At 41.6% G+C, this 131,815-nt stretch overlaps 3 protein-coding genes across 7 annotated transcripts in view; all 3 read right to left on the bottom strand.

Moving 5' to 3' along the window:
* Positions 1-22,168: 22,168 nt before the first annotated feature.
* LOC149444032 (3-galactosyl-N-acetylglucosaminide 4-alpha-L-fucosyltransferase FUT3-like) lies at positions 22,169-49,531 on the bottom strand. 3 transcript variants are annotated; one of them, XM_089655001.1, is made up of 4 exons: positions 49,491-49,531; positions 39,496-39,588; positions 28,080-28,169; positions 22,169-25,531 (listed from the first exon to the last, which is right to left on the bottom strand). In XM_089655001.1, exon 4 carries the CDS (start codon positions 25,522-25,524, stop codon positions 24,466-24,468), a length of 1,059 nt encoding a protein of 352 aa, XP_089511127.1. In that variant the 5' UTR covers positions 25,525-25,531; positions 28,080-28,169; positions 39,496-39,588; positions 49,491-49,531; the 3' UTR covers positions 22,169-24,465. The 3 variants fall into 3 exon arrangements, with proteins under 3 accessions (XP_089511127.1, XP_089511129.1, XP_089511128.1); XM_089655003.1 differs by lacking the exon at positions 28,080-28,169 and having other exon boundaries at positions 49,491-49,511; XM_089655002.1 differs by lacking the exons at positions 28,080-28,169; positions 49,491-49,531 and adding an exon at positions 46,455-46,476.
* On the bottom strand, positions 33,764-59,538 carry LOC149444031 (3-galactosyl-N-acetylglucosaminide 4-alpha-L-fucosyltransferase FUT3-like). Of its 3 annotated transcripts, none has more exons than XM_089655000.1 (3): positions 59,493-59,538; positions 39,496-39,588; positions 33,764-35,519 (listed from the first exon to the last, which is right to left on the bottom strand). In XM_089655000.1, the coding sequence occupies exon 3, from the start codon at positions 35,510-35,512 to the stop codon at positions 34,454-34,456; it is 1,059 nt and encodes a 352-aa protein (XP_089511126.1). In that variant the 5' UTR covers positions 35,513-35,519; positions 39,496-39,588; positions 59,493-59,538; the 3' UTR covers positions 33,764-34,453. The 3 variants fall into 3 exon arrangements, with proteins under 3 accessions (XP_089511126.1, XP_089511125.1, XP_089511124.1); XM_089654999.1 differs by lacking the exon at positions 59,493-59,538 and adding an exon at positions 49,491-49,534; XM_089654998.1 differs by lacking the exon at positions 59,493-59,538 and adding an exon at positions 46,455-46,501.
* A 61,812-nt stretch (positions 59,539-121,350) lies between these two features.
* The window catches only part of LOC149444030 (4-galactosyl-N-acetylglucosaminide 3-alpha-L-fucosyltransferase FUT6-like), a 19,798-nt gene continuing 9,333 nt past the window's right edge, over positions 121,351-131,815 (bottom strand). Inside the window, exon 2 of the mRNA XM_089654997.1 lies at positions 121,351-128,729. Within this exon, the coding sequence (XP_089511123.1) occupies positions 127,658-128,722 (1,065 nt within the window). The 5' untranslated portion in view covers positions 128,723-128,729 and the 3' untranslated portion in view covers positions 121,351-127,657. The remainder of the gene's footprint in view (positions 128,730-131,815) is intronic.

Raw genomic sequence — 131,815 nt, 5'->3', positions numbered from 1 at the left:
AACATCATTGAACCTCCACCATATTTTACCGTAGGTACTGTGTTTTGTTCTTTGTAGGCCTCATTCCGTTTTCGGTAAACAGTAGAATGATGTGCTTTACCGAAAAGCTCTATCTTGGTCTCATCTGTCCACAAGACGTTTTCCCAGAAGGCTTTTGGCTTACTCAAGTACATTTTGGCAAACTGTAGTCTTGCTTTTTTATGTCTCTGTGTCAGCAGTGGGGTCCTCCTGGGTCTCCTGCCATAGCGTTTCATTTCATTTAAATGTCGACGGATAGTTCGCGCTGACACTGATGCTCCCTGAGCCTGCAGGACAGCTTGAATGTCTTTGGAACATGTTTGGGGCTGCTTATCCACCATCCGGACTATTCTGCGTTGCAATCTTTCATCAATTTTCCTCATCCGTCCACGACCAGGGAGATTAGCTACAGTGCCATGGGTTGCAAACTTCTTGATAATGTTGCGCACTGTGGACAAAGGCAAATCTAGTTCTCTGGAGATGGACTTGTAACCTTGAGATTGTTGATATTTTGCCACAATTTTGGTTCTCAGGTCCTCAGACAGTTCTCGTCTCCTCTTTCTGTTGTCCATGCTTAGTGTGGCACAGACAGACACACAATGCAAAGGTTAAGTGAACGTCTCTCCTTTTTATCTGCTTTCAGGTGTGATTTCTATATTGCCCACACCTGTTACTTGCCCCAGGTGAGTTTACAGGAGCATCACATGCTTGTAACATTCTTATTTATCCGCAGTTGTGAAAGGGTGCCAATACTTTTGTCCAGCCCATTTTTGGAGGTTTGTGTGACATTATGTCGAATTTGCTTTCTTTCCTCCCTTTTTTTGTTTTGTCCCAATACACACAAAGGGAATAAACATGTGTATAGCAAAACATGTGTTAATGCAATACGTTTCGTGAGAAATACATGATTTCCTGGAGAAATATCAAGGGTGCCAACAATTTCGGCCATGACTGTATATATACATATATATACAGTTGCAAGAAAAAGTATGTGAACCCCTTGGGATTACTTGGAGTTTTGCATGAATTGGGCATAAAATGTGCTCTGAACGTCATCTAAGTCACAACAATAGAAGAACACAGTCTGCTGAACATAATACTACACAAACATCAGATGTTGCCATGGTTTAATTGCACATAACATGTAAACATTCACAGTGCAGGGAGGAAAAAGTATGTGAGGCCCTAGCTTAATGACTTCTCCCAGAGCTAATTGGAGCCAGGAGTGAGCCAACCTTGACTCCAATCAGTGTGATGATATTGGATGTGTTGCTGAAAGCTGTCCTGCCCTTAAAAAACACACACCTGTTTTGGGTTTACTGGTTTCAAGAAGCACTGTCTGATGTGAACCATGCCTCGCAGAAAAGAACTCTCAGAAGACCTACAATCAAGAATTGTTGACTTGCATGAAGCTGGAAAGGGTTACAAAAGTATCTCCAAAAGCCTTGATGTTCATGTGTCCACGGTAAGACAGACTGTCTACAAATGGAGAAAGTTTAGCACTGTTGCTACTCTCCCTATGCTTGGTCGTCCTGTAAAAATTACTGCAAGAGGACAGCGCAGAATGCTGCATGAGGTAAAGAAGAGTGTCAGCTAAAGACCTACAGAAATCTCTGGCACATGCTAACATTTTTGTTGACACATCTACAATAAGTAAAACATTAAAACAAGAATGGAGTACACCACGGAGGAAGCCATTGCTGTCCAAAAAGAATATTGCAGCACATTTGAAGTTTGCAAAAGAGCACCTGGATGTTCCACAGCACTACTGGCAAAATATACTGTGGACAGATGAAACCAAGATTGAGTTGTTTGGGAAGAACAGACAACACTATGTGTGGAGAAAAAAAGGCACAGCACACCAAATATCAAAACCTCATCCCCACTGTAAAACATGGCGGAGGGAGCATCATGGTTTGGGGCTGCTTTGCTGCCTCAGGGCCTGGACGGATTGTTGTCATTGATGGGAAAATGAATTCCAGAGTTTATCAAGACATTTTGCAGGAAAACGTACGACCATCTGTCCACCAACTGAAGCTCCGCAGAGGATGGGTGATGCAACAGGACAATGACCCAAAGCATACAAGTAATTCAACAAAACAATGGCTGCAACAGCACAGAATACGCCTTCTGGAGTGGCCCAGTCAGAGTCCTGACCTCAACACGATTGAAATGCTGTGGCATGACCTTAAGAGAGCGATTCAAACCAGACATCCCAAGAATATTGCTACACTGAAACAGTTTTGTGAAGAGGAGTGGTCCAAAATTACTCCAGATCGTTGTGCAGGTCTGATCTGCAACTACAGGAAACGTTTGGTTGAGGTTATTGCTGCCAAAGGAGGGTCAACCAGTTATTAACTCCAAAGGTTCACATACTTTTTCTTCCCTGCACTGTGAATGTTTACATGTTACGTGCAATTAAACCATGGCAACATCTAATGTTTGTGTAGTATTATGTTCAGCAGACTGTGTTCTTCTATTGTTGTGACTTAAATGACGTTCAGAGCACATTTTATGCCCAATTCATGCAAAACTCCACGTAATCCCAAGGGGTTCACATACTTTTTCTTGCAACTGTATATATATATATATATATATACATACATATATATATATATATATATATATATATATATATACATACATATACATACATATACATATATATACATATACATATACATATATATACATATACATATATATATATATATATACATATATATATATATATATATATATATATATATATATACACATACACACAGTGGCTTCCCTATGCAGGTGCGGACCCTCTCCACAAGCTGCACAAAAAGGAAAGTTTTAAAGCAAGCTGACAATCCCCGCAAGATAGATCGGATCTGCGGATTGAGCATAATGGATCGGAGTCCAATCCATTATGCTCCCAATCCATAGAGAGATCAGTTAACCCCGTATAGGTTGCAAGCCGATGATCCCCGCAGGATGGACATTTTGACATTTTCACTTAAGGGTGTGAAAAACTCATATTCTGTACTCCGGAAAGGACTTAGTTTCTCTCCTGCATCAGGCCCTAACAAATTTGACTTATTTTAAGACTTAAATCGTTTTATCCGGTCTTTAACTGTCAAAACACATTATTCTAATATCTCCCCATCTGATATTGATCCTCAAACTACAGTATTAGTATTGATTCTCAAACTATCAATACAGACTCTTCTTTTCAAGATGATAATAGAATCTTAGTCCAGATGCTAGAGGATCTATGGATGGAAAGCCATCCTTCTAACAAGCAAATACCCAATATTTCCTTAGACCCAGATATCATTCACACCAATTTTAAATCCAAATCCAGTTTTTTTCCAGTACAGTCCAAGGGACCATATATCGAGACCTTTTACCAGGCAGCCTATAAAGATCTTATCAGCTTGTGCAATAATCCACCTACTAGTTACAACATGAGCAATTGTGACGCACAAGCTTTAAAAAACGTAGAGAATAATAAAAACATCATCAACGTCATTGAGCAAGCTGATAAAGGAGGAAGTCTTGTTGTACAACACACCAGCAATTACATCAATAAGTCCATTCATCTCCTTTCTGTTATCAACACCTATTAGCTACTACAGGCAGATCCCTTACCAGAGTATCAAAAAGCCCTCAAATTACTCATTAACAAAGCCTATAGTGTAATAAAATAAGAGAGAAAAGTATTTCCTCCTTCCCCCCCATTTGTAGTACTCCCTATTTTTATCATTTGCCTACTACACATCCCCCTGGTCGCCCTATAATTGCAAGCACAAATAGTTTTACTAATGGCCTCTCCAAGTATATTGACTATTTCCTCCAACCACTAGTTGTACAATTGCCGTCCTACATCAGAGACTCCAGTCATGTCATGTCAATTGCCGTCACTTGATGCAACTTCCTTATACACATCAATCCCCCACCACATAGGCCTACAGGCCCATCAATATTTCATTTCCTCTTAAAGTTCTATTAACTCCACCCAAGCCATCCCCATAATTATTTTACATTCCTTGACCAATTTTACTTGCAAACAAAAGGGACTGCGATGGGAGCGAATTTCGCTCCTTGTTACGCCAATCTCACAATGGGCTTTTGGGAGAAACAATATATACAAGTAAACAACCCTTTTGCCAAATATATCTTTTTTTGGGCTTTGTATTGACATTTTGTTAATCTGGGATGGTGATTTGAATTAATGTTTATCTTTTGTCGCATATTGCAATTCAAACTCCCTTGGACATTTTTACTCACGTTTTTAACTCCCAAACTATAATCTTTTTAGACTTGGTTCTATCAGCCACAGGTAATGAAATTTGCAGTACAAACTACACCAAACCCACTAGTGGGAATCCATATCTACACTATTCAAGTTGTCACCATCCAGCCTGAAAAAATAATATCCCCAGTGGCCAATTCCAAAGACTAAGGGAGAACTGTTCAAAATTATGTGACTACCAAGAACAAGGCTCTCTCCTTTCAAAAAAGTTTTCTGAGAAAGGCTATCCCCCTTCCCTTATTAAAAACGCATATATCAAACACAACGAATTGAAAGATCGAATAGATACCCAGGCCCGTGACCAGTCCAACTCAGTGAGGTTTTTTACTAGTTTCAACATTCATCAGTTTATCATGTGTGCAACTGACCACGTCATATACATCCTCACATGCCCCTGTAAGCTCCTATACGTAGGCTGAACCACACGACCTCTAGGCAAACACATAGGGGAGCATAGAAGACATATAAGAGATGGTTGCGATAAGCATAGTGTCCCCAGGCACTTTTTGCACTTTCATCAAAAGAATTACAGTCTTCTTGAGGTCCTAGCAATCGAACATATTCCAAAGGGTATATTTACTGATAATGAAAGACTAGCCCGTTTATAAAAGAAAGTGACATTCTGGATTTACAAGTTAGGTTCTATGACCCCCAATGGTCTCAATGAGGATCTTGAAATCCATAGCATTATCTAACAAGTATGACCAATAGTCCCCGGAACTAGGATCCTCCTGTTTTTTTTTGCTCAACCAATTATTTACTGATATTTTTTTTATATATATTATTGTTTTCTTTTACAAGTTAGGTTCTATGACCCCCAATGGTCTCAATGAGGATCTTGAAATCCATAGCATTATCTAACAAGTATGACCAATAGTCCCCGGAACTAGGATCCTCCTGTTTTTTTTTGCTCAACCATTATTTACTGATATTTTTTTATATATATTATTGTTTTCTTTTACAGTTAGGTTCTATGACCCCCAATGGTCTCAATGAGGATCTTGAAATCCATAGCATTATCTAACAAGTATGACCAATAGTCCCCGGAACTAGGATCCTCCTGTTTTTTTTTTGCTCAACCATTATTTACTGATTTTTTTTTATATATAATATTGTTTTCTTTTAACACTTGTCTTTTAACTTTTACTGTGTATATATATATTATTTTCACTCAATTATGAATATATGTTGCTACGCATATATTGCATTCACTTGATTATGAATATATGAGCTACCTAGTTTGATACCCATATTGATTTTACTATATTTCTTTTAGCAGTACCTTTTATGCAGTCACTTTTACCTTCACATGCCAACCTTCCCCCCCCCCTCCCTTCTTCCTCCATATACTCAAAATTACCTCACTATAAATGCATTTTTTGACATACATTTTTTTTTCTGTTATTTTTAAAGTGTAAATGATGGAAATAAAATCTAACTTTTGTTGACATATTATAAGAATGTCTAATCTGTAATTTAATGCCTTTTGGAGATTTTTCCATCTTTCCTTGGCTTCTTTATGCACATTAATACAAATTTTTAGCTGGGGTGCCCAAACTTTCGATCCCCACTGTAGATATAGCTTCCATGTACCAATGATGTCATTTTTAACTTAGAGTTCTCCCACAAGAAAGTTTTCCTTTTATTATTTAATTATTACATTAATTCGGCTAAAAATAAAAGTATATCATGTCTTCCAATAGTGTTCTTATACATATCACTGCATTAATTCGCACCACTTCCTATAACTTGCAATTTCTACTTTTAAATTTGTATTTAGCATTGCTTCAGGACGAGCCATCTGCTTTGATTGACACCCCATCCCCTGCTAATTACACTCAGCCAGCCTTCTCTCTAATGGTCTTCTATACAATGGCCGCCAGCCAGGCTTACCAGAGACTTGACAAAGCGCAACTGCACAAAACATGTCATTTTGGTAACCCTGCATACGCTCCCAGCTAAAGCCGACGCCAGACACTGCCTTCCGCCCTTTGCTTGCCTTGATGACGCCACCCGGGACGCCGGTACGCTGACACCACATGATTCGAAGCCGACAGGAGCATTCCCTCAAAAAAGTATGTGAACCTCTTGGGATTACGTGGAGTTTTGCACGAATTGGGCATAAAATGTGCTCTGAACGTCATCTAAGTCACAACAATAGAAGAACACAGTCTGCTGAACATAATACTACACAAACATTAGATGTTGCCATGGTTTAATTGCACATACCATGTAAACATTCACAGTGCAGGGAGGAAAAAGTATGTGAACCTTTGGACTTAATAACTGGTTGACCCGCCTTTGGCAGCAATAACCTCAACCAAACCTTACCTGTAGTTGCAGATCAGACCTGCACAACAATCTGGAGTAATTTTGGACCACTCCTCTTCACAAAACTGTTTCAGTATAGCAATATTCTTGGGATGTCTGATATGAATCGCTCTCTTTAAGGTCATGCCACAGCATTTCGATCAGGTTGAGGTCAGGACTCTGACTGGGCCTCTCCAGAAGGCGTATTCTGTGCTGTTGCAGCCATTGTTTTGTTGAATTACTTGTATGCTTTGTGTCATTGACCTGTTGCATCACCCATCCTCTGCGGAGCTTCAGTTGGCGGACAGATGGTCGTACGTTTTCCTGCAAAATGTCTTGATAAACTCTGGAATTCATTTTCCCATCAATGACAACAATCTGTCCAGGTCCTAAGGCAGCAAAGCAGCCCCAAACCATGATGCTCCCTCCGCCATGTTTTACAGGGATGAGGTTTTGATGTTGGTGTGCTGTGCCTTTTTTTCTCCACACATAGTGTTGTGTGTTCTTCCCAAACAACTCAATCTTGGTTTCATCTGTCCACAGTATATTTTGTAGTGCTGTGGAACATCCAGGTGCTCTTTTGCAAACTTCAAACGTGCTGCAATATTCTTTTTGGACAGCAATGGCTTCCTCCTTGGTGTCCTCCCATGTACTCCATTCTTGTTTAATGTTTTCCTTATTGTAGATGTGTCAACAAAAATGTTAGCATGTGCCAGAGATTTCTGTAGGTCTTTAGCTGACACTCTGGGATTCTTCTTTACCTCATGCAGCATTCTGCGCTGTGCTCTTGCAGTCATTTTTACAGGACGACCACACCTAGGGAGAGTAGCAACAGTACGACCATGCCTAGGGAGAGTAGCAACAGTGCTAAACTTTCTCCATTTGTAGACAGTCTGTCTTACCGTGGACACATGAACATCAAGGCTTTTGGAGATACTTTTGTAACCCTTTCCAGCATCATGCAAGTCAACAATTCTTGATCGTAGGTCTTCTGAGAGCTCTTTTCTGCGAGGCATGGTTCACATCAGACAGTGCTTCTTGAAACCAGTAAACCCAAAACAGGTGTGTGTTTTTTAAGGGCAGGACAGCTGTCAGCAACACATCCAATATCATCACACTGATTGGAGTCAAGGTTGGCTCACTCCTGGCTCCAATTAGCTCTGGGAGAAGTCATTAAGCTAAGGCCTCACATACTTTTTCCTCCCTGCACTGTGAATGTTTACATGTTATGTGCAATTATATCAAGTATCTCCAAAAGCCTTGATGTTCATGTGTCCACGGTAAGACAGACTGTCTACAAATGGAGAAAGTTTAGCACTGTTGCTACTCTCCCTTGGCATGGTCGTACTGTTGCTACTCTCCCTAGGTGTGGTCGTCCTGTAAAAATGACTGCAAGAGCACAGCGCAGAATGCTGCATAAAGGTAAAGAAGAATCCCAGAGTGTCAGCTAAAGACCTACAGAAATCTCTGGCACATGCTAACATTTTTGTTGACACATCTACAATAAGGAAAACATTAAACAAGAATGGAGTACATGGGAGGACACCAAGGAGGAAGCCATTGCTGTCCAAAAAGAATATTGCAGCACGTTTGAAGTTTGCAAAAGAGCACCTGGATGTTCCACAGCACTACTGCCAAAATATACTGTGGACAGATGAAACCAAGATTGAGTTGTTTGGGAAGAACACACAACACTATGTGTGGAGAAAAAAAGGCACAGCACACCAACATCAAAACCTCATCCCCACTGTAAAACATGGCGGAGGGAGCATCATGGTTTGGGGCTGCTTTGCTGCCTTAGGACCTGGACAGATTGTTGTCATTGATGGGAAAATGAATTCCAGAGTTTATCAAGACATTTTGCAGGAAAACGTACGACCATCTGTCCGCCAACTGAAGCTCCGCAGAGGATGGGTGATGCAACAGGTCAATGACACAAAGCATACAAGTAATTCAACAAAACAATGGCTGCAACAGCACAGAATACGCCTTCTGGAGAGGCCTAGTCAGAGTCCTGACCTCAACCTGATCGAAATGCTGTGGCATGACCTTAAGAGAGCGATTCATACCAGACATCCCAAGAATATTGCTATACTGAAACAGTTTTGTGAAGAGGAGTGGTCCAAAATTACTCCAGATTGTTGTGCAGGTCTGATCTGCAACTACAGGTAAGGTTTGGTTGAGGTTATTGCTGCCAAAGGCGGGTCAACCAGTTATTAAGTCCAAAGGTTCACATACTTTTTCCTCCCTGCACTGTGAATGTTTACATGGTATGTGCAATTAAACCATGGCAACATCTAATGTTTGTGTAGTATTATGTTCAGCAGACTCTGTTCTTCTATTGTTGTGACTTAGATGACGTTCAGAGCACATTTTATGCCCAATTCATGCAAAACTCCACGTAATCCCAAGGGGTTCACATACTTTTTCTTGCAACTGTATTTGTGCCTTATGTTCCACTTTAGGTAATGACAAAGTTATTGAAGAATAAACAGGTCCATAGCAGAAATGTAAAAACTGCTCGGGTCCATAGTGGGTGTACAGGTGTCAGATGGGAAGTGCTTCAACTGGCCATTTGTATTACTGTCACTGGCAGCTTCTCATTGTGCTGTGATGGGGAGCACACGCCTCATGACAGCGTCATAAATTGCTGCACGCTAAAGACAATAATAATCAATAATCACTATTATCTCAGTTAAATGAATAGAAACCTAACAGTTATTTTGATTTGCTGTGTGTATGTGGATGAGGTATGGTTTTCTAAACCTGTTATGCAGAAACTGACAACCTTTCATCAGAATGTACACCTTTAAACAAAATTATAGGTATAGAAAATCTAGTTCTATGCTGGTGTTATTGTTATGGATGAACACATGAAGTAGTATGAAGTATGAAGCAACATGAAAAAGCAACATGAAATGTCAGTTGAACCGTCATCAGGGAGAAGTACAAAGCATTTGTGTCCTTGCACAGATCAAGTTGAACTGGTTAAAAAAATGGTGACTGGTGTCACAAAGCAACCAGGAGGCTGACAACAAAGCCAACATAAAAAATGAATAACAATTCTTAAAGTCAAAATAAAATAAAGTACTGGGCACTTACGTATACCCCCTTCCTGACCAGGCCAATATTCAGCTTTCAGCGCTGTTGTACTTTGAATGACAATTGCGCCAACACTGTACCCATATGAGATTTTTATCATTTTTTTCACACAAATAGAGCTTCTTTTGGTGGTATTTAATCACCACTGAGTTTTTTATTTTTTTGCTAAATAAAACAAAAAACACCTGAAACTTTTGAAAAAAGTTTCTGTTATAACATTTTGAAAATAAATAACATTTCTTCATAAATTTAGGTCAGAATGTTTTCTGCTACATTTATTTGGTAAAAATAATAATAATAATTGAATTTGTATTTTTTTTCACAGTTCTATTTTTTTAATACTTTTTTTTTTACTATTTTATATTTTAGCACACTGTGACCAAAGCAATACAATGTTACCATAGTAACAATGAACTACTCTGGGCAAGTGATCAGGAATTTTTTTTTTCAACACATTATGATTGCTAATACCAATGTATTTCATTTTGTTGTATGTATAGATATTTTCAATCATTGTTACAGAATGAAACTGATTCAGTCTTTTGTTGCGATTAGCTGTGATTTGGCAAAGCTGATCATATGGTACAGATGGTCTGTGATTGGCCCTGCCTGTATCATTTGACTGCCTTGACCAGTCACAGCTAACATCATAATTGTATACAATGGACGGAATGACAGGCAGCCATCCATTGTATACAATTGACATGTGATTGGTCACTTGACACTGGCAATGGGCCGGTGTAGTGATATGTCATCGGCTGTGTCCCATGGCTGGGTGCCCACTGTGCAAGAGCTGCGCTTTGTGAATGGCCTCGTAGTCTTCTGGGACCTGTCATGTGTCCCAGAAGACTCCGGGCGGGAGGACAACTTCCGATTCCAATCGCCTAGGTGCTCGCAGCAGAAGTGGGAGTGGGTACCTGCCGTATTCAGGTACCTGCTCCCCAATGTTGGCAATCCTTAATGGGGAGCGGGAGGATGAAGTCTTAAACTGGAACTTCCTCTTTTGGGTGGAGCTCCACTACCTGTAAAAAAATAAATCAAGTCATATTGGTTGAGCTATGTGCTAATTAAAGGCCCATGGAAATATCATTTTGATTCAAAAGCTTTCCCTACAGATGAATTTTGTTTCCAAATTGTCACTTTGACTTTTGGCCCTGTTCACATTTGAGCATTTTGTAGCTTGTTGCTCAAAAACGCTCAACAAAAACCTATTGTTTTCAGTAGCCCTTGTTCACATCCGAGCGTTCTGTCCCTTGAAGCCAAGCACCTGTCACTCAAAAAAGTACATGGGCTACTTTTCAGGCAGCACTAAGCATTCCTGTCCCCATAGACTTCAATGGAAACACCTCAAAAGCGTAACGTTTGCACGGTTTTTTTTGTGTTTTTGTTGTGTTTTCAGCACAAACAGCAGTTTCTCCACCATTTCTCTCCCTTTCTGTTGGGCACATAAAAACAGTGCCCCGCATGGCTGCGCTCTTTTCAAAAAGTGACAGCTGGTATGAGGAACTTCTCCCCGTACTGCTGTCACTCACAGAGCTCAGATCGTCAAGCCGCTGCAGGAGGGGGAACATGTTACATGTTCCCAAATGTTATCTTATCCTTTAACCACTTCAAGTTCGGACACTTTTACCCCCTTCCTGTCCAGGCCAATTTTTAGCTTTCAGTGCTATTACACTTTGAATGACAATTGCGCGGTCATGCAACACCGTATCCATATGAATTTTTTAGCATTTTTTTGAGACAGATAAAACTTTATTTTGGTGGTATTTATCCACCACTGAGATTTTTATTTTTTTGCTATATAAATTAAAAAGTCCAAACATTTTTGAAAAAATAGTATGGAGCACATATTAGTATGGCGCACAAACATGGAGCACATATTCGGTTGGCTCACTTTAATACAATCGTTTGATATATTACATCCCCTAGCTGAGATCAACAGGAGAGCAGAAAATAATATCTCCTTAACCATCCCAGCAGGTATGTCATATTTCATGTGTAGCCATTCAGCAGACGATTTTGCGTATTAATCTACCCGTGGGTGGAATGTTACATGTACCTGGGAAAAGTTATTGACCAAAGTATAATTTCAGAGGGCTTTGGTCAGAGCCTGAGCTCCCCACCTACAACACCCGCCCAAATGAGGCGATTGGTTCTCTGCTTCAGGGAGACACCCTGCTGAGTTCCTAGAAAAAGCTAAGTTGAGTTGAAGTTGAAGATTCTTCCTTTTAACATCAGAACTAACTTTGGGAGGTAAGGCATCCTTTTGGCTCTGAAACCTGATCTGCTTAACCCAAGGCTGACGGCAAGTACTTTATCCCTCTAAACTTCTTTCTGTTATCTCTTTGCTGTGCTATTGCTCTTTGTATATTTATATATATATATTGGCTACATCATTTCTGTAAATATTTTTATTGCACCCTTTTGACCTTTTAGTAATAAATCTTACTTTCTGAAAGTGTTGAACTGTTCCTAAAGCTCTGTAATGCAAACTAAGAACCCCTGCCTCTGAAGAGCGCTACTGTGTGTTTTAAACTTTTGTATATCTCTGCCTGCAGTGACAGTGGTATACAGACGATTATGCAAACATCATAGTGTTATTGCTGATATTACCGAGTTTCCTCTTTCTCTGTACAAAAAGGAGGTGGTGGAAGTGTGAAGGGTTAATTCGTAATTAACCTGACCCAGTAACAGTTGCTCTCAGGCTGCAGGTACATAGATTGTGGTCCATTAGCTGGAAAACCTGTGTGCAGGGTGCAGCTGGGCGTGGCATTGTTACGCACGTGACAGCACGATTTTAGATTGGTTAGTCCTTAGGTCACGAGTTTGGTGAGAAGGGCTGGGGTCTGACGCCACAATCGTCACACTGCTCCATACTGGGCTGTCTTAATAGCACCATGGGCTCCTGGGCAAAATAATGCGCTGGGGTCCATACCAGCCTGCCTGAATTTACGCACCTACTCTTAAGTATTAAAGTATATCATAGTTGATAGAATTAAACATATATTTATTAGTACTATTTTCTCATTCTGGACTCTTTGTATGTGTGGTTGGGGGTGGTAAAACTGTTTTTTGCAGATGGTCAGAGACTGCAGAGATGGTACAGGAGATGGTCAGAGACTGCAGACATGGTACAGGAGCCGGTCAGAGACTGCAGACACAGTACAGGAGCCGGTCAGAGACTGCAGACACAGTACAAGAGATGGTCAGAGACTGCAGCCACAGTACAAGAGACGGTCAGAGACTGCAGACACAGTACAAGAGATGGTCAGAGAATGCAGACACAGTACAAGAGATGGTCAGAGAATGCAGACACAGTACAAGAGATGGTCAGAGAATGCAGACATACTACAGGAGACGGTCAGAGACTGCAGGCATAGTGCAAGAGATGGTCAGAGAATGCAGACATACTACAGGAGACGGTCAGAGACTGCAGGCATAGTGCAAGAGATGGTCAGAGAATGCAGACATAGTACAAGAGATGGTCAGAGACTGCAGACATACTACAGGAGATGGTCATAGGCTGCAGACACACTACAGGAGATGATTAGAGACTGCAAACACACTACAGGAGACAGTCAGAGACTGCAGACATTGTACAGGAGATGGTCAGAGACTGCAGACACAGTACAAGAGATGGTCAGAGACTGCAGACATAGTACAGGAGACGGTTAGAGACTTCAGACATACTACAGGATATGGTCAGAGACTGCAGACACACTACAGGAGACGGTCAGAGACTGCAGACATAGTACAAGAGATGGTCAGAGAATGCAGACACAGTACAAGAGATGGTCAGAGACTACAGACACACTACAGGAGACTGTTATAGACTGCAAACACACTACAAGAGAGGGTCAGAGAATGCAAAACACACTAGAGGAGATGGTAAGAGACTGCAGACATACTACAGAAGATAATCAGAGACTGCAGACATACTACAGGAGATAATCAGAGACTGCAGACATACTACAAGAGATGATCAGAGACTGCAGATATTATTATTATTCTACAGGATGTATATAGCACCAACAGTTTGCTCAGCGCTTTACAATATAAAGGGGGACAATACAGATCAGTACAAGAGGGTTAGGAGGGCCTTGCTCAAAGAGTACAGGAGGCTGTCAGGGACTGCAGATATAGTGCAGGAGACTGTCAGAGACTGCAGATATATATGGCAGGAGACTGTCAGAGACTGCATTTGTGCAATGATGCCTGAACCCAGTGTAAAAAGTGTATAATATTGCAAGGCTACTCCACTCCACTTAAACCGACTTTGCAAGATCAAGTCAGAAATCCTCTTTACAAAGTACAACTAAGTGACAGAAGGCAGCAGCACTTCCAATCTTCCAGTCTTATAAAACAGATAACTGGTCATGAGCCGTGCAGGACAGTAAACAGTTAATGAATCTGTGAAGCTGCCAGCCAGAACCAGCAGTAAATCCTCCAAAGTCAACATCAAACAATGTGTCACTGATCACATGTAATGAGGCAGATCATATCCATATGTTCAGGTTAGATTAGGCAGTTATAAAGAGTAAGGAGTGAGGTAATACAGAGGGGAGGATGTATGTATGATGTGTAACCTGCACTCTGCCTGAACACACTGATAAGATTAGTGACAGTCATTTTTGACCATAGCTTCCTCTTGTAGCACCTGGGCTTCAGGTTTTATGCCTCCCCTCCAGGCGCACCCTTTCAGCCCCGCTCCAGCCACCAGCATCTTCCATATACAGTCAAATGTGGTGGGCTGGAGAAGGTGGGAGGGGGCATACAGTGCTTGCTGATTGGCTAAAGATGGGTGGGAGGAAGAGCAACTGTCGCTGCAGCCAGTGCAGTGTATTTGTCTTGTCCCTACCCCATACTTAGATAAGCAGCGCTATTGGCTGCTATACTAAGCATGCAGAAACCTGAATCTGACAGCTTTCCGGGCCCCTCTGTCAAAGTGACAGGGCCCAGGCCCCCTATGGGAGGCCCGGAGGTACCCCCTTATCAGCGGCCCTGCTCATGTGTACAGGTCCTTGCTTGACAGAAGTCAATCTCTCATCTGTCTTCTATCAGACAAGCTTGCTGGAATACCAGCAGCTGATTGGTAGCTGATCAGCGCTCCCAGCCACTGGCTGTGAGCACTGACCGGTGTGTACTGGTCAGGGGCGGACTGACAACTCATGGGGCCCTCGGGCAATAGGGGATCATGGGGCCCTGTGTCCTTGCCCAAACTCAAAAAAGCCTATGAAAAAGGTACCAGGGAATCTCATGGGGCCCCCTACTGACCCCAGGCCCTCGGGCAGTGCCGAGTTTCCAAATGGTCAGTGCGCCCCTGGCACTGGCATTGGGTGGTCCCCCTGTCAGGACACAATAGCTCAGCATGGGAATTGCTATACTAAAATTGCATCATTAGTACAAAGACCTCCTTGCAAGCTCCTCGGTCTCTCTGCCTCACGCAAGTTCATCAGCCACTCAGATCCTCTGGATGGCTGGTGGAGCTCAGCAGCTGCTCAGGTCCTAAGGATGGTGGGGGGGGGGGGGGGGGGAGTCTTGCAGAGCAGTTAGAGCAGTCTTGTGACTTCTATCAGTGTCCAGCAGAGCACATGTTAAAGCTTGTAGGAGGAGTTTTCATTCTACTCTAGGAGGATGTAGAACCCCTGACCTCTGTCTGGACAGTGCAGATTGGCCCTGTGATGATCACATGCACTCTTCCAAGAAAAAAAAACCTCTCCAGCAATACAAACCAAACTGAGTATGTGCAGCTTGCCCCCAAGGCTCTGTTCTATCAGCTGATGGATTGGGGACAGTAAAAGAAGGGGAGGATCAGAGAAGATAGGATCAAACAGCCTTTTTACATGATGCAGATGATTAACCCCTTAGGATCCACAGTGAATATAACAAGCATGCTTACTACATATAAAGACTGATTGTACTGTTGTGGGTTTAACACTTTAATTGCATACAATGAATAAAGATCTAGTTTGGATACCTGCTGAACTTTAGGCTTTGCAATTAATTCATTAAGTAGAACAATTACACTTTTGCCTGATGTTAACATATCTGGACTTGATCTAGATTTTGTTAGAATAAATCCATAAATGTTTTTTTTATAGACACTCATTTCTGTGTGGAGAAAACTTCTCTATTAAAAAGATTATTGTTGAGATCTTTGGTGTAATTCCCTTCAATTCATGGATTACCACAAATTTTACAAGAGGCTCTTGGGGTTTGGTTAATGTTTTTAAATCTATGGTGGTTAGTTTTGTTCTATACAAAAGGGAGTTATTTTTTTCCGCTGGGTACATCTCAAGATCAATTTAACAACACAAATTAAGAAAGACCCTGAATTCAAATATGCTACTAAACTGGAAATACAAGGAGGGGCAGAAGAAGAGTGACTGGATAATAGACACTGCGGTAGAAAAAGTAGCTATTACGGTCATGCTTCATAAACCCATATTGTTTGGAGTACTCCCATCTTCACACCCATCTTGTTTGGACTCCTGAGTTGTGCAAGTCAGGAACTTTCACGATTTTCCTGTTTTATCAGAAATCAAGAACTTTCACGATTTTCCTGTATTATCAGAAATTGTGGTATTGTGTCACATCTATACTGGTGATGTACATTTTGTATTCTAGATCTGCTCCACTGGACTGGGTGATATACCTATTGCACTATACAATAAATGGCTGTATGACATTTCCATTATTAGTTTCTTCTTGATATTATCCCAACATAACTCTGGTGTTCTCCTGTCCAGTGTTCACAGTAGATGTTTTAAGGCAGCTCAATGACTAAATGGTTAGCACTTTCCGCCTGGCAGTACTAGGGTCGTTGGTTCAAATCCCAGCCATGGCACCACCTGCATGGAGTTTGCATGTTCTCCCTGTGCGGGTTTCCTCTGGGTACTCTTGTTTCCTCCCACACTCCATGCTGGTAGGTTAATTGGTTCCTGTCTAGATTGGCCCTAGTATGTGTATGTATGAATGTAAGTTAGGGACCTTAGATTGTACGCCCCTTGAGGGTTAACGACTAATGTGAATGTACAATATATATGTAAAGCGGTGCGCAAATTGACAGTGCTATATAAGTACCTGTAATAAATAAGGTTTTTTTTCTTGTTGTGGTTTGGAATATATAGGCTTTATTCTAATACTGAATGTACTGAGCTATATCCAAGATATATATATGAAAAAGTGCAGCGCTAATGAACAATATGTCTGTAAATCAAAGGCTGGCCACACCCTCAAATAGACAGTATGAAGTCCAAAGGAACAATGTCCAGTAATAATGACAAGTTGATGAAACAGTGACTTCGTTACTCCCAGTGAGACACTCGCTAAAAACCGTGCAGGAAATATAAGAAACGCGCACTCACCAGATGTGCAATATGAACTGGACAGCTTTTCCCACAATACAGGCGCCTTTAGAGATCTCCTCTACTGGTGGAAGCTGCGATGGGGGTCAGCATACAGTTGCAAGAAAAAGTATGTGAACCCCTTGGGATTACGTGGAGTTTTGCATGAATTGGGCATAAAATGTGCTCTGAACGTCATCTAAGTCACAACAATAGAAGAACACAGTCTGCAGAACATAATACTACACAAACATTAGATGTTGCCATTGTTTAATTGCACATAACATGTAAACATTCACAGTGCAGGGAGGAAAAAGTATGTGAGGCCCTAGCTTAATGACTTCTCCGAGAGCTAATTGGAGCCAGGAGTGAGCCAACCTTGACTCCAATCAGTGTGATGAGATTGGATGTGTTGCTGACAGCTGTCCTGCCCTTAAAAAAAACACACCTGTTTTGGGTTTACTGGTTTCAAGAAGCACTGTCTGATGTGAACCATGCCTCGCAGAAAAGAGCTCTCAGAAGACCTACGATCAAGAATTGTTGACTTGCATGAAGCTGGAAAGGGTTACAGAAGTATCTCCAAAAGCCTTGATGTTCATGTGTCCACGGTAAGACAGACTGTCTACAAATGGAGAAAGTTTAGCACTGTTGCTACTCTCCCTAGGCGTGGTCGTCCTGTAAAAATGACTGCAAGAGCACAGCGCAGAATGCTGTATGAGGTAAAGAAGAATCCCAGAGTGTCAGCTAAAGACCTACAGAAATCTCTGGCACATGCTAACATTTTTGTTGACACATCTACAATAAGGAAAACATTAAACAAGAATGGAGTACATGGGAGGACACCACGGAGGAAGCCATTGCTGGCCAAAAAGAAGATTGCAGCACGTTTGAAGTTTGCAAAAGAGCACCTGGATGTTCCACAGCACTACTGGCAAAATATACTGTGGACAGATGACACCAAGATTGGGTTGGTTAGGAAGAACACACAACACTATGTGTGGAGAAAAAAAGGCACAGCACACCAACATCAAAACCTCATCCCCACTGTGAAACATGGCGGAGGGAGCATCATGGTTTGGGGCTGCTTTGCTGCCTCAGGGCCTGGATGGATTGTTGTCATTGATGGGAAAATGAATTCCAGAGTTTATCAAGACATTTTGCAGGAAAACGTACGACCATCTGTCCGCCAACTGAAGCTCCGCAGAGGATGGGTGATGCAACAGGACAATGACCCAAAGCATACAAGTCATTCAACAAAACAATGGCTGCAACAGCACAGAATACGCCTTCTGGAGTGGCCCAGTCAGAGTCCTGACCTCAACCCGATTGAAATACTGTGGCATGACCTTAAGAGAGCGATTCACACCAGACATCCCAAGAATATTGCTACACTGAAACAGTTTTGTGAAGAGGAGTGGTCCAAAATGACTCCAGATCGTTGTGCAGGTCTGATCTGCAACTACAGGAAACGTTTGGTTGAGGTTATTGCTGCCAAAGGAGGGTCAACCAGTTATTAAGTCCAAAGGTTCACATATTTTTTCCTCCGTGCACTGTGAATGTTTACATGTTATGTGCAATTAAACCATGGCAACATCTAATGTTTGTGTAGTATTATGTTCAGCAGACTGTGTCCTTCTATTGTTGTGACTTTGATGACGTTCAGAGCACATTTTAGGCCCAATTCATGCAAAACTCCACGTAATCCCAAGGGGTTCACATACTTTTTCTTGCAACTGTACATGAGTCACTCTCCTCTGGGCCTCAGGGTGGTCACCATAGGGTCCTGGGGGGTTAAATGCTCGATGTGGAGCAGAGAATAGTGGCCATAGTGTAGTAGGTCAAAATATCAATTCTTCTATTAATAATTCAAAGTAACGAGCATACATAAAAAGCAATTGGAGGATTTCGCCAATGAAGAGCAAGCAAAGCATACAGCAAAAACGTTCATTAACCGTTCAGAACACTAACCAGCTGGATGGTTATGGAAGCCACCGGACCTCCTTGATCCGGTGGCGTGACGTCTCAGGCGTGTGTGGCTCCTCCTTAACGCGTTTCGCACACAAAGTGCATCCTCAAAAGGGGTGATGCCAAAGCAGCCTGGACATCTGCACCGTGCTATTTATAGAAGTGTTTGGCACTAGAAAATGAGTGGGCACCATTTTGCCGATGGCCGACATGAACTGAGCATGTGCAGGAAGTTCGGACGCCATTTTCTTGTAAAATGTCTCTCCTAGAACAAACCTGACCCTCATCATCCCTGAGATTTCCCCTCCCAGCACAAATCCACCCTTGCAGATTTCCCTCCAGCACAAATACCCCCTAGTTGTTCCTACTAGCACAAATCCCCCCCAAATCTCCCCCTTTAACACCCTCCAAATCTTCCCAAATGTCTCCTGCTAGCAAAAATTCCCCCCTCCCAAACCACCCCTTCTAACACAACCCCCCAAATACCCCCTCCTTACACAAATCTACCTGCTATACCCCAGCACCCCCCCCCCCCAAATCACCCCTCTTAGCACATCCTCCTAAATTTCCCTCCTAGAACAAATCTTACCTGTCACCCCCCCCCCCCAAAAAAAATTCCCCTCCCAGTATAAATCCCCAAAAATTTCCCTTCTGAGCACAAAGAGGACAAATCCCACCACATAGAGGTAATCCTCTCATCTCCCCCCCCCCCACACACACACACAAACATTCATTACTTTACCACCTGTTCCCAGTGCAACTCTCCTTTCCCTCACAAACACAGACCTCAGATGCACCGCAGAACATGACTATCTGATCCTCTTCAACCTAGATTACTCCCCATCTTAACACGGAGAAGCCAATTTCTAACCCTTTGCACAGGCAGCTGGTGGGAGACATTCTGCTACTGAAAGGGTATGGATAGTGGCTCGGGACACTGCTGGATGTCAGACTGGGCTTTTACAGAGTTTGTCTACCCACCCCCCACCCACATTTTTTTCTGGGAGGAGATGGGAGTGGGTAATCAAATTGTAAAGTACCGATTTGACAGTCCCCGTGCAAGAGCGCTACAGTGACAGGAAAGTGAAGGAGAGAGCTGGGAGGAGACATGGGAGGTGCTCTCCAGCTTCACATTGCTATCACTGTGGGGCTCTTGCATTGCGACTGTCAACTTGGGACTTTACAGTTTGCTTACTCACTCCCATCTCATCCCAGCAAAGAATGTGAATAGGGGGTGGGTAAACAAATGCCTTAAAGTCCTGATCTGACATCCAGCAGTGTTCCTGAGCTGCCCCCCTTCCTTGTCCCGGCCCTTCCTGCCAGGGTATCATGTGATCACTATAACCAATTATAGTGTTCACATTATGTTATGTAAGCAAACTGTCATGAATTGGCTCACAGCTATCGCATGGTACCTGGCACCCTGTACCATGTGATTGTGTCAATCACAGCATGTCAACAGTAGGCAAGCTGTCATGAATGGAAAGCCAATGACAGTTAAATATTGCTTATAACAGTGATCATCACTGTTAGAAGCAGTAATAGTGTAAAATAGAAAAAAACCCTGATCACCCCCACCAGAGTAGCACAGTGTCACTGTGGTGATGAAAGTATGTTAATAAAAAGTTTTAAAAATTAGATAAAAACATTATTGACCAATAACAAAGTTGATTGGAACACTCGATGGTGGAAGCTTCAGTTTAAGTGTGCGGTCCATTTTCTTTGATAAGAGGCTAATTTTCTCTGTATGCATGCTGGAGAATTAACATTGCTGTATGGTGATCTTTCGATACAGGAAGGCTTTTTTCTTTTTTTTTTTTTACAATGTTCACATTATGTTAAACTGATATATTGGGATATTTTTAGGATTTAGTGGCATAATTGCATTTTTTATTATTTAGGAATGTGTTCAATGTTTGCATTCCTTTTCACTTTAAACATTATATGAATGGAATTTACATTTCATGAATCCTTTTGCACCATAGGTTATATGAATTTATATTTATTGTATGTTTTGCACTTTCTGCACACTATGGGGTTGATTCACTAAAACTGGAGTGTGGATTTAAAATCTGGTGCGGCTTTGCATACAAACCAATCAGCCTCCAGGTTTTTTATTTGTCAAAGCTCAACTGAACAAGCTGAAGTTAGAAGCCGATTGGTTACCACGCACAGCCACACCAAATTTTTGCACTCTCCAGTCTTAGTAAATTAACCCCAATGCGTATGGAGTTGATATAGCGCTACATAGGTATGTTGGAAATTTTATGAGCTTTTTAGTTCAAAAAAAAAATGTATATATTATTTGATTTGTTTCAGTGGTATAGACACTTTCTGCAAAGGATTTAGATCTAGTCTAGTATCTCATTTTCTGGTCTGTCCACTCAGTGGTGCTACTTCTGTATTTTTAGGATATAACAGAAAGTCTTAGTGTTGGAAAGTATCAGGATTGTATGAAAAAGTTTTGAACATAAAGGTTGTCAAATTCCTGAAATCTTACAAAGAGATATGTGTTTAAAATTCATAGTCCTTGGTAAATAATTCAGCATTTTAAACTATAATCCACATTTTTTTCATTTGTACCAATGACATCTCTCTGACAGTTTGTCTACAGGACAGCCTGAGTGTTTTAATACTGTCACCAATGTAAAAACTACAGGTAAAAGCACGTGTTATAGCCCCCTCCTGTTTTGGGAGCCTATAGTTACTTATCCTGCTGGCCCAGCTCCTCTGCTTTTTAACCTTTTATGTAGCAACTGAGGGGAGGAGCAAAGGGGATTATTATAGAGTGTCACTTGAAGGACTACTGGGCTGCTGACAACACATCTAAGATGATGGCAACTGGTAGCAGTCTCATGACTTTTGGTCATCTGGACAAGAGAGGCTTCTGTAGGTAAATAATATGCACAAAGCCTTTCTACTGCCCAGATAGCAGAAGTGCAGGGATTGGCCTCAGGGCAGCTGGAGAAGCCCACTCAATGAGTGGAGAAAGACTGCAGGGAGTTGCCTGGAACTATGAGGACTATATGCCCTGGGAGGCAGCCTCTATTAGGTGGAGAACTGTATGGGACCACATGTCCTAGAAGGATGAGACAGCTGCCCTGTGGGAGGGTTTGTAGAGGGACTCTTAGACTTTTAGGCCTTAGTTTCATAATATATACAGGGGTTTTATTGTAAAAAGGAATTGAAACAACAATACAGTTCAGTAACCATAGACTGTTTGACATGGTAAGCGTAGTACAATAGCTACAAGTTGTAGTACATCCAACATAAAGCAGGAAAAAACAATTAATAGTTACAATATACAAAGTAAGCAGTGCTGTATCCTGTACAATTTCAGGGTTATACCCAGGATATAAAGAACCAAAAAAAAAGGAGAGGGGGGGTTGAAGGGGAACAGGGAAGGGGGGAGGGGGAGAGAGGGGGTAAGGAAGGGAAAGCTCAATAGTCTACCCACTAGTAGTGGGCAGTAGTTTCACTTATATTTAGGCCCCCACTAGAGTCAGGTGAGGTTTGGGTCCAGAAATACTCGATTCAAGCATTGTTATTCTTGTACTGTATACATTTTGCTTTGCTTTGTGACTTCTTACTACTGTTGGTTTTTGGTTGTCTTGTTGGACGTGTAGCCCCAAAAAAGTGGGATTTACTAAAGCTGGAGAGTGCACAATCACACTCACTTCTGCACAGAAACCAATCAACTTACAGGTTTTATTGCCAAAGCGCAATTGAACAAGCTGAGGTTAGAAGCGGATTGGTTTCTATGCAGAAGTGAGCCTGATTTTGCACTCTTTCGCTTTAGTATATAAACTCCAGTGTGTTGGATGGTGTTGTATCCTGAATCGGACAACCTGTACAACAGCGTTCCTTGGGTGGTAAGTGGTACATTTAAGACTAGCCTTTTTTGAAGGCCAGAAAAGCAATGACAGACAACAGATTTCTCTTAGTACAGGTTTTCTTTTGTATAGACAACCAGCAATAATGTGTAGTAACTATTGATGAATAGATTTAAAATGTACCTGTACTCATTTTAATAATGATAAACCACCACTTCCATCAAACAGTGGCCTCCTCTAGGTGCCTACAGGCAGCTTCTGCTGTGCTGTACAGCACACAAAACCCCTTAAACCCAGGGAGTTGTATTCTGCAAATGGAGACTGAAACTAGTTGGTGGAGAGCCATCACAACACAGATATGTACCAATAGAGGGACATAAGGTAGGAAAATGCAGAGCTATCTCACAAACTAATTTGGAAATTTAAAACCTGCACATCAACGTGCCCTGGGTTTGGGGGCTTCCTGGTCCCTCCATGACATACCAGAAGCTCCTTATAAACTTCTGGGGGTGCCTGTTTAATGCAAGTATAGGGGTAGAACATGTGCTAGGAGAATAGTTTTTGATGTTCTCTGGGTCACTACACTTTGCACACCCCCTTAAAGACTTTTATTACAAAGGATATCAAAACTATACTTATAATACAATATAATTACAAGTTCTAGGTATAGTCTCAAAGCTGAACTTTAGGGAACTAATAAAACACCAGTTAGTTAAGTTATGCATTAAAATCACAAAATGTATTTCAAATGCCACTATCATAAGCCATTGAATATGACGTGGTGTAAGCCTTGTGTCATTCATTGCATGGCAGTATCTCCACTGAGATGGGATGAGGACAAAAATAGGATGTAGTGCAATGCTCACATACAGACAAGGAACATGCTGAAGAAGAGAGATAACACTTCTTCACTGTCCATCTATAAACTGGCAGCAGGGAGGCAACCAGGCTTTATTGCATATCTGCCATAGAAAAAAATCAGGCCAGTAAAAGTCAGACATCAGGGAGACCACTGAGGTCTCATTAAAAAATCCCTGTCACTAAAACTGCATCACATAGGGGACTTTGTGTCTCCTATGTGATGAAAAAAAGTTAAAGTATAAAATAAAAGTGCAAAAATAAAACTTATACCCCCTTCAAATAATGTTTGACACCACCCCCCCTTCCCCCCTACTCCCTCATATACACACGTACAAATGTAAATAATTTTCTAAACGTGTGCAAAAATTGCAAAAATGGCTCTGGCACTTAAAGGGTTGAAGTATTTCTGACTGCCACAGCGTTGACAATAGGGTGCTGTTGATTCAACTTTCTTAATTTATAGCTTGGCTTAGAAATGTGAAAGGTAGGATCTTTAATGTTTCCCATGGGCAACTGTTATTTATAAATATGTTTTAGAAACATCAATAATAATTAATATTGCCAATAGGGCAATACAAAGTATTATTGTAATGTACATAGTATCCAAGCAGATTTCAATTTTGACACTTCAGGACTGCTGCACACATTTTAAAGTAATAAACACAAAACACAAAATTCCAATATATTGCATCTTGCCAATCTTTAAATGTGGTGACTGCATTCGTTTTCCTAGTTATTTTGCTTGTCATGTGAACCATTTGCCAAGACTTGATATGGTTCTATACGAAGGGACATTTTGTAGTTCTACACATGCTTTGCAGTAATGCACAATCCAGGAAAAAGTTCCCACTGGCCTTAGTTTTGACCTCCATTTGAAGTATCCCTGGTATTTCTGATCATTTTTGTCCAGTTCAAGAAGATAGGAAGCCAGCTGTTTTGCACTGGGGAAGTCATCCACGTGAATGAAGGAATCAGATGGAATAAACCTCTCATAGATTTCTCTGGGTGGGCCAAGAACCACTGGCACAGATCCTGAAACCAAAGCGTTTTTCCAGAGTTTTTCTGTTATATAATCTGTATGTATTGAGTTCTCAAAGGATAAGTAGAACTTGTATTTAGAGACAACTGAAAAAGTTTGATCAGAGTCCAAAGCTAGGTGTTGTCGACCAAAAACATGTATGTTTATATATTTCTTCAATTCCTCATAAAACTGAACCCTTCTGGAACTAGGGTTCCAGTTACTGACAATCCAAGCCACCAGCTCAGACTTTTCTGGGATTGTATAGTTAATAGCAACTTCATTCTGCTCTAAATATCCATAAGGGGTAAAAATATCAGAGTCACTGCGGTAGGACATCGTGAGGTTGATGAGTTTGTCCATGAAGTGCAGGTTTTGGCTGTGACTTGGAGATTCCAAATTATACCACACCCAATACTGTCCTTCTGGTCTTGGCACCTGAGGCATTTGGTTTTTGGATCCACATACATCTCTGTGATGGAATACAACTGCATTTGCTGTGCTATACAAGCTACGGTTGACTGTAAGCAAGCACTGTGGACTATCAAAGGGTTTTGGACACTTGTCTAAAGGGAACTGGTCACCAAATGGCCACGTCCATAACAAGATAACAAGCTTCTTGGGAAGAGCTGAGGAATTTGTGCATTTCTGTTCGATGGAAGCCTTGTTTATGATGTAATTATTACTTATACGATTATAACTGAATAACATAAGGGCAATTATAGTTTGAATGAGGAATATAACAAAATAATGATGCCGCAATGATGGTTGTTGTGTTGGCTTCATTGCATATCTAAAAACCAAGAACAAATAGACAAATCAGTGTTCTATATAACATAGTCTGAGTAGTATCAAACCCTTAGAAAGAAAAAAAAAAAATGCAGAGTATAGCCAAATATCAGCTAACATTGATATTTCAGTTTTTTTTTACTTTTGTCGATTAGCCTTCTGGGACTTCACTGATGTCATATAAATACGGATTTATATTAAAACTAAGCTTGTTTGTGCGTTTCTTAGTGAATGTACAGTAATCAATCAGCATACTATATCCCGCACCCATGGTGTTTTGCAATAGGAGAACATGGAGAAGGAGGAGGAAGGGAGGGGGGAGTCATTTACCACTGTGTATACACCCACATGTGTGACTCTGTACTCATATGGGCTGCACAGATAAGAAAAAGGAGGAAATGAATGAAGAGCTTAGAATGAAACTGAAATTTGATCATGCTCAGTGGAGGACACCAGCTGGCCTACATAATTTCAGGCTGCAATGGGAACATACACACATTCAAAAGTTTTTCTTAGTTTATGTTATAAAATTTTACAAAATAAATGATTTTCTTCATTGGTGTGTGCTGATGAGGCTGCACTGATGATCACTGCCTTGATGATGATCAGTATAAACAATGTACGCACTATGCCCTGTCAGACTTGCCACTTATTGGCTCTTCTTTCTTCACACAGAGACAGAGTGCTAGGAAAGGAATATCGTTAACTGGCAAGTCTGTTTACATGTGCCCCGCTGAGATTGCACATAGCTGATCACATGGTAATGGGCCGCTTTGATAGGTTTGTCCAAAAGATACAGAGTGCAGCTGATGCGCACCCCATGGGCGTCCTTCCAGAACAGGAGAGCCATGCTGTAGCCATCTTTCTGCTATAGCATGACTGGGAAGTGGCTAAAGAGGAAATCTCATTACAATTTTTAAAATGTCATCTATTCCCCCCTGGAGACCAAGTGGATATGACACTTGGTCTTGTTCAAATCCATCCCTCAATCATTGCTAAGCAGTGTGGATGGACTGTTCTTCCCCTATCTAATCATGCTGTTAGAAAGGTGTCAGATTTGTGAATGACAGCTCTGGTCTCTGGCAGCAGGAACCTTTCTGAAGACTAGCACTGCCATTCACATACTGTAGATCACACAGCCATTGGCATTGTGTGTCTACCAGCGGCTGCATTTACACATACACTGCCCAGCTGATGGTGCACAGAGCACCAAAGCACTGAGCGACCTTTCAGTTTTATGAAAGAATGATTATCTCTGCCCGGCAGGCTCATACTTGGCAGCCAGGCATTGCTTGTTGTTCATTCATAAAAATGGAAGATCACATATCACTGCAATGTTGTGTCATCCAATAGCTGGTGCTGAGTATGTATAAAAGCAGCCGGCAGATAGACACACAGAGCCACAGCACGGTGCAATCTGTCACTAATATGAATGAACAATTAGCACCACCTGTTCATTCATGATAGAAAAAGATCCGTCACAGATTTGGCTCGATGTAATCTATCTGCAGCTGTTTGTGCACATGTACAGGGCAATGGCAGATACTGTACACTACACTCTTCTACTATTACGAACAAGCAGTGTTGATTGGAGAGAGGCCTTGGGTTCTGTGCTGAATGTACCTCCCTCCACAGTTGTGCCCATAATTTAGGCTTCAAAAATTTAATATTTTTGGTCAAAAGGTGAACTTATCCTTTAATATCAAGTTATATTTTGTGCATTTAGGAATGCATCCAGCTCTTTTTTTTTTTTTAAACAATCTACAGAGCTGTCCAGAACAAGTTCTTGAGGCAGTCTATTCCACACTTACTGCAAAGAAGTTTTTCCATATAGAGAGGTTAAATCCCTTTTCTTCCAGAAGTAAAGATAGATCCCTTCTCTTCTATAATAACCTGAAAGCAAATAACTCCACACTAAGTTCCTTATTTAGACCACCAACAGTATGTACTATATTTATACATGGTGATCATATCCCCTCTTAATCTCCTCAACAGAGAATAAATTCAGTTCAGCTAATTTTTCTTCATAACAGAGCTCCTCCATGCCTCTTCTCAGTTTGGTTGCCCTTCTTTACACTTTTGCCTATATCCTTTTTTTGAACGGATTTGTACAGGAGCAAAATTATACAAAGAATTGAAAGGTAGTTTGTAATGCTGTAGTGTACAACATTCTATAAGATACAGAAACGTACTTGGAAAGACAGTCATTTTTGCACCTAATGATTAAAATGTGAGACTAGAAAGCCCCATAGTTTCAAGAGGAGTTGACACTGCCCGTACACTAGAGATATTTATTTTTAAAAAATGGCTATACATATACTTTAAGTTTATGAGTAGAAAAGGAATAGACCCATTTTGTTGTCTCCACCTGAAGAGATCCACTCTCTTTTTGTCTTGCTGGCCATTGTCCCCAACAAAGAAAGTGATGTGAAATTCCAAATTTTACAGTGGTCATAGAAACAGTAGGTATACAGAAATCTATCAATGGGAACAACTGTTCCACTGACAACTGTCTAAGGAGAATCATTTTCACTTTTTAGGGATATCCTTACCTTTTCTGTTGCGCATGTAGGACGGGAAGTGAAGGGAAATCTGCTCAAGGCACAGGCAGTAGAAAAACTGAAATGGCTTATCACCCTTTCCTATATCCAAAACAAAAATTTTAAAAAACGTTTTAGCTATACATACACTAATTTTTCATTCAAACTGCATTCATTTTGCTGCCAACACGGTTTCTAAAATATTGCGGTTATGAAGATCGAAGACATAAATATTGGAATATCAGTAGAAAATAAGATAACAATTGAAAACCATATAAAGCTTGATGTGTCAAAGTATTGTACGAAGAGCTTTGGTTAATTCCTCTCAGCCAATCAGATTAAACCCTTCTTTCCAAGTTTCACTCTAAGCACTCTGGTCCTTAAAGGAAAGCTATAATGATTTGTACTCCAATGCTTAATGGAAAGTTACTGTATAACGGTTTGCACTCCAGTCCTTAATGGAAATCAACTGTATAATGGTTTGTACTCCAATCCTTAATGGAAAGCTATAACGGTTTATACTCCAGTCCTTATTGGAAAGCTATAACGGTTTGTACTCCAGTCCTTGATGGAAAACTATAACAGTTTGTACTCCAGTCCTTGATGGAAAGCGAAAACGGTTTGTACTCCAGTCCTTGATGGAAAGCGAAAACGGTTTGTATTCCAATCCTTAATGGAAAGCTATAACAACAGTTGGTACTCCAGTCCTTAATGGAAAGCTAAAACGGTTTGTACTCCAGTCCTTAATGAAAAGCTATAACGGTTTGTACTCCAGTCCATAAAGTGATTGTAAATCTCAGACATGAAATATGAACAATGCATATCCCTCTGTAGTGTGTGCTTGTCTCAATCCAGAGCACTAAGTGTCATTTGTTTCTGCTGCTACCTCCTTCTTCTGCTATCAGCATGAGTCACTTCTGGCAAGTTTTCCTGATACCAAGAGTAGAATGGTGACAGAGGAGGGATCTCCAGCAGATTGACAGCCTCAGCTCTGTTCCTTTGTGCTGTGAGAAGGGGGGGGGGGGGTGTCTTCCCTCCAATCAGCACTCTTCAGCGATGTAACTTCAGCTCTCTGCCCCCTGCTTTTCAGAGCTGAAATATCCTGTGTACATTCTGCACTTTAAATGGATGTAAGGGGAAAGATGGCTGTAGATATGTAGGTACAAGTTATGTAGGAAGATTTTATCTCATCTCATCTGGGTATATGGAAGGATTTACAACTACTTTTAAGGAAAGTTATAATGGTTTTCATTCCAGTCCTTAAAAAGAAAGCTATAATGGTTTTGGGTTCAATTTATTTAACATGTATACTGATGTTTAATTTATAATAAGGAATAATTATAATTGTATTAAAAAATACACATAATTTGGGGATAAGAGAATTGACTCAAGTGAAATTAACGAGTTTATAAGCAGATCACCATAAACAGGGTAAAACTAAAAGTGGTATAATTTTTCATGAGGTCTTATGCTAGGAGTTACCCCTGGTTCACATATCCACGTTCCTGCGGGCCACGTTTTGTGTGGGCACGAGAGCCCTTTCATTTGAATGGACTCCCGTGCCCCGGGACACGCAGAGAAGTCCCTGCACTTCTTTTGAAAACGCAGCCCGCACGGGAACCAAGGTTCTCAGTGCGGTTGCAACTTCCAGTGCGGGCGGCATGCCATTGGAATTAAAGGCACCTGCCCGCGGGTCCACATTCCTCTGTCTGGGTGGTGCGGTTGCACGGATTTTTGTGTGGATCTGCAGCGGCACCACCCGCACATATGTGAACCTAGCCTTATAGTCTTCCATTTATGAGAGCAGTCATATACGCAGCTATTGAATGAACGCAGTGTAGACAGGACTGAGGAAATTCTATTTTTGATCAATAGTGCAAAATGCCCTATACCAAACTGGCAGCCCTCCAGCTGTTGCCAAACTACAAGTCCCATGAGGCATTGCAAGATTGACGGTTACAAGCATGACTCCCAAAGGCAGGGGCATGATGGGACTTGTAGTTTCACAACAGATAGCGGGTCACCAGTTTGACACCCCTGCCCTATACACACAACATTTTTGTATGACAGCATTCCAAGAAGGGCTGAAGCTATTTTGATGACAAGATTTGTATATTATATTATTTGATTTGTTTCAGTGGTGTAGACTCTTTTTGCACAGGATTTAGATCTAGTCTAGTATCTAATTTTTCTGGTCTGTTCACTCAGTGGTGCTACTTCTCTAATTAGGATATAACAGAAAGTCTTAGTGTTGGAAGGTATCAGGATTGTATGAAATAAAGTTTTGAACATAAAGGTTGTTAAATTCCTGAAATCTTACAAAGAGATATGTGTTTAAAATTCATAGTCCTTGGTAAATAATTCAGCATTTTAAACTATAATCCACATTTTTTTTTCATTTGACATCTCTCTGACAGTTTGTCTACAGGACAGCCTGAGTGTTTTAATCCTGTCACCAATGTAAAAACTACAGGGAAAAGCATGTGTTATAGCCCCCTCCTCTTTTGGGAGCATCTAGTTACTTATCCTGCTGTCCCAGCTCCTCTGCCTTTTAACCTTTTATGTAGCAACTGAGGGGAGGAGCAAAGAGGATTATTATAGAGTGTCACTTGAAGGACTACTGGGCTGCTGACAACACATCTAAGATGATGGCAACTGGTAGCAGTCTGATGACTTTTGGTCATCTGGACAAGAGAGACTTCTCTAGGTAAATAATATGCACAAAGCCTTTCTACTGCCCAGAAAGCAGAAGTGCAGGGATTGGCCTCAGGGCAGCTGGAGAAGCCCACTCAATGAGTGGAGAAAGACTGCAGGGAGTTGCCTGGAACTGTCAGGAATATATGCCCTGGGAGGCAGCCTCTATAATGTGGAGAACTGTATGGGACCACATGTCCTAGAAGGATGAGACAGCTGCCCTGTGGGAGGGTTTGTAGAGGGACTCTTAGACTTTTAGGCCTTAGTTTCATAATATATACAGGAGTTTTATTGTAAAAAGGAATTGAAACAACAATACAGTTGAGTAACCATAGACTGTTTGACATGGTAAGCGTAGTACAATAGCTACAAGTTGTAGTACATCCAACATAAAGCAGGAAAAAACAATAGTTACAATATACAAAGTAAGCAGTGCTGTATCCTGTACAATTTCAGGGTTATACCCAGGGTATGAAGAACCAAAAAAAAAAAGGAGAGGATTGGGGGGGCGAGGAAGGGAAAGCTCCATAGTCTACCCACTGAATAGCAGGCAGTAGTTTCACCTATATTTAGGCCTCCATAGAGTCAGGTATTGTAGCAAAAGTGCACACAGAGATGGATGAGAACCTCCATTTTGGCAAAGGATCTTCCATTTTGTATCATTTCTACTCCCAAATCAGCTTTGCTCATCCCCCTCCCTCTTTGTTGAGTGACATGTGGTCTGTTTGATGCAGATCACAAGCAGCAAACTCATTGGGAGGGCGTCATGGTTATAAATCCCACACTAGCGGTGCCCCTATGTCTGCGAGACTCTTGCTGGAGAAGGGATCGTAAAACCATAAACCAAGCCCTCATTGAACTTCAAAGACATTCCAGGTAGTCGTAAAAACAGACTGACATTTAAAAACTCACTTTTCCATATAATTTTATATCTTTAAATAGGACATAAACTACATAAACATGGAGCACATATTCAGACGGCTCACTTTAATACAAGTTGCCTGATATATTACATCCCCTAGCTGGCATATACAGGAGAGCAGAAAATTATATCTCCTTAACCATCCAAGCAGGTATGTCATATTTCATATCTAACCGTTCAGCAGATGCATCTGCATATTAATCTAATAGTGGCAAGGCTGCTAAATGCACCGAGAATAAGTTATGAACCATGACATCAAATGGGAGAGTTTTTGGTCATAGCTTGGGTCTCCGCCTGCAACACCTGCCCAAATGAGGCAATTGGTTCTCTGCTTCAGGGAGACACCCTGCTGAGTTCCTAGAAAAAACTAAGCTAAGGGAAGTTGAAGATTCTCCTTTTTAACATTGGAACTAACTTTGGGAGATAAGGCATCCTTTTGGCTCATGAAACCTGATCTGCTTAAACCAGGACGTTTGGCAAGTACTTTACCTCCCTAAATTCCCTTCTGTTATCGCTTTGCTGTGTTATTGCTCTCTGTATATTATATATATATATATATATATATATATATTGGCTACATCTTTTTCTGTAAATATTTTTATTCAACCCTTTTGACATTTTAGTAATAAATCTTACTTTCTGAAAGTGTTGAACTGTTTCTAAAGCTCTTTAATGCAAACTAAGAATCCCTGCCTCTGAAGAGCGCTACTGTGTGTGTTTAAACCTCTGTATAACCTGCCTGTGGTGACAGTGGTATACAGACGACTATTCAACCATCATAGTGTTATTGCTGATATTGCAGAGTTTCCTCTTTCTTTGTACAAAAAGGAGGTGGTGGCAGTGTGAAGGGTTAATTGCATAATTAACCTGACCCAGTAACAATTGCTCTCAGGCTGCAGGTACACAGGTTGTGGTTCATTAGCTGGAAAATCTTTGTGCTGGGTGCAGCTAGGCGTGGCAATGTTACGCACGTGACAGCGCAGTTTTAGATTGGCTAGTCCTTCGGTCATAAGTTTGGTGACAAGGGCTGGGGTCTGACGCCGCAATCGTCACAGGTATCAGGTGGGGTTTGGGTCCAGAAATACTCGATTCAAGCATTGTTATTCTTGTACTGTATACATTTTGCTTTGCGATTTCTTACTACGGTTGGTTTTTGGTTGTCTTGTTGGACGTGTAGCTCCAAAAAAGTGGGGTTTATTTACAAGCTGGAGAGTGCACAATCACGCTCACTTCTGCACAGAAACCAATCAGCTTACAGGTTTTATTGCCAAAGCGCAATTGAACAAGCTGAGGTTAGAAGCCGATTGGTTTCTATGCAGAAGTGAGCCTGATTTTGCACTCTCTCGCTTTAGTATATAAACTCCAGTGTGTTGGATGGTGTTGCATCCTGAATAGGGCAACCCATACATCAGCGTTCCTTGGGTGGTAAGTGGTACATTTAAGACTAGCCTTTTTTGAAGGCAAGGAAAACAATGACAGACAACAGATTTCTCTTAGTACAGGTTTTCTTTTGTATAAACAACCAGCAATAATGTGTAGTAACTATTAATGAATAGATTTAAAATGTACCTGTACTCATTTTAATAATGATAAACCACCACTTCCATCAAACAGTGGCCTCCTCTAGGTGCCTACAGGCAGCTTCTGCTGTGCTGTACAGCACACAAGACCCTTTAAACCCAGGGAGTTGTATTCTGCAAATGGAGACTGAAACTGGTTGGTGGAGAGCCATCACAACACAGATATGTACCAATAGAGGGACATAAGGTAGGAAAGTGCAGAGCTATCTCACAAACTAATTTGGAAATTTAAAACCTGCACATCAACGTGCCCTGGGTTTGGGGGCTCCCTGGTCCCTCCATGACATACCAGAAGCTCCTTCTAAACCTCTGGGGGTGCCTTTTTAATGCAAGTATAGGGGTAGAACATGTGCTAGGAGAATAGTTTTTGATGACGTTCTCTGGGTCACTACACTTTGCACACAAATGTTATCAAAACTATACATATAATACAATATAATTACAAGTTCTAGGTATAGTCTCAAAGCTGAACTTTAGGGAACTAATAAAACACCAGTTAGTTAAGTTATGCATTAAAATCACAAAATTTATTTCAAATGCCACTATCATAAGCCATTGAATTTGACGTGGTGTAAGCCTTGTGTCATGCATTGCATGGCAGTATCTCCACTGGGAGAGAAATGGGATGAGGACAAAAATAGGATGTAGTGCAATGTTCACATACGGAGAAGGAACATTCTGAAGAAGAGAGAGAGAACACCGCTTCTGCACTATCCATCTATAAACTGGCAGCAGGGAGGCAACCCCCCCCCCCACTCCCTCATATACACAAACACACATATGTACAAATGTAAATCATTTTCTAAACATGTGTGCAAAAATGGCTCTGGCACTTAAAGGGTTGAAGCATTTCTGACTGCCACAGAATTGCCAATAGGGTGCTGTTGATTCAACTTTCTTAATTTATAGCTTGGCTTAGGAATGTGAAAGGTAGGATCTTTAATGTTTCCCATGGGCAACTTTTATAAATATGTCTTAGAAACATCAATAATAATTAATAACATCCAATAGGGCAATACAAAGTATTATTGTAATGTACATAGTATCCAAGCAGATTTCAATTTTGACACTTCAGGACTGCTGCAGAGATTTTAATGTGCTAATAAACACAAACACAAAATTCCAATATATTGCATCTTGCCAATCTTTAAATGTGGTGACTGCATTTGTTTTCCTAGTTATTTTGCTTGTCATGTGAACCATTTGCCAAGACTTGATATGGTTCTATACGAAGGGGCATTATGTAGTTCTACACATGCTTTGCAGTAATGCACAATCCAGGAAAAAGTTCCCATTGGCCTTAGTTTTGACCTCCATTTGAAGTATCCCTGGTATTTCTGATCATTTTTGTCCAGTTCAAGAAGATAGGAAGCCAGCTCTTTTGCACTGGGGAAGTCATCCACGTGAATGAAGGAATCAGATGGAATAAACTTCTCATAGATTTCTCTGGGTGGGCCAAGAACCACTGGCACAGATCCTGAAACCAAAGCGTTTTGCCAGAGTTTTTCTGTTATATAATCTGTATGTATTGAGTTCTCGAAGGAGAAGTAGAACTTGTATTTAGAGACAACTGAAACAGTTTTATCAGTGGGTAAAGGTAGGTGTTGTCGACCAAAAACATGTATGTTTATATATTTCTTCAATTCCTCATAAAACTGAACCCTTCTGGAACTAGGGTTCCAGTTACTGACAATCCAAGCCACCAGCTCAGACTTTTCTGGGATTGTATAGTTAATAGCAACTTCATTCTGCTCTAAATATCCATAAGGGGTAAAAATATCAGAGTCACTGCGGTAGGACATCGTGAGGTTGATGAGTTTGTCCATGAAGTGCAGGTTTTGGCTGTGACTTGGAGATTCCAAATTAAACCACACCCAATACTGTCCTTCTGGTCTTGGCACCTGAGGCATTTGGTTTTTGGATCCACATACATCTCTGTGATGGAATACAACTGCATTTGCTGTGCTATACAAGCTACGGTTGACTGTAAGCAAGCACTGTGGACTATCAAAGGGTTTTGGACACTTGTCTAAAGGGAACTGGTCACCAAATGGCCACGTCCATAACAAGATAACAGGCTTCTTGGAAAGAGCTGAGGAACTTGTGCATTTCTGTTCAATGGAAGCCTTGTTTATGATGTAATTATTACTAATACGATTATAACTGAATAACATAAGGGCAATTATAATTTGAATGAGGAATATAACAAAATAATGATGACGCAATGATGGTTGTTGTGTTGGCTTCATTGCATATCTAAAAACCAAGAACAAATAGAAATAGACAAATCAGTGTTCTATATAACATGGTCTGAGTAGTATCAAACCCTTTAAAAAAAAATTCAGAGTATAGCCAAATATCAGCTAAAATTGATATTTCAGTTTTTATACTTTAGTTGATTAGCCTTCTGGGACTTCACTGATGCCATATAAATACAGATTTATATTAAAACTAAGCGCGTTTGTGAATTTTTTAGTGAATGTACAGTAATCAATCAGCATACTATATCCCGCACCCATGGTGTTTTGCAATAGGAGGACATGGAGGAGGAGGAGGAAGGAAAGGAGGCGGGGGGTGGAGTCATTTACCACTGTGTATACACCCACATGTGTGACTGTACTCATATGGGCTGCACAGATAAGAAAAAGGAGAAAATGAATGAAGAGCTTAGAATGAAACTGAAATTTGATCATGCTCAGTGGAGGACACCAGCTGGCCTAAACAATTTCAGGCTAAGTTTTTCTTAGTTTATGTTATAAAATTTTACAAATAAATAATTTTCTTCTTCACTGGTGTGTGCTGATGAGGCTGCACTGATGATCACTGCCTTGATGGTGATCAGTATAAACAATGTACGCACTATACCCTGTTAGACTTGCCACCTATCGGCTCTCCTTTCTTCACACAGAGACAGAGTGTGTCAGGGATCCCGGGTCCTCGGCGGCGCGCGCATGCGCAGACCGCCGATCCGTCCCAGCCGGCGAGCGCAGAATCCTCGGCGGCCGCGCATGCGCGGTAGCGATCGCGGCCGCACCAATGGGAGAGCAGGGCGCTCTATTTAAAGCTGCCCTGTGCATCTCCAAGTTGCCGCAAGGTCTCGTTCCTGTTCCTGTAAGTACGCTTCCTTGTTGCCAAACTCTGCCTGTTCTGTTTATGCTGACCTTCTCCTGCTCTGACCCCGGCTCGTCCCTGACCATCCTTCTGCCTGACCCTCTGTACCGCGCTGCCCGCTACCTGCTGAACCTGGCTTGTGACCCCGACCATTCTCCGCTTACTCCCCCTGTACCACGCTGCCCGCACAATACCGACCCGGCTAGTCTGACCTCGCCTACTCCTGATAGTTGCCCATCCATCCCGCTCGGATCGGGATCTGTCATCCCATCCATCCCGCTCGGATCGGGATCTGTCATCCCATCCATCCCGCTCGGATCGGGATCTGTCATCCCCTTCACAGCAGGCTCAACCCGGGCACATACCCTCAGCGGGACCCCTCTGCCGCCGCCGGGGGTGCCCAGGGACGCGACCTAGTTTCAGTCTTGCACCAAGTCCATCCCCACCATCAGGGGCCCTGGTGAAAAGGCAGACTGGGACTTAGACTCCGCGTCCTGGGAAACCCCGTGCCGTGGACCACTAGAGATCCCGTTGGGCGGAGCCTGACAGTGTGCGAGGAAAGGAATATATAACTGGCAAGTCTGTTTACATGTGCCCCGCTGTGATTGGACACAGCTAATCACATGGTAAAGGGCCGCTTTGATTGGCCCTTTACCATGATCGGTTTGTCCAAAAGATACAGAGTGCGGCTGATGCGCACCCCATGGGCATCCTTCCAGAACAGGAGAGCCGTGCTGTAGCCACCTTTCTGCTATAGCACGATTGGGAAGTGGCTAAAGAGGAAATCTCATTACAATTTTTGAAATGTCATCTATTCCCCCCTGGAGACCAAATGGATATGACACTTGGTCCCATTCAAATCCATCCCTCAATCATTGCTAAGCAGTGTGGATGGACTATCCTTCCCCTATCTAATCATGCTGTTAGAAAGGTGTCAGATTTGTGAATGACAGCTCTGGTCTCTGGCAGCAGGAATCTCTCTGAAGACTAGCATTGCCATTCACATACTGTAGATCACACAGCCTTTGGCATTGTGTGTCTACCAGCGGCTGCATTTACACATACACTGCCCAGCTGATGGTGCACAGAGCACCACAGCACTAAGTGACCTTTCAATTTTATGAAAGAATGATTAGCTCTGCCCGGCAGGGTCATACTTGGCAGCCAGGCATTGCTTGTTGTTCATTCATAAAAATGGAAGATCACATATCACTGCAATGTTGTGTCATCCAATAGCTGGTGCTGAGTATGTATAAAAGCAGCCGGCAGATAGACACACAGAGCCACAGCACTGTGCGATCTGTCACTAATATGAATGAACAATTAGCACCACCTGTTTATTCATGATAGAAAAAGATTTGTCACAGATGTGGCTCTATGTAATCTATCTGCAGCTGCTTGTACACATGTACAGGGCAATGGCAGATACTGTACACTACACTCTTCTACTATTACGTACAAGCAGTGTTGATTGAAGAGAGGCCTTGGGTTCTGTGCTGAATGTACCTCCCTCCACAGTTGTGCCCATAATTTAGGCTTCAAAAATGTAATATTTTTGGTCAAAAGGTGAACTTATCCTTTAATATCAAGTTATATTTTGTGCATTTAGGAATACATCCAGCCCTTTTTTAAAACAATCTACAGAGCTGTCCAGAACTAGTTCTTGAGACAGTGTATTCCACACTTACTGCAAAGAAGTCTTTCCGTATAGAGAGGTTAAATCCCTTTTCTTCCAGAAGTAAAGATAGCTCCCTTCTCTTCTATAATAAGCTGAAAGTGAATAACTCCACACTAAGTTCCTTATTTAGACCACCAACAGTATGTACTATATTTATACATGGTGATCATATTATTATTATTATACAGGATTTATATAGCGCCAACAGTTTGTTCAGCGCTTTACAATATAACGGGAGACAATACAGTAACAATGCAGTTCAATACAAGAGGGATTTGAAGGCCCGGCTCCTTGGAGCTTACAATCTAGGAGGGAGGGGCTAGTGGTACAAAAAGGTAGTAACTGTGGGGGATGGACTGATTGGAAGAGTAGAAGATTCCAGTATTAGCTGAGGGCAGGATAGGCTTCCCTGAAGAGATAGGTTTTTAGAGATCGCCTAAAAGTGAGCAGAGTAGGCGATAGTCTGATAAATTGGGGTAGAGAGTTCCAGAGGATGGGGGAAGCTCTGGAGAAGTCCTGGAGATGAGCATGGGAGGAGGAGACAAGGGAGCTAGAGAGTAGGAGGTCTTGTGAGGAGTGGAGTTGGTTTTAGCAGTTAGTAGATCATTCGTGAGTTTTAGTAGGGCAGTTTCAGTTGAGTGTAGAAAGCGAAACCCAGACTGTAAAAGGGTCAATAAGGTCATATCCCCTATAAATCTCCTCTTCTCAACAGAGAATAAATTCAGTTCAGCTAATTTTTCTTTATAACAGAGCTCCTCCATGCCTTTCTCCAGTTCTCCTATATCCTTTTTGTGAACTGAGTTGTACAGGAGCAAAATTATACCACGAATTGAAAGGTAGTTTGTAATGCTGTAGTATCAGGGGCAGACTGACAACTCATGGGGCCCCCAGGCAATAGGGGATCATAGGGCCCCTGTGTCCTTGCCCAAACTCAAAAAAGCCTATGAAAAAAAAAAAAAGGTACCAGGGGCATCTCATGGGGCCCCCTACTGACCCTGGGCCCTCAGGCAGTGCCCGAGTTTCCAAATGGTCAGTCCGCCCCTATGTATTGTACAACATTTTATAAGATACAGAAACTTACTTGGAAAGATTTTTGCACCTAATGATTAAAATGTGAGACTCGAAAGCCGCATAGTTTCAAGAGGAGTTGACACTGCCCGTACACTAGAGATATTTATTTTTTTAAAATGGCTATACATATACTTTAAGTTTATGAGTAGAAAAGGATTAGACCCATTTTGTTGTCTATGTCTCCACCTGAAGAGATCCACCCTCTTTTTGTCTTGCTGGCCATTGTCCCCAACAAAGAAAGTGATGTAAAATTCCAAATTTTACAGTGGTCATAGAAACAGTAGGTATACAGAAATCTATCAATGGGAACAACTGTTCCAGTGACAACTGTCTAAGAGGAGAATCGCTTTCACTTTTTAGGGATATCCTTACCTTTTCTGTTGCGTCTGTAGGACAGGAAGTGAAGGGAAATCTGCTCAAGGGGGCACAGGCAGTAGAAAAACTGAAATGGCTTATCACCCTTTCCTATATCCAAAACAAAAATTACAAAAAAAAAAAAGTTTTAGCTATACATACACTAATTTATCATTTAAATTGCGTTCATTTTGCGGCAAACATGGTTTCTAAAATATTGTGGTTAGGAAGATCAAAGACAAATATTGGAATATCAGTAGAAAATAAGTTAACAATTGAAAACCATATAAAGCTTGATGTGTCAAAGTATTGTACGAAGAGCTTTGGTTAATTCCTCTCAGCCAATTAGACTAAAGCCTTCTTCCCAAGTTTCACTCTAAGCATTCTAGTCCTTAAAGGAAAGCTATAATGATTTGTACTCCAATCCTTCATGGAAAGTTACTGTATAACGGTTTGCACTCCAGTCCTTAATGGAAATCAACTGTATAACGGTTTGTACCCAAAACATTAATGGAAAGCTATAACGGTTTGTACTCCAGTCCTTAATGGAAAGCTATAACGGTTTGTACTGCAGTCCTTAAAGTGATTGTAAATCTCAGACATGAAATCTGAACAAAGCATATCCCTCTGTAGTGTGAATTTGTCTCAATCCAGAGCACTAAGTGTCATTTCTTTCTGCTGCTACCTCCTTTTGCTATCAGCATGAGTAACGTCTGGCAAGTTTTCCTGACACCAAGAGAAGAATGGTGACAGGGGAGGGATCTCCAGCAGATTGATAGCCTCATCTCTGTTCCTTTGTGCTGTGAGAAGGGGGGGGGGTGTCTCTTCCCTCCAATCAGCACTCAGAGCTTTCTTCAGTGATGTAACTTCAGCTCTCTGCCCCCTGCTTTTCAGAGCTGAAATATCCTGTGTACAATATGCACTTTGAATGGATGTAGGGGAAAGATGGATGTAGATATGTAGGTACAAGTTATGTAGGAAGATTTTATCTCATCTCATCTGGGTACATGGAAGGATCTACAAATACTTTTAAAAGGAAAGTTATAATGGTTTTCACTCCAGTCCTTAAACGAAAGCTATAATGGTTTTGGGTCCAATTTATTTATTAATTATAATTGTATTAAAAAAATACACATAATTTGGGGATAAGAGAATTGACTCATAAGTTTAATTAACAAGTTTGAGAGCAGTCATATACGTAGCTATTGAAGGGACCCAGTGTAGACAGGACTGAGGAAATTTCCATGAGGCATTGCAAGATTGATAGTTACAAGCATGACTCCCAAAGGCAGGGGCATGATGGGACTTGTAGTTTCACAACAGCTGGAGGGCTGCCAGTTTGACACCTCTGCCCTATACCCACACACACCACATTTTTTTCTATGACAGCATTCCAAGAAGGGCTGAAGCTATTTTGATGACAAGATTTGACTTTACCCATTCTCTTGTCTGAAATTGTTTGTAAAGGCAAAAGGTTGACAATAATTACTAGACTCTTGATAGTAATATAAAGGAAACTTGAATGACTGATTTAGTATGAGTGGATTGGTGCAAGGTCAACGTGCTGCCAATATTTACAGGCACATTTGTCTATTATTTTATGTAAATTTAACAAATAGAACATAGGAAGTATAAAAACCAAGTACAAATACATAAACAAAAGAAAAACATCAGAGAGATGGTCATGATCCAAGTGAATACATAAAATATAATAGTGAGAGGAAAGGATCAACAACCGGTACTACGGAGGTAGAACATAACAGAATGTCAGAGGGGGGTATCCCCTGGCACGGTGTATGGACCAATATGAAAAAACTCTGCACAACCGTGATGATAAATGCTGCCTATATTTAAAAAGGGATTAAAGACTTTACCAAGTAACCACAGACCAGTTCGTTTAAAGTGGTAGTAAAGTCAGTTTTTGTACATATCTCCTAAATGTACACCGTTTAAGAGATATTTACTTGTGTAGAGCATCGACGCATGCACTCTGAAAGAACGGTATGCCTGTGCCATTCCTTCAGAGCCATGTGCCATAAACAGTGACCCCGGCGTGCATGCGCGGGAGTGAAATCATCGCGGCTCGGCCATTCAAGCCGCCGGAGCCCATGAACCTGGATGAAGGACGAGCATACTAGCACATTATGCCATTGTCTTGCAGGTTTTCTTTAAAGGTTGCAGTTTACGACCACTTTAACTTTTTTGTAGGGAAGATGCTTAAGAATTTGATATTAGAAAAAAAAAAAAAAAAAAAAAAAAAAAGACATATAGAAAACTTTTTGCTAGAAAACAATAGTAACCCTTGGTTCACACCGGTGTGACTTCAGGTTCTGACATGCGACTTACAAATTGCACCTGAAGTCACATCTAATGTATTTCTATGGCACGGTCTTAATCAATGTGATTTGAAGTAGTACAATTTAAAAACCTAATTAAAGTGTTGCTAAACCCACAACAGTAAAATCAGTCTGTATATGCAGTAAAGCATGCTTGTTATACTCACTGTGGACCCTAAGGTGTTAATCCTCTGCATTTTGTAAAAAGGCTGTTTGATCCTGACTTTTCTGATCCTCCCCTTCTTCCAGTGTCCCCCTCATCTCCTGATGAGACATATCATGTTGAGACATTCTGCACATGCTCAGTTTGGTGTGTATTGCTAGAGAGGATTTTTTTTCTTGGGAGAGTGCATGTGATCAGCACAGGGCCAATAAGTGCAGTCCAGACAGAGGTCAGGGGTTCTGAATCCTCCTAGAGCAGAAAGAAAACTCCTCCTACAGCAAAAAACTCCTCCTACAAGCTTTAACATGTGCTCGGCTGGACACGGATAGAAGTTACAGGACTGCTGTTACTACTGATGACAAAAGGTATTTAGCTGCTTATATTTACTAAAATAAGTACATTTCCATGTTCTGTGCACTGTGGGAGACCAGATATAGTGAATGCAGGGGCCTGGGTTTAGGAACACTTTTTTTTGATTTCTCAGCAACTTGCATTGACTTTTATTAAAAGAATTTGCAAGTTACAGTGAAATTGAAGGTTAAAGAAAAAATAATTAAATAAATTGCTCTGTTCTGCAGCTTTTTTTATCTCTGATTTCTCAGCAGCTTGCAACTTCGCATGCAGTATGATCCAGGGCTGATGCTACTTGAGTGCCAGAGAGTGTAAAGTCACATCAAAGTGCAAGGTCAATGTGCTGCCTATATTTAAAAAGGGATCAACAGCTTTACCAAGTAACCACAGACCAGTTAGTTTAACTTCTTTAGTAGGGAAGATACTTGATTTTGTTTAAAAAGAAGGACACAGACTTTTTGCTAGAAAACATTAGTTAGTCATCATGGAGTTAAAAATAAAATCAAGTTGCCAAACAAATCTGCTTTCAATTTATGAGGAAGTAAGCACAAACTTAGACAAAGGAATGGTTGTGGACATAGTATATTTGCATTCTAAAAAAACATTTGTCACAGTTACTCTTCATGGTAAAGTCTAAGGCTTAGAAAATTCAGTTTTTAAATGGATAGAAAATTGGCTAAAATGATCATATTCAGAGTATAGTGATTAATGATTCATACCATGGAATGGTTCTTGGTTATTAGTACCCTTTCGGTAAAATACTACTTTCTAAGGATAGTTTTGAACTTTCCTCTTTCCTCTAGTTTGAGGTCATGTCCCTTGTTCTTGATCTTGGCTTTATATTAGAAATGCTGCCCTCCTGAACCTCATTCACTATCAGTAGTTACCCACCATCAAATAAAAGCCCAAAATTTGTCCTGAAAAAAAAAACAAGGTCCAATTCATCTGGGTAAACCAAGTAGCTGCAGTGTTATGTACAGTTTTACTGCAAATGTCAAAGTTGCTAAATTGTTTTCAGGGACTAAAATTAGTTTTACCCTCAGTCATGAACGGGTTTACATTACTGATCAGATTATGCAGTCTAAAGCAAGTATACATTGCTGAAGGAATCATGACATTTTATTTTTGATTTAATTTTAATGCATTGTTTATTTTACTTTACAGGTATTGAGAACAATATGGCTATACAGCATAGGTATACAGTACTGATCAGTAGTGTAATCTGAGACCTGAGTGGAGGGAAAAGACCCCTCCACTACGCAGTCTCATAGATAAACATGTACAGCTGTGGCTGTCAATCATCTTCTGTGTGCTAGAGGGGGGGCAGGGCCATCTCCTGAGATTCTGGTGTGTCAGCATAACCTGTTGGAAGCGAGTTGTGCAGAAAGCAGGGTAATGACAGAGGAGAAAGAAATCACACTCCGTGCTTTGAATTAAGGCAAGTACAGGCAGTGGTGTATTTAGGTTTCGTGCTGCCCTAGGCAACACAAAAATTGGTTCCCCTCCCCCTGACGGAGAGACCCTGACACCGACCAACACCCCCTCTCCCCCACGAAGAGAACCTGACATTGACCAACAACACCGCAGCCCCCCACCTCAGAAAGCCTTTTACTACCACCGCCCCCCATACACTGGCAAACCCCCCCCCCCACTTCGGCAAGAGATAAGACACTCACCTTCACAGCTTTGTACATCCCCTGGAACAAGAGTCAGGCTCTGCATACACCATTAACAGCCCGCAGCCTCTCTCAGATCGTCGTGCTGTGTGTGTCCCTTCTTCCTTAGCTTCTTTCAGGGGACGATACTGCCCCACTAAAAAAGCTGCTGCCCCCCTGAAAAATGCCACCCTAGGCAAATGCCTTGTTTGCCTTGTGGTAAATACACCGCTAAGTACACGCTATAGAGGGATATACTCTGTCCATTTTAATTTCATAGATTTACAACCACTTTAATTTACTGACGCCATATAAAAAGGAGACATCCAGTTATTTACAGGACACTAGCATCTGTTCCTTTCTACAGCTTAAGGAAGACATGCTTCATGTGATCTCTTTGCTGTAAGAGCTACATCCTTATAATTGTGTTTGCATTTAACCGCACCTTGCTGTCTGGGCTGAGTCTGAATATGACTGATTCGTGTTCAGACAGTTTAACATAAATAAAAGACATTTAAAAAAGAAAACCAGTATTGTCTCCTTGCTTGTAATCAGTATACAGTTGCAAGAAAAAGTATGTGAACCCCTTGGGATTACGTGGAGTTTTGCATGAATTGGGCATAAAATGTGCTCTGAACTTCACCTAAGTCACAACAATAGAAGAACACAGTCTGCTGAACATAATACTACACAAACATTAGATGTTGCCATGGTTTAATTGCACATAACATGTAAACATTCACAGTGCAGGGAGGAAAAAGTATGTGAACCTTTGGACTTAATAACTGGTTGACCCTCCTTTGGCATCAATAACCTCAACCAAACGTTTCCTGTAGTTGCAGATCAGACCTGCACAATGATCTGGAGTAACTTTGGACCACTCCTCTTCACAAAACTGTTTCAGTGTAGCAATATTCTTGGGATGTCTGGTGTGAATCGTTCTCTTAAGGACATGCCACAGCATTTCAATCGGGTTGAGGTCAGGACTCTGACTGGGCCACTCCAGAAGGCGTATCCTGTGCTGTTGCAGCCATTGTTTTGTTGAATGACTTGTATGCTTTGGGTCATTGTCCTGTTGCATCACCCATCCTCTGCGGAGCTTCAGTTGGCGGACAGATGGTCGTACGTTTTCCTGCAAAATGTCTTGATAAACTCTGGAATTCATTTTCCCATCAATGACAACAATCCGTCCAGGCCCTGAGGCAGCAAAGCAGCCCCAAACCATGATGCTCCCTCCGCCATGTTTTACAGTGGGGATGAGGTTTTGATGTTGGTGTGCTGGGCCTTTTTTTCTCCACACATAGTGTTGTGTGTTCTTCCCAAACAACTCAATCTTGGTTTCATCTGTCCACAGTATATTTTGCCAGTAGTGCTGTGGAACATCCAGGTGCTCTTTTGCAAACTTCAAACGTGCTGCAATATTCTTTTTGGACAGCAATGGCTTCCTCCGTGGTGTCCTCCCATGTACTCCATTCTTGTTTAATGGTTTCCTTATTGTAGATGTGTCAACAAAAATGTTAGCATGTGCCAGAGATTTCTGTAGGTCTTTAGCTGACACTCTGGGATTCTTCTTTACCTCATGCAGCATTCTGCGCTGTGCTCTTGCAGTCATTTTTACAGGACGACCATGCCTAGGGAGAGTAGCAACAGTGCTAAACTTTCTCCATTTGTAGACAGTCTGTCTTACCGTGGACACATGAACATCAAGGCTTTTGGAGATACTTTTGTAACCCTTTCCAGCTTCATGCAAGTCAACAATTCTTGATCGTAGGTCTTCTGAGACCTTCTTTTCTGCAAGGCACGGTTCACATCAGACAGTGCTTCTTGAAACCAGTAAACCCAAAACAGGTGTGTGTTTTTTAAGGGCAGGACAGCTGTCAGCAACACATCCAATATCATCACACTGATTGGAGTCAAGGTTGGCTCACTCCTGGCTCCAATTAGCTCTGGGAGAAGTCATTAAGCTAGGGCCTCACATACTTTTTCCTCCCTGCACTGTGAATGTTTACATGTTATGTGCAATTAAACCATGGCAACATCTAATGTTTGTGTAGTATTATGTTCAGCAGACTGTGTTCTTCTATTGTTGTGACTTAGATGACGTTCAGAGCACATTTTATGCCCAATTCATGCAAAACTCCACGTAATCCCAAGGGGTTCACATACTTTTTCTTGCAACTGTATGTAAGTAATCATCAGCTACACTTTGTTAACATCTCCCAATAGCCAGGATCACTAGGTCTACAAAAAAATTTTTTTTCCTTGTTTGGGAACTAAAAAAAAAATGAAAATGTTTTACCTTCAGACAGAACTTTTTCTTAATCCGCAGCTCATATTGGAATATTGGGTACTAGGCAAAAATTGCACAACCATGGCACAATTTGATTTTACAGTCTCTTTTAGTAGCAACTCTGTAGTTTAAGGACAGAAATCAGTATCAAACTCTACAGCAAACATTATATTGCAGCTTACCAATTCTTAAATGTGATGGATATATTTGTTTTCTTTTTTAGGTTTTCATTCTTTTATTTTGATCTGCTGATCCAGCCAGTAATTCTGTTTTTCAAAAGAACAAGCTCTCTTCCAAATGTATCTGTTTACAGGGATAAGACAAACTATATAACATGGGCAAAACTAATGCAGCCACCACATCAAATCATTGGTAAGCTCCAATATATTACATTTGTGGTTTGGGGTTTATTACCACTTTAACCTGGTTGATTGTGGATAGTTTTGATAGACTCTTACACATAATTCTACACAATACAGCCCGATTGCAATGCATCGCTGCCAATTATTCCTCATCTGGACCCTAATCCCCCTATCGACCTTAGTTGTCTCTTTTTTGGTCTGATGTATAGACCAGGGGCAGACTGACCATTTGGAAACTCGAGCACTGCCTGAGGGCCCGGGGTCAGTAGGGGGCCCCATGAGATGCCTTGGTACCTTTTTCATAGGCTTTTTTGAGTTTGGGCAAGGACACAGGGGCCCCATGATCCCCCATTGCCCAGGGGCCCCATGAGTTGTCAGTCCGCCCCTGGTACAGACCACAATAAAAATTATATAAAATATCAAATAAACCTTTTTATCAAACCTATAAATCGTTTAATGTATTATTTAGATACGCCATTACCTTCTTATAACAGAAAATATTTACACACCATCACTTCCAGCACATAACCCCAAAATGAAGAACTCAATCTCTGCTTATGGGCAAGTGGATGGAATCACCAGAATCCTTCCCTTTTACCCTGTTTAATCACCTGTGCATCTAGAACTGTTGGTGTAAAGCAAAAATAAATCCATCATTTTGTCTGAAATTTATTTTGAAAAGCCAGTGTAATAGGGCCTATTCACACCTATGCATTTTTCCCCTGATGCATTTTCTGTTGAATTCAAAAGAAAAGCAACAAAATGCACATCAAGATATTGTACTTTGCTACGTGCTAGTTAATATTGCACAGTTCAATGCACTTTGTATTGAATTTAACGTTTTGGTGCACTTCCATTTACTGCAATGAGAAACATGAAAAGGCATAAATCCAGCCTAAAGGAAAAATACTGGTGGAAAAAACACTTCTCTAAACATTTTTTGTATATCGATTTGTAAGGATCTGTTGCCCTTTACTGTGTGTTTGTAAATGTGGTAATTGGTTATAGACTGGTACTTTTAGATCCTGGTAGCTGGGCGAAAAAGGAAGAAAGAAAAGAAATACTAAACCACATGATCTTACACACAGGAGCTGCTGTATTTCACTCAGACCAAGCAGAGACAATTATGCAAGTATACCTATGTTCTAATAAACTGCAGCTGAACATAGCTTTTTGAGTGTATATCGGAGTCCTTGAGATAGACGTATCTCTGTCCTATTGTTATCTCACATGCACAGTGCCAGATCGCTAGCTCTGTGCTATTGTGTATGTAGTGGCCATCTTCCAGTATATTAGTAGGTGAACCTGCTTATTGCACTAGAGTTTATATTCAGCCCCTGTTATTTTAGTTATGCTTGTCCATTATGGTCTGGGGTTCTATAGTTAGTTTTAGCTCAGGGTTCAATAATCAGAATAAGGTAGAGCCAGGTTAAGCAGGCGATAGGTAGAGGTCTGGTTGCATTACAGATTAGAATGCTACTAGGGACTAGGATGAAGACTAGATAGGCTAACTTTGAGTTCCAGTGCCACGCCACAGTTTCTGCTGGTGAGAAGCTGCATTCCAGGCTGGTTGGACAATGATCGAAGAATTATCACCTCTGATCTTGTCTTCAGGTCCCCGATACCAAGATGGACACTGCAGCTTGATCATCCTCAGGAGCTCCTGCAAATGAACTATGCTGCAGCATTCATTTGGAAATATATATATTACACACACACACACCTCGATATATCTGCACAATTCCACCAGAATCCTTGTTGGGCCCTATGCTGATAATACCTGTTTGCACATTGGATGTACAGTATGCAAATCATTTGTTATATAAACCTTGCATTATTTCCATACAGGTGTGCATCTTTATGGTTAATATTATATTTTGGTTGCAGTAGTTCCTCTGCTCTCAGTTATTTTGATTAGATTACTGATTAAGCTCTGGTTCTCACTGTGTTGGCTGGTTGTAGGTATCACACCTGTTCCCGCACCCACAACTAAATTGTGCTGCTCTTCTGAATGGCACCCCCACATATCTTAGCCCGCAGCACGTTTGCGGGTGCGAGAACTGTAGGGAAATCGCATTGTCAAAAATACCATGCGATTTCTTTTCAGCCACATATTTAAAAAGGTGCATGCACCTTTTTTTGTGGAGAACGCAAGCTGCATGGCCCACACAAGTGTGAACCACGGCTACCTTCCCAGGAAGGGAATCTCCTCTGCTCACAGAAGCCCTGTCGTGGATGGAGGCACTGTCAATCCCATTCTAGTTCCCTTCTTTACCTGCAGGTTTAACGCCCTGTACTATGTGGGGAGGGCCATTTCTCATAACTGCCCCCCAAAAAAGGCTACATATTGTTTCAGGGCACGGGATGGATATGTCTTTAGTCTGCATAATTGTGCTAAAAGGTTCCCCGCGTTGTCATCTCTGAAAGTTGAGAGGTATGGGAATGAGTGGGAGATAATAAGCACACAATTAAAGTGGAACTAAACCCTCCTATCTGCTGTGGAAGGCGCCATTGTATCCCTTATTTAGATCTGCAGTTGCTATTGTGCAACATACGTGTCCAGTTATGACACCAGCCATTAGATGACATGAAAAACTGAGTGAGAGCTGACAAACAATGAAAACTGATCATTATCACCAGAGGTAATGCCTTGAATGTAGCATACACTACATGTGCAGAATACAAAGAGAACATTGCTATGTTTGATTATGGGTTTTAGTAACCTTTCTTAAATATGTATTTATTTTTGAGAAGAAAACACACCAATTTAAGTCTAATTTAAGCTACCCCCTAGTGACTAATCAGACTTAAAGAGGTAGTAACCCAAAACCAAAAATGTGTTATATTGCAGCTTACCAATCATTAGATGTGGTGACTGCCTCTGCCTTCTTTTCTTTGCCTGTTTTCGCCTGGTGATCTGACCAGTAACAAACCTTCTGTATTAGTGAGACACCACTCTGGAGAAATAAGTACAGGAGGGACAGCAGCATTGTTAGTCTGGGGAGACGGGAGTGTTACATGTTCTAGCAGATTTGAATACAACTTAAAAAAAATTAAGCCAAACTCCAGCTCACAAATTATAATCAGTTACAGCAAGAGTTTTTTTTCTCCCTTTGGGATAAATGTTTTTCATAGATAAAAGCCGATCATTTTATTCATCCCTGACAGCAGTAAAATAATTGTCTCATCCATGTAAACTGATACATTCTGCTGGAGAGCTTGTGCTTTTAAAAGCACAAAAAGACCAGCTGACTGGATCATCAGATGAAAATAAAAGAAAGAAAGCCAGAAAAGGAAAGCTAATGCAGCCATCACATGTAAGAATTCGTAAGCTGTAATATAGTAAATGTTGGCTTTGGGGTTTATTACTGCTCTAATTGTTCCCATAAAAATTAAACATGATTGGTTGGTTTATGTTCACTTTTAGCTGCCCATAGTGACTAATCAAAACTAAATTGTTCCCAAAAAATAAACATGATTGGTTGGTACACTTGTTCTCACTTTTTTTTTTTTTCAACTGACCATTTCAGAAGTGAGCATGTTACCATTTGCTCTCAAGTGAAATTGGCCTCCTATCCACCCTAACACCTAGGTCATTATTTCTCTTATATATCCATGTGGTCTTGGGCAAACATTAGTGAACTGTCTACATTACAGGGCTTTCTTCAGAATAGCTTCCTTTGGAGGAAGTCAAGGATTAAAAGTAGAATGATGCCCTAAACAAGGTTGCAATTCCCCCATCCCCCAAAACCACCCCTTACTTTGATACTGAGAAAGAATGCAAGAGACACAAAGAAGCTGCTCATCTGCATTCTTTCTGAGTTAACATGCCTCAATCAGACACACAGGGGTTGATGTTCTATCCATATAGAAGAAAAATATATTATTCCCAAATATATTGCCATATATTTGAAATGCTACAATTTTGGCCATATTATTTTATTTACACACACACACACACACACAATGTTGAAATGTGTTTTTATAACAAAAAACATATGAAAAATATTTTAAAAAATACATTTAAAAAATACTGTATGTCTTTAAAAATACAAATCTACATTTTTTGGAGTGCATTTACAAGTATATGTAAAAATATATGTTAAAATTACTTTGTTAAAAAAATTCTGAAGAATATATTTAAAAAAATATATATTTTTAAGAATATATTTTTTAAAATATATTCTTCAGATTTTTTTTAACATATAAAGTAATTTTAACATATATTTTTACATATATTTGTAAATGCATTCCAAAAATGTAGATTTGTATTTTTAAAGACACAGTATATTTGAAATGTATTTTTAAAAATATTTTTCATGTTTTGTAATAAAAACACATTTCAACATGCAGTATATATATATTTATTTATTGAAATATATTGAATATGGCCAAAATTGTAGCATTTCAAATATATGGCAATATATTTGGGAAGAATATTTTTACAATATATTTCAAATATATTTTTCTTCCATGTGGGTAAAACTGGAGACTGCAAAATTGGGTGCATCTGTGCATGGTAGCCAATCAGCTTCTAACTTCAGCTTGTTCAATTAAGCTTTGACAAAAAAACAAATGGAATTTAATTGGTTTCTACGCAGCGCTGCACCAGATTTTCCATGCTCCAGTTTTAGTAAATCCACACCCAGCTGTTTATGGATAGATTTTTCCTTGTGAAGCGACAGGCTGGTGCACAGCTTTCATAAATTGCACTATGCCCCTGGTTTACTGCAGGATGAATATCGTATTTGGACCCATTGGGCAATCCTGGGCCCTAGACTCCTATCTAGGTTTCCTTGTAGATGATCCAGGTTTGCTTTTGAGCTATTCTGTGTAAATGTATGTACAATCATGCAAGAATATGATATCATAAACATAAAGGACACTTTTTCATCATAGCTTTACAACAGGACAAAGAGGTATTTATGACATAATTAATAACCTAGTTAACCTAAATAACTCGAAGTGGATCAATGAGGTCAATGGAGAATCAGACATTTAAGGAGTCGAAGCAAGGGTGACTCAGGACAGGGAAATATTTTCTTTAGAACAGTAACTCAGTACAGTCTAATAAATGTATATTTTTTGTTAGGTACAAGTAATTTGCTTGCTTTTGAAAATTATATATTTACACACAAACACAGTATCGAATATTCTGAGTATCACACGATTTAAAACATTTTTATTAAAGTATTTACAGCCCCCCTTTTTTTTTTTAGGTTATGGGTAAAACATGTAAGGATTATGTACATGTAAGGAACATGTAAGCTTTGTTGGATTTTTCTGTACGCAGTCATTTCTGCAAACTTTTACTGCGAAAAAACTTTCAACAAACAGAAAGGGAGAGGTAGGCTAGAACCTCTGCCCTTTTTCTTGAATGCTATCAGCCTGGGTTCAAACTACAACAGTGCAGTAACCGCAGCGCATTCCTGTACAAATCACATGTAATTCACAAATCACATGTAATTTGTATGCGGTGCTATTAGAGCCATACATTTTGTATGGCTCTATTTGCACCGCACCAAAAACGTGCAGTTTTTGGCCCACACTAAAATCGGATCGCATAGGTATTCACACCTATGCGATCTGATTCTGCACATCGCACCGTTTTGCAGACCAATTTTGGGGTGTTGTTAACATAACACGCACCCGCATCGGTTCATATGAACAAGTGAGAGTCTGATGTGGTCCGGAATTTGCACTGAAAACGCTGCGAATTCCGCACCGCATCAGTGTGAACCATGTCTCAAGGTCCTTGCTGCACATTTTCTGTTGCTTCCCAGTTGGTGAAATCACTGTCTCCATGACAGTTTGGCTAGGTTCATACTTGTCCCCATTGTGCAGGCTGGTTGCAGTGTTCCCGCACCTGCAGCCAAATCGCGCTCCTCATTCTAAATGGCACCCCCACGCATCTCAACCTGCACAGAGATATCATAACTTCTGATCTGCAGATCAGGGACTGAAACCGGTTGTACTCGTTGACTTTTTTTCATTCAACCAACGCTTTGAACAAAAAAAACCCCTCAGATTCCTGCATCCACACAAGTGGTGTGTGATTCAGGGATCTCTTCACTGTGCTATTGTATTCTGACAGCGGGGACTCCCCCTTTTTAGCAGAATATGCAGATCAGCGCCACAGCCATTGAATGCAGCGGCTGATCGAATGCTGCTTTTCCAGCAGAACTGTTCAACTGCCTTCCGTGGAACAGAAAGGGGTATACACAAACCTAAATTTGTCCGGTTCCGGCTGAATGTAGAGGCCTTTGGATTAACACAAGTGACATGATCAAAAAGTGAGTTGACAATATAACCTTCTCAGTGCAAAGGTCTCATAGTCGAGTTCACGGTTGTAGAAGTGAAACTTTGAGTCGAACTATAGACACAACTTTTTTTTTCCCCATTTTGGATAGAGTAAGGAAGGGTTATAACCCCGGTCAATTTTTTTTGCCATCTGTGTCCCATTGGGGAGATTTACCTTTACTCCCTGTCCCATAGCCAAGACAGGAAGTGAAGAGAAATCCCTATAAATGAAAGGAATCCCTTGGGGACCTCCAGGTGTTCCCATTGGAAGATTTCCCCTCTATTACTTTCCAGGGGACAACCTCTTACACACGGGGCAGAGCTGTCAGCGCACCTGCTTGCTCAGCGGGAAGTCTGCCCCTCTGATCCCTGCTGAGCAAGCGGATGAGAGGTCCAAGTTCACACCACTTATGCGGAGTGGACATGGACACTGCCCGCTGTCCTCAATGGGCTGTCGGATGGAAACAGACTGCCTGCCCGTTTCCATCCGAATGTTATCTGATCCGATCTGCCGGACAGATGGGGAACAGATCCCCATCAGTGTGTTTTTAGCGTACAACTAGACCTCCTCTGTAAATATAAAACGGTAGCTTGTAAAAGGCTTTTAAAGCATTGCCTATGGATATTAAAAATGCATGCACTTTGTCACTATTGCACAGGACATGTGCAGTTTTAAAGCATGTCATGTTTGGTATCTATTTACTCGGCATACCATCATCTTTTATATTTTACCAAATAATTGGCCAATATATTGTGTTTTTGTGCATTAAAAGTAAAAAAAGTGTATTTTAAAAAAAGAAATTGCGTTCGAAAATCACTGCGCGAGTGACATAAAAAATTTCAGCACTCACCATTTTATTCACTAGGATGTCCGCTTTAAAAAAAATATATATAATGTTTGGGGGTTCAAAATAATTTCCTAGCAAAAAATGCTGATTTTTACATGTGAACAAAAAGTGTCAGAAAAGGCTTGGTCTTCAGGTGGTTAGAAGAGTGAATGATGTGTGGCATAAACTTCTAATGCTGGGCACAAAATGCCACCACCCCCAAAACTATCCCTTTTTGGAACGTAGACACCCCAAACCATTTGCTGAGAGGCATGTTGAGTCAATAGAAGAATTTATTTTTTTTACCACAAGATTTTGGAAAATGACACAAAATTGTAACTTAAAGGGCTCGTTCACACTTGACTTTATTTCTAACTCTTGCCAAACGCACCTATAGCGTTTGACAGGCCTTTGGGAAGCGTTTTTAACGCTCCTCAAACGATATATATATATATATATATATATATATATATACAGTTGTGTCCAAAATTATTCAACCCCCACTGAAATTGAGTGTTTTGGCCAGTTTGACATTGCTTTTGATCATTCAGTCATCTTGCTTACATTTACATTAAAGAGGCACTTGTAGGTCAGACAAATATAACATAACAGTTATAATGAAATAACCACAAATGTCTTTTCTGTGCTCACAGCATTATCAGTTTTATTCAACCCCCAAGTGACATTCAATCTTAGTACTTAGTACAGCATCCTTTTACAGTTATAACAGCTTTTAAACGTGAAGCATAGCTTGACACAAGTGTCTTGCAGCGATCTACGGGTATCTTCGCCCATTCTTCATGGGCAAAGGCCTCCAGTTCAGTCACATTCTTAGGCTTGCGCACTGCAACTGCTTTCTTTAAGTCCCACCAGAGGTTCTCAATCGGATTTAAGTCTGGTGACTGCGATGGCCACTCCAAAATGTTCCAGCCTTTCCTCTGCAACCATGCTCTAGTGGACTTGGAGGTATGCTTGGGATCATTGTCCTGTTGAAAGGTCCAACGTCTCCCAAGCCTCAGGTGTGTGACGGACTGCATCACGTTTCCATCCAATATCTCCTGGTACTGAAGAGAATTCATGGTACCTTGCACACGCTGAAGCTTCCCTGTACCTGCAGAAGCAAAACAGCCCCAAAGCATGATTGACCCTCCACCATGCTTCACAGTAGGCAAGGTGTTCTTTTCATCATAGGCCTTGTTCTTCCTCCTCCAAACATAGCGTTGATCCATGGGCCCAAACAGTTCTAATTTTGTTTCATCAGTCCACAGAACACTATCCCACAACTTTTGTGGTTTGTCCACATGGCTTTTGGCATACTGCAGTCGACTCTTCTTATTCTTTGGAGACAGCAAGGGGGTACGCCTGGGAGTTCTGGCACGGAGGCCTTCATTACGCAGTGTGCGTCTTATTGTCTGGGCTGAAACTTCTGTACCCACATCTGACAAATCTTTTCTCAGTTCCTCAGCAGTCACACGGGGACTTCTCTCCACTCTACGCTTCAGGTAGCGCACAGCAGTCGAAGTCAGCATCTTCTTTCTGCCACGACCAGGTAGCGTTTCAACAGTGCCCTTTGCCTTGAATTTGCGAATGATGCTTCCTAAGGTGTCTCTTGGTATGTTTAACATCTTTGCAATCTTCTTATAGCCATTGCCCTTCCTGTGAAGAGAAATCACCTCTTCTCTTGTCTTCCTGGACCATTCTCTTGCCTTCACCATGTTTGTAACCACACCAGTAAATGTCTAGAAGGAGCTGAGTATCACAGTCATTTTAAAGCTGCCTAATTGGTGCTTATTATGCTTGATTGCTGCTCGGTGACATCCACAGGTGTTTTCAATACCTGATGGAAAGCACCTGTATGAACCTCTGTTCTTCAGAGTGGTAGTCTTTAAGGGGTTGAATAATTGTGGCAATGAAGAAACCACATAAGAACCATTTACTACTGTATTACATAAACAATTGATGTCATTTTAGTTGCATTTGGGTAGTTACAACGTCCTTGTAGGATTTGATTCTGAATACAATTCCAAATGTACACTATAGTCCCTAAACCCCTTTACAGCATTGGGGGTTGAATAATTTTGGACACAACTGTATATATATATATATATATATATATATATATATATATATATATATATATGGCAAAATCAATAAAATAATAAAAAACAAAATAAAAAAGTGTAGCGCTACAAATCTAAATAACGAAAATTGCTAATTATTAAAGAATAGTGAATATAATGAGTGATGATAATATAAAAGTCCAAACAAAGATGCTTCTATATAGGATTTCCTTCCTCCTGTGATCACTGAGTGCTACAACCAAAGAAATGTGCACAATTCCTCCACCAGATGTCTGCTCACCTCCAGCAATGCGACCTCCCATATGATATGCTCGGTCTGACCGCACTTTTGGTCCCACAATGGACACTGAAGATCAACTTGATGAATGATGGATGTTAATATCTCGCTCCAAACTCGTGTCTCTTACCCCCACCAGGCCTGTCAGTAGTCATTCCTATGCTGTCAGTCTGCGCACACGCTGGCACTCCAGTGACTCATTGGAGTCCCTGCAGCTGTTTCCTGGGTCTTCTGTCCCTTGAAGGGTTAATGATAAGCATGTGCCAGGAGGTGACAGAGAAGGTTATATTCAGGTATAATCTAAGTCAGGATAATCATTAGCCATCAGAAGAGCATTGCAGAGCCCAGGGGTAACATGTCCCTCCTGTCCTGAGAATAACCTGCTCTGTCACCTCCAGTCACACCTGCCATGTGCTATTATTACCCCTTCAAGGGACAGAAGACCCAGGAAGCAGCTGCAGTGACTCCAGTGAGTCACTGGAGTGCCAGCATGTGCGCAGACTGACAGCACAGGAATGATTACTGAAAGGCCTGGTGGGGGTAAGAGACCCCAGTTTGGAGCGAGATATTAGCATTCATCAAGCTGATCTTCAGTGTCCATTGTGGGACCAAAAGTGTGGTTAGACAGAGCATATCATATGTGAGGTCACACTGCTGGAGGTGAGCAGACATCTGGTGGAGGAATTGTGCACATTTCTTTGGTTGTAACACTCGGTGATCACAGGAGGAAGGAAATACTATACAGAAGCAGCTTTGTTTGGACTTTTATATTACCATCACTCATTATATTCACTATTTAATAATTAGCAATTTTTGTTATTGAGATTTGTAGCGCTACACTTTATTTTATTTTTTATTATTTTAATCAATATACATTTGGATTTTTTTACCAAAGACTTAACAGAATACATTTTGGCCTAAATTTATTACTAACTTTGAGTTTACTATATATTTTTTATAGCCAAAAAATATTTTTCTTCAAAATGTTGGTCTTCTTTGTTTATAGTGCGAAAAATAAAAAGTGCACAGGTGATCAAATACCACTGATTGAAAGCTCTATTTGTGTGAAAAAGAGGACATAAATGTTGTTTGGGTGCAGCATTGCATGACCGCGCAATTACCAGTTGAAATAGTGCAGTGCCTAATAGCAAAAATAGGCCTGGTCATTAAGGAGGGGGGGGGGGGGGGAAATCCTCAGGATGACAAGTATATAATAGCAAAAAGTAAAAAATAGCTTTTTTTTCCCCTCAAAATTGTTGGCTTTTGTTGTTTATAGCACAAAAAATGCACAGGTGAGCAAATACCACCGAAAGAAAGCTCTATTTGTGTGAAAAAGAGGACATAAATTTTGTTTGGGTGCAGCATTGCACGACTGCGCAATTATCAGTTGATATAGTGTAGCGACCTAATAGCAAGAAGAGGGCTGGTCATTAAGGGGGGTAAATCCTCAGGATGGCAAGAGGTTAATAGCAAAAAGTAAATAATATTGTTTTTTTTTCTCAAAATTGTTGGTCTTTTTTTGTCTATAGCACAAAAAATTAAAAACCGCACAGGCGATCAATACCACCAAAAGAAAGCTCTATTTGTGGGAAAAAAGGACGTAAGTTTCATTTGGGTGCAGCTTTGCATGACCGCGCAATTGTTAAAGTAATGCAGCGCCTAATAACAAAAAATGGCCTGGTCAGGAAGGGGGGTAAATCCTCTGGAGGGCAGGTGGTTAAAGGAGCCATAATGGTAAACAGGACAAATAGAGGGAATTTCCCTAATGGGGGGGCACAGACAGCAAGACAAACCCAACAGTAATCCCTCTCCACTTTATCCAAAACTAAAAAAAAAAAAAGAAAACGTTTTGCCTTTAGTTATACTTTAATTAAAGGTTAGAGAGGCAAACGATTTTTCTAGCCCCCACCACAATATCAAAAAACAAAAGTCTAAACATAACTATTAAATCAAACACCTTATCAGTAATGTTCACATTCTCAGCGTGTCTGTTCCAAGCGTACAACTTGTACTTGGCTGGTCATACATTATACAATGTCCTTGGAACTTTCCTTTAGATTTACCTTCAACTATGTAGTGCAAGGGCCTGCCTGCTCACATACAAAATCAAAGTGTTTAGGTTTGAACTCATATTATATGGTTTTGGCAAATCTAAAAGGAAAACTGTACAAGAAAATTGTATAATGTATGGTCAGACTTAGCAAAAAGGAATACAGGGTCACAGGCAGGCTTTGTATGTTCCTTTCAAATAAATCAGAGCAAGGCATCCCATCTCTATTATCAGAGGTGGGCAGATTGATGATTGAGATTACAACCTAAGGCTGGCCATACATTATACAATTTTCTTGAGAATTTTGCTTTAGATTGCCAAAAACCATATAATATGCGGTCAAACCTAAACAGAACCTTCAGTTGTATTCAATCAGGCAGGCCCTTGCACTATGTAGTTGAAGGTAAATCTAAAGGAAATTGGGCAGAAAATTGTATAGTGTATGGCCAGCCTAAGTAAACTGGGTGCATGGAGTCACTCTCAGCATTGTTCTGTTTAATATGGTTTGTGACATTTACAGCTCTATTTTTATTTTTTTACAGAAGATTTTCACGTCTTTAAATTGGAAAACATTGTTAATCTTTAGTGAAAGTTATGGGAATATATGAAACTTTTATAAATAGACCCTTTACTCCAGCTAGATAAGGAGTGAATAATTGCAGGGCACTGATTTTTTTTAATTATTGAGAAAATTATTTAAAATGGCTATTCATAATCTTTAACTATAAAACAGATCCAAACACAGACATCCTCAGCAAAATTGTATGTTTTCTAATTAGTTAACTGATGCATACAAATATTCATTATACAAATTATATATAAAAGATTCTTTTTATTGAGGTTGGTTTTACTTTAACTGCACGTTCACAGCACATGGGTTGGGCTGCGCTGGTCCACACGATTAGGCGAAAACATTCTTCTCTATTGTGTCACGACAATTCAGAATTTTCTGCAAGGTGTGTTGGGCAAAAAAGAAAAGCAACAAGTCTTTAAACAAAAATGCTTGAAAAGACGCACAGCAGCGCATGCACGCAACAAACCTGCCCTAACACAGGTGTTAACCTGCTCTATACTGATAGTATTTTGCGGTCTTTACTTTGATTTTTTTTTGAGATGCAATACAAATACATGTCCATGCTCATATTGAAGGAGTTGAAGAAAAAAATCCCAGCACTTTCAGCATTTTTTTTTGAGATGCAATACAAATACATGTCCATGCTTATATTGAAGGAGTTGAAGAAAAAAATCCCAGCACTTTCAGCATTCTTATAAATCAGGTGAGTGAAATGAAATTAGTTACAAAAAAAAAAGGAAAAAGTTTACCTCTTGAGAAAACAAGCATCAGCACTGTTCAGTATGGTGTTGCCTCCTGTACATGTTGTTGAGGATGTGTGAAGGTAATGTGCACTGGCTGCAAAGACTGGATGGACAAGTGTATTAGATGGGCGGAGGAGGCTGCACCTGGATAAAGACACAACACCTATTGACTTAAGAAGCTGCATAGGAGATCATAGAAAGCCTTATAGAATGTTATTATATCTATAATATAAATATATATTGTATAGAAAAGTTAAATATATTTATATAAATATAAAAAAAATATAAATATTTGAAATTGCTTGCTTTGGGTCAATGATTTAAAAACTATTCCGGAGACAGCCAGATAATTAGCATTTTCATATGGTAAAATGGTCAGAAATGTCGGTCAACATACTTTTCTCAGTACAAGTCTCATTGTAAAGCGTAACTCCAGCTAAATTTTTTTTTTTTTTATGTAGTAGTTTTGGTTTGAGGTTAAAACTAGTGGAACCACTGCTGGATTTTAATTGCTTTTCAGGGTATTGCTAGAAACTGCTTCACACGAGCGTTTTCCAGTTTGCAGAAACTCACTACAGTCCATTTAACATGATTTTCTATGGATCTAGTTCACATCTGTGCGATTTGAGCCGGTGTGTTATTTTTTTTTAAGGATCAGGGAATTTTTTTCGCCACAGCATATTGCATTTTTTGTGCAATAGACTTCAGTGAAACCGCACCAATAATGCAAGTATTGTGTTTTTGATGCGTGTTCCTTTTACTATGGATCGTGTTCCTTTATCTATGGATCTAGTTCACATCAGTGTGATTTGAGCCAGTGTGTTATTTTTTTTTTTAAAAAACTTAAGCGTGATCATCGCACTATTAAGAGATTTGTGGCTGATTCAGAGCACAGACGGGTTCATGCAGATAAAGGCACATTGAGGAAGATTTCTGCCAGATCCATGCATCGGATCAAGAGAGCAGCTGCTAAAATACCATTACATAGCAGCAAACAGATATTTGATGCTGCTGGTGCCTCTGGAGTCCCATAGACATCAAGGTGTAGAGTCCTCCAGAGTCTTGCAACTGTGCATAAACCTTCTATTCGGCCACCACTAACCAATGCTCACAAGCAGAAACGGCTGCATTGGGCAGAAAAATACATGAAGACTAATTTTCAAGCAGTCCTGTTCACTGATGAGTGCTGTGCAACCCTGGATGGTCCAGATGGATAGAGTAGTGGATGGTTGGTGGACAGCCACCCTGTTCCAACAAGGCTGCGACATCAGCAAGGCGGTGGTGGAGTCATGTTTTGGGCCGGAATCATGGGAACAGAGCGGGTCAGCCCCTTTAGAGCCCCCAAAGGTGTAAAGATAACCTCTGCATAGTATGTGGAGTTTATGACTGACCACTTTCTTCCCTGGTACAGAAGGAAGAACTATGCTTTCTGTAATAAAATCATCTTCATGCATGACAATGCACCATCTCATGCTGCAAAGAATACCTCTGCATCAATGGCTGCTATGGGGATAAAAGGAGAGAAAGTCATGGTGTGGCCTCCATCCTCCCCTGACCTCAATCCTATTGAGAACCTTTGGAGCATCCTCAAGCAAAAGATCTATGAGGGTGGGAGGCAGTTTACATCCAAACAGCAGCTCTGGCAGGCTATTCTGACATCTTGCAAACAAATTCAAGCAGAAACTGTCCAAAAAACTCACAAGTTCAATGGATGCAAGACTTGTGAAGCTATCAAATAAGGGGTCCTATGTTACAATGTAACGTGACCTGTTAAAATGTTTAAAAAGTTAAAATGTTGTTAAAAGTTTGAAATAGCTTTTGATTTCAGTAAATATGCTGCAAGCACAACAATTGACAATTTTCAGTTCTTTACAACCTATAAAGTGTTTTGAAACTTACTGTGCGTAATAATTTGGAACAGTGCATTGGAAGTTTTTTATGTTTGCAGCGCTGAGCGAACTATTGGCGCTTTATAAATGCTGTATAATAATAATGTTTTAAAAAAATCCTGTTATCATTAGGAGGTTTGTTCAATAAAATTTGAATTGTACTCTTAATAGTTGATAACATGAGAATTATGCTGACTGTTATTTACATCAATTATTTAGGTAAATGAGAAAAATATCATTTGCATAATAATTTGGAACACAGTGTAATGTGCCTTTGATGCGCCTTTACACTTTCTCACACTCAATTACCAAGTGGCAGGAAAGTCAATATTTTCCTATTGGCAAAAAGAAAAGAAGCAAAATACGCCAGAAAAACCACAAGAACCACAACATACAGAGATGTGAACCTAGCCTAAGGCCGGATTCATATTTATGTGGTTCCCTGTGGCTGCTTCTGTGCAGGCGCGGCAGCCCATTTGCTTGACTGGACTGCTGTAGCTGTTGGAAATGAAAGGAAAAAGTCCTGGCCCTTTGAAAACCACAGGTGCATGGAAACAGCATGGTATTATGGGATTCCTGCTCGTTTCCAGACACTGCGTTTTGCAATGCATGGAGAGGCATTAAAGCTGTAGTAAAATCCACTTTTTTCCTTGTACCTACAGGCAAGCCTATAATGAGCCACAAGAAAATCAATCAAAAATTTGTGCTTGGGCTAGAGTTGCCACATCATCCCTTTAAAACTGAGTGCCTATTAATTACACAGGGCCTGAGGCTAATTTAATGCAGATAAGGCACTAAGTGAGTTTAATTACCACCTTAACCCGCCATATAGGGAAATGATGGACGGGCTGTAGGTCATATGATGTCCTCCCACTCTAACTGCGCATGCACGCCCCGGGGGTCGCACGGCACGGAGATCTGTGGTGCTCTGTGTCCCTGGAACACAGCGGATCACTGATCAGAATAAAGTGCTGATAACGTAGGCTCTGTCATGTGATCAGCTGTGTCCAATCACAGCTGATCGCATGTAAACAAGGAAATGCCGGTTATCGGCAGTCCTCTCCTCACAGTGACAGCGTGTTAGGAGAGGAGAGCCAGTAAGTGGCATTCCTCATAGGGGACATCTACACTGATCATCAAGCCACTGATGATCAGTGTAGCCCAGCGGCGGACTGACAACTCATGGGGCCCCCCGGCAACAGGGGATCATGGGGCCCCTGTGTCCTTGCCTAAACTCAAAAAAGCCTATGAAAAAGGTACCAGGGGCATCTCATGTGGCCCTCTACTGACCCCGGGCCCTCGGGCAGTGCCCAAGTTTCCAAATGGTCAGTCCACCCCTGGTGTAGCACCATCAGTGCCAGCTGTCAGTGCCCATCAATGCCACATACCAGTGCCCTTCAGTGAACTTCAATGCCACATAGAGCTTACCAGTGCACATCAATGCCACATATCAGTGCCCATCAGAGCTGCCTTTCAGTGCCAACTATAAGTGCCAGTCAGTGCCACCTAACAGTCCCAATCAGTGCTGCCTATCGGTGCCCGTCAGTGCCATATATGAGTGCTGTCTTTCAGTGCCCATCAGGGATGCCTGTCAATGCCCATCAGTGCCACCTACCAGTGCCTCCTCATCAGTGCAGCCTCTCAGTGCCCATCAGTGCAGCCTCATTAGCGCACATCAGCGAAGGAGAAAAATTACTTATTTACAAAATTTTATAAAAAAACTTTTTTTCAAAATTTTCAGCCTTTTTAGTTTGTTTAGCAAAAAAGAAAAAACCCAGTGGTGATTAAATACCACCAAAAGAAAGCTCTATCTCTCAAAAAAATGATAAAAATTTAGTTTTGAGCACAGTGTTGCATGACCGCGCAATTGTCATTCAAAGTACGACAGTGCTGAAAGCTGAAAATTGCCATGGCCAGTAAGGGGGTAAAAGTGCCCAGTAGCCAAGTGGCTGATCAGCCACAGAACCTGTGTAATCGATATGTGTTCGGTTTTAAAAGGATGAGGTGGCAACCCTAGCTCGGGCCCAATACTGTCACCAATAAGATACATAGTAAAACCAAATAATGAACCATAAGTGCAGTTCTAAAAATGAATATCACCCACAAATTGCAAAAAACACAAAATAAATTTACCTAAACTTCAGCAAGCTTTTCTGATGACCTGGGATCCATTAAAGTGGTAGTAAAGTCCACTTCTTCATTTGTGCCTACAGGTAAGTCTATAGTAAGGTTTACCTGTAGGTACAGTAAATATATTATAAACATGCACCGTGTAGGAGATATTCACTTTTGCAGCCGCTGGTGACGTCGCCAGTGCATGTGCACAGCACTCTGAATGGATGGCACACTCAAGTGTGCCATCCATTCAGATTGCTATGCCATACTGTGACTCCTGTGCGCATGCGCAGGAGTGACGTGATCATGTCCAGCCATTCAAGTGGCCAGAGCGCACAAACCCAGAAGGAAGACCGAATGAAGATGGAAGCCCTGTCAGCAGTAACAGCGTGCCACTGGAGGGATCTGCTTTAGAGGTGAGTCTATCATAATATGTTAGTATGGGGTGCATACTAGCACATTATGACATTAACTTGCAAGAGGACTTTTTTTTTTTTTACCAGATAGAGAGGTTACTATCACTTTAATGATTAATGGCATCCCGTGCAACTGCTAAACAATAGCACATTTTTGCAGCAGGTGTGTGAATTACATGCCCTCCCACAGCATTGTGAGCCTAGCCTTAAGGTCACAGTGACAATGGTTTTACCAGACCAGTGAGAGAAAAGCTTTGAAAGGGACATAAAAAGCAATACAAAATAGCAATACAAAATGAGACAGGGGTTCAACTCTCCCCTCTATTCAACTAAAAATAAAGCATTGTCCCTCTGAATTTGACAAAGACATACTTGAAAAGGTGAGGAGTGGTCATGGGTGTGGTTCAAAGGGTGATGATCTGATGCAGGTATTCTGCATTTCCATGGGTATTAAATATCTTCTCTTCCTGCCAGGGGTGGACTGACAACTCATGGGGCCCCTGGGCAATAGGGGATCATGGGGCCCCTGTGTCCTTGCCCAAACTCAAAAAAGCCTATGAAAAAGGTACCAGGGGCATCTCATGGGGCCCCCTACTGACCCCGGGCCCTTGGGCAGTGCCCGAGTTTCCAAATGGTCAGTCCGCCCCTGCATCCTGCCACATGCATTGGTTCCTCTCATTGACTTATATGTCACTACTAGAGAAAGGGGCCATTGGGAGAATCCACAGCATGTGGTGGTAGATAATAAGCACACACAGAAGGGAAGAATACCTGCAACACAGGGGCAGACTGACAACTCATGGGGCCCCCGGGCAATAGGGGATCATGGGGCCCCTGTGTCCTTGCCCAAACTCAAAGCACACCCAAAAAAGCCTATAAAAGGTACCAGGGGCATTTCATGGGGGGCAATAGGGGATCATGGGGCCCCTGTGTCCTTGCCCACACTCAAAGCACACCCAAAAAAGCCTATAAAAGGTACCAGGGGCATTTCATGGGGCCCCCTACTGACCCCAGGCCCTCGCGCAGTGCTCGAATGGTCAGTCCGCCCCTGCTGCAACATCCAAAGGTAAGTATAGAGTCTCCTCCTTTACAACAAGGGCTTTCTTTATAAGTATTTAGCATTTATGACCTAGTTCATACTGATGCGGTGTGGGATTTCTAGCTAATTCTGTGCGTTTCCCACACCGCATCAGAATTGAACTCCATTCATGTGAATCGCTGCGGGTGTCAATGTTGAGCTAACACCCCCCCCCCCCCAAAACGGTTTGCAAAATACAGTCTGACTGGGTGTCGGATCGCATGGGTGTTCACACCCAGATTCCTGTGCAGAAAAAAAAGGGTCCTGCACCTTTATTGCGAGTGCGTTGTGCGATTTGAGTCATAGAAAATGAATGGCTCAAATCGCACTGCAAAAGAATTGGATGTGATTTGCACAGGAATGCGTTGCAATTCCTGTCTAAATCACGTGCAGTTTCCCGCACCGCATCAGTGCAAACTGGTCCTAAGCCCCGGTTCACACCAAATGCGACATTGAAATCGTGCTACTTCACTTGAAGTAGTGTGATTTCAGACATGGAATCCGGTGCAAATTCATATGTGGCTTGCCTGGCATCTGTGCGACTCCATGCCCAGATGTCAATGCAAGTCTCATCAAATTGCTGAAAATAGGGTAGAAACTATTTTGAAAATCGGTGCGACACCGACGGAGTCAGAGTCTCACTGATTTGAATGGTTCCATCGCCAACATAAGGGTGCGACTTGTCATGCGATTTGAAAACTGTGAAAACGCATGACAAGTTGCATCGGTGTCAAGTGCCGCTTGGGCCAATCTAAGTATACAGATGTCATATCTGTATGAGGTGGAATCCCCATGGAAGCTAGAAATCACTGTAGTGGGCACTGCTACTACAGTGACTGCCGCTAGCGTCCGGGTCCCTTGCCAAGTGGCTTCCCTGCTGCTTGGTGAACACAGGAGGTTGCCTGCTCGGGACAGGTGCCAATGAGAGAACAAAGTGCATTTTCTCAATTAACGCGAAATGTTCTCTGATTGGAAGAGGTGGGAGGTTACATTACAATCTCCACATCATCCAATCAGAAAACTCTTTGCATTCTTTGAGAAAATGCAGAGTACTTTCTGAATGGCGCCAGTGTTGAATGCGTGTCCTGCTGTGTTCAAAATGCAGCAGGGCAGCCACTTGGCAAAAGACCCGAAATCAAGCGGCAATCACTGTAGCAGCAGTAAAGAACAAAGTGAATAAAGATTAACTCCGGAGCTACCAAATCCAATCAAAACAGAACTAAAAACAAATTGTAAAGGTAACTGCTAATACCTACTGTGTCCCCAAAATACTACATAAAACTAAAAAAAGTGAATAGAGCTGTGCTACCACCGTATTAATGTTTTACTATGTGATATGTTAAAACTACATACGTGTACAGTATATACCAATAGTATATTGCCACAATACAATATTACTGTGATAAATAACGTCCTTATCAATCGTGTGCAGTCTGTGTGTTTCAAAGCTTCGTAATAAAAGTGTGCCAAAGGTTGAATCGTATCCAGTGAATGCAGATAATTCTTAAGCCTTCCACTGCAAATTGCCCAGGTGAGATTCAGTGCTGTGATAAATACATTTCCTCGTATGACACCTTTGCACTCACAATGCTCTTACTTTAATAATATGACTCACATTAACTCTTTTGCTACCAGCTGAAGCCACCGGGATTGCGTGTAAATCTGACATGCAGTCTGGTACCTCCGGTGGTGCTAGATTGCTTTCACACCCCATGGTAACAAGCATCCCCCGCCACACACACTCACACACCACTGCCATGTATCCTGGGCTCCACTTGCCCATCTGTGGGTCTGGAAAAGGCATAGCAGGTGCCCCAGGGTATAGGGGGTAGGGATTTATTTAAAACACTAAATGTTTTTTTTGGATGATGATGATATACACCTTTGTATAAGTTTGTTATTAGCGCATACATTTTAATTAGGATTATTGTTGCCAAAATTTATTTTGGGTGGGATATGCTGCTGACACTTTGGTGTTTTTTGTAAGTGGCGCTTTTTTCTTTTTTAATTTGGTATAGGGGGTAGGGAGCTGAGCGGACACATGTTCCCTCTCCTCCCTGGAAGCGACGTGTTTGATGTCATTCCAGGTCCCTTTGTCAGTTATTGGCTGGGGAACAATGTCATGCAATCATTATTTCCTTACATTCAGTGGATGGCCCTGGATGTCTCATTAAAGAGAACCTATCACCAAAAAAAAAGAATAAATCATCACTTTTTGTCCCCTATGGGATGAAAAAAGATGTTAAGTGAAAAAAAATGTTTTTGTAAATTGAAAAAAAATAAAGTCACACCAAAACACATAAAATCCCCCAAAAAATATTTTTTAGGCCCCCCCATTCATACATACGAATGTAAACACCAGGGATGGACTGACCATTTGGGAACTCGGGCACTGCCCCATGAGATGCCCCTGATACCTTTCATATGCAGCACAGTGGCTAAATGGTTAGCACTTCCACCTGGCAGTACTAGGGTTGTTGGTTTGAATCCCAGCCACAACACCACTTGCCTGGAGTTTGCATGTTCTCCCTGTGACTGCGTGGGTTTCCTCCGGGTACTCCGGTTTCCTCCGACACTCCAAAGACATGCTGATAGGTTAATTGGCTCCTGTCTAAATTGTCCCTAGTATGTGTATGTATGAATGTGAGTTAGGGACCTTAGATTGTACGCCCCTTGAGGGTTAGGGACTGATGTGAATATACAATATATATGGAAAGCGCTGAGTAAATTGACAGCGCTATATAAGTACCTGAAATAAATAATAATATGCTTTTTTGGGTGTGGTTTTAGTGTAGGCGAGGACACAGGAGCCCCATGATCCCCTATTGCCCGGGGGCCCCATGAGTTGTCAGTCCACCCCTGGTAAAGACACACATTGGGGGCGCCTACACACGATACCTATTGTTGCGCATGCCAGAGTGAGAGCAGTATTTCTAGCAGCAGACCTCATGCATAATGCTAAACTGATAACCTACAGGGGCTTTTAAAGCATCGCCTAAAGAAAATATAATGTACTGAAGTTTGTTGCCGTTTCACAGGTGCATGCAAATTTAGAGTTTGACATGTTGGGTATCTATTCACTCGGTGCAACCTCACCTTTTACCAAAAAATTAGGTAATGTACTTGTTTGTGTGCACAAAAATTAACTTACAGTGGAGTTCCACCTGAAAAAAAATAAATAAAAGACACCAGCTACAACAGCTGACTTTTAAAATACAGCCACTTACCTGTCTCTCGGTCCAGCAGTGTCCTCACCACGGCTGGTTTCACCAGCTGTCTTCTCTCCCCGGCGCCGGCATTTTCAGTGTGGATAGCTGGCTGTGACAGCTTGCGGCTTCACAGCCAGTGCCCACTGCGCATGCGCATGCGCAAGAAGCGATGCGCTTTGCGAATGGCCTCGTAGTCTTCTGGGACTTGTCACATGTCCTAGAAGACTATGGGGAGGGAGGACAACTTCCGCTTCCAATCAGAAGTGGGAGCGGGTACCTGTCAGATTCGGGTACCCACTCCCCAAAGGTGCCAATCTTTAATGTGGAGCGGGGGACAAAGACTTAAAGCGGAACGTCCCCTTTTGGGTAGAGCTCCGCTTTACGTGTATTGTTTACTGAAATTTTGCATTTCCTATACCTTTTGTGGTAATATTTTGTAACATAAAAAAAATGGAACTACCACTATTTTAATTCTCTGTCTAGGGTGTCTGCTTTCAGAAAATATATCATATTTTGGGGAGTTTATGTAATCTTCAGGCCTACCTGGAAATGCAAAATGACGTATATATCCGTGATTCTGCGCACAGGTGCCGCCCTGTAGCAGTATAATCTGCTATAGGGCGGTCCTTAAGTGGTTAAAATAAGGGTCATTTATTATTAAAACTGCACAATAGATTAAAAACTGCTTGCAGATCTTCAAACAGAAAATAAATTCTGCTGTTCCTTCAAATTACATCACTTCCGGTCCACGTCACCTAGGCTCCGCCCTGTGTGTTACGAGCCTGGGTGACACGGACCGGATGTGACGTAATAACAGTGGTATTTCTTTTGTGTTTTAAGATATGCAAGCAGTTTTTAGCAGTAATCATATACACCAATACATGATGTATACAGGGGCGGACTGACCATTTGGAAACTCGGGCACTGCCCGAGGGCCCGGGGTCAGTAGGGGGCCCCATGAGATGCCCCTGGTACCTTTTTCATAGGCTTTTTTGAGTTTGGGCAAGGACACAGGGGCTCCATGATCCCCTATTGCCCGGGGGCCCCATGAGTTGTCAGTCCGCCCCTGGATGTATATTTTACCATATACATAGTAAATCATATAAATACTGTAGTAGCGGTGCCTACTACAGTGCATTCTATAGCTGCCATAAGGACATGCCAGGCATGATACATCCATATTTGCGTTGGTCCAAGCTGGATGAATGTAATTATACAAAAATACGCATACCTGGAATTCAGCTCAAAGTAGAACTAAAGGCAAAACTTTAATTTTCATTTTGGATAGACTGGAGAGGGATTAGAAAGCCTCTTAGGTTTTTATTGCTGTCTGTGCCCCCCATTAGGGAGATTCACCCTCTCTATTTGTCATGTTTACCGATATCGCCAAGAAAGTGAAAGAAAATCACAAATGTTCGGTTGTCGCTAGAACAAGAATAGGGGGGAAATCTTCCAATGGGGACACTAGTTCTGGTGAACCTGGTGACAACCAGGGATTCCCTCACTTTGGAGAGATTTCCTTTCACTTCCTGTTTTGGCTGGGGGACAGGAAGTAACTGGAAATCTCCTCAATGGGTCTGTTGATCCAAAAAACAAAAAAAAGACACTAAGGAACAGTATCCATGCTGCTGGAGTCTGTCAGCTCTGTGTCCCCTTCCCCTCCTTCAAGTGTAGGCCCCTCTGTGCTGTTGTGACTCAATACCTGGAGCTACTTGATCATTCCTGTCCCATGGCCTAGCAGTGCATTCTGTGACTCCTCGGAGGTGAGGCCAGCAGGTTATGCTTCCTGTTCCTGTTCCTGTTCTGACAAGACATAAAGCAGAACTAAACCCTCCTATCCTTTTCAGCCAAGGAAGCTGCCATCTTAGCCTGTCTGATCTGCAGTTGCCATGGTGCTGACCATGTGACCAGCTATGACACCAGCCATTGAATGCTTTGACAGCTTGGTTGATAGCACAAACAGATGTGACAGCTAGCATGCCCAGGGTGCCTGGAATGTAAATGTTTTTTTAAATCATTAAATTGATGGGTTTAGTTCCACTTTAAGGCGGCTCTGAATGTGCCAAACGTTCTGTTGATCAAAAAATGAAAATAGCTCATACCAATGTGCCATCATTTGTTTACTTTTTCTAAAAACAAAACCCCAGCATGTTGGATCAGGCACTTTCGATTGCATCACGAAAATTGTGCATCGCAACTGGCACACTAATGGTGCAAAAAACGAACCATTCAACGATCGTCCCAAATTCTGTTCAGTTTCAGCTCATCTATGGCCAGCCTTAAAGTGAAACTGAAATCGTCACTTCAGCTGTTTTCAAAAAGAGTTACATTCAAGGCATGCCATGAATGATAACTGTACCCATGGCTGGATCTAGGGAGGTGCTGGGGTGGGTTGTGCCCCCCCCCCCCAAAGCCATCAGCTCCCTCCTAAGCCTGCATCCCATAAGGTCTGCGTGGGGGCTGGCAAGGAGGCTGTACATACAGGTTACAACTAATGCAGGCCATACATGGGTCAAATTCCAAATGCTTTTTCATCCGAAAATGTTGTTCACTCGGTAATCTGATGGTGCCATCAATGATTTCGAAAATCTGCCGACCGAGTCATAAAGTTCATCCCATATAACAGGCAACACTTCTGTTCCTTCCAGGTCACGGCTCACGCTCATATTCTTTTTGGAAAAACGATCGTACGATTTGATCATCATTGAGTCGAAAATCGGTCGTTTTCCACAAATTTTCCAACATGCCCAATCACCGAAAAGGGGAGGAACCACAAAAATCATCCGGTGCAACTGACCCACTAATAAAGAGAAAATCGGCTGATTATTCTTAGGTCTGATTTTCAGACGAAAAATCGGTTAAATTTCAACCCATGTATGACCGGCATTAGTGATCATCCTGTATACATGTTATCCCAGCTGGCCTGCATAGTAAGCTAATTGACAGAGCTGGAACTCGGGAGATCCCGGGCGATCTTAAGAGGGAGGGGCTTAAAAGTTTTTTAGCTACCCATTGGTTGAAGAGTTAGCTGGAGGCGGGCTGCTCCACCTCCCACTGCCTCTTCAGCCAATGGATACACAGGAGGTGCTGTCCATCAATGCGAAGCCTCAGGATTCCTGTGTTGGTGCGGGATGGAATGGCTCTGCAAACAAGCTGCTGCAGAGAGTGTTTCCCCCAGTGATAATGAATTGGAATCTGCTATAAGAGCCTGTACAGTGCATAGCCTGTGCCCCCCACCCCCATTGTAATAACAGGCACTGTAATGCCAACCTTATTGCTGTCCTTTCAGCAGGGTTAGTAACTTTACACATGTGTAGCATAGGTGTCAGCTTATGTCACCATGTTAAAAGGACAGCAATATTGGTAGCATTACAGTGACTGTTATTAGTCCAGGTTCACACTAGCCAAAGCTCTGAAAAGCAATCTATGTGGATCACTTTTTAGGTCCCTTTCACACGAGACATCCAATCAGGTAGACCTGATTGGACTCTCCATTCTCCTCTATGGAGCAGCGGATGTAAACGAGCTGTCCGTTTACACCCACCTACCTCCGAACCTGCAAAAAAAAAAAAAAAAATGGAAGGGCATCAATTTCCCTCCCTCCCTCTGGCCAAATTGGTGGGCAGTTGGGTGTAAAGAGACAGCATAAGCAGAGCAGACAGGGACCTGTCAGTTGCCCGTTCTGCTCAGCTCAGCACAGGATCAGCGGACAGATCCCCTGCTGAGAAAAACTGAATCCAGTCCATGTGAAAAGTGCCTTATGGAGGCCATGCATGGTTCAAATTCCAAATGATTTTCATACGAATAAGAATAATTGGCTGATTTTCGCTCTGTTAGTGAGGCAATAACATTGGCCGATTTTCGTGGTTCCTCCCCATTTCGTTTATCGGCATGCTGGAAAATTCGTGAAAAACGATCGATTTTCGAAATCATTGGTGGCACCATCGGATTACAGAACGAACGATGTTTTGATTTTCGGATGAAAAATCGGTCAGAATTTGAACCATGTATGGCCTGCATTAGAGTTCAGCTAAGTAGCTAATGTCAGACATTCAGGAGGCAATCCTGCCACATCCTGAATGCCTGCATGTGTGTTTTTTTTCCTTCTTTGCCAAGCAACAGTTTATACCCACATGGAAGAAAAATATATTTTAAAAATATTCTTCCCAAATATATTGACAAATATTTGAAATACTACAATTTTGGCAATATTCAATATATTTCAAAATATATTTCAATAAATATTTATATACTGTATGTCTTTAAAAATACAAAATCTAAATTTTTGGAATGCATTTACAAATATATGTTAAAATTACTTTTTTATATGTTAAAAAAATCTGAAGAATATAGTTAAAAATTAATATTTTTAAAACATATTTTTTAAATATAAAAGTCATTTTAACATATATTTGTACATATATTTGTAAATGCATTCCAAAAATGTAGATTTGTATTTTTAAAGATATACAGTATATTTGAAAATGTATTTTAAAAAATATTTTTCATATATTTTGTAATAAAAATGCATTTCAAAATACAGTATATATTATTATTGAAATATATTGAATATGGCCAAAATTGTAGTATTTCAAATATATGTCAGTATATTTGGGAAGAATATTTTTAAAACATATTTCAAATATATTTTTCTTCCATGTGGGTAATGGGGGGTCAAATCAACATGCTGCGTTAAATTTGCCACAGCATGTGAACAGCCCCCTCCAGCTGTATTTTAGACTTTAGGTGGCAAGCCATTCACACAGACAGCCAGGGGGTGGTAAAAACAGGTGGCTGAGCTGTAGTTTTACCACACTCTGGCTGCCTGTGTGAATTAGGCTTTAAAGGATAAGTTCACCTTTCATAATATGTTACGTTACACCCATATTCAGGGTGTAACATGTAACATGTAATGAAATGACTACACCCCCTGATCCCTCGCTTTGACAGCTAATAGGGGATCTTCTCCCTCACTAGCTGTCAAACTTTAAAAAAAAAATGCGTCCAAATGGGGCTCCGCCCATCCAGCAGCGTCACTCATTCACAGTATTTTGTGAATGGGAAGATTACAAGTCCCGACAGCTTTAGCAGCTGTTGGCTTGTGGTTGTCAATGGTTCTCAATGAACTCTTTGAGCGCTGTGGTAGTACATTGATTCTTTCTGTCAGTAAGTATCTGCAGATATACTGACAGATCTGCAGGAGACCTGCATGGCACCAGCAACCTGCTGATCGCTGGTGCAATGCTTTACAGGCTACTAGAAGAATTAAAATGCAAAAAAATACGCATTTATTATTTTTTGTTGAAAGGTGAACTTATCCTATAAAAGAGGGCAACAATATCTGTCTGCAATCGCTGATCCTTTAAAGACAAATAGATGAGTGTGGATTCTGTTCTTTGTGCACTCCTGAGCTCTGATCTCTGTAGAGTATATATCCCTGAACTCCGCCTCACTTACCCCTTGTTATATCTCATCCTGACTATGGTAACTCCCTCCTCATTGGCCTACCTCACCGCAGGCTATCCCCTCATCAGTCTATCATGAATGCTGCTGCCAGACTCATCCACCTTACTAACCGTTCAGTATCTGCCATCCCTCTCTGACAATCTCTCCACTGGCTTCCCATTGCCCAACGGATAAAATTCAAAACATTAATAATAACATATAAAACCATTTATAACTCTGCCCCAAATTACATCACCGATCTTGTCTGCAAATATCACCCAAACCGTACTCTTCACTCCTCCCACAACCTCCTGCTCTCTAGCTCCCTTGTCTCTTCTCCAGGACTTCTCCAGAGCTTCCCCCATCCTTTGGAACTCTCTACCCCAATTTATCAGACTATCGCCTACTCTGTTCATTTTAGGTGATCTCTGAAAACCTCTCTCTTCAGGGAAGCCTATCCTGCCCTCAGCTAATAATGGAATCTTCTACTCCTCCTACCATTCATCCTCCATAGTTACTACCTTTTGTACCACCAGCCCCTCCCTCTTAGATTGTAAGCTCCAAGGAGCAGGGCCCTCCTAACCCTCTTGTATTGAACTGTATTGTTGCTGTATTGTCTCCCGTTATATTGTAAAGCGCTGAGCAAACTGTTGGCGCTATATAAATCCTGTATAATAATAATAATACTGACCCAATTCTCCACCCTTCTGACCCTCTGTACACTGCCCTACAAACTAATAGCCTCTGTACACAATGCTTTTTACTGCACCCCCAAATTAGACAGGCTAGATCCAGCCCTGACTGTACCAGATGCTTCTGCTCTCAACCAAACTGCCAAGCCATCAAATTTTATTTTATTATTTATTTCAGGTATGCCATTAATTTACTCAGAACTTTACATATATATTGTACATTCACATCAGTCCCTAACCCTTAAGGGGTGTACAATCTAAGGTCCCTAACTCACATTCATACATATACATACTAAGGCCAATTTAGACAGGAGCCAATTAACCTACCACCATGTCTTTGGAGTGTGGGAGGAAACTGGAGTTCCCAGAGGAAACCCACACAGGCACAAGGAGAACATGCAAACTCCAGGCAGGTGGTGCCGAGGCTGGGATTCGAACCAACGACCCTAGTACTGCCAGGTGGAAGTGCTAACCATTTAGCCACTGTGCTGCCCAGATGGTGTCATAACAAGGGCAGCAGAACTAAAACGTGGCAAACCCGAGGTCCATTGGCCCCTGGGATTTGCCTGAAAATGTGGGTCAACGCCACAATTCAGGGCTGTTGGGAGGTATGGGAAATGGTTAGTAAGGGGAGATAGCTCCCTGTATAGAAAAAAACCTTACAGAGGTTCTAATCCTTTCCTACTCTATCCAAAACTGAAAAAAAGAAAAAACTGAAAATACGTTTTATTTGCTTTTGAACAGGGATCTAACTCCTTCATGCTAACTGAAATGATTTTCTTATGTAATACACATGTACGCATAAAAGTAATAACTATGTATTATATAATGACTCAATATATAATGCTCAATTACACATACAAATGTATGATTGAAATGCTTTATGAGGTTATTTTGTATGAAAATTGGCAGTGTGAGAGTCAATTAAGATTCAGCTGATGTATGAAAATGGTGCTATAAGAAAAACTGTTTTGTTGCCCGAAGCAACCACTCAGCTTTCAAATAATACTTTTGCATTTCAGATGTATATCTGGGGTCTCATTGATTTCTATGGAGAAAATAGTGGAATGTTTTTCATACATCAGCTCACAGAGATTGTGTAGAGATTTATAGGCTGTGCAGGGAACGGTGGGAGGGGAGGAGGGAATCAGAACAAGTCTTTGCCATTGGAGGACAGGCATGCTGTTCTCCCAGCACAGCCAGACAACTGACAACAATGGGTTGGATGTGTTTTCATGCCTACTGTGGTCAGTTTGAAATAGGAAAGCAAAGGCAGTGGCAGGATCACTAGGTATTTCACACAATTAATTAATTTCATTAACATCAAAGCAGCTAAAACTGATTAACAACCCCCTCTGCTACTTAACTGACCAGATTAATATCCCAGGAGTTTAACTGACTTAATGCTATACGCTCATTAAAAAGTGTTCCTTTAATTTTTTTTGAGCAGTGTATAATGTTGGGGTAACAAACACTTTAAGGACACATCTCCTCACCTATGACTATCGTAACCACTTCAGTACTGGGCATTTTCACCCCCTTCTTGCCCAAGCCAATTTTCATTCTTCCGTGCTGTCACACTTTGAATGACAATTGCAACACTGTACTCAAATTACATATTTATAATTTTTTGAGACAGATAGAGCTTTCTTTTTGTAATATTTAATCACCACTGGGGTTTTTTTCTTTTGTGCTAAACAAATGAAAAAAGATTGAAAATAAAGTTTTTCATGGTTTATAGTTTATAATTTAAAAATTTTGCAAATAAGTAATGTTTCTACTTTACTGATGTGCGCTGATGAGGCTGCACTGATGGGCTCTAATGAGGCTGCGCTTATGTGCAATGATGGACACTGGGGAGGCTACACTCATGAGGTAGCATTAATGGGCACTGATGGGAACTGATGAGCTGCACAGGTGGGCACTGAAAGGCGGCACTGATGAGCACTGAAAGGCGGCACTGATGAGCACTGATAGGTGGCATTGATAAGCACTGATAGGCTGCACTGGTGGGCACTGATTGGCACTGATAAGCTCCTAGATTGTAAACTCGAAAGAGCAGGGCCCTCAATCCCCTCATGTTTTGCATTGTATTGGTATTGTTCTGTCACATGTTCTGTCCCCCTTTGTAATGTACAGCGCTGAGCGAACCATTGGCGCTTTATAAATACTGTATAATAATAATAAATAATAATAAGTTGCACTGATGGGCACCACTGAGGCTGCACTGATCTTCAGCTCCCTGAATATCAGTGTAAACAAAGTGCTGTCAGAATTGCCGGATTTTGGCTTTCCTTTTCTCACACTGTGACAGCGCTGAGGAAGGAAAAGCCGATAACCACCAATCTGTTTACTTGTGGTCTGCAATGATTGGACACAGTTGATCACATTGTAAACGGCTTCAGAGATTACCCCTTTACCGTGATCTGTGATCAGCTGTGTCCAGGGGCGGACTGACCATTTGGAAACTTGGGCACTGCCCGAGGGCCTGGGGTCAGCAGGGGGCCCCATGAGATGCCCCTGGTACCTTTGTCATTGGCTTTTTTGAGTTTGGGCAAGGACACAGGGGCCCCTATTGCCCGGGGGCCCCATGAGTTGTCAGTCCGCACCTGGCTGTGTCCAAAGGACACAGCAGTCACAGATTGCACCAGATGCACATTCTAGGGGGCATGAGCGAGGTGCATTCTGAGAAGACATCTATACATGCCCTCCCAGAATGAGAGAACTGTGCTGTAGCTGTCTTTCGGCTATAGCGTGGTAATAAGTTGGTTAAAAGCTAAGTCCACCTCTTCAAGAACACTTCCTATACAGTCAAGGATCCCAAGGAGATATTAAAAATCTGTGCAGCTTTGTAAAATGATCATTCATTGTTTTAGATGTAGGCCATTTGGGTCCCCTTAGAACCCTGGCTAAAAAATTCCAGTTAGCAACCATCTTGTTGCTAGGATGCAAAAATCATTGGACACTCACTCCTACCATTGCAGGTGTGAAAACCAACTGTTTTTGCATCCTAGCAACATGTCAGGATATGGGGGGGGTTGCTAACTAGGAGTTTTTTAGCCAGGCTTCTGAGAGGGTACAAATGTTCTACAGGTAATACAATAAAATGATCATTTTACAAAGCTGCAAAGATTTTTAATATCTACTGGGGCCCCTTGACTGCTTAGGCAATTTTCTGGAAAAGGTACACTCTTTACCACACTTTCTGTTGCTGCGGTAGGGGGAAGTGTGGTGTGCGATTCTGCGCATCACATGGCACCCCCCCTTTTTTTTTTTAAATAAACTTTATGTGAAGTGTACAAAACATACATTTCATTCATAGCAATGTACAGCAGCGATTTGGCTCGGTGTGCTGTCAACAAATGCAGCATGTCTGCATTTTATCACAACATGCACAAGCATAGCCCTAGGTTGTGTGGCCGTGTGAATGGGACAAATAGTAAACATTTGTGGCGGGAGACATTGTACAATGCTGCAAAACGTCTGTCACCGCAGTATGTGTGATATCAGCCTTTGTGACTTTCTTGTTGATGGGTCACTGTTAGCATTGGGAACCAGTTTTTTGTTTTATTTTCCATGTGTGAGGCCTGGCAAGATGTGGGAAAAGTGGATTGCTATTTGTCATAGTGGATGGATGAACTGGTCTCCCTGGTGACAGATCTTTAAAATCTATGTGTTCCATCCAACTGTTTGTGGTTGGATCAAGAAACCTTTTAAGAAGCTGAGAGGCCTTCCTCTGGTGAGTGATGGAAAAACCTGTTTGGGTAGACAATTGAACAGCCAATGGATTTGCCCAGCCACTGACTACTACCTGTAGTGCTTCTCCTCCCCTCACTATAGGAACAAACAAGCAAGGTGGCCAACATACAGTTGCATATGTGTGCATAGACAATGGATCCAGACACTCACTGAGCAGGTGGATTATGCTTGCATTTACAGACCACTGTTCAAAGTCTGTAGGCACCTTTTTGATCATGGAATGTATGCCTCTATCCCACTGTGGCTTATATTTCATTAAAGGACATACCAGCTGGCAGGAGGAACCACAGTGTACTGGGTGTAAACAAGTACATGACCAATACCACCATATGATGAATACTTGAAGCAGTCAGAGAACCATAAAGAAGTGAAGTTTCAACAAACAGTCCACCGAAAAGAAAAGTGTATTCCCTCTTCTTAGGGCTCATGTACAGAGGGCGTTTGAAAAACTTTTCTGACTGCTGGAAAGTCACTGTGACTGCTAGAAAACATTAATGTCAGTTTAGCCGCATTTACGACCTCCTGCTCTCTAGCTCCCTTGTCTCCTCCTCCCATGCTAATCTCCAGGACTTCTCCAGAGCTTCCCCCATCCTCTGGAACTCTCTACCCCAATTTATCAGACTATCGCCTACTCTGCTTCAGGGAAGCCTATCCTGCCCTCAGCTAATAATGGAATCTTCTACTCCAACCAGTCCATCCCCCACAGTTATTACCTTTTGTACCACTAGCCCCTCCCTCCTAGATTGTAAGCTCCAAGGAGCAGGGCCCTCCTAACCCTCTTGTATTGAACTGTATTGTCTCCTGTTATACTGTAAAGCGCTGAGCAAACTGTTGGCACTATATAAATCCTGTATAATAATAATAATTTACCTACTGCGTTTATGCGCGTTTAGCTGCATTTATGAGTGTTTGCGTTTAGAAGCGATTTTAAAAGATAACCTCAGAAGACCCTCCTAAATGCACTGAAAAATAGTAAATAATTAACTATTTCAGACATTTTCTGAGAAATAGAGAGAGCAGAAGCAGAGAGATCAGTATATGTTGAGATGACCTGTCTTTTCTGGTTGTATTCACTATGGATCCCATCATGAGTATAATGTGGCACGTTCTACCATTTTTTTATCCCGCATGTGAAACCTGGAACTGACTGCGCTGTTGTACTGGGTCCGTTTGAATACATGGAGAATGCTGTGCATGCATTTTTGATGAAGAAAAAAGGCTCTGGACAGCATCTGGATATGGAGCAGCCAAAAAAAGTGTCTGAATGCAAACACACATAAATACGTTTAGACGCGTTTACAAGCGTTTGAAATGCCGGTAAACTCTACTCCTGAACACGATTTGCATGCTTTCAAAAAAATACCTGTAACTTCAAGTGCCTGTAAATGACTATGTGTACATGGACACATAGGAAAACATAAAGGAGGGTTCAGGGGCTGCTGAAAAAAACACACAACTGCTCCTAAACCTCAGTTTAGCAGCTGCAGTGTACATGAGCTCTTATTCTCTCCTCTTTTGGAGGCATTCTTTTACATACAAAATGACCCTGAGCTGACAAGATAAGCTGGCTACAGTCCTACAGCAGTAGGTGGAGGTGCCGGCATCACACAGCCCCAGACCTGACTCTTGCTCAGCTGTTCATTTGACCCAAATGCTTTGCTTGGTCAAATGTACATGTTTATATCAATGAAGGATGAAGATTTGACGGCACGTCTTGTGCCAGCTTTTAGCCTTTAGGCATTTAGGGTTTTTTTAATACCGACCTGAATGCAGCTTATTGTTTTTAATGGGCCTGTACATACAGGTGCATAAACGTGTGCTGTGTATAGATCAGTGAAAAAAACAAAAACAAAAATTGACATTGCTGGTCAGTATTTTACATGCATACATCATACCCCTATGCCAAAAAGCAGCTAGAAGAATTTTTACGTGTGTACATGTGAATACGTGCATTTACGCATTTACTATACAGCCTATCCAAGCGTTTTTACATAGTAACTTTATGACAGGAATATCTGATGTTCATAAAACAGTACTGTTATGCAGGAGCGTCTCTAGGGTTGGTGTTACCCGGTGCGGTAAAACTTGGTGACACCCTCTCCAACGATTCCTGCAGAATGGATCGGATCTGCGGATTGAGCATAATGGATCTGACTCTGATCCATTATGCTCCCCAATCCGCAGATCCGATCCATCCTGCGGGGATCGTCGAAATGCAACCTATACGGGGTGACACCGGACCCGCTCCACGAAAAGGTAAGTTGTAAAGAAAGCAGACGAACACCGCAGGATGGATCAGATCTGCAGATTGAGCATAATAGATCAGACTCCGATCCATTATGCTCCGCAATCCACAGATCTGATCCATCCTGCGGGGATCGTCGAAATGCAACCTATACTGGGTGACACCGGACCCGCTCCACGAAAAGGTAAGCTGTAGAGAAAGCCGACGATCCCCGCGGGATGGATCGGATCTGCTGATTGAGCATAATGGATCAGACTCCGATGCATTATGCTCCCCAATCAGCAGATCCGATCCACCTGCGGGGATTGTTGAAATGCAACCCATACGGGGTGACACCGGACCCGCTCCACGAAAAGGTAAGTTGTAAAGAAAGCCGACGATCCCCGCAGGATGGATCAGATCTGCGGATGGAGCATAATAGATCGGACTCCGATCCATTATGCTCCACAATCCATAGATCTGATCCATCCTGCGGGGATCGTCGAAATGCAACCTATACGGGGTGACACCAGACCCAGTCCACGAAGAGGTAAGTTGTAAAGAAAGCCAACGATCCCCGCAGAATGGATCAGATCTGCGGATTGAGCAAAATAGATTGGACTCCGATCCATTATGCCCCACAATCCGCAGATCTGATCCATCCTGTGGGGATCGTCGAAATGCAACCTATACGGGGTGACACCGGACCCGCTCCACGAAAAGGTAAGTTGTAAAGAAAGCCGACGATCCCCGCAGGATGGATCAGATCTGCGGATGGAGCATAATAGATCGGACTCCGATCCATTATGCTCCACAATCCATAGATCTGATCCATCCTGCGGGGATCGTCGAAATGCAACCTATACGGGGTGACACCAGACCCAGTCCACGAAGAGGTAAGTTGTAAAGAAAGCCAACGATCCCCGCAGAATGGATCAGATCTGCGGATTGAGCAAAATAGATTGGACTCCGATCCATTATGCCCCACAATCCGCAGATCTGATCCATCCTGTGGGGATCGTCGAAATGCAACCTATACGGGGTGACACCGGACCCGCTCCACGAAAAGGTAAGTTGTAAAGAAAGCCGACGATCCCCGCAGGATGGATCGGATCCATCCTGTGGGGATAGTCGGCTTGCTTTACAACTTACCTTTTTGTGAAGCGGGTTCGGTGTCACTCTGTGCGGTCGGTCTTCCCCGGTGCGGCGCGCACCCCCCGCATCTGCCTCGGGACACCACTGCTGTTATGGTCACAAGAAGCATGAAGTGGCCCCATGGGATTGGAAACCCTTGGCACCACATTACCCTTACATATACCCAGTGAAGTGACTAACCTCAGGTGACACACAGAGATGAAACAAATCCTCCTGCATACGTTATACCTGTTTATGATTTTGTTTGAGGTCAGTTTCTGGCTCTTCCTTTTGTCTTTTTCAGGCGGTCGCCCTTGTTAGCTGTCCCCAGGCAGGGATTTTTTCCTATCAGCTGTCACTGGGCAGATCTGTAAATATCCTTCAGCTTGGATTGGTCCTGGACTTTTGGAGAACCTGGCAACCAGTTGCGGATCTCACACACCTTTAAATATTTTTGGTTGTCAAGGGCCTGTCAGCAGATGGATCTTCAATCAAGCTGAGTTGCCCTGCCCTCCCTCCCCTACTCGTGGCTATACATTGTTGGGGGTATTGTAACCCACATTAGTGGGCGGACAGTGTGGTTAAATACATTAACAGACTGGTTATGTGTAGCTCGAGTCTTGGTAAATGAGCGTTTGGTGTTTGTTATTTATTTAGAAGTTTTGGTTTGGCTTGTGGTTATTCATTTTAAATAAAGTTGCATTTGTTTAATTGATATGTTTTTAAACCCAATAAATGGCTGCGGCCCAAAATTTTCTAATATTCTTGTCTTGTTTATTTCGTTAAAGCGGAGCTCCACCCAAAAAGGGAAGTTCCGCATTAAGCCTTTGTCCCCCACTCCTTATTAAGTATTGGCACCTTTGGGGACCGGGGGGGAGCGGGTACCCGAAAATGACAAGTACCTGCTCCCACTTCTGCTGCGATTGCCTAGGCCAGGGGTAGGCAACCTGCGGCTCTCTAGCTGTTGTGGAACTACATTTCCCATGAGGCATTGCAAAGATTAAAAAACTGACAGTTACAGCTATGACTTACAGAGGCATGATGGAACTTGTAGTCCTGTGGTTCTCAGGTTGCCTACCCCTGGCCTAAGCGATCGGAAGCGGAAGTTGTCCCCCCCCCCTCCCTCCCCGTAGTCTTCTGGGACACATGACAGGTCCCAGAAGACTACGGGGCCATTCACAAAGCACAGCACTTCTCACGCATGCGCAATGGGCACCTGACTGTGAAGTCGCAAGCTGTCACAGCCCGGTGCCCACACTAAAGATGCCGGTGCCAGGGAAAGAAGACGGCCGATGAAACCAGCCGTAGTGAGGACGCTGCTGGACCGAGGGACAGGTAAGGGTCTGTGATTTAAAAGTCAGCAGCTACAGTTTTTGTAGCTGCTATTTTTTTTTTCAGGTGGAACTCCGCTGTAACTTTTTCTTTACAGGTTGTTTTTGTTATTGTTTTTGTCTGGGGTGTGTGTGGGGTCTGCAATCCCATGTGTGGAAAGAACCATTTGCTTTTCTTAAAGTTGTCCAGTCAGTCTTTTCCCCTAAAGCTGCCAATCCATGGATTGAAATTCAGCCAGTTCAGCAGGGACCGGACATATTTCGAGCCATGTGTGGGTACTGTGGTTGAATAGATGTCTATCTACCAATCAATTCTGTTCAACCTCCCTTTTGGATTTTTGAGACTCGATCAGCGCTGCAGGCTATAGAAAACTCCTGGCTGTGGGAAGGATTCCCCCATCCACCTTGAATGTGTGGATGGGGGAATTGGGTCAGTTTTTTGTTCAACCTACTGGTTGTAAGAAAAAAAATTGACTAATGTATGGGCAGCTTTAGGTGCATCAGACAGGGTTGTCCAGTAGTCGGGGATCAGGGGTTTTAATCATTTTTTTTTCTTTTTTCTTTTTTTTTTTAAGATTTTTTTTAACACACTGTGACCAGAGCAATATAATGTTACCATAGTGATCAGGATTTTTTTTACACATTATGATTGCTTATATCAGTGAATTTCACTGGTATAAGCAACGATTTTTATTGAATGAAATTGATTTATTCAATGTATACTACTGTGGTTAGCTGTTATTAACCATAGCTAATCATATGGTACAGATGGGTTGTGATTGGCCCTGTCTGTACCATGTGATCACTGTGACCAATCACCGAGATCACAAACAAATAAAGGATTTCCAAGCAACATTTAGCAGCCAGCTTGCAAAACAACCAATTTGGCCCTGTCTAACAGTTTGCGTTAAAAACAGAGGGTTTTGTTTGCACACATTTGTAAATACATGCGTAAGCCACAGTCCCACATCAAGGGTCTCTGTATACTGTGGAACAAACTCTAAAATTCAGAGCCTCCATGGTAGGAGCACATATATCAATGGGTAGGTTAAGGGCAGGTGTGCCTTGAGGGGCCCATCCCTCCTTAAAGGTACAGGGATGCATGTTGCGCCCAGCTATACCAAAATGACAGCAAAGACACCCAGTGCGTCCCTGCATCTAAATTAGCCAACTACACAAAAAATGGCAACCGTCCCCACCTATAACCAGTCTTAGCAGTAAGATGCACATGGAAGAGTAATGCACATAGTAAACAAACAAAGTATTTCCCAGAAACATTTACCAGCAGCCTGCAAAGCAACCATTTTGGCCCTGTCTAACAGTTTGCGTTAAAAACAGAGGGTTATAGGTTGGAACAGTTGCCATTTTTTGTGTAGTTGGCTAATTTGGATGCAGGAACGCACTGGATGCCTTTGCCTGTATTTGTTTGTGATGTGCATTGCCCTTCCATCTGCACCTTACTGCTAAGGCTGGTTATAGGTTAGGATGGTTGCCATTTTTGTGTTTATCATGGAGATCAACACAATAGTACACAATGAATGGCATGAATGAACATTATCCATTGTGTACAATTGTCATGTGATCTGCTGTGATCGGCTGGTACACTAACTGGTCATCCACTGTGTCCGATGGACACAGCCAGTGACAGATCACACTACAGCGTGGCCCATGGAGCACATGCGAGGCGTGTTCTAGGAGGATGTCATATGACATTCACCTGGAGTAGTGAATGTCCCACCCAGCTGTCATTTGACTATAGTCTATGAAAGTATTTTTATGGTACAGTAGTTTAGTTTATTTAAAGCGATTGTAAAGGTACAGATTTTTTTTAAAATAACAAACATGTCATACTTACCTGCTCTGTGCAATAGTTTTGAACCTCCCCCCTGCTGAGTGCCCCAGAGCAAGCTGATGTGTGTGCTCACTCCCAAGCCACCATTGCATGTCTATGGGACACACAGAACGTGGCTCAGTTCACACCCCTGCTCCCTCCTCACTGGCTGTGATTGACAGCAATGGGAACCAATGGCTTCCACTGCTGTGTCTCAGCCAATGAGGAGAGAGAGGCCTGGGAAAGTTTCTGCTGTCGTGCACAGCACTTGATCAGGTTTGGGTGAGTATGAGGAGGGGCTGCGGGGCAACCTGCACACTGAAGGTTTTTTACCTTCATGCATAGAATGCATGATGGTAAAAACTTTCAGCCTTTAGAACCACTTTAAAGTGATTCTAAAGATTTTCTTTTTAAATAAAAACATGTCTATACTTACCTGATGTCTGCAGTGGTTTTGCACAGAGCAGCCCGGATCCTCCTCTTCTCGGGTCCCCCGCTGGCGCTCCTGGCCTCTCCCTCCTGTAGGGTGCCCCCACACAGATGCGGACTGACCATTTGGAAACTTGGGCAGTGCCCGAGGGCCCGGGGTCAGTAGGGGGCCCCATGAGATGCCCCTGGTACCTTATTCAGAGGTGGCTCAGCTCCACCCCTTCTCTCTTCTCATTGGCTCACTAGCTGTGATTCACAGAGGTGGGAGCCAATGGCTCCTGCTTCTGTCTCAGCCAATGAGGATAGGGAGTCCCAGGATAGCCGAGACTCCAGTGCATATCGCTTGATCGAGATGGGGCTTAGGTGAGTTTTAGGGGGGGGCTAGGGGGATGATGTACACAGAAGTTTTGTACCTTCACGCAAAGAATGCATAAAGGTAAAAAACCTTGAGCCTTTACAACCACTTTAATCTAGTGTTCTTTGCAATTGTGATTTTTTTTCCCTTTTTTGGATATATATTTGTTTTGTCTGTACTATAGCTTTCCTTTTTTATTTTCCTTTTTTCTGTTTTTTCCTTTCTGTGAAAAAAGTATAAAATATTGAGCTTAGGGACGCTAAAGAAGGGCCAGTTTTGGCAGAAGTACTGATAATGGTTAGATAATAGCATCTCCTGTAATCCTCAGAAATTATTTAAAGCCAATTCAGCCCTAGAAATATTCAAAGAACACATGAAGTTTTTTTGTAGAAATGGTGAAGTTTTTACAAAATCTTGCCGATTTCAACAAAATTTAGCTCATCCTTAATGGTGCCATTAGACGTGACTATCAACTGATCTGACCAAAAATGGCTAGCTCAGAAACTAGTCAAGTCACGTCACATGATGTAGCTTTTGAAATCACAGAATTTTGCCGTATAATAGGGTCAGGGTCAATGCTGTTGCAGTCACATCAGGTTGCTTCTGCTCTTTCTTACAGAACAGCCAACGCTTTTCGGGGGCTCAATGATCTTCTTCTGCAGGGTTAAAAAACAGACATAAAAACATATGAAATCTTACATTCTTTCAATTTGTACTGGATTACATTCATTTATAAATGTAAACAATTTACAATATATTAACTCATACAGCGAGGAACAGAAGTATTTGAATACCCTGCAATTTTGCAAGTTTTCCCACTTAGAAATCATGGAGGGGTCTGAAATTCACATTGTAGGTGTATTCCCACTCTGAGAGACAGAATTAAAAAAAAAATTCAGGAAATCACATTGTATGATTTTTAAAGAATTTATTTGTCTTGCACTGCTGAACATAAGTATTTGAACACCTGAGAAAATCAGTGTTAATATTTGGTACAGAAGCCTTTGTTTGCAATTACAGAGGTCAGACGTTTCCTATAGTTCTTGACCAGGTTTGCACACACTGCAACAGGGATTTTGGCCCACTCCTCCACACAGATATCCTCTAGATCTGGTTTCGGGGCTGTCGCTGAGCAACACAGAGTTTCAGCTCCCTCCAAAGATGTTCTATTGGATTTAGGTCTGGAGACTGGCTAGGCCACTCCAGAACCTTGATATGCTTCTTACAGAGCCACTCCTTGGTTATCCTGGCCGTGTGCTTCGGGTCGTTGTCATGTTGGAAGACTCAGCCACGACCCATCTTCAATGCTCTGACTGAGGGAAGGAGGTTGTTGCGCAAAATCTCACAATAAATGGCCCCATTCATACTCTCCTTAATATAGTGCAGTTGTCCTGTCCCCTACGCAGAAAAGCACCCCCAAAGCATGATGTTACCACCCCCATGCTTTACAGTAGGGATGGTGTTCTTGGGATGCAACTCATCCTTCTTTTGCCTCCAAACACGACGAGTGAAGTTTAGACCAAAAAGTTCTACTTTGGTCTCATCTGACCACATGACTTTCTCCCATGCCTCCTCTGGATCATCCAGATGGTCATTGGCAAACTTCAGACGGGCCTGGACATGTGATGACTTGAGCAGGGGAACCTTCCGTGCAATGCATGATTTGACAACATGACGGCGTAGTGTTCTACCGACAGTGACCTTTGAAACTGTGGTCCCAGCTCTCTTCATGTCATTGACCAGCTTTTCCCTTGTAGTTCTGGGCTGATTCCTCACCTTTCTTATCATCAGTGATACCCCATGAGGTGAGATCTTGCATGCAGCCCCAGTCCGAGGGAGACTGACAGTCGTCTTTAGCCTCTTCCATTTTCTAACAATTGCTCCAACAGTTGATCTATTTTCACCAAGCTGCTTGGCAATTACCCCGTAGCTCTTTCCAGCCTTGTGGAGGTCCACAATTTTGTTTTTGGTGTCTTTTGACAGCTTTTTGGTCTTGCCCATGGTAGTAGTTGGCGTCTGACTGACTGTGGGGTGGACAGGTGACTTTAAGAGCTCAGACAGGTGCTACTAAGTTAGATTAATGAGTGAAGTAGAGGTGGACTTTTTAAAGGCACAGTAACAGGTCTTTGAGAGCCAGAATTCTTGCTGTTTCTTAGGTGTTCAAATACTTATGTTCAGCAGTGCAAGACAAATAAATTCTTTAACCACTTCCCGAGCGGCCGTTGTATATAAACGGCCGGACGGTGGCACTGCAGGGTCGGGTGGCCGCTGTGTCCTCCGGACACAGTGAAACACTGATCGTTGGACGGGACCTCTGTACGAGGTCCCGATCATGTGATCACCGATTGGCCAATCAGTGGTCACATGCAAAGTAGTAAGCAAGATGTCACTTCTGCTTACTACGTGTGAAATCTGTGAATGATCACAGAGGTCACATGGTACAAGGCTATTCACAACAGCCTTGTACCATGTGACAAGCTGTGACCAATCACAGCTCACTCAGTAGTTCTCAATGGCTGCAAGAATGCAGACAGAAAGAAAGAGAAATGATTGCTTTTACATCCTATATGGGTGTAAAAGCAATCAGTGTAAAAAACAAAAAAAAAAATCTTCATCACCCCCCAAAAGTAGTACAGTGTCACCATGGTGACACTGTACTGCTAGGGTGACAGTATGTAAAAAATAAAAATAAAATAAATAATAATATAAAAAAAATAAAAATGTAAACAAAATGTTTAAAAATTATAATTTTTGGTTATAAACTAATTTGGCTCATTTTTTTTTTTTTTACTAAAAAGATAACGGAATACATAGCAAAAAAAATAAAAATCCCAGCGGTGAATAAATACCACCAAAATAAAGTTTTAACTGTCTCAAAAAAATGGTAAAAAATTAATATGGGTACAGTGTTGCATGACCGCGCAATTGTCATTCAAAGTGTGATAGCGCTGAAAGCTGAAAATTGCCCTGGTCAGGAAGGGGGTAAAAGTGTCCGGACTGGAAGTGGTTAAAAATCATACAATGTGATTTCCTGAATTTTTTTTTTAATTCTGTCTCTCAGAGTGGGAATGCACCTACAATGTGAATTTCAGACCCCTCCATGATTTTTAAGTGGGAGAACTTGCAAAATCGCAGGGTGTTCAAATACTTCTGTTCCTCGCTGTATATGAATATATAAAGATTAAGCAAATTTTATATCAAGAACCAGTATGACATTTCACAATCCGATAAAACAGAAGATAATATGCAACTGGCACCGAAAATGATAACAATATAGAAAAAAAATACTGTAATTTTTGATAAAACAAACATTCTGCTTCACTAATATTATAAATAATAAAAATGCACTAGTAATACAATAATCCCTCTTTGAAACCACTGAACTCATTTTATAAATCTACCAATAACAAAATATACTATTTTTTTACTGCAAACACCCAAGATTTGTGATCAGAAGCTGGAAAGAGGGTGAGGCTTTGAAATGGTCTATTCTTATCTGTGTGAACATCTAAACTGTGAAATATGAATACATCAAGAGAAGTGTAAATTGAAGAAGCCTCTTCTAAAAACCCCATCTGTTTGTTTACACTAAACACAAAGAAACCAAAACTGGTGGTCACACAAGCCCAGGGGCAGACTGACCATTCAGCACTCGGGCACTGACCGAGGGCCCAGGGTCAGTAGGGGGCCCCATGAGATGCCCCTGGTACCTTTTCATTGGCTTTTTCATAGGCTTTTTTGGGTGTGGGTGAGGACACAGGGGCCCCATGATCCCTTATTGTCCGGGGGCCCCATGAGTTGTCAGTCCACCCCTGCAGTTAAGCCCATTTATAATGGTGGAAGAAGAGATGTGTGTCTGGGGTAGTTTACAATACCAGATAGCAGAAATTCCATGATGACAACCAATACACAAACAAACTGAAAAACTCAGTTAAAATGCAAATATGAGAACATCCATTGCTGACTTTCCTGTTTTACTACTTTAAAACCACCTTGTCATCACAGGGTCACTTGTTTAGAATTACCTTCTTTCTGCAAGTAGAGTCCTATTTTCCTTTCTGGTAGCAGGTTGCTAAAATGTTGCCTCTTTGCTGCATTCTAGTTGCTGCAGCTATTCAATTGATACATAGAGATAAACAGCCATCCATTGAATTGTTAATAAAACATTTGCTTTTTATTGCTGGAAAATGTATAGCACAGAGATGGCTTTCTTCCTGTCCACAAACAATGGAACAATAGCAAGATGCAGTTATTACCATATTGGAGAGGAAGAAACATACTTACCAGCATAGGGGCTGTCCAGGAAAGTTGCAAAAAATGTGGCCACACTGGTTATCCTCGTGTTTGTCAGCATCTCCAGCCACTCCTTCCTTGTACTAAGGCTCCATGTACACGGGACGTTTGGAAAACACTTCTGAACGATGGAAACTGAATGCTGGAAAATGTAGGTTAAAAAAAGTCTGTTTAGCCGCATTTGCATACCGCGTTTCTGTGTGTTTATGAGCGTTTGCGTTTAGAAGAGGTTTGAAAGATAACCTCAGGAGACCTTCCAAAATGCCCAGAATGCACTGAAAAACAGTAAACCAATTCAGACATTTTGAGAGAAATGGAGAGAGCAGAAGCAGAGAGAGCAGTATGTGTTGAGATGACCTGTCTTTTCTGGTTGTATTCATTATGGATCCCATCATGAGCATAATGCAGCACGTTCTACCATTTCCTTCATGCAAAACCTGGAACTGACTGCGCTGGTGTACCGGGTCCATTTGAATACATGGAAAACGCTTTGCATGCATTTCTGATGATGAAAAAAAGGCTCTGGACAGCATTTGGATATGGAACAGTTAAAAAACGCTTCTAAACGCAAACGCTTATAAACGCGGTTAGCTGCGTTTACATGCGTTTACAAGCCTTTACAGGCATTTGAAACGCTGATAAAATCTACTCCTGAATGCAAGTTTGGTGCATTAAAAAAACAACTGTAAACTCAACTGCCTGTAAACGACATAGTGTACATGGACAGATAGGAAAACATTAGGGAGAGTTCAGGGGCTGCAAAAAAAACACAGAAAAGCTCCTGAATGTGAGTTTATCAGCTGCAGTGTACATGAGCTCTAAAAGTAGGACCTATATAGTCCTTTATAACACATACTTCTATGTTAGCAGACTGTTAATTGTTATATGTATGAAAGATTACTCTTTTTGGGATAGGGGATTTAGGCCTTTTTTTTATAATTTTTTCTGTTTTCTTTATTGTTATGCCTGAGTAGTTATGTGCTAGTGCACAGTTGTGTAAGTCAAGGTGGGTGGAACCTGAACTTGTTGCTCTTAGGTGGTCTTTTGCGCGACCCCCCCCCCCATGCCAGGTCTGCCAGAACCCTGATCTCCAGGCATAACATGTTATTTACTGTTATATGACTTGTCTAAAAAACAGGCTCAACAGCTAGCAGAGCCTTGAGCATTGTGACTAAAGTTTGATACAGGATCTTAGGGCTGTCTAGCCCGGCTTTTGCAGTATTTGTTTCTCCTTTATGTTCCTGTTACAAGCCATTGTAAGCTCCAAGGAGCAGGGCCCTCCTAACCCTCTTGTATTGAACTGTATTGTTGCTGTATTGTCTCCCATTATATTGTAAAGCGCTGAGCAAACTGTTGGCGCTATATAAATCCTGTATAATAATAATAATAATAATTGTACTTTTGTAAACCTTCAATAAAAAATGTATTGAACCAGAAAAATGACTTTTTTCCAACCTTTTTTTTATCTTCCTCTTTTTTGAGTGATTACTAGATACCTTTAAAAATATTATGTCCACTATACAAAGTGTTTACTTCATTTTTATTATATGATGACCCCTATGGGTGCTTTAAGAACTCATTGCATAAAATTACAATGTCCTTAAGTTGGTGTATGTAACCCTGCTAATTTTTTTATCTCTGTGTATTTTTGTAAAAACCTTTAATAAATATTATCTGGTTAAAAAAGAAAAAATGAGTTAAATAGCTGTTTCCTGCATGCTGTAGTCTCCCCAACAATGTATGGAATGCAATTAACCAGCTAGCAGCAGAAAGGCAGTGTTTCAACATAGGGGCTGTTGGAAAGACATAAGTATAGTGGTTACATAGTTAGTCTGGCTGAAAAAAGACAAAAGTCCATTCAGTTCAACCATTAAAAAAAATAAAAAATCCTATACCCACAGTTGATCCAGAATAAGGCAAAAAAAAAAAACCCAGCAAAGCATGATCCAATTTACTACTGCAGGGAAAAAAATCCTTCCTGATCCCTTCCTGATGGTTCTTCTTTTAACAAATGCTGTCAGTGTCACTTTAAGGGTTCATTTACACCTGTGTAGTGTTTTAACACATGTGCATTAACATGTTTATCATTATGCAGCCCATCATGGAAAATGTATTAAAATGCATAAAAAAAGGTGCATGCACAAACTCATGGTAGTGTGATGCACTGCTTTGCAGTACTCTGCAATACAGGCACACTGGGAATGAGCATTTTAGAATGAATGGCACCCCATGCACCAAAGCACATTATTTGCGTTGCAATGTGCATTACCACAATGCAACAGAGTGAATCCAGCCTCAGGGAAATGTATATTTTCCATGAGTTCATACTTTTGGGGTCTACGCTTTTACACAAGATAACTTTCACCCAAGAGTCACACATTTTGTATTGGGATTCAGTTGGATAAATATGTGAATTCTAGGTTAATGTTGCAAGAATGTTGTGTAAGGGCTCATCTACACAGGGCATTTGAAGAACTCTTCTGACTGCTGGAAACTGACTGCTAGAAAACGTAGGTTAAAAACATCAGTTTAGCCATGTTTACCTACCGCGTTTATGTGCGTTTGCGTTTAGAAGCGTTTTTCTCAGAAGACCGTCCCAAATGCCCAGAATGCACTGAAAAACAGTAAATAATTAACTATTTCAGACATATTGTGAGAAATAGAGAGAGCAGAGGCAGAGAGAGCAGTATGTTTTGAGATGACCTGTCTTTTCTGGTTGTATTCACTATGGATCCCATCATGAGCATAATGCAGCACATTCTACCATTTTTTCCTTCACGCAAAACCTGGAACTGACTGCACTGGGGTTCCGGGTCCATTTAAATACATTTTTGATGAAGAAAAAGGGCACTGGACAGCATCTGGATATGGACCAGCCAAAAGACACATCTAAACGCAAATGCGCATAAACGCGTTTACAAGCCTTTGCACGTGTTTGGCATTTGAAACGCCGGTAAACTCTACTCCTAAATGCGATTCTTCTGCTTTCAAGAAAATGCCTGTAACCTCAACTGCCTGTAAACGACTGTAAATGACTATGTGTACATGGACACATAGGAAAACATAAAGAAGAGTTCAGGGGCTGCTGAAAAAAACGCTCAGCTGCTCCTAAACTTCAGTTTAGTAGCTGCAGTGTACATGAGCCCTAAAAATGTATACATAGTGTTATTATTGCAGTGTTTACCTTACAATATTTTTTGAATTGACTTTTTACAGTACATGCTTGCTCTTTCATATTTTATTATTGGAATAAATATAGGGATTGTTTATTAATGTTTTTACCCAAAATTAAAAACAACGTTCATGGAAGATTAAGACATTTTTCTAATTGAATCTTATATAAATATGTGTGAATCTTGAATGACGGTTGAGCGGCTCTTGGTGAAAACATTGATAAATAGACTCTTGAGAGATTTGTAGATGAGCTCCTAGAGGGAAAGTAGCTATGTTACTACAATCAAGCTGTCTTAAAGTAGAAGCTGGGGCTATGCCTAATCGTAAACCTGCTCCCTGTCCATGCTCCCTGTCCATTCTAAGTACTATACTAACTAGTCTGTAGAAGAGAGATGTCTATACTTACCTATTCTAAGGGCGCTCCGGTCCAGTCCCGTGATCAGCTCCCACCACCTATTTCAGGGGAAGGGTGAGAGCACCAACAAAGGTTGCAATGCTTGTGCTTTGCCATCACCCATAGGTTTACTATAGGACATCTTTTGTCAGCTGCCCCTCCTCAAGCTGGACCTGGGAACCGATCATGTGACTGAGCAAAAGCACCATTAGAATAGGTAAGTATAGACATCTGTCCTCTACAGGCTAGCTAGTATAGGACTTAGAAGGGGGGTGTGAGCAGGTTTAGGATTAGATAGGTTTAGCCCTGACTTTCGCTTTAACAATATTAACCTCCTTGGTGGTAATCACGAGTGTGGCTCGGGGTTAATTTTCAGTACCAAAAGCGGTAACCCCAAGCCTCGGGATTACATTGGAGTGTAACTTACCTTGTCCCTGCGATCCCCCGATGTCATCCCACTGTGTCCTCCAATGTCTTTCCACTGTGTCCTCTGGCCGATGTCCTCCCACTGTGTCCCCTGGCCGATGCCGTCATCCGCCTTCCGGGTTCCCATCCATGCGAGCACTGCAATGCCGGGGGGGGGGCGGAACCCACGGGAGATTCATAAAAGTAAACAAAACATGACATACACACAATACATTGTAATCTGTTAGGACTACATTACTGTATCAAACCATTTCACCTACATTTTGTCCAGTGCCCTGCCTGCACTTTTACTGTTCTTTCTGCCTGGAAACTTGAGAATGTCCATGGCGTCAAAAAAGCATCCCTTTAGGTCAAAAGCAGTTTTAGACCAGCTAGATAGCAGCTAGAAAGCAACTGATTAGAATCAGTTGCAGAATTGATGTGATAGTGAAATTCATCATCAGACACTGAAAGTGACAGCAGCGACAATTCTGTGACTGAGCTCAGCGATGTGTGAACTTGGTGCTCTATTGACTGTGCTACGGATCATGCAGCGCCTGATTGTGACGTCGGACTTTATGCAGTTCCATGTTTCAAAATTTTTCATACCCAAGATGTGTACTAAACCAATATGCAGCGTCTAGTAATATTGCACCCTTGTTTGGACAAATTTCAGTGTTTTTGGTTTGATTACATTATTGAATTAAATTGAATTAAATGTATTATTATTATTATTGTTTATAATTATTTATCATTATTTATTATATTATAATTTATGATTTCATGTTTGCTACTTTATCATACCCGGGATGTTTACTAGACTCTTGTTTGGACAGATTTAAGTGAGTTATTCCTAAGAATTACAGGCCTACAATATAAAACAACAAATTTCCATTCAAAACAATGTACTGCTTTGACATTCAAAAATATTGATATAATCAGACCGCCAGGAAGGTTGAGATATGATATAACACATGGAGTGAGTGAACTGCAGACAAGATAGAAGGTTAAACTGAAAGCTTAACTCCAAGAATGACTATTTTTACTATTTTTCTAATCTTTGGGTCCCATTCACATCTTCGAGCACTGAGATACAAAATTTCAACATCCAAAATCCTATGTATTTCAGTGGTGGCTGTTCACATATGAGCTCTCAGGTGCCTGTGGCTCAACACCTGATGTTCCAAAAGCTACAGGAGCTACTTTTGAGGCAAAATTGGGCCTCATAGACTTGAATAGGAAGGCCTGTAACAACCTATCTCTTCCCACTCCTGCTGAAAACATGGTGGATTTTCTTGCTTTTTGGGATGTGGAGGCCTTCATTGGTATAGTGAGGGTCCACCCAAATTTATAATTTATTTACACCCTAAATACCAGTGTAACATGTTGAGAAAGGTGAACTTAATCTACCAGAACACCCAGATCCTTCTGGATCATTTATTCTCCCAGCTGTTCTCTTCCTAGAATGTATGACGCATACATGTGTTTAGCCCCAAGTGCATAACTTTACATCTACTATATTAACAGTAAATCTTATTTGACACACAGCTGCCCAATTGACGCATTAACGTTTGCTTGCAAGTTGGAGATACTGTATGTTGTAATGTTGTTATTCAACTACACAGCGTGGTGTCATCTGCAAACACAGATTTTGAACCCTTTTACTTTTACCCAAATCCTTAATCATTTATAAACAGGTTAAAAAGTAAGGGTCCCAACACTGAACCATAATTTTAGATGATTCAGAGTATAAATTATTAATAGCCCATTGTTTGGAAAAATATAAAAGATTATATTATATTATATTAGTAAATAGGTACCTAACATGTCATGCTATAAAATTGTGCACGCCCATGGAATAGCAAAATACTACGGTACTTAAAAATCTCCTTAGGAAAAGCCTGTACAGGTACCAGTTTAGAGTTACACAGGAGGTCTGGTACTAGAATTATTGTGCTCATTCTGATGTTCATGGCGATACCTCACATGTGTGGTGTGATCACCAGTTACATATGTATGCGGGACTGATATGTGCATGTACATTTGCATCTGATCAAACCGATACCAAAAAATTGTGTTTGAAAAACCACAGCGCAAATATTGTGTGACATAAAAAAATAGCAACAAACCTTTTTTTTCTCTAGGTCCTTTGCTTTCAGAAAATGTATAATATTTGAGGGTTCTATATAATTATCTAGTAATATAAATGCTGATTTTAAGGGATTAACTTTGGATGTGAGCCACATACGTTTTATTTTAACCTTTTAAATGCAGTACCTCTAGAATAATTGTTAGGTTAGGTACATTTAGTTCTTTAGCTCTCCTGTAATCAGTGGAGTTGCTTGTGATTGCGCTGGTCTATTCTGAGTTTCACAGGCTGTATGTACGGCTGCTTCATCCTGCGTTCTGGATATTTCAGGAAAGTAGTAGGCTGGATAAAACAAACCAGCACCTGAATATTTATATTGTTTCATCCAGTGCTTGGGGGAGGGTGTCCAGATGGTGGCTGGGAATGAGCACAAATAGTCTGAAGCAGGGGCGGATTGACAACTCATGGGGCCCCCGGGCAATAGGGGATCATGGGGTCTCTGTGTCCTTGTCCAAACTCAAAAATGCCTATGAAAAGGTACCAGGGGCATCTCATGGGGCCCCCTACTGACCCCGGGCCCTCGGGCAGTGCCCGGGTTTCTAAATGGTCAGTCCACCCCTGGTCTGAAGCCTGGAGCTGTCCTGTTCTGGTCCTGAAGGAGAAGTTCCCAGCCTGGCGGGGACACAAATCAGTGGCCCATCCGGGGGTTAGTGCTACATGGGAATGTATTTTTCAGTTTGCATACACTAAAAATGATAGATTTTCTTTTTACAGTTATTCTATGACCTCAAGCTGCCAGGGTACTTGTCCTGTTGGAGACAAATGCAAAAATATCCCAGATGTGTGCAGCATGCATGCTGCATTAAATTGCAATCCATTGGGCCCTTTTTGCGCAGAGCAAATTGTCCAGGAGGGGAATCCTGGCTTAGAAGCTAACTACAATTGGCTTCCTTTTCCATGCTTTCTACGTCAGGCCCACAATCAATTCCGCATGCTGCTGCTGGTGGGTTGTCCAGCTCTAGCCCCAGAACAGCAAAGGAAACTGCTGATTCATTAAAGCCTACTACCCCTTCCAGATCTTCAGCTGGTCAGATGTAAATATTGGGTGAGCACAGAACCATTACTGGTTTACTGGGAGAAGACTCTCAGAATCAGTAGTCAAATTTATCATTTCCCACCTGTTAGGATTTTCAACATGTGGCTGGGAACAGGCTCAACAGGATGCTGAACCAGAAGTCAGATGTACATCTCAACGCTGCTGGGGAAGGAGGTGACTACCAGGTCATAGGATCACCAGAAGAAAGAGAATCTAACAGTCTACTCAAACATTGAATGGAGATCTAAGGATATTGTCCTTTGGCTGAATCTTATGGCTCCCCAGCAAACTCATGTTCAGATGCAACCATTGCTCTTTTGCTTTTGCCTTTTAAGAAAGGAATCTGTTTTTCCTTATATGAATCTCAGTGTCGGTTTCTTCAATCATGCAAATTTGGACATGATTTTCTGTACTGTCCTGGTTCACATCCTGCTGTGTGTTGCTATCAGCAGTCTAATCCACAGGTCTCTTTTCGAAAAATCATGGACACCAGGGAGTTTAATCAAAATGCTTCCACGGCTAAGCAGCCTCCCAGACAAACAGATCAGGTGCTTGTTCATTGAAGGCTTTGTGTAAGGGATTTCTGGCAAAAAGAATCGCGATCGGGAACGCGCATGCGCGAAATGAGATAACGCAGAAGAGCTGCCAGTTGTGCGCAGGCGCACAGGAATGCGTGATTGCGCACATGCACGCACACGTGCACACGCACGGCGAAGATTGGCGCCAGACGGGCTATTTAAGGAGGGCCTCTGCTCTGGTTCAGTGCTGACTGGTCTTCAGCTCCCCCCTGTGTCCTGCTTGCTCCTGTACGATTCCTTTGTTGCTGACCCGACTCCGATTACTCTCCTGCTCCTTGTTCCTGACTTCGGCTTTGCTCCTGACTTTGGCTTTTCCTACTGATTCTGTACCACGCTGTTGATGACCCTGGCTATCCTATGACCCTGCTCCTGTCCTGTGTCCTTGCTACCCACATTGCTCTGCTGCACATCAGGCATTACCCAGAACCTGCTCTGTCTGCTACTACGGTACTCAAATCAGAGGATACTCTGCCTACCAAGGTCATCATCTGCAAGAGCCGCAAGCAACAACCACTGGCGCTCTTGTCCCCCTGGTCCCTAGACTCCCTCTGTTCCAACCTCAGCAGAGTCAGGGCTAGTGACACAAGTGAGGCCGACCTCGTCAATTCAGTCTCCTATCAGGTACGTGACACTTTGATATTGGCTTTTACCTGCCCCCTTATTTGGGTCAGGGATTTTTCTGCATTTGCAATTTAACATTTGTGACTGTTTTACCATATGTTGTTCTCTGAAAGCTGAGCAAGGAAATCAAATCAGGGAAGATCGTAGGCCCTTTTCCCTTCTCCCCCTTTCAGTAATTTTCACAGACTTGTCTCCCACTGGGTTGTTCAGTTTCCTGCTTGTACTTTGAATCATTCCCCATCTTTCTTGAGTTGATGGTTAAGAAAGAACACCCACAAGGGACTGTGTTACATGATTTAGATGATTCCCTGTCCATGGGGCCTGCTAATTCAGCCATTTGTCAAGTTGTTGCAAGTCTTTCAGAGCTGGATGGGACACTTTAGTGTCCTGTTACCTTTGGAGAAAATGGTTTCTCCATGCACAATCTTAGATTTTTGGGGAATTTCAGTTGATACAGTTAACATGAAATTTAGGCTACCCCCACAAAAAAGGAACATTTGAGGAGTCTTCTACAACTCATGCTTTAAAAGAAAAAAAAAACAACAGTACGGAAGATACAGTCATTACTATGGTTGCTTGCATTCACCTCCATAATTATGCCTATGGGAAGTTTTTTTTTTCCAGGAGGCTTCAGGATTAAATTCCCCATCGCTACATGTACTTTTAACAAAAGAAATTATAGAGGACTTACAAATGGGGCATAGTTATTATCCAGTTGTAATGGCAGGCCATTTTGGCAGTGACAATTTCACCCTGGGGACTGATTTTCAATTTTAGGTTGCAGGGTCTTTGGTACTTATTGCAATGGCTCATGGTGTGCTGGCCTCTGGCCTGATTTTTGAGAGATAATGGTTTAAAAAAAAATATTGTTTTACTGGAACTATTCTCAGTCAGGGTTGCAGTGGTATTTATTGTGTGGCTAGCATTTTGGCAACAAACGTTTAGTCTTGCAAATGGATTACAATGCAATTATATGTGCAATTAACTTTCTGGTCTCTAAAGCTGGCCATGCATGGATCGAAATTCAGCCAGTTCACCATGGACTGGCCAAAATTCAATCCATGTATAGGCAGGCTGGTTGTACACAAGCTGATCTATTGATTGATTTGTGTACAACCAGCCTATTGGAAATGTTTCTCTTGGCAGTGTTGATGAGTGCATTCTGAAGGTGGTGAAATCTCCCTGCTGTCAGAATACAACAGCGCTGCGGGAGGAATTCCGCCTATTCACATCAAGTGTGTGAATGGAGGAATGGAGTCATTTTCTCTTTCTTTCACCCCGCTGGTTGAATGAAAAAAAATTGACTTGTGTATGGCCAGCCTAAGGGGGTTGAAGGAAAGAAAATCACCCGATTCCCCCATCAACACTGAATGTTATTTTATTCTGACTTCAGGAGGTTTCCCTACCATCACAGTTCAAACATCAATGCTGCCCGCTATAGCCAGTGGCAGCAATTGTACGGAAAAACCCGTCATGTTGGTTATACTGAGGTCGAGCTTCAGTACAACCAAGCCTGTCCTTAGATGGATCAAAATTTGTCTGGTTCCTGCTGCACCAACCACATTTCGATGAGTCTCATGCCAACTTACGTCTACTCCTGTTGTCAGTCTGCAGAGACAGTGCTTCCTTGTTTACACCTTAACATTCGGCTGAAGGCAAATACCTGGCAGGCATAAACTGTAAAACACAATTGCTTACGCTTTATCTCACCAGAATTTCAAACAGTTCAGAAAACTGGCTCCAGGAGCACCAGCTGAAGGTCTGAACTGTCTAGAGCTTTTGTTCCTCCATATCAGCAATCTGGAAAAACCCAGACTATTTATTGGCATGGAGGAGGTGGTGTGACTATTCAGATGCTTGTGATTTATCTCCATTTGCTGACTCACTAGAGTTGATTTTGTCTTTAATATGTGATTTGATGCATTCTGGGTATTCTCGCACACATATATCCAAACAAGTGTTTCTTTAGGAAGCTCCACACTGCCCCTGTTCGTTCTTATTTCATTTTCAAACATTTCCTTATAGATTTTAAAAAAACAGTGTTATTCCGCCCAGCAGAAGGTCACCTATTTCATTTAAAACAATTTCAAGTTCAATTATATGTCAAAAGCCCAGTCTCATAGATGTGTATACATTAAACTGCACTCCTGACCTTTTACAGTTTGTCAATTTATGACAGGGCCTCATTAGAAGTCCTTTAAAGATCCTTTCTATATTTCTGCAATAATTCTAGCTAAACTGTTTTGCAAAATGTGTCGCCTTCCAAAGCCCCTCAACCCAGTCAGTACGTGGCACAGTAACACCTGTGAGAACAGAAGGTATACAAATAATAACTACCGTTTCATCTTCAGCTTTGGCCCTCCTTTTAACAGAGATAGTCTTAAAACAATGAATGATTAGCAATCGGCAAATGAAAATATCTTTATATACCATGCTGTATTTCTGTTTTCTTTCTGCACTTAAAAAAAATACATGAAACTGATTATAGATAGATTAAAGAAAAAAAACAAAAAAAATAAAATAAAACCGCATTTATAAAGTTATATGACATATTTTTGTGATACCTTTTGTGAAAGATACATAAAAAAGGGGTGGGTGGAAGGAAGGAAGGAGTGGGTGGAAGGAAGGAAGGGGTGGGTGGAAGGAAGGGGTGAGTGGAAGAAGGGGTGAGAGGAAGGAAGGAAGGAAGGAAGGAAGGGGAGTGTGGAAGGAAGGAAGGAAAGGAGGGGTGGGTGGAAGGAAGTAAGGAAGGAAGGGAAGGGTGGGTGGATGGAAAGAAAGAAAGAAGAGGTCGATGGAAGGAAGGGTGGGTGGAAGGAAGGGAGCGGTGGGTGGGTGGAAGGAAGGAAGGGTAGATGGGTGGAAGGAAGGGAGGGGTGGGTGGGTGGAAGAAGGCAAGGGGTGGGTGGAAGGAAGCAAGGAAGAAAGGGGTAGGTGGAAGGAAGGATGGGTGAAGGGAGGGATGGGTGGAAGGAAGGAAGGAAGGGGTGGATGGAAGGAAGAAAAGCAGAGGTGGGAGGAAGGAAGGAAAGAAGGAAGGAAGGAAGGAAGGGTTGGTGGAAGGAAGGAAAGGAGGGGTGGGTGAAAGGAAGGGAGGGTGGAAGAAAGGGATGGAAGGAAGGAAATAAGAGATGGATGGAAGGGAGGGGTGGGAGCAAGGAAGGAAGGAAGGGTGGGTGAAAGTAAGGGGTGGGTGGGTGGGTGGAAGGAAGGAAGGGGTGGGTAGAAGGAAGGAGAGTAGGGAGGAGTGGGTGGAAGGAAGGAAGAGAGGGTGGAAGGAAGGAAGGGGTGGGTGGAAGGAAGGAAAGGGGTGGGTGGAAGGAAGGATGGAAAGGGTGGATGGAGGGGAGGGTGAAAGGAAGGAAGGATGGGTGGGTGGAAGGAAGGAAGGATGGGTGGTAGGGAGGGGAGGAAGGGAGGGGTGGTTGGAAGGAAGGGAGGAGTTGAAGGAAGAAAGGGAGGGGTGGGTGGAAGGAAGAAAGGAGTGGATGGAAGGAAGGGAGGAAGGAAGGGGTGGGTGGAAGGAAGGAAGTGAGGGGTGGGAGAAATGGAGGGTGGGTGGAAGGAAGGAAGGAAGGAAGGAAGGAAGGAAGAGAGGGGTGGGTGGAAGGAAGGAAGGGTGGGTGGGTGGAAGGAAGGAAGGGTGGATGGAAGGATGGAAGGAAGGGAGGGGGGTGGAAGGAAGGGAGGGGGGGTGGAAGGATGGAAGGAAGGGGGGGTGGAAGGACAGGAGGGGGGAGGTGGAAGGATGGAAGGAAGGGAGGGGGGATGGAAGGATGGAAGGGAGGGGGGTGGAAGCATGGAACGAAGGGAGGTGGGTGGAAGGATGGAAGGTAGGGGGGGTGGAAGAATAGAAGGAAGGAAGGTTAGGTCAAACTCACTCCTTCAGAAGCATCAGAGCTGTGACTGTCGGCTGCTGTGTTCAGTTTCCCGCCCACACCTCCTCTAAAGCTGCACAGACTGGAGTGTGGGTGGGCACAGAGGGGAGGCAGAGCAGATCCAGTCTCTCTCCCCTCTTCTCCTATTGGTGCAGAGGATGGAGGGAGAGGCTGGGCTGCTGGGCAGTGAGAAGAACACAGCGACTGAAATACAGCGACGGTGGGAGGGAGGGGAGGCAAAAGAAATCTGTTCTGTGCAGCAGTGGAGGCGGTGAGCAGTGCCGGGACTAGGGGTGTGTGGGAGAGGCGATGGTGGTTGTGGAGACAAGCAGCAATCTCCTGTATGGCTTTCAATGAAGTAGCTGGAAGCTGCTTCACCTCCTCCTCAAATATGCTTGGGACAAACAGATTTATACTCAAAAAAGTTACCCCAAAAAAAACAAAAAAAGAAACAAAAAAATACAAAGAATAAGAAAAAAAGGGGCAGACTTGATAAACCACGCAGTTTCTGCCATCATGTTCTATGTTTTTTCTATGTCCTGGTACAGAAGGCAATGGAACATCAAGCATTTTATTGCTGTTACAGAATAGGAAAAGAGCAGAAATTCTTCAATAGGGGCGCCAGTGACATAGTGACAACTATTATGGAATTTCTTTTTTCTCTATTTCCTACTCTATTCAAAACAAAAAAAAGTGATTTTTGTGATTTTTTTGGTCAGCTCGGCTGATTATTTAGTTAACCATATAATCCAATTTTGTACCGCGCTCCAATATATTCTATCTCATGTGATATAGTGAATACCTGTGTGTGCCACCAATTAACAAACAATTTCATCAAACCATGATACTTAAATACATAATTATATAAATGTGAAAAAAATTAAATTTTCTATAAATGTGAAAAAACGAAAAATGAAGTGGGAGAGGTGGATGTTTCTTTGCTATGATCTCCCAAATTGATTGATATTTCTCCTCTGTGTTTAATTTTAATCTGAACAAAACATCTATAATGTTAAAATGTATGTGGGGAAAAAATATATATATTTTTCTATTTATGTAGTATATTATTTAGTCATTCAGGTGGGTACATCATGTAATGTGCCGTACGATTTGCCATATGATAGTTCTCCTCTATATGAATTGAGATGGTATTGTTCAAACTGAATTGTATTATGGATCTGTGTCCACTGCGTGAACCTCTCTCTCCTCAGCACAGCCTTCTCAATAGATCATTCTCTGCTGGCTGCTTGGCTTAATCCTCCATATATGGAACATGAAAAGAAGGGAAAAGAAACATAGTGTCTTATCCGGGATTACAGTTGTTTAATGTGCTTTGGTTTTCCACTCACATTGTGAAAGCTATAGTATCGCTTTACATAAAATGTATCCAAATCGCATTAGGGTCAGCCTCATAGGTGTGTCTGCCTTCAGTGTGTATACTCGCCGTTCCTCTGTGGATGCGTGATGACGTCACCGCCCCTCCCCCACGCGCCACGCCACAGGGACTCGCAGCCTTCTGGGTGGGGAGTGGAAAACCAAAGCACATTAAACAACTGTAATCCCGGATAAAACACTATGTTTCTTTTCCCTTCTTTTCATGTTCCATATATGGAGGATTAAGCCAAGCAGCCAGCGGAGAATGATCTATTGAGAAGGCTGTGCTGAGGAGAGAGAGGTTCACGCAGTGGACACAGATCCATAATACAATCCAGTTTGAACAATACCATCTCAATTCATATAGAGGAGAACTATCATATGGCAAATCGTACGGCACATTACATGTACCCACCTGAATGACTAAATAATATACTACATAAATAGAAAAATATATATATTTTTTCCCCACATACATTTTAACATTATAGATGTTTTGTTCAGATTAAAATTAAACACAGAGGAGAAATATCAATCAATTTGGGAGATCATAGCAAAGAAACATCCACCTCTCCCACTTCATTTTTTGTTTTTTCACATTTATAGAAAATTAAATTTTTTTCACATTTATATAATTATGTATTTAAGTATCATGGTTTGATGAAATTGTTTGTTAATTAGTGGCACACACAGGTATTCACTATATCACATGAGATAGAATATATTGGAGCGCGGTACAAAATTGGATTATATGGTTTACATTTACACACCTTGAGAGGGTGTATGAAGTACCTGCGATCTAATATATATTTTTTATGCACGTAATTAAGTGATATTATAGTTTGCAATTAGTAAATAACTCCTTGTGGCTCACAAGTAACATCCCAACTCCACAATGATTATTTAGTTAGTTTGCTTCCCTGTTGACTTAAAATAGTTAAAAATGGCCTAAACTGACAATACACATTACAGTCTGATTGACTTTCTTTAGATTTAATAACAGCTATGTAGTAAAATGACTTGCCTTCATGGATTCATGACAAAATATAATTATTGTTTAAAATATTTCTTTTATAAGATATTTATGGAATTTCTGAAATAATATAACCATATGGCAAATATAATAAATAGCCCCCCTAATTAATCAGTATGTAGCATAATAAGGCCTTCTTAGCACAAAAGTGTCAGGAGAATCGTCATATGTGCATGTACATATCACGGTTCATACATCCAATGTAAGAACTGTGTGTGCATGTGTCTTAATGTGTGCAGCATATGCACATGGCACCTATCTGCTTATGGCGTTTTGGCACCTATCTGCTTATGCAATACTGTGCCAGATCCCGTGCTTGTTTCTGTGTTCTGACCTGGCTTTGTTTGATTCCATTTGCTCCTGAAACCCTGTTGCTGACTCAATCTTGTTTTTGACCTGCTGTTCCAGTACCTTTTTTGTGTGTCCAATACTGACATTGGTCTAGCCCTAACTTTGCTTCTGTTTGCGACTTCTGTATTTCCGCTGTCCAGCTTTTGCCAGCTCCTGCCTGCCTGACCACGCATCCAAGATCCTGCATTTGCCAGCCACAAGTCTTCAGCTCTCCACCTGCAACAGTGTCTTCTGGCCAGGTTCTCCTACATGCCCCCATGTCACTCTGTGCCCTGTTATACCCTGTTATCAATTGCAGGGGAAATGGGACAGGAGGTTTAAGGGAAACCCTCTTTTCAACTTGGCTTTGAGCAAGTACGTGGCAAGAAGGTAAAGAATTGTTTCGGTAGGTCATCACATTGTAAGGGTCCTCCCTAAGTCTAAAGGTCACCACACACTTTGCAATCTGACCGTACATTCTTTGTACAATCAACTTTAGATTTACCAAAACTGTGTACTATGAGGTCCTACCTAAACCATTCACTCAACTGCCATCCAATCAGGTAGGTCCTTGCACTTCATAGTTGCTGGTAAATCTAAAGGTGATGGAGATTGTACAATCAGATTTGTAACTTGTAGTGAGCTTAAGCCCCAGTTTTCACTAGATCCGACTTTGAAATAGGGCGGGCAAGGTGTTCTCACTGTCAGTGCGGTCAAATCTCTGACGCGTTTCGGGGACGAATCCCTTTCCTAAGAGCTGATGACCAACCTGTGGGGAAATGGCTGCTGGAATGCAAACCACAAGACAGGAAGTAAACTCCGGATGACAGGTTGGTCATCAGCTCTGAGGAAAGGGATTCGTCCCCGAAACGCGTCAGATTTGACCGCACTGACAGTGAGAAAACCTTGCCCGCCGTTGTGGCCATTGTCATTTTTCTATGCTTTGTAGATACATGCTTTGTCTGTGAGTATGTTTTTATGATTTAATTCCTACAATAAACCTTGGATAATGCACTAGGTGTGTGCTCCAACTGTTTTCTCTCTATCCAGTGAGCTCCTGGACAGTCTGAGATGCAACCTGGAGGTGTCAGATGGACCAAAACATGATATCCCAGAGGTGTTCTATTCGATTTAGGTCAGGTGAGTGTGGGGGTTATTCAATGGTATAATTTTCTTCATCCTCCAGGATGTGCACAACTGCATCTTGACTTCTGCTGCTGTCAATAAAATGCAGTGAGGAGGAAGTGGGGGTGGGGCTAAGTCCCACTGTGTAAGTCTATGGAGGGTGGCTCCATAGACACACAGCTCGGGAACGCACAGACACTGTGTGCTTCCATAGCAAACGGCTTGAAGAGGAGGAGCCAAGATGTCTGGCTGGGGACCCGAGAAGAGACGGATCAGGGCTGCTCTGCGCAATACCACTGTACAGAGCAGGTGAGTATGTCATGTTTGTTATTTTAATTAAAAAAAAAATTGAGTTTAGTAACACTTTAAAAAATATTTAAACATCATTAAGCTGAATCTCTAATTTCTCTAACTAGAAATTGGGGAACTCTGCCTTTATGAAGATGCTACAGTGGTTTAAAGTCTGTTACATTACTGTTTGGGCGTGGCAGTGAGTGATATATTTTTTAAAGGTCAGAATTGCAACATGCCTGAAGTGTGTGTGTTCCCACTAAAAATTGTTAACTGGTCAGCTGCCCTGCCCCTGCGATGGCCACTCTCCTGGTGGTTGGATGGTTGTCCCACAAGTTGGAACATCCCTGTGTAGAGTAACGCCGAACGTGTTTACGTAACACATTTTAACTAATTTTATTATATATTATATCTTTGTAGTTATCATTTATATAAAATCATTATTCTTAACATAAACATTTAATATATGATGTCTAAAATGGTATTAAAACCAAACATGTATTATATTGCAGCTTACCAATTCCTAGATGTGTTGGCTGCATTAGATTTCTTCTTTTAGGCTTTCTTTTATTTTCAACTAGTCATCCTGCCAGTAAGTCTGTTATTTTTCAACAGAACAAGCTGCCCTACAGATGTAGCAGTTAGAGGGCTGAGACAAACCATTTGCCAATAAACAGGGGTGCTTACAATGATCAGCTTTTATTTATTTATGTAAAACTTTTATCCCAAAAAGTAAGCTGTTGTAACTGCTTATAAAGAATTAACTGGAGTTTTGGTTCAGTTTGTTTGTTTATTTAAATCTGCTAGCCCATCTAACACTCCCCTCCCCCCAGACTCACAATGCTGCTGTCTAAAGGTGCTCCTTCATCCAAAGTGGTGTCTATATATTACAGGAGGTGTGTTGCTGGCCAGATCACTGGGTGGAAACAAAGGGGGATAAAAGAAAACTAATGCAGCCACCACATCTAATGATTGGTAAGCTGCAATATATTACATTTTTGGTTTGGGGTTTACTACCGCTATAAATTCTACAATGCTTGCAGAATATAGTGATCTCTAATAAGAGAACCCAGTATTATCTCTGCATTTGTTAACCGCCTCTACAGACTTTGCTTCATTTAGCCGCACCAATCATTTGGGTGTGTAATCTGAGAAACCAGCTATCCGTATCCCTAGATTCCCTCCTGTCTGGAAGGGGTAAAATTAATTATTTACTGTATATGGAACATTTCATATTTGCCTAACCTAAAAGTAAAATAAGAAGGGTAATGAGGATCTTCTCTTTCTCTGCAACAGTTTCACTTTTATTGAAAGGTCTTCTCCTCTCCTCCCACCTTATGACTGGACAGTGAAAGGAGAAGCAGCACACCGATCAGAAATGGTAGCTTTTGGCATAAGGTTTGTTATATTATCCCTTCGGGATGGAACATCATTAATATACTTTTGCAGTTGTTCACTAACTGTGCTGTATTACCCTTTTACGCTCCTGTAACTGGACTATGACAAAACTACAATCTTTAGTAAACATTTCATTACGTTGCAGACCATTAGACTCTGTCACTGCTGAACACACTACATATATTAATTTTCCATGTAGCATACTTCCTGGAAAGATGACTTTCTATCTTATGACTTGTACGAAAGAAGCCTAACTTACTAAGCAGGTGAATGGATTTCTATATTTGATGTGATCTGCCATTAGGGATGAATGAAAGCTGAACTCCAGAAAAGCAAAAAACCCCCCAAAAATAACGTGGTTCTTTTTAATACATCATTAGGGCCTCATTCGCATCAGGTGTGCTGCGACTGCCCTGGGAACAAGGAAAAAGCACTGTCCCCTATGAGGCCCATCAAGCCCGGACTGGGATATAAAACAGGCATGGGCATTTTAGACTGAGCAGCCCATCTCATTTTTATACTTTCCATCTAGTTCAACCAATAAAAAACCCACAAATGGCAACCTACATATACACAATCATGTACCCAGTGTTGATCCAGAGGGAGGCAAAAACCCCAATAAAACATGATTCAATCTGCTTCAGTAAGGGCAAAATTCCATACATGGTGTACATATACATAAACATATTATGTATATACAGTATCTTACACACGGTATACTGTATATATCCTATACACACACATAAAAACGTGGGATGTGTGTGTATGCTTATGTACGTACTGTATGTGTACACTACTGTATATATGATATACACTCACTGGTCACTTTATTAAGTACACCTTGCTAGTGCCGGGCTGGACCCCCTTTTGCCTTCAGAACTGTCTTAATTCTTCATAGCATGGATTCAACAAGGTGTTGGAAACATTCCTCAGAGATTTTGGTCCATATTGATATAATAGTATCACGCAGTTGCAGATTTGTCGGCTGCACATCCATGATGCAAATTTCCCGTTCCACCATGTCCCAAAGGTGCTCTATTGGATTGAGATCTGGTGACTGTGGAGGCCACTGCAGTACAGTGAACTCATTGTCATGTTCAAGAAACCAGTTTGTTTTGATTTGAGCTCTGTGACATGGTGCATTATCCTGCTGGAAGATGCCATCAGAAGATGGGTACACTGTAGTCATAAAGGGATGAACATGGTCAGCAACAATACTCAGGTAGGCTGTGGCATTTAAAATTGGTCCTACGGGTCCCAAAGTGCGCCAAGAAAATATCTCCCATGTCATTACACCACCATCACCAGCCTGGACCGTTGATACTAGGTATGATGGATCCATGCTTTCATATTGTTTATGCCAAATTATGACCTTACCATCTGAATGTTGCAGCTGAAATTCTCATCAGACCAGGCAACATGTTTTCAATCTTCTATTGTCCAATTTTGGTGAGCCTGTGTCAATTTTAGCCTCCGTTTCCTGTTCTTAGCTGACAGTAGTGGTACCTGGTGTGGTCTTCTGCTGCTGCAGCCCATCGGTTTCAAGGTTCAATGTGTTGTGCATTCAGAGATGGTATTCTGCATGCTTTGGTTGTAGCGAGTGGGGTATTTGCGTTATTGTTGCCTTTCTATTATCTCAAACCAGGCTGCCCATTCTCCTCTGACCTCTGACATCACAAGGCATTTTCGTCCAAATAACTGCCACTCACTGGATATTTTCTCTGTTTTGAACCATTCTCTTTAAACCCTAGAGCTGGTTGTGCATGAAAATCCCAGTAGATCAGCAGTTTCTGAAATACTGGCACCAACAACCATGCCACGTTCAAAGTCACTTAAATCCCCTTTTTTCCTCATTCTGATGCTCGGTTTGAACTTCAGCAAGTCGTCTTCACCATGGATGGAGAAGGGAAGACACCTGAACTTTGAGATTTGCAGCAAAGAAAATCAGATCCCCTTCACTGCCAGACAAGACTGTGCTGTACAGCAGAGCTGTGTAAGTCTAAGGGCTGGATGTACAGAAATACAAATGCTTGGGAAGGTATGGCTGTGTTTTAGCTCTTTGCCTGGAATTAAACTGGTAGCAAATGGATTTTTATTCACTGTGCTGAGTTTTTCAGTGGACAGTATATCTCCAGATGGCTAAAATTTGTCTAATGAGATTCTGAGATAGAATATCCTGCTATACAGCAATCTTACTGTTGCATAATTTTATCTTTAGGTGATGATTGTTTATGGCATGTTGAAAAGTCACTAATGGCAGCTGTCGTAACCCCTGGAAGATTATCAAGTGCACTTTGACTTTTCTAAATGTTGATCGCTCATGGTGTATGATGCAAGGCAAAACACATGTAAAAGTAGGCCCGGAGCAAAAAAAAAAAATAAGCACAGGGTCGACATGACTAGGGGGAATAGAGGGACAACAGAGGGTTAAATTATGGGAAGGAAGTTTTGGGGATTAAGGCTTACCTTATTGGATGGGGGATGTTGGGGAGGGACTCCCAGGGAGGAAAAGGAGGGTCTGTCCTCAGGAAGTCCAGTGGGGGAAGTTTGGAAGAAAAATAAGCTTCCCACCCTCCCTCCCCTTCATGCTTTGGTTTGGATTGTCACGGCGGCCATGGCACTGGTTGGTCTTTGGAGGAGGAAAGAATTCTGTATGGAGACAGATTCGGGACCTATCAGTGGTATGGGGACCTCAGTACATTCTAGTTAACAAGAGCTTAACTCAGAATAGGTAAAATGGTGGTCACTGCGGATAAGTAGGGTTATCCCCGAGCCAGTGTGTTGCGGCTATGGATAAGTACGATTGTCCACGAGTCAGTGGGTTGCTGCTGGGGGCCTAAGTTGAAGGAATGTTTTCTGCAAAAGTGAAGTTGGGTTTATGGCCCTTCAATGACCACCACGTTTTCCTCTGTTTATAATATGGAATGTTATGTTAATTATATTGAAATAATTTATTGGTTAATAAAAGGCTGCCATGGCCATTTTGACTCTAAAAACTTGGTTTGTGTATTTTGTATAGCTGGGATGGTGGAGGTTATGGCCTAGCAGGCTTGGTTAGGTTGGAAGGCGTATATTCTACCCTTGTCATGTGTTATTTTTTTCATTCTAAATGTACATAAACTTTTTTAACCAAAGTTTGTACCTAAGTAAAATTAATACCTTTATGTATTAAGTATTGACAGTCTTGACAGTCTTGTTCAGCTGGCTGATGTGCAGAGGGGAATGGAGGCTGAGAGGAGCTTTGTTTCTTCAAAGCCTCCATAGATGTCATCAGGGAAGCAGAAGTCCAAATGGAGACTGCTTCCCTGGATAACCTCCACAGTGAGGGTAATGCTAATAAATAGCATGGTCCCACTGTGGTTGGCATGCATTTGCGAAGTGGCTAGTGTAGGAACAGGATCCCCGCTGGCTATGGACAGTGTACTAGGGAGAGGTTCCAGTTGAGGATGGATAGTGCATGGATACCATTCCTGGATCCGCCATCTGGGAACTCTAGAGAATTTGGTCAGTTTACTAAAGGCATCTGCACCACTACTCTGCCTATCAGCAACCCCTTTCATCAGATACTGTTCTGCTAGCAAAAGCCTATCAAAGTGTCTTCGGAAGAGCAGAGTACCATGTTAAAGTACCGCCAACGTTGTTAAGAGTTATTGCACCCGGGTTGCCTGAAAAATTGAGGCTCCATTACCATCTTGTTTGGAACTGTAGGTGAGTTACTTGCCACTGTCTTCCACGAGTTATTTGTTACTGCTACTTTCCCAAAATATTAATTGTGCCACATACCTTGGTCTCTGTGCGCCAATCAACTGGCCCCGCCCACAAGCTTCTGCCATTTTTGTAGTACTGACTTCAAAATTAAATTCCACGTTGAAACCTGTTAAGCCAAATGCAAACTGGGAATCTAAATTTTCAGCATTTTATTAATTACATACAATTGCACACTGAATGTTTCAAAGCTAAGACTTCCAAAAGCAAACATTTACAGGTTTAACTTATCCTCACCAGTATATACTAACCTTTTCTTTACTTATCTGATGCTCTTTTTTTTAGAAACAGGAGTAAAAAAAATCCCTGGTAGACATGTGCGATATATTTCGTTATGAATCAAAATGAGGATGAAATTTGCATGATTTGGATGCATCCGAATATCTGAATCACAATAGTAATGAATTTAAACTATTCCGGAATAAATTATAACAAAAACAACCAATTGATTTGTATTCATTTGTTTCATTTGGGTTACATAATGCCAGAGTTTGGACCTTTTGTTAATGATTGAAGAAACCAAAATAAAGTAACGACATGGATTTGGATCCATTTGGTTTTATAGCTTGAATATTATAAGATTTTTTTGTATTGGGGTTAAAGTTGAGAGATCATTTGTTCAATTTATATGTGTGTGGGCACGGCCCAATAAACAATGTCAGTTGGGAATGAGATAATGAACTCAACAACATAACCAATGAATATGTATTTATTTGTATTTTATTTGGATTCTTTCATTTTATTTGAATGAGAGTGGTGCAGTAGCCTTTGACTCTTCGATAACCAGCCATATTCTTTTTCCATTTACAATTTTCATTTTTATATAAAATGCACTACATATGAAATGGAAACATATCATAATAAATACAGTAAGGTATAAAATTGAAAAAAGGTAATTCCTACTTATTGTATTTGGGTTGGATGGAGGTGGATCCATCAGAATCTCTGAATCACAACATAACAAATTAATCCAAAATAATTTTGTTCCATTCGTTACTCTCGGATGCACGCAGCTCCAGTCGATGTCATCCAGTCAGCTCATTCCATTTCTTGTTGTGGATTGGACTAACAGGGATAGAGCCAATCTTTCAAAATAACAAAGGAATAAAACCTTTGAAAATACAAACCAATTTGGAACAATGAATATATACTCTCCCGAAATAATGAATAGTTCCAAAAACTAATCATTCTAATATAATGATTTTTATTTTATTATTATGACAAAACAAAATGATTTACTTAATGAATGAAACCGAACCTAAATTAAATTTTCCATCATGCACATCTCTAATTCCTGGTACTTATTCTGGAATAGAGGAGCATATGAGTCATTACATATGGCCCACCACTGTCACATAGGGTGTCCAAAGCCTTGTGTAAGCTATGACCCCAATGACTCGTAGCTTATAGGGCATTTTCTGTTCCGTCTCAACAGCTGAAGAAAGTAGCAGGGTAGCAAAAGAAAGCCATAACTCTATACCACATACCTAATTTGGAGTAGATTCTTTGTTGGCTGCCAAAACAGCCCTGACCTGTAGAAGCTTGGTATCCACTAGACCTCTGAAGGTATGCTGTGCTATCCAGCACCAAACCGTCAGTAGCAGATCTTTTAAGTCTCTGTTGGCTTGCCTTTTTCTCATAGTGTATACTGGTGGGAACTCTTCCCCAAGTAGGCGATTCACACGTACCCAGCCATTCATATGTTGTAAAAAGAAATGTGATTTATCAGTCTAGGCCACCTTCTTCCATTGCTCCATGGTCCAGTTCTAATGTTCACAATGCTCATTGTAAGTGCTTTTGGATGTGCAAATGGGCCAGCATGGGCACCTTAATTGGTCTAGAGCTACAGAGCCCCATAAGCAACAAACTGATGTGTTGTGACACTTTTGTATTGGAACCAAAATTAACTTTTTTCAGCAATTTCAGCTACAGCAGCAGAATCGGACTACATGGGCCAGCTTTCACTCCCCATCTGCATCAGTCAGCCTTGGCTGCCCATGACTCAGTTGCTGGCTCGCTGGTTTTCTTTCCTTGGACCACTTTTGGTAGGTCCTGACCACTGCAGACTGGGGACATCCCACAAGAGCTGCAGTTTTTGTAGAATATTTTGCGACACATATAATAATTTCTAGTGTCTTTAGGCGATTTCAGATAATTAAATAAAATAAAAATAAAGTGTGTTTTTATTGTATCAAACCATGGCTTTGACAATGTAAAAAGATCATAAATAACAGTTCAGTGTAGCTAAAACAAAATATAAAAACAGAAATGATAAAAATGTAACAAACTTATGGAAGCATCTGTGCCTCTCCATGTGCTTCTGCTCTAGGCAACGTGTCTGAGCCTCCCAAAAGTAAGGGAAATGACGTCTCGTAGGCTAGAAGAGAATGTACCTGTTTATACTTGACAGTATGTGAATAACTGTACAAATATGTCTTCATGCCTTCCTCCTTAGTGTCTGTGTGACTGTATGAGTATGAATGGACAGATGTGTGTGTCCCTTTCCATCTCTTAGGATGTCTTTTTATGTTACATGTAGACGTCATCATTTTCATAACTCAGAACCTTGTATGGCAAACAATTCTCCTTAGTACAGTGATTTCATTGAAGGAAGGGGATACTACATATATGGTCTTTTGATTGACAAGCCCACATGTAACGCTCTAGTATAACTAAGAATCTCTTTACAACATAATCTCAATAACCAAAAAATCTACTTATGTACCACATATTACCAACTTACAAAACATAAACTAAATACACACAAATACTACTTGAATACACTATTTCATACTAATTTCTAACTAACAGTATGCATATATTATTTTTTTATTACACTAATTCTATCTATTTTGGTTCACACCTGGCTCCCACGACACCCTACACCAGAGATCTTTGAACCAGCTATGCCCGTCTACAGAAATACAGAAAAGTCCTAAATACTTTCTTGTTACATTCAGCTTCCAGCTAGTTAACCTAAAGCAGTGTTTCTCAACTCCAGTCCTCATGGACCCCCAACAGGTCATGTTTTCAGGATTTCCATTATTTTGCACAGGTGATTTGATCAGTTTCACTGCCTTAGTAATTACCACAGCTGTTTCATCTGAGGGAAATCCTGAAAACATGACCTGTTGGGGGTCCATGAGGACTGGAGTTGAGAAACACTGACCTAAAGTGTTACTAAACCCACAACAGTAAAATCAGTCTGTATATGCAGTAAAGCATGCTTGTTATACTCACTGTGGAACCTAAGGGGTTAATCTTCAGCATTGTGTAAAACTGCTGTTTGATCCTGACTTCTCTAATTCTCCACTTCTTCCAGTGTCCCCCTCTTATCTCCTGATAATACATATCTGTAGAGTCCCTTTGCACATGCTCAGTTTGGTGTGTATTGCTAGAGAGGTTTTTTTTTTTGTTAGGAGAGTGCATTTGATTAGCACAGGGCCAATCAGCACTGTCCAGACACAGGTCATGAGTTCTGCATCCTCCTAGAGCAGAATGAAAACTCCTTCTACAAACGTTAACATGTGCTCTGCTAGACACTGATAGAAGTCACAAGACTGCTCTAACTGCTGATGAGAAAAGGTATTTGGCAGTTTATATTTACTAAAATAATTGCATTTCCATGTTCTGTGTACTGTGGGAGACCAGATATAGTGAATGCAGGGGCCTGGGTTTAGAGCATTACAAAGCAGTGTGTTGGTGCTGACAGGGGAGATATCTGTATTGTTTACATACAGACCTCTCCCCTTTCAGTGTTCCTCGGCAATCGCCGCTTGGTCCCGGTGGGGAATTTCTGGCCAGAACCCAGTGATCGACAGCTGTAGCCGCCAATGGTGGTGTGGGTAGGGCACATGCCCCCTACCTGGAGATGTAAAATCACATATAAAGGTGAAACTCAAAAAATATTGTGCAAAAGTTAATTTATTTCAGTAATGCAACTTAAAAGGTGAAACTAATATATGAGATAGACTCATTACATGCAAAGCAAGATAGTTCAAGCCGTGATTTGTCATAATTGTGATGATTATGGCTTACAGCTCATGAAAACCCCAAATCCACAATCTCAGAAAATTAGAATATTGTGAAAAGGTGAAATATTCTAGGCTCAAAGTGTCCCACTCTAATCAGCTAATTAAGCCATAACACCTGCAAAGGGTTCCTGAGCCTTTAAATGGTCTCTCAGTCTGGTTCAGTAGAAATTACAATCATGGGAAAGACTGCTGACCTGACAGTTGTGCAGAAAATCATCATTGACACCCTCCATAAGGAGGGAAAGCCTCAAAAGGTAATTGCAATAGAACTTGGATGTTCCTAAAGTGCTGTATCAAAGCACATTAATAGAAAGTTATGTGGAAGGGAAAAGTGTGGAAGTAAAAGGTGCACAAGCAGCAGGGATGACCGCAGCCTGGAGAGGATTGTCAGGAAAAGGCCATTGAAAAGTGTTGAGGACTTTCACAAGGAGTGGGCTGAGGCTGGAGTCAGTGCATCAAGAGCCACCACACACAGACGGATCCTGGACATAGGCTTCAAATGTCGTATTCCTCTTGTCAAGCCGCTCCTGAACAACAAACAATGTCAGAAGCATCTTACCTGGGCTAAAGAAAAACAGACCTGGTCTGTTGCTCAGTGGTCCAAAGTCCTCTTTTCTGATGGGAGCAACTTTTGCATCTCATTTGGAAACCAAGGACCCAGAGTATGGAGGAAGAATAGAGAGGCACACACTGCAAGATGCTTGAAGTCCAGTGTGAAGTTTCCACAGTTTGTGTTGATTTGGGGAGCCATGTCATCTGCTGGTGTTGGTCCACTGTGCTTCATTAAGTCCAGGGTCAACTCAGCCGTCTACCAGGAGATTTTGGAGCACTTCAGGCTTTCTTCCGCAGACGAGCTTTATGGGGATGCTGACTTCATTTTCCAGCAGGACTTGGCACCTGCCCACACTGCCAAAAGCACCAAAACCTGGTTCAATGACCGTGGAATTACTGTGCTTGATTGGCCAGCAAACTCGCCTGACCTGAACCCCATAGAGAATCTATGGGGCATTGCCAAGAGAAAGACATGAGACCGAACAATGCAGAAGAGCTGAAGGCCGCTATTGAAGCATCCTGGTCTTCCATAACACCTCAGCAGTGCCACAGGCTGATAGCTTCCATGCCACTCCGCATTGAGGCAGTAATTGCTGCAAAAGGGGCCCAAACCAAGTACTGAGTACATATGCATGCTTATACTTTTCAAAGGTCCGATATTGTTTTATGTACAATCCTTGTTTTATTGATTGCATGTAATATTCTAATTTTCTGAGATTGTGGATTTGGGGTTTTCATGAGCTGTAAGCCATAATCATCACAATTATGACAAATCACGGCGTGAACTATCTTGCTTTGCATGTAATGAGTCTATCTCATATATTAGTTTCACCTTTAAAGTTGCATTACTGAAATAAATTAACTTTTGCACGATATGCTAATTTTTTGAGTTTCACCTGTATATATATATATATATATATATATATATATATATATATACATGTGATTTCGCACAGCCCTGCTGTCCTGTAGCAGTAGATCTGCTACAGGGTGGTCGGGAAGCAGTTAAAGCGGTATTAAACCCAAAACTAAAAAGTGTAATATATTGCAGCTTTACCAATCCTTATATGTAGTGACTGCACTAGTTTTCTTTTTCACCTGATGATCTGACCAGTAACACACCTCCTGCATTAGTGTGCCCCCACTCTGGATGAAGGAGCACAGGGATACGTAGCATTGTTAATCTGGAGGGAGGGGAGTGTTAGATGCACTAGCAAACTTAGATACACTAACAAATTGATGCCAAACTCTAGCTCATTCTGCAGTTACAGCAACAGTTTTTTATTTGGAGATAAAGGTTTTACATGAAGAAAAAAAACTGATCATGGTAAGCACCCCTGTCGGTGGTAAATGGTTTGTCTCAACCCTCTAACTGCTACATTTTACAAGAGAGCTTGTTCTGTCGAGAAACAGCAGACGTACTAACTAGATCATTGGGAAAAATAAAAGACATTTGAAAAAAAAGAAAACTAATGCAGCCATCACATCTAAGAACTGGTAAGCTGCAATATAATAAGTTTAACACTGCTTTGATGTCTGTCTTCCTAAATTTCATGCAAGATCATGTAAGCAATTTCTTTTGCAATTATAAAAATAGTTTTCAGATAAATGTATAAGAAATTGATGCTCACTGTAGGTGGTCTAGGCCAATGTAAACACCTCTTCACTGCCTGCCAATGGAAAGGGCGGCTCAGATTCCCTCAATAACTGATGTTATTGTCTGTTCAGTGGTAACAAAGACTTCTGTTTCACTAGGCAATAATGTAGGTGTATTACTGGGGATCCACCCTCTCCATTTGTGTCTCCTTCCAGCCAGTTTGCCAGCATGTCTTTCTGCAGAAATACCATTGTTTAAGCCCTGGTTCACACGGATGTAATTTAACTATTCAAAGTGCATGCCAAATCGCCTGCAATGATCAGCAATGGAGCTGTTCTAATCAGTGCGACTCTGACTTTGATGGATTTGCCCCAATTAGAAGAGTAGTTCTTGCACTACTTTTGTCGAATTGGGGTCCGACTTGCAAAGACACCTGTGCATGAAATCACATAGATGTCTATAAAGTCGCACCCGAAGTTGCACTGCCATCCGACTTTGAAACTGTGCGACTTCAAGTGAAGTCACACGATTTCAAAGTCAGATCCAGTGTGAACCGGGGCTAAAAATAACAAATGCATTGGATTATTTAGGCTATATATACAGTATATATATTGTAAGCTTTCAGTTTACTATGTTGCTTTGCCATGGCTAGAATTACTTAAAGGTAAAACAATTAACACTGAAATGCTTAATGAATCAAGGTCTATTAAAATGTTTTGAAAATATGCAGTGGAAGTATATTTTGATGTTTTTTAAATCAGTCCTTATTTCAGGAAAAGCATGTAAGAGGGGCTTCGTAGTTGGCTAAAATTGGCACCAAGAGCACAAGTCCCTACTTCCTCTAATATTCTGCTAAAACACTGCCTCTCCAGGCCAAACTCTCCAGTATATTGTGTTGAAGCCTCCACATGCCATTCCTGGCTGTTGAAATTAGTATATCCCAAGGAAGGAATGTCCGCGCATAAGTAGATTTATTGCACTTTACTAATGGGATTTAGGGAATGACATAACAGTCACATCACACTGACATACATTCTGGAGTCACTTGACAGTGCATAGTCAATTACATTTAGTGGATGGTGAGCAGTAGTCACGTGTGAAAGCATATGCATCACTTTTATCAGCCATCTCCAATAACAGTCTTTCCTTCCTCCCTGGGTCATTAGTACTCACAGGACTAGGCTTTCTGTAGTCACCTCCATCAGTACACCTCTCCCAAGACTCTTCAGGGAAGCAGCTTCACTCAGGGAACTCTTGGCCCGTCATTTCAGCTCATGAAAACCCCAAATCCACAATCTCGGAAAATGAGAATATTACATGCAATCAATAAAACAAGGATTGTACATAGAACAATATTGGACCTCTGAAAAGTATAAACATGCATATGTACTCAGTTCTTGGTTTGGGCCCCTTTTGCAGCAATTACTGCCTCAATGCGGCGTGGCATGGAAGCTATCAGCCTGTGGCACTGCTGAGGTGTTATAGAAGACCAGGGTGCTTCAATAGCAGCCTTCAGCTCTTCTGCATTGTTCGGTCTCATGTCTCTCATCTTTCTCTTGGCAATGCCCCATAGATTCTCTATGGGGTTCAGGTCAAGCGAGTTTGCTGGCCAATCAAGCACAATAATCCCACGGTCATTGAACAGGTTTTGGTGCTTTTGGCAGTGTGGGCAGGTGACAAGTCCTGCTGGAAAATGAAGTCAGCATCCCCATAAAACTCATCTGTGGAAGGAAGCATGAAGTGCTCCAAAATCTCCTGGTAGATGGTTGTGTTGACCCTGGACTTAATGAAGCACAGTGGACCAACACCAGCAGATGACATGGCTCCCCAAATCAACACAGACTGTGGAAACTTCACACTGGACTTCAAGCATCTTGCAGTGTGTGCCTCTCTATTCTTCCTCCGTACTCTGGGTCCTTGGTTTCCAAATGAGATGCAAAAGTTGCTCTCATCAGAAAAGAGGACTTTGGACCACTGAGCAACAGACCAGGTCTGTTTTTCTTTAGCCCGGGTAAGACGCTTCTGACGTTGTTTGTTGTTCAGGAGCGGCTTGACAAGAGGAATACGACATTTGAAACCCATGTCCAGGATCCGTCTGTTTGTGGTGGCTTTTGATGCACTGACTCCAGCCTCAGTGCACTCCTTGTAAAAGTCCCCAACACTTTTGAATGGCCTTTTCCTGACAATCCTCTCCAGGCTGCGGTCATTTCTGCTGCTTGTGCACCTTTTTCTTCCACACTTTTCCCTTCCACATAACTTTCTATTAATGTGCTTTGATACAGCACTTTGGGAACATCCAACTTCTTTTGCAATTACCTTTTGAGGCTTTCCCTCCTTATGGAGGGTGTCATTGATGGTTTTCTGCACAACTGTCAGGTCAGCAGCCTTTCCCATGATTGTGATTCCTACTGAACCAGACTGAGAGACCATTTAAAGGCTCAGGGACCCTTTGCAGGTGTTATGGCTTAATTAGCTGATTAGAGTGGGACACTCTGAGCCGAGAATATTGCACCTTTTCACAATATTCTAATTTTCTGAGATTGTGGATTTGGGGTTTTCATGAGCTGTAAGCCATAATCATCACAATTATGACAAATCACGGCTTGAACTATCTTGCTTTGCATGTAATGAGTCTATCTCATATATTAGTTTCACCTTTTAAGTTGCATTACTGAAATAAATGAACTTTTGCACGATATTCTAATTTTTCAGTTTCACTTGTATGTATTCTTGGCCGCATCATCTTTTTTGCTTGCTACAACGTGAAATAAATTCAGTGGGCTGTGGAAACCATTTTGTACTGGCTAAATGTAGAATTTATCAATCTTGACATTGGCAACCTAAATTGAACGAGAGCCAGCAGTGCAATTTAACCCGATACACCTTTGATCTTAAATATTGTCTCACAGGATTTGGTAGGAACTAAAGACTTACTAAAACAGAAGCATTTCCACCACTATACTTAAAGTGGAATTTTAAGTAAGCTTAGACCTTCCATCACCACCCTTCTAAATCCTATACAAACTACCCTGTAGAAGGAAGATGCTTCTACTTACCTATTCTGCGGGCACTCTGGTCCAGTCATGTAATCAGGGGGCTGGCTGGCTTCAGGGGGGAGGAAAGAGCAGGGACAGCAGCTGGAATGCTTGGGTGGAGATGTCACTCATTGACTTACTATGGGGCATCTGCTGTCGGCTGACCCCAGGGGCGTCTCCAGGCAGGTGCGGGGGGGGTGCGCGCCGCATCTGGTGACACCTATCACATGAGGTGACACCGGACCTGCTCCACGCAGGATGGATCAGATCTGCGGAGGCCGATCCATTATGCTCCCCAAACCGCAGATCCAATCCGTCTTGCGGGGATTGTCAGCTTGCTTTAAAACTTTCCTTTTCATGGAGCTCGTGGAGAGATCACTTAACCCCATATAGGTTGCAAGCCGACGATCCCTGCAGGATGAATCAGATCTGCGGATTGGGGAGGATAATGGATCGGACGCCGATCCATTATGCTCAATCGACAGATCTGATCCATCCTGCGGGGATCATCAGAGGGGGTGTCACCAAGTGTTACCGCACCGGGTGACACCAACTCTAGGGACGCCCCTGGCTGTCCCTACTCTCCCCTGCTGGGAGCTGATCATGTGACCAGACTGGCGCTCCCTGAGTATAGGTAAGCATAGGCATCGTCCATCAACAAAGTAGTTTTTATAGGATTAACCTCCTTGGCGGTATGATTCTTTCCGATTTTTTGTGCTGAAAGCGGTACCATTTTTTTGCATGGAAATATGTAGTTTTTTTATTGTAGGCTGTAATTTTTAGGAATAACTCACTGAAATCTGTCCGAACAAGAGTCTTGTAAACATTCCGGGTATGATAAAACTTTAAACATGAAATCATAAATTATAATTTAATAAATAATCATAAAAAATAATAATATAATAATAATAAATTTAATTCAATAATATAATCAAACCAAAAACACTGAAATTTGAAATACAGAGGCAAATTCGCACATCGCTAAGCAAAGTAGCAAAATCGTTTTCAGTGTTTGATAATGAATTTCCCCACGAATCATTATCACTCAATTCTGCAAGTGGTTCTGATTTACTATCGCTGTTCTAAAACCGCTTTTGACGTAAAGGGACGCTTTTTGGACGCCATGGACTTTTCTAAGTTTCCAGGCAGAAAGAACAGTCAAAATGCAGGCAGGGCACAGGACAAAGCAGTAGGGACAAAATGTATGTGAAATGCATTGAAACAGCAAAAATGACATCTTTTAAAAATTTCAAATTTGCCGCCGGTTCCGGCGCCCGTACGTCCGGACGTCACAAGGAGCGGAACACAGAAGCCGGATGCCGGCATCGGCCGGAGGAGATGGCCAGGGACGCTGCAGGGGATACATTGCGGGAGCGAAGGACAAGGTAAGTGCTGCAGGGACCCCCAGAGCAACGCCGCATGGTAAGCCCGAGTGTAGCTTGGGGTTACCGCTCTTGGTATTGAAATTTTACCCCGAGCTACACTCGGGAAAACCGTTAAGGAGGTTAAAAGGGGATGGGAGCAATTTTTGATCCTGGGATTCTACTTTAGTCTAGGTTCACACCTATGCGTTTTCTGCTGCATTTTGCAGAAAAGCGCTACAGTCCATTTAGCATGATTTCCTATGGGACAGGTTCACATCTCCGCGTTTTTACCCAGTGTGTTTTTTGGAAAGGGTCATGGACTTTTGTAAATACAAAACATTGCGTTTTTGGTTCTATAGACTTCAATGGAGACACTGCAGAAAAGTATGTAGTGCGTTATTGATGTGTTTGTTTCATCTGCCTAGCAACAAGAAACCCCCCCCGCAAAAAAACACATCAAAAACATGGCAAAAACGCATGTGCAAAAACACAAAATGCACTGCAGAAACGGATCAAACGCAAACTGCATAGGTGTGAACCTAGCCTTAAAGAATATTTACTGTATTAAATAAGCAAAAATTTACAAAAAGATATCAAAAGATCAATAAAATGCAATAAAACACACACATAGAAACTTCAAAATGACAGGTTTAAACACGTTCGACCTTCCACAAGTGTGATCCAAACCAGTCCCCTAATAAGAGGCTGTACTTCTGCTCTATATTTCCCGTGTCACCTCCTCCCATGCTCGCCTCGAGGACTTCTCCCATCCTATGGAACTCCATACCCCAATCTGTCCGGCTGTCTCCTAATCTATCCTCCTTTAGACGATCCAAGAAAACCTTTCTCTTTAAAGAAGCCTATCCTGCTTCTACCTAGTAAATCACCATTTAGTTCCTCCATCAGCTAATCCTCCCACAGCAGGGGCGGACTGACCATTTGAAAACTTGGGCACTGTCCGAGGGCCCGGAGTCAGTAGGGGGCCCCATGAGATGCCCCTGGTACCTTTTTCATAGGCTTTTTTGAGTTTGGGCAAGGACACAGGGGCCCCATGATCCCCTATTGCCCGGGGGCCCCATGAGTTGTCAGTCCGCCCCTGTCCCACAGCTATTACCTTTTGTATTACTCAACCCTTCCTCCTAGATTGTAAGGAGCAGGGCCCTCTGATTCCTCTTGCACCAAATTGTATTGTAACTGTAATGCCTACCTTCATTTTGTAAAGAGCTGCACAAACTGTTGGCGCTATATAAATCCTGTATAATAATAATAATAATTATTATACTTGTAATAGTATAATGTGCTTATTGTTCTCTTAGATATATTCCACCTTGTATAATGGAGTTGCAGTAGATCGCTTATGACCCCTTCTCATTGAGGATCACCTCTGGCTGAGCGGTCAGCATGACTTTACGGGAAAGGGGATTCTTTTTTTCACCATTAGTTGTGAGGTTTCTCTGGGTTGTTTGCCCTTTACCTGCTACTGTCACAGTGTGAGGAAATCAGCTAAATGATCAGACAGATGGGAACTGTAAGTTGAGGTTTACTTAACAGGTGCAGAGTAAGAATAAAACGTACCTATGGTCAAAGTGTAAAATCATAGATTCATTTCAACATGGTATGGATTAGGGGGGCACTATGTTTTTCTTTTTCTTCATAAAAATGTAATTTTTTAAAAAAAAATGTCAGTCCTGCTGCAGCATACATTGTACAGATGTGCAACTTTGCGGGTAGTTTAAGGGGACACCCCGGGCATGATATTTAAAGGAATTTTCCTTTTTTTGGCAATGAAAAATGACTTAACAGGTGCAGAGTAAGAATAAAACGTACCTATGGTCAAAGTGTAAAATCATAGATTCATTTCAACATGGTATGGATTAGGGGGGCACTATGTTTTTCTTTTTCTTCATAAAAATGTAATTTTTTAAAAAAAAATGTCAGTCCTGCTGCAGCATACATTGTACAGATGTGCAACTTTGCGGGTAGTTTAAGGGGACACCCCGGGCATGATATTTAAAGGAATTTTCCTTTTTTTGGCAATGAAAAATGACTTAACAGGTGCAGAGTAAGAATAAAACGTACCTATGGTCAAAGTGTAAACTCATATATTTATTTCTACATGGTATGGATTAGGGGGGCACTTTTTTTGGCAATGAAAAATGACTGCTCCCTTAAAATTGGTACTTTTGTAAAAAAATGTTTTCACCGATTCATGTACCTCAGGGCGGTACCCGAGTCCACATACCCTTTTATGGCCAATAACTTGCATATAACTTGCATTTCAACTATCCCTAGCCCACTCCTAATATTCTGAATGGTCTTAAGGTGTGAACGTACTTTGTGAAGATCCAAGCATATTTAGGATGGGTTCACACCTATGCATTGTTTGTGGATTTTGCAGAAATGCACTACAGTCCATTTAGCATGGTTTCCTGTGGGAAACGTTCACATCTATGCATTTTTGGAAAGGGTCAAGGACCTTTTTAAATGCAACATGGTGCGTTTTTGGTTCAATAAACATCAATGGGAATGCGGCAGAAACATATGTAGTGTGGTTTTTATGCATTTTGCTGTTTTTTGCCAATAGGAAAGTATTGATTTTGATGCAAGTTTAAATGGGTGCAACTTGGGATCTACTTGGATGTGACTTTGAGGTGGGTTTGGATGGGTGCAATTTTGATGCTACTTGAGTTCCAGAAAGTGTAAAGTCACATCAAAGTTGCACTATATGAACATACTTATTAATATTATTATTTATTACAAGTACTTATATAGCGCTGTCAATTTACATAAATATATTGTACATTTACTAGTCCCTAAACCCCAGGGCCAGTTCCCACTACGTGCATTTCAGTTGCTTTTTTTCTGCATCCAAAATGCACAGAAAGTAGGTTATATGGTTGTTAATGTCATAGCTCACATCAGTGCTTGCATTTCCAGTGCATTCCAGTTGCAGAAAAAAAAGTAGAACACGCTGCATTTTTTTTTGCATAGAACTGTACTGGAACGCACATGTTCCTATTTAAATCGAAGAAAAAGAGAGGGAAAAAATGAACTGGAATGCATAAAAAATGCATTGGAATGTTTATGCAGAAATACATCTGCACTGCGTTTCTATAGTGTGAACCGGCCCTATAAGATCCCTAACTCACATTCACACATACTAGGGCCAATTTATACAGGATTCAATTAACCTACCAGCATGTCTTTGGAGTGTGGGAGGAAACTGGAGTACCCGGAGGAAACCCATGCAGGCACAAGGAGAACATGCAAACTCCAGGCAGGTAGTGCTGTGGTTGGGATTCAAATCCACGACCCTAGTAATGCCAGGCGGAAATGCTAACCATTTAGCCACTGCGCTGCCTGTTAGCAAGTTTTGCTAACTTTCCTGTTACCCGTAAAAAAAAAAAAAAAGTATGACAGTTCTGTTCATGTGACTTTACGCCATCTTTCACTCAAGTAGCATCAGCCCTGGTTCACATTGAATGCAACTTTGAAATTGTGCTACTTCACTTCCAATAATGTGGTTTCAAAGCCGCAGATCAGTGAGATATGTTCCTTCAATTTCACTGCGGCTTCCAACTTCATTTAGCAGAAGTCTTTGCAAGTTGCAATGAAATCGGAAAAAAGTAGTGCAGGAACTATTTTTGAAATTGCGCTACTTTAAATCGCACGGATTAAAGCAGTGCCATAGAAATACATTAGATGTGACTTCAGGTGCGATTTGTAAATTGCATGTCGCACCTAAAGATGCACCGGTGTGAACCAGGGATAAGTTAGCATCAAAGTCGCATCCAAGTCACACTCATGTCGCATCAAAGTTACATCAAAGTTAATTGTTTTCTATCGGCACTAATTTAGCAAAAAATAGAAAACACAGTGGTGATTAAATATCAAAGCTATATCTGTCAAAAAAATGACAACAATTACATGTGGGTACAGTGTTGCATGACTGCGCAATTGTCAAAGTGTGACAGTGCTGAAAGCTGAAAATTGGCCTGGGCAGGAAAGGGGTGAAAGTGCCCAGTATCGAAGTGGTTAAAGTGGTTTCTGAAGGAGAGAGAGAGAAAGAGAGAGAAGGAGAGAGAGAGTGCGAGAAGGAGAGCGAGAAGGAGAGAAAGAGAGAGAAGGAGAGAGTGTGAGGAGAGAGAGAGAGTGCGAGAAGGAGAGAGAGTGCGAGAAGGAGAGAGAAAGAAGGAGAGAGTGTGAGAAGGAGAGAGAGAGAGAGAGAGAGAGAAGGAGAGAGAGAAGGAGAGAGAGGGCAAGAAGGAGAAAGAGTGAGGTGAGAGGAGAGAGAGCGAGAGGAGAGAGAGGGCGGGAGGAGAGAGAGAGAGAAAAGGAGAGAGGGAGAGCAAGAGAAGGAGAGAGAGAGAGTAAGAGGAGAGAGAGAAAGAGAAGGGGAGAGAGAGAGTGAGAGAGGAGAGAGAGGGCGGGGGGAGAGAGTGCAAGAAGAGAGAGAGAAGGAGAGAGAGAGCGCACGAGAAGGAGAGAGAGAAGGAGAGAATGTGAGAAGGAGAGAGAGAGAAGGAGAGAGAAAGCGTGGGAAGGAGAGAGAAGGAGAGAGAGCGCGAGAAGGATAGAGAGTGAGAAGAAGAGAGAGCGAGAGAAGGAGAGAGAGAGAAGGAGAGAGAGAAGGAGAGAGAGAGCGAGAAGGAGAAAGAGTGACAAGGAGAGAGAGTGAGAGAAGAGAGAGAGAGTGAGAGAAGGAGAGAGAGCGAAAGGAGTGAGAGAGCAAGAAGGATAGAGAGAGCCAAGGAGAGAAGGAGAGAGAGAGCGAGAAGGAGAGAGCGGGGAGAGAGAGTGGGAGAAGGAGAGAGAAAGAAGGAGAGAGAGAGAGTGAGAGAAGGAGCGAGAGGGTGAGAAGAAGAGAGAGAAGGAGAGAGCGAGAGAAGGAGAGAGAGAGAGCAAGAGGGAGGGAGAGACAAGGAGAGAAGGAGAGAGAGCGAGAAGGAGAGAGAGCGAGAGAATGAGAGTGAGAGAAGGTGAGAGAGAGCAAGAAGGAGAGAGAGAGAAGGAGAGCGAGAGCAAGAAGGAGAAAAAGACCGAGAAGGAGAGAGAGAAGGAGAGAGAGAGATCGGGAAGGAGAGAGAGAGAAGGAGAGAGAGACCAAGAGAGAGAGAGCGAGAAGGAGAGAGAGAGCGAGGAGAGAGAATCGAGTGTAATGCAGTTCTCTGTGCTGACAAGGAACATGTCAACAAAAGTGAGGTGACCCTTCCTCTGCTGCTTTTTTATGGTCCAGCTACAGACAGGAAGCAGAGAGGTGACCAGACTGTATTGCATAACAGCATTAGGGAAAAGTTAGGCCAGAAACCTGTCTATATTGACTTGCAGGGCAGTATAAACTTTAGAACTGAATGGACAAAAATACACATCCTTTGGCAGGCAAATTTGCTCTTGTTATATATTTGGCTATTTGGTTGAAGCTCAGCTTTATAGCATTTCTGACTATTTCTAGCCACAGTGTTGGCAACACGATGCAATTGATTTAACCTTTAACGATTTACGATTTAACGGCAAGAGAGGCCCATTGGTTCCCATGGGTAACTGTTATTTTCTATTTTATACACTCATACTCAAGGTTCTTTGTATCTTTGAAACATTAACACCAATATTATAACATTCAAAAGTCAATAATAAATTAAATATTATTGTAATGTGCAAAGAGCAATGGCCAAGTAGATTTCAGCTTAGACACTTCATTACCACAACACACTTTTTTAAGTCTTCATACAAAGTGTGTGGTGCCCTGAGAGCAATATCCATTTATGTTTCCTTTTGGAGTTCATTTGTGGGCAGTTTTTTCGATGAGAACATTTTTTTCCCGGACATATCTTCTGTTTCTTATGTGAACCATTTGGTAAGACTTGGTGTGGTTCTATACGGAGGGGCACTTTGTAGTTCTATACATGCTTTGCAGTAATGTATAATCCAAGAAGTATTTCCCACTGGCTTCAATTTTGATCTCCATTTGAAGTATTCCTGGTATTTCTGATCACTTTTGTCCAGTTCAAGTAGGTAAGAAGCCAGCTCTTTTGCACTGGGAAAGTCATCGACATGAATGAATGAATCAGATGGAATAAATTTCTCATAGTTTTCTCGGGGTGGGCCAAGAACCACTGGGACACTTCCCGACAGTAAAGCATTACGCCAGAGCTTTTCTGTTATATAGTCTGTATGTATTGAGTTCTCAAAGGATAAGTAAAACTTATATTTAGAGATAACTGAATTTGTTTGCTCCCTGATTAAAGGGAGATGTTGGTTACCATAGATATGTATGGTTATGTAATTCTTCAATTCCTCATAAAACCTGACCCGTTTGCTTTGAGGGTTCCAGTTACTGACAACCCAAGCCACCAGCTGAGACTTTTCTGGGATTGTATAATTATCAGCAGCTTCATTCTGCTCTAACCATCCATAAGGAGTAAAGATATCAGAGTCACTGCGGTAGGACATCGTGAGGTTGATGAGTTTGTCCATGAACTGCAGGTTTGGGCTGTGACTTGGAGATTCCAAAGTAAACCACACCCAATACTGTCCTTCTGGCCTTGGCATTTGGGGCATCTGCTTTCTGGATTGACATACATCCCTGTGATGAAAAACAACTGCCTTTGCTTTGTTATAGAAGCTATGGTTGGCTGTAAACATGCACTTAGCAGTATCAAAGGGTTTTGGACACTCATCTACAGGGAACTGGTAATTAAAAGGCCATGTCCATAACAAAACAACAAAATTTGATTCAGACTTGGAAAGAGCTGCCGAATCTGTGCAGTTGGACATGATGGAAACCTTATTTCTGATATGAATATTACTAATATGATTATAACAGAATAGCATTAAGGCAGCTAAAGTTTGGATGAGAAATATAGTAAAATAACAACGGAATGATGACTGTTGTGCTGGTTTCATTTCAGATCTAAAAAAAAAAAGACAAAGACAAATAAGTATTCAATATAAACTAATCTGGGTACCAAACCCTTCCAAAGAAAAAAAAAATCATAGATTAAAGCCAAATGTCAGCTAAAATTAATATTTTTTTTTATTGACAAGTTGATTTTAATTTGGGAATTTCACTGACTTTATAAGCCCACCAGGTTTCCCAGATATGCTCAACTACAGTTGCCATTACAAAAGTCATGTGATGATGCTGATTTCCCACCACTAGATTTTCTTTAATGTAGAATAAAAAACTGAGTACTGCAGTCATAACAGATAGCCACTTATTGATTGGGGTCTTGTGGGAAGGGCAGGAGACGATGTTAGGGAAAACTTGCCACGAGAGACTCCAAGAGATGGTGGGTGAGGTAGCCTTCCAATGCCCATCTGAAGCTTGTTGAGGTGAGTTGGCCATTAACACAAAGAATGGAAAGCTTGACGTTGCACTATAGAAAAATGCAGTAAAGCTATGAAGAATCATTATGCTGGTCCCCTACAATCTACCAGTACAGGTTGCACAGTTTATGTTGATTCTGTGTGAAGTTTATGGCGCCAGGAGTAAACGTTTATAGCTTAGGACTTTATGAAGCTGAAATCAAACAGGACACCATTTCCCTGACATTGCACTATTTCAGTGGTGTTGTTGGCCTGCTGTGCATACTCTTCTACTTGGCAGTCAGGTTATCTGTCAACAGGGCCAACTGGAGGAGCTCTATAGCAGATGACAATGTTGCGGCTAATTGCAAGGCAGGATGTGCTGTTACTGGCAGGATCTCCAGGTAAGACATTCTGCAACAAAGTAATACAAATCATCACAGATGTAGCTGGCCAGCTAAGACCAGTCCTAGGTTGCTAATATGGTTCACATATATGTGTATACCGAACCTGCCAATAACCTCAGTACAGTGTATATGGGCATATGTTAAAGCCAAAAGCAGAATCATTGCTGTAATTTATGTCTTTGATTGTTATATGACATTTATATATTAATTGTGTTAGCAGAAGCAGAAAAGGAAAATATGTCTTTAAGAGTTAGTATATAGGTGAGCCAATCACAGACAGCCTCACACTGTACAGTGTCCCAGCCAGTTTCACATTTATGCCTGTGTAAAACTCCCTGCTAGATTGTTTTAGAGACACATGCTCACCAGACAGAAGAGGAAACAGACAAAGTTCCAGTCAGAGAAGCTCCATGGAGGCAGAGAAGGCCAAATAGGTATTTAATGCACTTGTGTGTTCCTCTATTGTTTAACAGTGCAGGTAGATCTGTGTGTAAAATCTGTTGTATGTGTTTACTTGTAGTTCCACCGAATCTATCGAATTTATCAATCTACCGAAATAATCTAACGAGATAAGTAATCGAATCTATCGAGATAAGCTATCGAATCAACCCAATGTAATACGAATTAAACCACTGTAATACGAAAGAAATAAGTCACTAAGATAAACAAAACAAGCCATTATAAGCAGTGTTATATGAAGAAGATTGAAGTTATTAAAGAAGTTAACTAAAGTATTCGGTGTGCTCTTTAAACCTACTGCATCCATAGAGCGGCATTGGAGGAATTACAGAGTAAAGTCAGTCTAATCAAACAAAGAAACAGCAATTGCATAATTTTTCTAATGCCACAGCGCACAAAGCACCAAAGGGTGCTGCGCCTGCCACAACAGATGGCAACACTCCCCCATTTTTTTTAAATTACAAGGAGAATTTAGAAGTACTGGGTCAGGGTTTTTTTTTGTGTGTTATGAATATTCTTCTTACTTTCTGTCTTAATGTATGAAGACAAGAATTCAGGAGAATCTCTCTATCTGGGAGTCAATTAGCAATAAAAACCCGGCGGAGGTTTTAGACATTTCTCTCCCTATCCAAAAAAATAGCATTTTCAGCCTTGCCGGCTGGTGAGGGAGAGTATGTGGCATGTGCTACATCACAGTGGAAGGTACCTAGGTGCCGTTATTTTGCCCAGCAGACCAACTTTACCCTCCACCATAATGTGGAATGCAACATGTCTGTCAGTGAGTCATGCACAGGGACCCTACATATTCTTTACTACATAATGATGGAGATTTGCTAAAACTGGTTACACCAGATTCTGTGTGCACCAATCAGCTTCTAACTACAGCTTGTTCAATTAGGCTTTGACAATAAAACCTAGAAGTGAATTGGTTACTATGCACAGCTGCACCATTTTTGTGTATTTGTCTGAATTAATCAACCTTCTGGTGGCTGGGAGGGATGCAGAATGTGGCACACCACTGGAGTTGGTGATGCCTGCACTTGTCTTGTTTGATGGCAACAGCACAGTCACCCACACATGCACAGGAGTCGGTCATCCCAGCTCAGAAGGGCCGTGTCAGAGATGTAAGCTGAACTGCACAGGCAGGGTGCTGTCATGTTTTCAAGAAGCTGTATACAGCAACCTCCTGGCTTTTCCAGCCATGATATGCCTGTGCCTTGCTTAGAGAAGCACAGAGGCCCAGTGAGGAAATCATGGAGTCTAAAATAAGATAAATAACAAAAACAGAATGGTTTTATTTGAATATAATTAGCATTTTGAGGAGGTGTGGCTTGAGGAAGCAGGGAAGTTAAAAAGTAGATTTAAGCTGGCCATACATGGATTGAAATTTGAATATGAATTTCGATTAGGGTTGCCCATAGATGGATCGAAATTGGGGTTCCCACCTCATCCCTTTAAAACCGAACACATATTAATTACACAGCTTCTGGTGCTGATTAAAGTGGTCATTAAACTCAGTGCCTTATCTGCATTAAATTAGCCTCGGAACCTGTGTAATCAATATGTGTTTGGTTTTAAAGGGATGAAGTGCAACCCTAATTTCGATCCATCTATGGGCACCCTGACAGGCAGGTGTGCAGCTTTAACCAGTTGTACTGCCTAGACTGCTTTGTGAATGATCCAGGTTTTCTTTGAGCTGTTCTATATGTATACTTAAATGCATTCATTCAAAAATATAACATTGAAAACATCAGGGACACTTTTCTTTACACTGATTTCATTAACAATCTAGCAACCAGAATATTTCCATGCGGATCTGCAAAGT

The sequence above is a fragment of the Staurois parvus genome, unplaced genomic scaffold, assembly GCF_062004578.1.
Source record: "Staurois parvus isolate SC_StPar_1 unplaced genomic scaffold, SC_StPar_1.0 ptg000818l, whole genome shotgun sequence".
Lineage (NCBI taxonomy): Eukaryota > Metazoa > Chordata > Amphibia > Anura > Ranidae > Staurois > Staurois parvus.
This window is presented reverse-complemented; position numbering and strand designations above follow the sequence as displayed.

Coding starts and splice junctions, on each gene's coding strand:
- LOC149444032 (XM_089655001.1), bottom strand. CDS start 25,524: ATGAAGCCAACACAACAACCATCATTGCGGCATCATTATTTTGTTATA.
- LOC149444031 (XM_089655000.1), bottom strand. CDS start 35,512: ATGAAGCCAACACAACAACCATCATTGCGTCATCATTATTTTGTTATA.